At 54.0% G+C, this 137049-nt stretch overlaps 9 protein-coding genes, 1 long non-coding RNA gene and 1 other non-coding gene across 13 annotated transcripts in view; 3 read left to right on the plus strand and 8 right to left on the minus strand.

The window, feature by feature from the left end:
• Positions 1–1042: 1042 nt before the first annotated feature.
• On the minus strand, positions 1043–9287 carry RAD51 (RAD51 recombinase). The gene is made up of 10 exons (XM_069857276.1): positions 9196–9287; positions 7872–7982; positions 6848–6985; positions 5767–5884; positions 5168–5259; positions 4337–4431; positions 3606–3719; positions 2598–2727; positions 2225–2346; positions 1043–1350 (listed from the first exon to the last, which is right to left on the minus strand). The coding sequence occupies exons 2-10, from the start codon at positions 7956–7958 to the stop codon at positions 1227–1229; spliced, it is 1020 nt and encodes a 339-aa protein (XP_069713377.1). The 5' UTR covers positions 7959–7982; positions 9196–9287; the 3' UTR covers positions 1043–1226.
• Positions 9288–9649: 362 nt separating this feature from the next.
• On the minus strand, positions 9650–31176 carry KNL1 (kinetochore scaffold 1). The gene is made up of 26 exons (XM_069857195.1): positions 31123–31176; positions 29796–29850; positions 29436–29475; positions 29141–29200; positions 28899–28960; positions 28354–28409; positions 27824–27863; positions 26711–26748; positions 26193–26245; positions 20221–25383; positions 19946–20090; positions 18949–19016; positions 18726–18824; positions 17811–17926; positions 17290–17380; positions 16278–16394; positions 15675–15762; positions 14790–14852; positions 14332–14371; positions 14123–14224; positions 13585–13685; positions 12796–12864; positions 12553–12662; positions 11890–12008; positions 10853–10975; positions 9650–10741 (listed from the first exon to the last, which is right to left on the minus strand). The coding sequence occupies exons 2-26, from the start codon at positions 29828–29830 to the stop codon at positions 10636–10638; spliced, it is 7104 nt and encodes a 2367-aa protein (XP_069713296.1). The 5' UTR covers positions 29831–29850; positions 31123–31176; the 3' UTR covers positions 9650–10635.
• An 888-nt stretch (positions 31177–32064) lies between these two features.
• Positions 32065–32146, plus strand: TRNAS-GCU (transfer RNA serine (anticodon GCU)). The gene has a single exon. It is a non-coding gene; the product is annotated as a tRNA-Ser (tRNA).
• Positions 32147–33834: 1688 nt separating this feature from the next.
• On the minus strand, positions 33835–37555 carry RPUSD2 (RNA pseudouridine synthase domain containing 2). Of its 2 annotated transcripts, XM_069857198.1 has the most exons (4): positions 37190–37555; positions 35948–36244; positions 34372–35018; positions 33835–34314 (listed from the first exon to the last, which is right to left on the minus strand). In XM_069857198.1, exons 1-4 carry the CDS (start codon positions 37514–37516, stop codon positions 34140–34142), a joined length of 1446 nt encoding a protein of 481 aa, XP_069713299.1. In that variant the 5' UTR covers positions 37517–37555; the 3' UTR covers positions 33835–34139. The 2 variants fall into 2 exon arrangements, with proteins under 2 accessions (XP_069713299.1, XP_069713297.1); XM_069857196.1 differs by having other exon boundaries at positions 33835–35018.
• Positions 37556–39007: 1452 nt separating this feature from the next.
• Positions 39008–62140, minus strand: LOC138720884 (protein-L-isoaspartate(D-aspartate) O-methyltransferase-like). 2 transcript variants are annotated; one of them, XR_011337483.1, is made up of 9 exons: positions 62137–62140; positions 43559–43680; positions 42483–42587; positions 41988–42019; positions 41471–41575; positions 40869–40989; positions 40188–40273; positions 39703–39996; positions 39008–39540 (listed from the first exon to the last, which is right to left on the minus strand). XR_011337483.1 is itself a non-coding variant. In XM_069857298.1 (9 exons), the coding sequence occupies exons 2-9, from the start codon at positions 43671–43673 to the stop codon at positions 39528–39530; spliced, it is 747 nt and encodes a 248-aa protein (XP_069713399.1). In that variant the 5' UTR covers positions 43674–43680; positions 62137–62140; the 3' UTR covers positions 39008–39527. The 2 variants fall into 2 exon arrangements, 1 of the variants encoding a protein (XP_069713399.1); XM_069857298.1 differs by having other exon boundaries at positions 39827–39996.
• Positions 44433–47633, plus strand: CCDC32 (coiled-coil domain containing 32). Its single transcript, XM_069857314.1, has 3 exons — positions 44433–44787; positions 45254–45410; positions 46432–47633. The coding sequence occupies exons 1-3, from the start codon at positions 44544–44546 to the stop codon at positions 46568–46570; spliced, it is 540 nt and encodes a 179-aa protein (XP_069713415.1). The 5' UTR covers positions 44433–44543; the 3' UTR covers positions 46571–47633.
• Positions 50745–51926, plus strand: LOC138720616 (prolactin-releasing peptide receptor-like). The gene has a single exon (XM_069856964.1). It carries the CDS (start codon positions 50772–50774, stop codon positions 51861–51863), a length of 1092 nt encoding a protein of 363 aa, XP_069713065.1. The 5' UTR covers positions 50745–50771; the 3' UTR covers positions 51864–51926.
• On the minus strand, positions 54455–55274 carry LOC138720617 (uncharacterized). Its single transcript, XR_011337444.1, has 3 exons — positions 55199–55274; positions 55058–55097; positions 54455–54587 (listed from the first exon to the last, which is right to left on the minus strand). It is a non-coding gene; the product is annotated as an uncharacterized lncRNA (long non-coding RNA).
• Positions 62141–69011: 6871 nt separating the features above from the next.
• Positions 69012–72167, minus strand: CHST14 (carbohydrate sulfotransferase 14; the record flags this gene model as incomplete). Its single annotated transcript, XM_069857061.1, has 1 exon — positions 69012–72167. A coding segment is annotated over one exon (1509 nt), but the record flags the coding sequence as incomplete, so codon positions are not given.
• A 7555-nt stretch (positions 72168–79722) lies between these two features.
• Positions 79723–116290, minus strand: BAHD1 (bromo adjacent homology domain containing 1). Its single transcript, XM_069857240.1, has 7 exons — positions 115984–116290; positions 93659–95278; positions 90042–90403; positions 87316–87475; positions 86156–86232; positions 84085–84176; positions 79723–82978 (listed from the first exon to the last, which is right to left on the minus strand). Exons 2-7 carry the CDS (start codon positions 95259–95261, stop codon positions 82789–82791), a joined length of 2484 nt encoding a protein of 827 aa, XP_069713341.1. The 5' UTR covers positions 95262–95278; positions 115984–116290; the 3' UTR covers positions 79723–82788.
• An 18024-nt stretch (positions 116291–134314) lies between these two features.
• The window catches only part of IVD (isovaleryl-CoA dehydrogenase), an 18331-nt gene continuing 15596 nt past the window's right edge, over positions 134315–137049 (minus strand). The window contains exons 10-12 of the mRNA XM_069857199.1: positions 136824–136928; positions 136143–136215; positions 134315–135548 (exon numbers count right to left, since the gene is read on the minus strand). Of these exons, the coding sequence (XP_069713300.1) occupies positions 135415–135548; positions 136143–136215; positions 136824–136928 (312 nt within the window). The 3' untranslated portion in view covers positions 134315–135414. The remainder of the gene's footprint in view (positions 135549–136142; positions 136216–136823; positions 136929–137049) is intronic.

Below are 137049 nucleotides of genomic sequence, written 5' to 3' on the forward strand. Positions count from 1 at the left end.
ACTTAAGGAGCAAAGACATTCCCCTGTAAACAGGAAAGCAGAGAACACACCAGCCCCTCGGCCCCAGGTCTCGATGCACACGAGAATTTCTGTACCTAAACGAACGCAGGCACCGTCTGCAGCTGCACGAGCCCCCACACATCTTGCTCCCCGTTTATCCCAGAAAAAAGGGGCCAGAGGAACAGAACGAGGAAAACACAATCTGCTGCCAACCACCACTACGATACTGTTCTTTAATCAAGCTTAGAGCAGTCCATAGAATCACAGAAAAACCAGGTTGGAAGAGACTCACCGGATCGAGCCCAACCATTCCTATCAAAATTCAAAGTTCCTATCAAAAATTCAAAATTCCTATCAAAGTTGGCAGTAGCACAGCTCATATAAAAATACTGCATAATAGAAAAGAACCATTCCTAACCTCAAAACCTCTTAAAAGACACCAAGAGGGCACGGGGAGTGGTTGCACCACGCATCGCAGATCACGGAGACGATCAATCCAGATTGAGATTCATTGAAGATTCATGCATTTTATTCCTACCTGCAGATAAACCCTCCTCCGTTGGGCTTTGCTCCTGGCTGAACCCCAGAAACCCATGATGTCACCAATATTTTCATGGTCCTTTTTATTAAAAGCAGATTTCCACCAGAATGAACAAAATAATATAAAAGATGTAACTGAAATGCAAATTAACACCCCCCAAACCCCAGCGTGTTGTAGCATCAAACCAAGATGAAAATAAAGAACAGGGATTGGCCTCATCAACCCCAGCAACACCCTCAAACTCTTATCAAGGAAGGTCATTCTGCTTTGTTTTATAATTAAAGCAATCCAGGCAGTATTTAAGTCACTGCTTTTCTTATTGGATAAACCCACCAATGCTACTTCAAATTTAGACCCCTAGATGACTGTGTTGCATCCACCAGCAGAATCCAGCCAGAGGTGAGGGTCCTCACAGCTGTGAGGACAACACCAAGGCTCCGGTGCTCGGAAAGCGTTCTCAAGAAAACCCGCTAACCTAACCTGTGACCGAAGCCCAAGAGGGTCGATCACCTTGTGACGTGTCTCAAAGTGTTTTCACCCGAGGGACGCAGACGCTGAAACAGCAGAGTCCTCTGCCAGCGCCTGAAGAGTAATCGCACCAGGGAAGCATCCGGAAGGTGCCACAAGGAAAGGAGCCTTTGACAGACACCAGGTCTTGGGTCAGACGGGAAATGAAACGGAGCCTTCAGTCTTTAGCGTCTCCTACTCCATCAGCATTAATAGCAAACATCGCTTCAGCCTCAGGAAGGCAGGGAGAGTCATAAATCTTGCAGATCCGGGTTTCGCCTCGGCCTTTCCGCAGGTAAAGTCTAAAGGGGAGAAGTGACAGGTGAGGATGGGCATCCTGCTTTCCGAAAACCACTATCACAATCATTAAAAAATTGTGTTAGGACGTAAGCGCAGCACAGCGTGGAGCTGCAAGCACTGCCAAGCACGTGTTGATTTGTAAGAACCTCTGAAAAACGTGTGGCCAGGAGCAGGGAAGGGATTGCACCCCTGCGCTCAGCGCTGGGGAGGCTGCACCTCAAATCCTGGGTTCAGCTTTGGGCCCCTCACTTCAAGGACATTGAGGGGCTGGAGTGCGTCCAGAGAAGGGAGCGGAGCTGGGGAAGGGGCTGGAGAACAAGGGGTTCTGGGAGCAGCAGAGGGAGCTGGGGTGGTTTAGCCTGGAGAAGAGCAGGCTGAGGGGAGACCTCACCGATCTCTGCAGCTCCTGGAAAGGAGGTTGTGGTGAGGTGGGTGCTGGGCTCTTCTCCCAAGTGACAGGCGATAGGACAAGAGGGAATGGCCTCGAGTTGTGCCAGGGGAGGTTTAGATTGGATATTAGGAACAATTTCTTCACAGAGAGAATGTTGAAGCCCTGGCAGAGGCTGCCCGGGGCTGTGGTGGAGTCTCTGCCCCTGGAGGGGATCGAAAACTGTGTAGATGTGGCACCTGGGGACACGGTTTAGTCAGCACAGTGGGGCTGGGCTGCTGGTTGGACTGGATGAGCCAAGAGGTCTTTTCCACCTTTAATGATTTCATGATTCTATGTTTTTCTGCAGATTAACAAGTGCTTGGAGTGGCATTCACCGGTTGAGAAGCAGCCCAGACTCACCACTTGACTGACCCAGAGCTGAAAGGTCCTCAGCCAGTCCCACAAAACCTCAGTGGCCCAGGGAAGGTGCTGGGCTGTTCTCTCACCTCGTGGTGGAAGCGTGTGCTATGATGTTTCCTCCAATAGGTTTTTTGGGATCCGCAGCAAACATGGCTGCTCCGTCTACTTGCGCTACCACTTGGTTGGTGATCACAACGGCCACGCCGAACTGCAAGGACAAACCCAAACAAATTAAAATGCATTTATTTTCCTCAATGTGAAAAACGGGAGGGGTGAATGAACACACGCTCTTCTGCTGCCCCCTCTGCTGTCCGTAACCACTCTGCGCTGCCTCTCAAAACCAAACAGAAGCAGACATGGAGTGGAGAGAAAGACACTTGTACAAAATTGCTAAGCTTTACAGGAGAAAGAAACCCACTTGCCAGACCTTTAGAGAACAAGGCAAAGCTCACAGTTTACCTCATCGGCGAGTCGGAGCAGCATGCGCAGGAATCTGGCCAGATGCATCTGCCTCGCTGACAGCTCCCCTCTGCCCGAGTAATCCGTGCGGTAAAGGGCTGTGGCACTGTCCACGATCAGCAGCGCGTACCTGGGGAAGGGAAGCACAAGGCTCTCTCCACCTGCCAGCTCATAGATGTAGCATTTCTAACAACGCTGGCTTCATAGAAACACAGGATCATGGAATGGTTTGGGTTGAAAGGGAACTCAAAGCTCAACCAACTCCCCGGCCACAGGCAGGGACACCTCCCACTGGATCAGGGGCTCCAAGCCCCATCCAACCTGGCCTTGAACCCCTCCAGGGATGGGGCAGCCACCCCTGCTCTGGGCAGCCTGGGCCAGGGCCTCCCCACCCTCACAGCAAAACATTTCTCCCCAAGATCTCATCTCACTCTCCCCTCTTTCAGCTCAAAACTTCCCCCTCGTCCTCTCCCTGCCCTCCCTGATCAAGAGCCCCTCCCCAGCTTTTCTGGAGCCCCTTTCATTCCTGGAAGGGTCTTGATCTGTAACATTCAGATTGTGAACTAAACAATAAAACCCAGTATTCCCAAAGGAAGTTGCTGTGTGATTAAAAGCTTAGATTTCTCACACTCTCATAAACTAACTGAGACTTTAACGTTCTGATACCACAGATATTCTGTGGACAGGTTCCTGTAAACCTCAAGCCACCACCTCTTTCCCTCTCAGTGGGTTCACACATCCTAGTTTCAAACTAGAGCTGCCTGCACAGGTCTCTTCCGTGCTCGGCATGTTCTAGATCAACATTCCTTATTTCTGAAAGCAATTATAAACCGATCTTTAAAACGGTTTCTCAGACTGGCACTAGTCCTTTGCAAGGCAGCATCACTTGTTGCAGTTCAAGTCGGTTGCTGTTGTCTATCATTTCACTAGCAGAGGGACTAACTCCCAGCTTTATAACATCGACAGGTACGGCCCCAAGAATGACTCCATCTCAGCAAGTGCCGTTACCGTGACTCGGCCATCATGGCAGACGCCTGGTACAGGAGCTGGGTCTGATGATCCGTGTTAAAACCTCGAGCGTACGCCACGTTATCCAGGACATCGCTGCCAGACAGGCCATACCTGGGGAAAGCAGTGAACAACAAACACCTGTAAGTGAAAAATCCATCAACAGTTTTCCAGGAGGGTTACCTACAGGCACAATAATGACTCCGTGACTCTGTGAATGTGAATTTTTTAGGTTGGAAAAGACCTTCGAGATCATTGAGTCCAACCTGGGAGAGCCTTAAATGATAAACAGTAGGCCCTGGCAGAGGCTGCACAGGGCGGTGGTGGCGTCCCCAGCCCTGGAGGGGTTTAAAGGCCACGCAGATGAGGTGCTCAGGGATCTGGTTCAGTAGTGGACAGGGACGGTTGGACTCTACAACCTCAAAGGTCTCTTCCAACCAAACGATTCTACAATTTCAAGGAAAAGCTTTGACTGTATTTCACAAAGAGTAAATCTGAGCTGCAAAGAGACACCAGGAAGAAGCAAAGCCATCATCTTCCAGGGGACAAGGAACTTTGCTACTGTCATACTTGAGTAAAAGCAGAAATTGTTTAGGGAAAGTTCTTACTGCAACAGCCCCATGAGTTTAAGGATAGTGGCTGGTTCACAGAGTGATCTGAATTAACTAAGCTGTGCATGAGTAAACCCTTCATTGCTGAACACCAGCCTACACAAAACCCCAAGTACAGACCTTTCAGCCACAGCAAGAAGGCGTTCCGGGCGGAAGGTCCCTTCTGTGTCGATGTACATTGCTTTTCCTTCACCGCCTCCTCGGTCAATGGGAAGCTAAAGGAAAAGTAAACGAATGAACGTGAAATAAAACAATTAATCCAGTTATTACCTTATGCCCTCAACTGATACCATCCCACAAATAATGCACTGAGCCGTTGTGATGAAGTCACTTTTATCTGGGTGCTCAACTGGAAGCTGGTAAGTTTAGGTGCATAAGGGTGTTAAATAAATGGTCAAATTAAGCCCAAAGCCTCCGATATTTTATGAAACAGCAACCTCTAGGAAGTAACCAACTCTACAATTTGTTTAAACTAAGATCAGAAGAAAGGTCACTCCAAACTGATCTGCTCTTTGACAGTGAGAGCCCACTGAAGGCTTTTACAGAAGTGAAGTGAAGGAAGGTTAGGGCACGCTAGGGAAATAAAAGCAGCCAAAGGAATAGGTTAGACCCAACAATTTCTCCTCTTTCCAACATTCCTGGCAATAAAAAAGGTTCTCTGCACTTTAGAGCACCTGAAGAGAGATCAAACATTGTGTTTAAGACCCAGAATTACACTACAAAGCTAATGGGTTAAATTTCATTGTCAGAATCCTGAGGAGGGAAAGAAAAAAAAAAAAGCTACCAAACAAATCAACTCCAGGCAAAAAACATCACAGATCAAACTGGTGCTACAGCAAACCCAGTGGGCAGACTGGGCACGAAACAAAGACCCTAGAAAGCTGCAGGTACAGCCAAAGGTGCTGTAATGTTTTGAGGACTCTTTGCAAGCAAATCAAGTGGGCTACTCACTTGACAGGTGACGGCCAGGGTATGACACAGCTGCGTTTTGCCAGTGCGGAACTCCCCAAATAACTCTGTTATGGACCCTGTTTCTATTCCTCCTGAAGGGAAAATAGTAAAACAATTAAAAGAGGTCACATACTTCAAACAAAGACCACACGTATGAAGTTTTATGTTTACAGGGGCTCAGTTAAACACTTCTTTTGGTGAAAGCCCTAAGTGGAAAACCTGTTTTTCACACTGTGGTTTGTTCATGTGGCAGATAAGTTTTGGGAAATGCATTTTTGAAGAAGCTGAAAAGCTTCTTGTTTTGATTCTTTGGTTACAAGCAGGAATGGGGAGAAGACAACAACTGGTCTTGTTTTCTTGACATAGATCACGGACTGGAATAAACTAGAACCATATAAACAAACAGCTCTGGGTGTCACATTGGGACCAAGATTTAAAACTACTTCCGCAGCTTTTCAAAGAAAATCCATTGAGAGACAAGAGAACAGTGCTCGAAGAGATCCATCTTCACCCAGGACTTGAGTGCAAGGATCACGCTCATAGAAAAAAAAGCAAGCAGATAACAAGGGCTCATCAATAGATAGAAATTAAATTATTACCTTGGAGAAGTTTATCGAGTTCTTTGGAGCCGGTGGTGATCTGGATGATCTCTGACCTTCGCTGGTGGAATTCTGTTGCAGTGGTGAAACCCATGGGAACCAGTTTGGCTGCTTCTGCCTAAAGAGAACCAAGCTAAGCTAAGCTGCAAGGAGTGTTCACCCCATTCGTTTAGCCCCGCTAGCACTTAGTACTGGAATTTTCTGCTTTGTGAAACAGCGAATCCCCTGTCTAATTTGATGCACTCATTTTATAGACCATTTTTAATTGGGACCTCTGAATAGAAATGAGTTCTGCTCAGAGAAAATGCTTCAGTCCCTTATTTTGTGTATTCATGGAAATCTTCCCCTCACTTTTAGTTCAGGTGAATCACTCGAGGTGGGCAAATGGCCCATCAGGGGCCACTTCCTAAAAGTGACTAAATACACAACGTAAAGAAAGTATTAAACGTTGTGCTAGGTGAGGTTTTGATATATGAGAGCTTGTTTGGCAGAAACTCTGCATTCTGATGCTGTGAGGTCACAGCTCAGGCTTCAGTCTCAGTCCCAGGAGTAAAGCCCAGGTGTCAGGGTTAATTCTTGCCTGAAGCACACAGTGCACTTCACAAAAATGTATAAGGAGAGCAGCACAGGATCAGTCCAGACGTTTGGAACGCAGTATCCTCTGCCCGGACAACGGCCAAGAGCAGATGCTCAGGGAAAGTGAAACACATCAGGGAATGAGGGACAAGTGGCTCCATAACTTCATCACAACCTGTATCACAAAGTACTTCTTTTGCTCCACGCCTACCAGAAGCCTTCTGAGCTCAAGAAATACTGAACCAGAAGCAACAGTCTCCTCGGGTTTATTCTCCATGCTTCCATGGTTTCTGTTGACCTTCCCAACAATCCCTCCCTCTGCCCTTCCTGAAAATTGTCCTAGTGGTTTGTGTCTCTTCTCATCACAAGTCCCATCACACCTCAACTCACCTGTCCTGCCCTGCTCAGTGTACCATTAATGGAGACCTTTCAAACAACACTTTGAGCCAGTAGAAACAAAGCTCTTTGAATATATTGGGTTAAAGGGTTTCCATAACATCCTTACCAAGATTTTGTCAGCTTTGGCCTCACTGATGCCTTTAATATTGAGCAGCTCCTTCTTGGGGGCATAAGCAACGGCCTCAACTGTGTGAAATCCAGCTTCTTCTAATTTCTTCACATCATTTGCATTTATGCCACATTGCTGAAAAGCGAGGAGGGGAAGAGAAAAAGGGTACACTCAGACACAAAGCTACACTTAACGTAAATTCCAAGGAATATCTTCAATGGCGCTCGCTGGACTGCAATCAGACTCCGTTCTGACAAGTCAGCACAGTGACTGTTACCCCCTCTTCACTTACACACAGAGAACCACAACTATAACATCCTTTTCATAGGATCAGGGAATGGTTTGTGTTGGAAGGGACCTCAAAGCCCATCCAGTCCCACCCCTGCCCTGGGCAGGGACACCTCCCACTGGATCAGGGGCTCCAAGCCCCATCCAACCTGGCCTTGAACCCCTCCAGGGATGGGGCAGCCACCCCTGCTCTGGGCAGCCCGGGCCAGGGCCTCCCCACCCTCACAGCAAAACATTTCTGCCTGAGATCTCATCTCCATCTCCCCTCTTGCAGCTGACAATCATTCCCCTCATCCCATCCCTGCCCTCCCTGATCCAGAGCCCCTCCCCAGCTTTCCTGGAGCCCCTTTCAGTCCTGGAAGCTGCTCTAAAATCTCCCCGCAGCCTTCTCTTCTTCAGGCTGGACAAACCCAACTCTCTCAGCCTGGCCTCGTACGGGAGGTTCTCCAGCCCGTTTGCAGAAGCCGTTAACTATACGGACAGCACAGAACAGGCAGATGATATCACATCCTCTGTCTGGTTTAAAGACCCTGGCAGTGACCAGCACACGTTAGGAAAGGGACATGGCAAGGCAATATAATATAAATCCTACCTGTTAACATTCTGGGGTCTTTGTTTGGGTTTTCAACCCAAGTAAGACTTCAGCACCACAACTTTCAGATCCAACTTGTGTTTAAGAAAGAAGGCCATTGGCTTTCTTGAAAACTTACCCCAGAGCTGACCCCATACCCACCTCCAGTCTGGAAATGAGCTGTGGCCCAAGGTTTTCCTCTTCTGCTGATGTATCCGCATTTGCTTCAAACTGCATCTGCATGGCCATCGCAGCAGGTACCGCACGGCTCGACTGCGGAAAAGCAAAGAACTCTCACACAACGTACACCACTCAAACAAGATACACAGGTGAAGTGTATCCACATTAACAGATCCTCTAAAGTCCTATGTGATGGTTTTCTTCCCTCCTGTATCTCTTAGTTCATGGTATGTGAGTCTGCGAGAAATCTCTTCTGTGTGTTTTCCAATATAGTATTAAACATCAAAAGACCCCAAAATAACTCTTCCGTTCCCTTGTAAAGAACAGTAAGAGGCTTCACAGAGAGCTCCACAGTGCCTAGAGGTATAAACCAGCAAAATTAATGCTGTCATGCTGGAAGATGCACTCCTTGAAACTGGTACAGGGTGGTCTGGCTCGGTTGTGCCCAAGATGCCCTCAGGACAATGACAAACACTGCTGGGACCTCTCAGAGGTCTGAAAGGGGCTTTAGATTGCCCTCTGGGTCCTGATAATGGGGAGCAGGGGAGCAGAGTGGGAGACTCTCAGAGCTGAAGGCCACTAAGTGCCCTCACCCGTGGCCTGGCAGGAGACTGAGGCTGCAGTTCCAGATACCCCAGCCCAGAAGCTCCAAACTGGCACTGGGAGCTCACCCTGCCTGCTGTGTGTCTCCTGAACACCCCCTGCCTGCCCTGCACCTGCTGAAACCCCTTTTCCTGCTGGTACCTCCCTGCCTGCCACAACCCCCCTTACCTGCTTGAACATCCCTGCACCTGCCAGACCCCCCACACCTGCCGGAGCCCCCCCCCAGTGCCCACCACAACCCCCTTGCCTGCTGGAAGCTCCCTGCATCTCCTGCTCCTGGCGGAGCTCCCCTGCCTGCTGGAACCCTTCTGCTCTGCCCTTTGCCTCCTGGAGACCCCCTGCCAGAACCTCCCTCCCCCTCCCCGAACCCCTTCGCCCCACCCCAGACCACTGAGGCCTCCTCGCGGATCTCGCCAGGGCCAGGCGCAGCGGAGGCCCCGTTCCTCGCTCTCCCCGCGGGCCAGGCCCCTCCTCGGGCCCCGTTTCCCCGTTCCTCGCTCTCCCCGCGGGCCGGGCCCGGCTGAGACCTCGTTCCTCACTCTCCCCAGGTCCAGGCCCCTCCTCGGGCCCCATTTCCCACCTCGGGCCCCCGTTTCAGGCCCCGTTTCCCCGTTCCTCGCTCTCCCCGCGGGCCGAGCCCGGCTGAGACCTCGTTCCTCGCTCTCCCCGCGGTCCAGGCCCCTCCTGGGGCCCCGTTTCCCACCTCTCCCCCGGTCCGGGCCCGGCCGAGGCCCCGCTCGTTCCTCCTCCCTCACCCCGGGGCCGTTCGGAAGTTCCCGCCGCGGCGTCACGTGACCCCCGCGCGGAGGCAGCCCGTCCCCGCGTCACGTGACCCCCGAGTCACGTGACACCCCCGCACGGTCTCTCGGCGGAGTCACGTGACCGCGCCCACCCCAAGCCGCTCCCTGTTTCTATGATTTGCAGTTTAGATGCTGTTTCCTCATTAAAAAAAAAAAAAAAAAAAAAAGCCACGGTCTGCGGCAGCCGGGCCATGGAAAGCTGACACGAGGAGGAAAACTACGAGTTCATATCGCAGTTCCCCCCAGAGAGCGAACAAAGTCATTTCAAGAGCAGCAGGCAGAGCCAGTGCTGAGTTTAAACAGAGCAGGAATAATCACACTGTGAAAAGGAGCAATAATTCAACTGTTTAATGAACGTCCACCTTCCAAAGGGAAGGAAAATGTGTAAAAAGACAAAAAAATATAAACACAAACACACAAAAACCTTGTAAAACTCAACATATTTTACAGAGATTAAAGATTTGCCTCTGGCTGCGGGAGGGAGAGCTGAGAGACGTTGGGAACGCCTGCACGACAACTCGAGTCGCGTCAGCTCGGTCCCACAGCTCGGCCTACGCATGTACAGGACATTTACAAATGCCTCCCCGACCGCACCGACACTGAGGATGCCTCCTAGAGCTAAACAGCTCCTCGCTGAAGCTCTAACGCAGCTCAGCCTCAAACCACGTGCTGGACCCAAGAGAGGGATCGTACAGGACAAAGGCACTGAACATCGGAACAGGCTGGTGGGAGAGGATCCCAGGCAGAACCTGAGGGCCTGGAGTCACACCGCGGAGTCTACAGTCAAGCACAGGGATCCTCGTTTTCAGGACAAAAGTATTGGTGGCTCCTCATCTGGTTAATTATGGCAGAGGGTTCAGTGAATTGTAAGTTTGTGTGAATTGGGAAATCTCAATTTCAAGCAAACCCGACTAACAAAATCAAATGTGATGTGATCTCTTCTAATGCCATAAAGTAGAGAAGTAATGAGAGCGAAAGCAAATTCCAGCCACATTAACGTAGGAAGTGCTTCTCGTTTTAGACAAGAGCTCTGTGAATCAACCCCAAACAAAATCAACATGCTACATCAAAATATCCATGCCAGGAAAGAGGAGGAGGCCAAGTCCACTGGTGACTGGAAGAGGACAAGAGGCAGATTAGAAGGATGAGACCTAAAAAACTCCTTCTCCTCTCTGCTTGTGGCCAACGCCAAACATCCTGGATAGTGACCAGTTCTTGGACAAGGTCACTGAGGAGCCGAGTAGCTAGCGGCTTTCTGGTGAGAAACAGCCTGAATTCTCGCAAGACTCAACTTAAAGAGCATCCGGTCCGGCTTCTTTGGTCCTGCACGTGGATCCAGTGGATCATCTGGGATCCCTCAGCAGGTTCTGATGAATTGAGCTGACTATTCTCCGCAGGTAGTGGTGCCCGATCGGAACATCGGAGAGCACAGCAGAGATCTCCTCCTCCCTGGGAAAGGCAGAAATACCACACGTGTTTGAGAAGACGCGGAGCAGCCAGTTCCCCATCCCTAACTTGGAAACTGAAGTTGTATGGAGTGATTCTTTTTGTTCCACTCACCCGATATTCCCAATCCGTTTCTGGACCGCAAAAGGCAGCGAGGCAGATGGGTAGTTGGCAGAGAGGGACAGCATCACCTCAAACTTCATGAACACTGCCGAGGCGGAGAACAAGAGCTTCACCCTGCAAGAGAAATAAACACAAAGGTGAACATAAAACATTCTAATGAACCACTGCTGCCTCAAATCGGGGTCCAGAGTGAAAACAAGCACTGTAATTAATGCAACAGTAACTTTTAAAGGGATCCAGTATGTACTAGAATTTCAGAAATAAGGGTAAAAAAATCTCTCCATTCCAATATCATCAGGATTTTAACGCTAAATTGGAATGCAGGCCCCCAGCTCTCCTCACAGGAGAAGTTAATTCACACAATTTTCAAAAACCTATGAGAGAATATAAAGTAAAGATCAAAACTGTGTTTTCTAGTTAACACAAAATATTCCCAGGTAGCTCAAGTATTCTGGAGCTCCGAGTAGGACTGGTTCCAATTCCAGAATTCTAAGATTGTTTCATTAATCCAATCTTATTTAAATCAGGCCATATTTCAGCACATGGCTCTCGTCTGTGACAACGTGCACTGCCTCGTTAAGTATCCAACAGTAAAAGGAGAAGGGAATGAAGCTGGGGAAGGGGCTGGAGCACAAGCCTTATAAGAGGTGGCTGAGGGTCCTGGGGCTGAAGCAAACAGAAGGTTAAAAGGAAGAAAACACAAAGCTGCAGGTGAACTCCAGGCTCTGCTTCCTTTGCATTGCTGCATTCTGGCCTCAAGTTTCAAGCCAGAGACAAGTAAACAGGAGAGCAGTGAGGAAGGAGAAGTTATGTGATAGTATGGAAGGTGGCTGAACCCAAGAACAGCTGTAATTTCGATACATCTGGGTATTAGAATGCATTTGCATTAAAATAAAGATTGTTGTTAAAATTGTTGCATAAAATCTCAATTTCAAGCAAACCCGACTGACAACAATGCAATGTTTTGTTCCTGGTTATGCAGCAACACTCTCTGAAGGCCCAGTCTGGACTTCATACGAGTTACTCACTTTGTGTCATCGATATCCATCTTCAGAAGGTTAAATTTTCCACCCCACCTCTCCAGAAATTCAATCTCCTCTCCCAGGGTCCTGCAGTGGCTCACCACCAAGGAGACATCGTGAAGAACCTAAGTGGGCAAGTGGAAAGGAATCACACGGGCCCTCAGGCTGGTAAACTGTGCGAGGCTTGAAAATGCAGCTTATCCTACAAAATACACAAAACCCGAGTAGTTTAACTGCTCTCTCAGGTTGGATGTGGAAATGAAACTGTACAAGCATAGCAGATGCACATTCTTTGCTCTAATTTCCCCTTTCTCCTCTGTCGACAGGCGTACACGGAACACAGGAACACCAAGCCTGGCCTGGCAATCCAAAGCAGGAATTCTTTAGGGAGCAGAGGGGCATTCAGCTCAATTCTTTAATCTCTACTAGCAGGAAAAATGGGATTTTAAGAAATCCCTCAGACATCAACACAGCAAACAAAGAGAAAACCACAGGTTTTGGGCCTCTTGCCTTCAGGAGCAGGTACTTTCCCTCACACTCGAAGCAGATTTCGGTTTGCATCGATGAAGCACCCATTAAAATGCTTTCCTCTCAGTATCAGCCCTGCTCTCTGTGACAGAAGAGATTCAGTTTTCTCCCAGAGACTCCTAGGCTTTCCCAGAGCGTTACCTGGGGCAAGTACTGCAGCGTGGGACACTTCTCCTGCCAGCACCCCTGACTTTCAATAAACTGGAAGATGAGTCTTTGGACTAAACAGGAGGAGGGTGGAGCTTCTTCCTCTGCAACACAAAAGGAAAACACATTGCCAGAAAGCTTTTACAAGCCAGAGCATGAGCAGATAAACCCCAAACCTAGAGAAATCTTCCCAAGAACATCAGGGCAGCTACTTTCAAGCCACTGGTAACATCTTACCATCCAAGAGGGATTCAAAGCTCAGGCTAACTATCTTTCTGGAAGGATCTTCACCAGAAGCGTCACCGTCTGGGAAGGAAAAGGAATAAAAAACAGATAGTGGTTATTTCCATATTAGTTCTGGAGTCACAGCTATTTCTTTCCAGAAAAGGAGTGTCCAGAGGAGGCCACAAGGTTGGTGAAGGGTTTAGAGGGGAAGCCATATGAGGAGCGGATGAAGCCACTTGGTCTGTTCAGCCTGGAAAGGAGCCCAAGGGGAGACATCGTTGCAGTTTACAGCTTCCTCACACAGGGAGGAGGAGGAGGCACTGAGCTCTTCTCTCTGGACCCCAGGGAATGGCAGGAAGATGCACCAGAGGAGGGTTAGGTTGCATACTAGGAGAAGCCTCTTCCCCCAGAGGGTGGTGGAGCCCGGGAACAGCTCCCAGGGAAGCAGTCACGGCGCTGAGCCTGACAACATTCCAGAAGTGTTTGGACAATGCCCTCAGCCTCACGGTGTGAATGTTGGGGTGTCCTGTGCAGGGACAGGAGCCGGACTCGATGATCCTTGTGGGTCCCTTCCAGCTCAGGATGTTCTATGATTCTAAGATTACATTCTTTTCTGATTATTCATAGGAAGCACCAACAAACACGTCCAAAGCTGCCTCTAAGCTCACAGGCTCCCACTATACTACAGTTTCTGTTTCCTTTCAGCAGAACTTCACAAATACAGGTACTTGAGATGTCTATTAGGTAACTATTTCACCTTTCAAGTTCAGAAAAGGAAGAGCTACCAGCTGTGCACCTTACCTATCGAAGGTCCAAACACAACTGTGAGTCCAATCGAATCATAAAGGAAAGTGAAGACTGCCTGCTGTTCGCTCCATTCTGCGATCTCCCACTCGGTGAAGCTAAAAAGAGGAAAAAAAGACACCATCACCCTAAATTCCAACCGACACAGTTACCTGAAGGACAAAGAGCAGGGGTTTAAGTGTACATGCAGGTATTACCACATAATTACCGACGCAATTTCCACTTTCCAACAGAATGTAACAATCTGTTGGGAATGCGAGCATGAAACTACTCATTTCACATAAATCATTCATTTTGGAATTGAGGAGAGTTGGATTTAAAAAGACTGAATGCAGTATCACTGTAAAGTTGTTAAGAGAACAGCAGTGCATCACACATGGAAGCTCACCAGGGCTTTACTGCTTATCCTTGCCTGCGAGGAGACCGGCATCCAAAGGCTTCCCAAATCAAACAAGGAAAACCAACCACAGAAACAGTTACATACGAATGTGAGGGCCCAGAAGTAGCAGAAATAAAACCTGAGTCTTTTCCTTACTCATAGCTCTCCACAAGGTCCCGGTATCTTTTTTCTTTCTCCCTTAGCTGGTCCATCTCAGCAAGCATTTGCTCGTTCTGAGTCTCCAGCTCCAACAGCTCTCTGCAAAGACAAATCGACCCTATGAGATGTAGCACACTGGTTAAAGCACCACCAGCCCCCCAAAACCAGAGTTACTTAGGGTATGCAGATCCTCTCTGATACCTCACCTTTGGAGTTCCTCTTCTTCGGCTTCGAGGATTTTCAATTCTAAGAGAAAAGGAAAAAAGCGATGAGAGAAAAGGGCATAACAAGCCCTAACCCGCTGCACGGTCGCTGCTCTTTACAATATGAAAGGTTTCAGCTTGATGGCTGTTGCTCCTGCCTGGATACAGATATGTGGTCAGGAAAGGCTGGTAAATACTGAACAATTGAAGTGCTGAATACAACAGCCAGCACACACAAAGATCTTCAAGTCACACTGTACCGAGTTTTAAACTCCATTTTGCCATGGGAAAACTAGTCCTTTTCATACTTTAACATGTCTCATTAGCTATATCCAATGTGGAAATGAAAGACACAGTGTTTGCATCCACATCAGAGATTAATAAATCAGGGTGGGGGTTGAGTACCGCGCTACCCAGAATTTAAGAGACAACCTGAAAGTGCATTTAGCCGCTACCGTTACCTTTCTTCAGGTTTTTCCCTTCGGCCACTCCATCACTGCAGTCTGCTTCCCAGTCATCGGAATCTGTGGGAAAGAAGAATCAGCTCTGCAGAACGCCCAGAGTCAACGCTGAGATCCCATTTTATTTGCCTGTGTGTTCTATAGTATTTTAGAGCAAACTAAAAAAGGGACAAAAAGCTGGAAAAGCATCTCCCAAAAACCTCAAAAAGTAATAGATAAGGAGGAAACCCCTTTTACTGCATTGTTTCAAAACTGCTGCTGTGCAATTTGGAAGAGCCTACCCAGGATAGTGGTGGAATCAATGTCCCTGGAGGGGTTCAAAACACGTGTGGCCGTGGCACTTTGGGACATGGTTTACTCAGCACGAAGGGGTTGGGCTGACGGTTGGACAGGATGAGCTGAGGGAGCTTTTCCAACCTTAAAAATTCTATGATTCTGTGATTTGATTTCTACTTAGGGCACCGGAAGAAAATGCAGTTGGAAGAAAAGAAGTGAAAACACACAGAGCATGGTGATGCAGCAATACCAAGCAGAGACTGTGGCTGAACAAGTTTTAAATCACTCAGTTAGGATGCTGAAGCAAAACGGTCCTGGAGCGCAAAGCTCCGGCTCGCCTGCCTGCAGGCTGGCAGGTTTTGCAGCCGTTCCGAGCCACGTGCTGCCAGCACCGTGCCGTTATCGCTAGATTTATCCAGCTTGGTTCCATTTGTTACTGTGAGGGTGGGGAGGAACTGGATGGGCTTTGAGGTCCCTTCCAACCCAAACCATTGCATGATTTTGGCACAGATACGCTCCTGCTCTTTGCATGATGTGTAAGTGATTCCCACAAGACAGGTTTGCAGACACAAATGAAGGCATTTAGGTCACCGGTTTGGAAACACGTACCTGACTCCAGAGCAGCCAAGCAGCTCTCTGCCTCCTCGATCAATTCATCCAGCTTCTTCATCCTGGCTTGCAGCTTTTCATGTTGTTCCTGAGATGGGAAAATTGTACTCAAGTCAATGACATGTTTTAAGAAGCTGAACTGTCTGCTGGGCCCACCATGCGGGTCTTTGCTTGCCAAGAAACTAAAGAGGTGGATATAACCCATCACTGAGTGAAGAAGCAGCCTGACAAACACTGAGGCAGTAGCTGCGTGGGAGAAAGTACTAAATACTGGACAAAGCATCTTCCTAATCACTTTTCTGATGAAGGGATAAGAGAAGACATGGAAATAAATGAATTCTGAGAGCTTTTAACACATACAAATCCCTTCCAACCCAAACCATTCCATGATTTCAAGCTTCCTATAATGTAAGTGCAAGAAAGTCACTGTCCCAACAAGGTTTATATTTGCATGTAAATAAAAGGAAACTACTTTCAATAGGAAGGAAACTTCGGAGCGAATGCACGCTTCCACACAATAACTGCTTCTACCCCTGACAGTCAAAGACAGATGAAATATGGTAGAGGTTCCTTTTTCACCTCTGCAGCCTTGTGGCACGTTACCTGCGCGCTCTGCAGCAATTTGCTGTACAACGTCGCCTTTTCATTGTGCGCCAAGATCTTGCTCTCCTTGGTGAAATAGGATTTCATTTTATTCAGTTCTGCTCCAAAACTCTTCAGCTGCAACGAATGGAAAACACAGAAGAGGAAGTAAATGGGAATGTGCAACCAAACATTGGTCCATCCATCAACTCTTTTGCCTCTTCCTCCCTTCTCTGCTCCTCCCACAATCCCATTCCCTAGCAGCAGTGTTACACCACACCTGCAAATCAAATCAGTTCTAAACCCGGACAATCCCTGTTGATTCAAGCACAGTTGCCTCATAAACTAACTGGTTTTCTTTGCAAATATCCAGCAAGATCTTTACTCAAAGCACCTTCATGAAGCACACCAGATGTCTCTCATTCCACTCGTCTGAGATGTGTTTGGGTTGGAAGGGACCTCAAATCTAGTTCCAGCTGCTGCCATGGGCAGGGACACCCTCACAGCAAAATATTTCTTCCTAAGATCTCATCTCAATCTCCCCTCTTGCAGCTCAAACCCATTCCCCTGATTCTATCCCTGCCCTTCCTGATCCAGAGCCCCTCCCCAGCTTTTCTGGAGCCCCTTTCAGTCCTGGAAGCTGCTCTAAGGTCTCCCCACAGCCTTCTCTTCTCCAGGTTGAACAACCCCAACTCTCTCAGCCTGGCCTCGGACAGGAGGTGCTCCAGCCCTCGGATCATCTCCATGGTCTCCTCTGGACCCGTTCCAACAGCTCCACATCCTTCCTGCGCTGAGGACTTCAAAACTGAACACAGGACTTTCGCTTTAATACATTTTAAAAGGGAAATACCCTTGCATTCTTCAGACATGTTGGAAGTTCCCATAGCAGTTTTCCATTCAGAAGATATTTTGCCTTGTATCACCTATCTCCCTACTGTTACTCTGAGGTCATCCTGGTTTATTTTATTTGAATACATAAATTAACCTTATTGCTTTGTTATGTAAGAAACGTTCTCTCTCCACACCGTCTTACCTCTTCATCAGAGCAGGTTCGCATCACTTCCCACAAACCCCTGTTCACATTCACCAGGAGCTGATCGTGGATAGTTGTGTATTCTTTTAACCTGAAACGGGGAAAAAAGAAAAGGCTCTAAGTCTTGTTGCAGCTGCACTGAGCATGTGAAGAAGCACATTGGCATTTATACAATTCATTCCTCTTTTCTAATTAAAACAAGGAAATGGAAATATCTTTTGGTCTGACATCTTGGAGAAACCCTTTCTTAAGCTGAGGACTCCAGAACTGGGCGCAGGCTCCAGGTGGGTCTCCCCGAACGGAGCAGAGAGGCAGGATCCCTCCCTCCCCGCTGCTCCCACGGCTCTGGATGCAGCCCAGGACACGGGGGGTTTCTGGGCTGTGAGTGCACATTCCTGGCTCAATATTGCACATTGGTGGCTCACGTATGTAATGTGTTAACTTTCTTCAGGCCACTTTGCATGCAACCAGGGCCGAAAAATAGATTTACTAATACACTCTGTGACTGAGAATCCACTTACTCCTCTATCTTCTGAGAGAGGGCCTGGCAGTCTTCTTCATAAATACGCAGCTTGGGGCGATAAATATACTGGCTGTAAATGAGGTCTTCTGGCGTCGGCGGTGCACTGAGCCCACCCTGCAGAAAGAGATGGAAGAGCATGAAGGAAAAGAAAAGAAGCAGCATGTTTTTCCACGACAGTAAGTCTCTATCAGTTCATGTACAGAAAACAACAAGGGTCCAGGTATGTGTTTCTATTCTGGACTTGTCTGGTTGGATTCTCACCCAGCTTTTTCACGCCGTGTTTCCTCCCTTCGGAGCATGGAATTCATCACTACAGTTCAAAACCAAAGTAAGATTGGAAGAGATTAACGTCCTTTTGGATGAAGCCTTGAAAAGTGTGGCACGTAACCCAGGGAACAAGAGTGCTCTGGAATAAACAAGGCAGCTGTGCTTGACTCAGAATTGACGTTCCTAATTTTTAACAAGTCTTAGCACATCAAGTAAACACGATTGGGGGATTTTAGCCAGCTGCCTACATACCAGAGCACATAAATAACTGATGTTAATTCCATCCCTTCCAAGAAAGCTGTCAGGGGATGGTGATGGTGTTTGGTTTTTATCAGAGATGAGTCAGTAGTGAATGGTACCGGGCTTTTGTGAGCCCGATGAATATTTAGAGACAGCTCGGTGTGAATAACTGCGTATCAGAAGCATAAACTGAGCAGTAACTAAGAGACCAGAGCATTTAAAAGAACAACGGAAGAGATTTCAAAGTCAACAAGAGCAGATCAACCCAAAGATACTGTTTCATGAAGAGACTGAAACTCATTCTGGTTTTCAGTACCAAAGAAAAAGAAGCATCAGGCTTGGAGGTGAGCGAGTTGATGGAAATTAAGAAGAGACAAAGGAATCTAATTTAAAGTCAGACACTCACGCTGGCTGGCACATGGCTGTGCCGGGGCTTCTGAATCGGAACATGGACTTGAAGAAGCGTAAAAAACTCCCCAACTGTGATAACGCCGCTCTGAAATTTCTGTAAAGATGTGGAAAACATAAAATTAGCGCATTCTTCAGGTGAGAATGCTTACTTGCATACACACACACAGGTATTTTTCCTGTTAGGAGAAGCAGCTGGCATTGTTCAGCTATTTACGCACCTCCCGTAAGGTGTCTTCACAGATGCTGTCTGTGAGGAGCTGAGACTCGAACTGGCTGCTTCGCTGAACTAGGCAAAAAGAAGGGGATATTGCTGGGGTTAATAATATTCTTATGGTAATACAAACCTAAGCTCATCAGCTCTAGAAGAAAAAGCAGTTTTAACGTAGACTTTGACCTTTATGTGTGTTTCTAGGGCTGAATGAAGGAACTGAGGAAGCAGGGGGACACATAAGGAGGACTGGATTAAGAATCTGATTTAAAATACAATAAAATCTGTGTCAGAGTGGTCATGAAATTACTTCTCTAGGGGAAAAAAGCCATATCTAACATACTGACAGGTAATAAAACTGAGCAGGAGGCTCCAGCCACTCCCCAGAGGGCCTCCTGCGTAGACTGAGACCAAAGAGCTAGCAGCTTTTGAGGCATTTGAGTTCTGAGCCCACAAGGGCGAGTTCTGCACTCAGAGGAAAGAGCCCAGCTTCTGCTGGATGAGGTACATGCTTTCACAGCCATAATTGGAATTGATTTTGTAAATAGAGGCAAGATATTGCTTATCAGATGACTGGCAGATTTCTGCCTCGTTGTTAGTTAACAGCTAATTAGCTGGAGCTAATTAGAGCCTGTCGCTGTGAGGAGTCTTTTCCATGAGCACGGTGCTGAGACGTGTGGACTCGCTCTGAGTGGAACAACCTTAAATCAGCTTTGGGCCAGCAGGATTCAACCTGAGCCTCTGCTCTGTGTTAAGGTGACTGCACTGGCCCAACCTGTCCAAGAAAACAAAGCTCTGCTTAAATCCTGCTCCTTCTTCGCATCCCAGTCGTCCTTGACCAGCTTGGACTCAGTCAGAAGGTAAAAGCACTGACTGGTTGGGTAGGAAGCTGTAACACAGGCATTCCAAGCCTCTCCCATGTCAAATACGAACCACGGGTGGGCTCGGCCTTGATTCAGCGTAAAGAACAAAAATGCTTGAGACCATTCCCACAGCAGAAAACTTACTTGTTAATTCTGTGTCAACCTTAACAGAATCCAGGGAGCTGCTGGTGCTGGCATGAGCAGAGTCAGGGCTCTTAGTTGACAGGTTTGGAGGATCTTCACCTTCACAAACTTCTACTCGGCTTTGGGACACAGCGTCAAAAGCAACCTGAGATCAGTGAGTTTGGAAAACAATATTAAGAGCTATATGAAACAATATAAGAAGTTGGTCAGTGTTTCATTGAAACAGAAGTCCTGCCTGTTAGTGCTCACTGTGCCCTTATGAGCAATGGTCTCACCTGCAAGTCTTGAGGGGTCTTGCCATCCAAGTTTTCATCCCTCTTGAGCTTCTTTGGGCTCTGAACCTCCTCCTCGTCCTCTTGTTCCAAAGCTCTTTTTGTGTCCTTGCAAGCTTTTGTCTCTTCCAATTGATTCTTCTCATTGTGGGAGATGTGGGGTTTGCTTATCTTATTGCAAGTGTTTTCCATGAATTCGGAGCTGACTGATTCATTTGAATCCATTTCTTCTAGGCAGATGGGAAGAAATTCATCTACTATGAACTGAGAAGGGCTGAAATTCTGCTGACCAGGCTTCTTGTTACCCGGGGTCTCAGCAGCATCGACACTGACTTCTGAAACGGCTGCCTCGCTTTTGTCTGAAGCTTTGGCACATGTGTCCTGTACACCGGAGACAGAGGCGGGTCTTCTGCTCGGTAATTTAGGCTGGAAGATACCTAGAGGGACATATAGTCCTTGATATTTATCCTTAAGTGTCACACCCACATTTGCCTCTACGGGAGCAGCTCTGGATTCGAGACTCGCGTCTTCCTGCTCTTTGGGATAAAAGACATTGTTTGGTTCACTTGTAGTATTTGTTCCCCACCTCAAGGGGTCTCCTGGCCGAGTGGATGCGCTGGACACCCCGTCAGACAAAGCGGTTTCAGAAACGGAGAGAACTACAGATTTCCTTCTCATATTTTTCAGTTTTGAACAAACATTTAAAATTCCTGATAATTCAGGTGCAAGAGCAGGGTGCATTTCATCTCTTGGGCTGTCGCCCCCTGAGCGTTGCTTGCTTTGTTCCGAGTTTATTTGCAGGTCACCTGGAGGGGTTTCTGCTGTAGCCGACAGCCCTGCAGTTTCCTTCGATCCCTCATTGGGAACTGGACCAAAGCTGGCTCCAGCCACCCCTCCACACGTAGCTAAGTCTCCATGTCCAGACGCATCCTCTTTCAACCCTTGGTTTCTCTGAGCAGTGTGCGCATCTGGAGAACCTGCCAGAGGATCCAGGTGCTGGATGGCAAGCGACACGTGGGATTCCACATCCCCACCTTGTTCACTGCAATCCATAAGCTCATTACTCAGAAGCTTGAAAGATACTCTCTCAGGTTTCAGGTTTTCAGGAGGTACTAGATCCTGCTGACTGCTTCCAGGGACAGAATCATCCATGGGAGGGTGAAGGTCCTGCGGTGCCTGCACATCCATCATCTCTTCTAGAAGTGGAACAGAATAAACGGGATGTACTGTTGCGCCACTGTGGACCTCAACAGCTCCTTTCTCACTGGGAAGTGCTGAGGCTGACGAAGCAGAAGAGGGAATGCTGGGCTTATCCTTGGATTCTGTGCAATGTTCACCATTCAGGTCTTTTGGGTGCAGGAAACCCGTTTCCTTGCTGCAAGAAGATGATGCACTAGGCGCATCTAGTTGCTGAATGCTTTGATGCGAATCTTCTCGGTTCTCAAACCCATTCACGTTGTTGTTAAGAGCAGTGGTGTGAGATGCAGTAATTTCCATATCGTCTTGGTTGTGGGTGAACACAATGGTTCTATCAGCAAGAATGGCTGGAGTGGCCCCTCTGTCCTGCACATCCATCTTCCCACTCAATGCAGCTGTGTGAGTTTTAGTGAGCTCCATATCCTCAGCCAAAGGAAAATCGATGGTTCTGCTATCGGAACGAGCCTTCTGTCCAACTTGCTCAACCTGGTTTAATCCTCCCTCGTGGAAGACTTCACCGCTTTCATCCACAGAGGGACACTCGGTCATTTCCATGTTAGCCTGGTAACTCGTAAACAGAACTGTGGAGGTGAACGGAATGCGCTGGTTGGGTTGCCCGCCTCGCAGGGAATTTCCTTCTGGAGCTGCGTTGTGGGTTTTGGTGATTTCCATATCGTCCAGAGCAAACACAGTCGCTTCGCTCTCCGGCAGTGCCTGCTGCCCAGCCTCGTTATCTGGTTTATCACCACATAAAACTTGCACGGCAATTCTACCTGTAGAGCAAGGCTGGGTGATGTCCATGTCATCCTGGGGACTTGGGAACGTAACAGCTTTAACAGGATGAGCTGAAGGGACAGAATGAAGCCCATCCTCATTTTGCAAGGCCATTTCATGGCCTATTGCAGCTGTGTGGCTCTCGGTGATCTCCATGTCATTATTCTCATCACTCAGTGAAAATAAAACAGTCCTTTCCCCTGCTGCTCGCATCAAGCTCTTCCTTCTGGTCCTTTTGGCGATGTTGAGCATCCCTTGAGCCGCAGCCTTCTCCGCAGGTTTATCGAGCGCGACGGCACTTATTTCCATATCATTGTTGTGGGTAAAGACACAAGTTTTATCTCCAGACTCCAGGGCTACATCACTGCTTGAACCTCTCTGCTGCAGAATGATTTTGTTATCGGCTGACACCGTGTGACTCCTGGTGATGTCCATATCGGCATCTGCTGGAAACACCACCGTTTGCTCATCTGCAAAAGGCGAATGTTTTAAACCAGACATTTTCTTGCCAGATACCAAGGAGGACGCGTCGCACACAGGCTGCTCCCGACTACTCATGGTAATCGCGACTTCTGTTTTTAAGGGCATTGTTTTATTGTCACCTTGAACCAGGTATGCAGGAACTGCTTTTCTCTCCAATAAAAGAGGATTGATGTTGTGATCAGGAACCACTACCCCACAGCTTTCAGTCAAGTCCATGTTTTCACCAGAGGGAAACACAACCGACTTCTCTAAAAACAGAGGCAATTGGGAACTTCCCTTACGTGGCTCCGATGGATTGGCTGCTAACGGCTCCTGGGCACCCCTCGAGCGCAGGCCAGCGACTGAGCAGGGATCTTGAAGCCCCTCGGCTGAAGAAACTGTTCTACCAACAGAAAAATCCCTCTCAGAACCTGAGTGAGGAGGCAATACTTTGTGCACTGCCTTCACAGTGTGCGTTCTCTCTTGCCTTTCAGAGCTTTGCCAATCTGCACTTATTCCAAGCTGTTCTTTTCCTTTCATCCCAGATGGAGCAGGGTCATTACTGGGAAGAAGCGAACCACTCGGAGCCCCAGGAGGAACCGTTTGCTGCTTTGTGCTCACTTTCAAGTCCCCACACTCTATTGCTGTGCTCTGACTCGTGATATCTACGCCAGAACTACCAGGCAACCAGGAGGTCTGGATTTGCAGCTGCTTGGGTATCACTTTATTTTGATCTTTACTCTCGTACTTTTCCACAGGAGCAACATCAAAGGCAGCTGGATGAGTTCTGGTTATGTCCATGTTCTCATCACCTGCAAACCTGTCTGTTCCGTCATTTGTGCAGGAAGCAGAAGCATTTGGAAGGTTTTCACCCAGCAGCTGAGACACAACAGCATTTTGGTTTTGCAGAGACACAAACGAGCGGGTAACGGTGACAGCACTCTCAGGGACATCTCTCTTTTGCTCCTGCAATGGACACAAGCTCTTTGCGCTGGAACTTGAATCACTTGCCTGGAAGTTTGTTTTTCCAAGCTTTTTATCAACCATCATCATCTCAAGACCTTCAGCTTGGTTGCTTTTAATATTCCCATTGATACCAATCACCTCAAGGTTTTCCTTGTCCATATCTAAGGAATTTGCATCTTCACTGACATCTTTGCTCTGGTTCTTTCTTGGAACTGTGTTACAGTGCATTTGCTTTGCAGCCATCCCATTGCTTTGGTCATCAATGACAATAGCATGGCATTTCGTTATTTCCATCTCTTCCTGTTCATTTAAAGTGTGAGATGTAGCTCTGTTGTCAAGAAAATGAGATTTGCAGGTGACAGAGACCAACACTCCAGCAGGAGATTCATTTTCAGCATCCTTCCCATCATCCTTGACAACCCAGGTTTTAGTCAAGTCCATATCTTCTCCAGAGAACATTAGTGTCTTCTCACCCGGCAGAGACAGAAGGTGTGAGCTGGCTGCTCTGTGCTGAGCTCTGCTCTTAGGAACATCAGTACATGAATCGAACCCAGCATTCACTGGCGCAGCTCTGTGCTCCTGGGTCACCCTCTCCATTCGTTCATCCGAGCCTGAAGGTGCTTCAAGAGCACTATTTCCATACGAGACAGACCCTCGATTATCTAAAGACATCAGACTCCTTGTAATGTCCCCATCACCTAGCGCTGGATGCCTGTTTTCTGCTAGCAAAGAGTGTGTATTAACTGGCTTTTCAGAAGGTTTAGGACATGAAACGCTCATTTCTTTGGTTCTGTCATTATGGATAATGTCAATGCAATTCCCAGTGATTTCCATGGCATTACACATAGAAAGCACAACAGCTTTATCACCTCGGAAGACAGTCTCCGAGCACACGGATCCTGGGATGGCAGACATTGCTCTGGCCTCTGGTTTAACAGTCCACACCGATGTCAGATCCTGTCTGTCTTCAACAGCTACTGCTTTCTTGTCTGTACAAAGCTGAGGGCCTTGCCGAACAGTTAAGAGCTGATTAGGTGCTTTCTTTAATATCGACTTATCCAACTCTGCAGATGGGAAATTCTTTTGGAAGTTGAGACTTTGATTCCCGACACTGGTGAAGGGAAAAGACACCTTTGCAGTGTGACTCACTGTCATATCCATTCCGTCATCTACAAACGCCTCGGTAACATCCGCACGCAGGAATTGCTCTGGCAGAGCGTCACAAACATCAGAGAACACGGCTTTAACATCAGATGCCTGGCATTTTGTCATTTCCATCCCATCGTCGTGCCCTTTGAAGACTTTTGTTACATTGCAGGTGTCCAGCGGTTCATGGGAATACACAAACTGTGCCGACGATCGTGCCACGTCTTCTGCAACTGCTGAAGGGACAAAGAACATGTTCTCCTTCTCAGGCCCCTCAGCAGGATTGGGTGCCTTCTCATTTGAGTTCAAGCTCATCAAAAATTCATTGAAATCTATTTTTCTGACAGTAGTAGCATCTTTCTTCTGTTCCAAAGACGGGCGCGGGTGGTCAGAGAAAAAAGGAAATTCTTTGCCCATTTCTGCCTTTCCACTGTTAGAGTTTAACCCTGTCAGAAACGATGTGATATCTATCTTCTCGGTGTTGTCAGCCTGGCTGCTGTCCTGGTTGCGCGAAATCACGGCTGTGTGACTGGCTGTCATATCCATTTCGTTTTCATCCAAGAAGATGAGGGTGGTGTCGTGCCTGTTTGTTCTCTGAGTGGCGTTGTGCACATCCTGCCACTGAAAATCAAATGAAGGGGAGAAACTACAATTACCAAATAGCAAACAAAGGATACAACTGTTTAGTCTATTTAAAACACACATCAACTAACACAACCCTAAGGCATAGCTTATCATTTCATCTTTTTTCCTTGAAAAAGCAATTATTGATTTCGGTCTTCCTGAATAAAAAATGACACATAGAATTATAGAATCGCTTAGTTGGAAAAGAGCTTTGAGGGACGTGGCTGGAGAAAAGGGGTTCTGGGAGCAGTGAGGGACCTGGGGCTGTTCAGCCAAGAAAAAAGGAGAGTGAGGGGAGGCCTGATCACTCTCTGCAGCTCCCGGTAAGGAGGTTGTGGGGAGGTGGGTGCTGTGCTCTCCAACCAAGAGACAGGACAAGAGGAAATGGCCTCAAGTTACACCAGGGCAGGTTTAGATTGGATATTGGGAAACATTTCTTCACAGAAAGGGCTCTCAAACCCTGGCAGAGGCTGCCCAGGGCGGTGGTGGAGTCACAAGCCCTGGAGAGGTTTAAAAGCCGGGCAGACAAGGTGCTCAGGGATCTGGTTCAGTAGTGGACAGAGATGGTTGGACTCTCAAAGGTCTTTTCCAACCAAACAATTCTGTGATTCTATGACTACTGCAGGATAACACCTTTCAGATTAGAAAAATGCTTCTAGATCTAGATTATCTTTCAGAAGAATTTTATGTGAAAAGATTTGGGTTTAGGCAATTGAGATATTTTTCAGATTTCTCCACAAATTACTGGAATATATTTGGGACACTGATATTTTCAGCACCAAAAAAATAAAGGAGGTTTCACATACCTCAGTCTGCTGCACCGCTGCCTGGATGGGGGCGTGAAGCAAAGTGTTCATCCCTGTCAAAAGAAAAGGAGACGCTCCATTTGTTGCATTAGTTTCTTATTATTTTATGCAACGAGCTGAAGATCCAGGCGCTCGGTTTACAAATATGACCAAGTAAGTACAATGCAAACCAAATCTATCTTGAAATGTAGAATCAAGGAATAGTTTGGGTTGGAAGAGACCTTAAAGCCTGGGCCAAGGCCTCCCCACCCTCAGCGTGAAGAATTTCTTCCTAATGTGTAAATCTCCCCACTTCCAATTTAAGCCATTATGTATTTCCAGAACTCCCTTCAGCACACGGAAGAACCGCTCATCCCTCTACAACGCAAGGATTCTAAACAGCTTTAGGGGAGAAAGCCTGTCTCTGCACTGGCTGTCTCAGTCAGGGCGATTGTTCTAAGCGTGTTTAAATTACTCAAACAGAATCAATCTTTGAATAAAGAGAGTCATTTCGTTATTAAATCTAATTCCTAACTCACCGGTGATCTCACACGGAACGGCTTCGGGGTCTTCATTTCTACAAGAGGTAGGTGAAGTAAACAGTTTGTTAAGGGACTTCAAACAGAAAGCTTCAGCCATGTACTGAGGAGGCAGGGGATTCCGTGGCATCGCTCATATGGACTGGGCAGCAACATCAGACACTGCTTAGAGTTCTCCAATATATTCAGATTCCAGATTCAATCTTATTTCCCACAAGATTCTCTCACCTTATCTCACCAGAAGCCATCATTCAACACACAGATGGCATTTTAATTCCCCATTAAGTTAAAAAACAAGAAAATATTAATTCATTGTTTTTAACTCAGCCTGCCTGCTTTTAGTTATTTCTTTCTCTGGGAAACCTAAGCCATGTTCCTAACACTCCAAAGCATTCCTCTGTAAAACAAAGAGCTGGATGAGATGCCCAGCTTGTCTGGGCTTCTGTCTAACTTTTAAAGTCATCTGCTCTCCACTGTTTTATTGATTGCGGTTTCAAGATCCAGAAACCTTAGCTAGACCACTGACTTTTATATTTATATATATATTTGTGCACACACATATGTGTATGTACATGTTACTGTATTGGGTTGACACTTTAAAAGGAGTTAACCACAGTTCTACATAAGCTGCTCCCTTGCTGGATATTTTAAATGGAAGACATTCCCCTTCACGCACAGAAATTCTCTAAATCTGCTATTTTCCTTATCAGCTCATTTTCATTTTAAGAAGCCAATCATCATGTTTTATCTAGACAACAACAGTGAGGCCAGACCAAGTTACAGTAAGAAATAGCAAAGACCACCTCTGTCAGGTCTGGAAAGCGGTAGGTCTCTCCTGGAAACCATTCCCCTGCAGGCAGCTTTGGAAGAAGACAGTTTAAAGCCATAATGGTTCAATTTTTCTGAAACCGCTATCTTTTTGTCAGTGACCAACACAGCTAGACCCATATTTTTCCTTCTTTCCCCACTCAAAAGCATGGAGTAATTAAATACCTAAATAAATATGCATGCTGTGTTTCTTTGAGGAGCAATATTTTGATGGCTGCACGCCACGTGAAGAAAGGTACCTGCAGGACAGAGCTCTGCAGTCAGGGGAACTGTTTCCAAACTTACTGATTAAGCAGGACATCATTCCTTGTATCTGCTCCACACCCTAAAAACAGTAAGAACGTCAGAGATTACAATGTGAGAAGCAGGACCAAAACATCCAGAAAAGAGAGCTAACTGCATGGAAAAGAATGTTCTGAAGCTGTCATTCTGGTTGTGCCTTCTGGCAAAAACCCAGGGAAGCGAAGTACTTAGAAATGCATTAGCTTGAAGAGCTAATCGTCAAGGCAAGGATCTGAAGGATCCTTCCTAGGTCACCTCTGACAGAGTGATTATGGCATCCTGCTCAGCCTCTTCTTGATCGAAATCCCCACAGCAGAGCCTGTTTTAGGGGTGTTTTGTCTAAAAGAACAATTCCTTTGCTGAGCTACCAGGCCCACAACACCAGTAACAAATGGGTTTTCAGCCAGCCCATGATAGACGGGTGAGCATGTTGTTCTTTATCTGCAAGTGACAGGCCTGACATCTTAAATTCAGGCTAAAATCTTGTTTCTGACAGTTTGTGATCCTATCAGGAGGAGAGAAAAGAGTTTTACCTGTGCTTTCTCTCTCTGCCGCGCTACTCTTAAGGTCTCGCTGGAAGACTCTGCAGCTAAGGAAAAACAAAACAGAACAACCCAGTTTTTGAAAAGCATAAGAACAACAGTTATGAAGCAAAGAATAAAAGGAGTTAACAAAAATCAGCCCTAATTTCAGTCTTTTCCATGTGGTACATTCTGAAATGAGATATCAAGAGCCAGAAGTGTGCTGAACTCAACTGTATTTTCCAATGGGAAGATGCCATTATCACACTAAACATGAAAATCACTGAAAAATGCAATGGGAAACAAAAATTTCTAATTATATTCAATTCATGGAACCCTTTTTTTATCTAGATAAAAGAGAAAAGGTACAATGGCTCCCTTAGCGCTCAGAATCAACTCACTATATAAACAGTCACCACTCTGCCCTTGCTGAACACTCACAGACGTGTGCGAATGGCAATTTTAGGGGGTGCAGATCGTTACCTACACCCTGCAGTTTATGGGAAGCTTTCAGATAAATAGAGGACGTAGATTTGCACCCTTCAGCTCCAACTTACTCGATGGTGTTTGCAAAACTGACACGGCGAGAGTTCTTCCTACGTTTTTCTATGTTGTTATCCTGGCAACAAAGAACACAACACTTGGATATCCAGAGAACTCTTCTGATTCCATAAGATACAATAAACACAGCTTTTATGGAACACAAACCCAAACAAAACCCCAGAGCCCTCAAAAAATTAACAGAGGAGCAAACTGAAGATGTTAAAAGCATTGTGAAGAAAGGCCTTACTAGACCTACCTGCGTCAGTTCATTCCCATTTCCCAGATCATCCAGAGGATTTCGCGGAGCCTTTAAGATCTAAAAGGAAATACAATAGTTGAGAAGATCAGTTCCAGCTACAAGAACTGATTACTCAGCTGAAAAGAGTTTCTAAGAGCCACCAATGCCTCAGTTAATCGTATCAACCCAATAGGCTCTTTCTGGGCTTTGGGACTGCTTCTCTTCCACTGTGAGGAGAAAATGAGTTCCCCTTCACAGCCTCCCCTCCCTCCCTCACAGAGTTCTCATTAGAGAAATGCTGTAAGGTACTCACAGAGGAGAGCCGCTTCCCTCTGATGTGCTCCGTGTTCTCACTGCAGGGGAAAGAGGGAAACAGGTATTAGGGGGTACATTTGATCCAAGACCTATTTCTTGAACAGCAGTGCTGCTCTTAATGTTAATAAACTGATTTCTCCATTATTTTTGCCAATGAAAAATTAAATAAACAAACTGACTTGGAATCAATCGGCCACTCCAGCACCGGTCCCCAAATATAAGCTTCGGAAAACCCATCTGATTGCCCTCCCATTTTTCTTCACAACAGGGAGCACATTTCGTTCAAGAGTCACTGAAGTGCACGCAGGGATTAAGAAAAGTTTTAGCTCCAAACGGTAACATTTACACCGCAACTTACTTTTCCACATTAGGGTCTACATAAATCTTCTCCATTTCTGAAGGAGGTGCTTCTTCTAGAAAATACAGCACTGAAATCCAAAAACATTAATGATCTCAGTAAGAAAACAGCATCTGACCCCAATGATACCAGCCTTCAATACTGTAACATCCCTCTCCATCTTTCTCTATTCACAGGAGCACACTGAAGTTCAAGAGGCCACTCAAGTCTTCTCAAGTCATATTTATTCCTAAGATCTCATCTCAACTTCCCCTCTTTTAGTTTAAAATCATTACTGCTAGTCCTATTGTTACAGGCCCTGCTAAAAAGTTTTTCCTCATCCTTCTTATCAGCCCCCTTTCTGGACTCGAAGCTGCTCTAAGGTCTCCCCACAGCCTTCTCTCCTCTAGGCTCAACAACTCCAACTCTCTCAGCCTGGCCTTGCACAGGAGGTTCTCCAGCCCTCAGATCATCTCTGTGACCTCCTCTGCACTCACTCCAGCAGCTCCGTGTCCTCCCTGTGCTGAGGATCCAGAACTGGACTTGGGGCTCCAGGTGGGTCTCCCCACAGTGGAGCAGAGGGGCAGGATCCCCTCCCTCCCTGCTGCTCCCACGGCTCTGGATGCAGCCCAGGACACGGGGGGTTTCTGGGCTGTGAGTGCACATCGCCGGCTCATGTTGAGCTTCTCCTCCCCCAGCACCCCAAGCCCTTCTCTCAGGTCTGCTCCCAGCCTCTTCATCTCCTAATCTGTACCCACAGTGAGGATTGCCCTGACCCAGGCGAAGGACCTCAGGAGGTTTTCACAAGCCCACTTCTTCAGCTTCCAGGTCCCCCTGGATGGCATCCCCTTCCCTTTGAGCAGAACCACAGATTGTCCTGAGTTGGAAAGGACCCACGAGGATCATCGAGTCCAACTTGTGTTCCTGCACAGGACACCCCAACATTCACACCATGGCTCTGAGGGTGTTGGTCAAACACTTCTGGAGCGCTGTCAGGCTTGGCACCGTGGCTGCTTCCCTGGGAGCATTTCCAGCGCTCCACCACCCTCTGGGGGAAGAACCTGCTCCTAATGCCCAACCGAACCTACCCCTGGCGCATCTCCCCGACATTGTCTGGGGTCCTGTCACTGGTCACCAGAGAGAAGACTCCCTTCCCCTCTGGATCCATCCCCCTCCTCCCTTCTGACCCCATCCCCCTCCTCTCTGGATCCATCCACCCCCTCAGTTTGCCCCCACCCCGTACCCCAGATCCCCTCGCAGGGAACTCTCCCCAGGGCCGGTCCCGGAGCCCCTCGCTCCTCTTTTCCGCTCCCTCCTCCCATCCCCTCCCGCCTTTGTCCGCCCTTACCCGCAGGATCCGCCCCAAACACGGGCACCGGCCGCCGCCCCGAGCCGTCCCGCCGTGTCCCCGGGCCGGGCCCTCCCGGCAGGGCTGGGCCCGAGCTGCCGCCGCCGCCGCTTCCCTTTCAAACCCAACCGCTGCGCGCCAAACCGCCCTCCTCACGACAGCGTCGCCGCGCTTTACGGCAGACGCAGCCGTTGAGCATGGCGGCCTGCGCGGCGCTCGGTACAACACGGAGCCCCTGCAGTCCCACCCCCGGCCACGGGCAGGGACACCTCCCGCTGGATCAGGGGCTCCAAGCCCCATCCAGCCTGGCCTGGAACCCCTCCAGGGATGGGGCAGCCACCACTGCTCTGGGCAGCCTGGGCCAGGGCCTCCCCACCCTCACATCAAAACGTTTCTGCCTAAGATCTCATCTCAATCTCCCCTCTCAAAACCCTTCCCCTGGTCCTGCTCTTGCCCTCCCTGATCTAGAGCCCCTCCCCAGCTTTCCTGGAGCCCCTTTCAGTCCTGGAAGCTGCTCTAAAGTCTCCCTGGAGCCTTGTCCTCTCCAAGCTTAACAGCCCCAACTCTCTCGGTCTGGCCTCGTAGGGGAGGTTCTCCAGCCTCGGATCATCTCCGTGGCCTCTTTTGCACTCGCTCCAACAGCTCCATCTCCTTCTTACGCTGAGGATCCAGAACTGGACTCGGGGCTCCAGGTGGGTCTCCCCGAGCGGAGCAGAGGGGCAGGATCCCCCAGTCCCTGCTGCTCCCACGGCTCTGGCTGCAGCCCAGGACTCGGGTACTTTCTGGGCTGCGAGCGTGGAGCTTTTTACAAGCCGATCAGACCATCTGCTTAGCGATCTGGTTCAGCAGTGGAGCCCGTCCCGCTCGCGGTACCGGGCGCCGGGGCGGCAGGGGGCGCTCTCCCCGCGCTCTTATGCGCCGCGCTGGCCGCAGCCTCATCGTGACGAGGTGGCCGAGTGGTTAAGGCGATGGACTGCTAATCCATTGTGCTCTGCACGCGTGGGTTCGAATCCCATCCTCGTCGACAAACAATGTTTTTCTCAACTCCTAATTAATTTTTTTTTTTTAATTGGTTTGAACCCCATCTCCAAAGAAACCACCGACTCGCTGCCACTTCTGCTCGACAGACAGCCTTGCAGGCTCTTTCCCAGTGTTACCATTGGGAACTCCTTATTTTCTGGGACCAAGGCTGGTTAATGTTTTTATCAGCTACACAGATATCAGGGGCACCCTCAGCAAGCATGCAGACCACACCAAGCTCAGCGCCCCAGCTCTCATGCCACGAGGGCAGGATGGCATCCAGAGGGACCTGGACAAGCTGGAGAAGTGGGGCTGGGAGAACCTCATGAGGTTCAACAAGGCCAAGTGTGAGGTCCTGCACCTGGGTTAGAGCAATCCCAGCACAAACAAGGGCTGGGGGGAGAGTGGAGTGGGGTACACCCTGAGAAGGACTTGGGGTGCGCAGGGAGAAGCTCGACAGGAGCTGGCAACATGTGCTCCCAGCCCAGAAACCCCCCGTGTCCTGGGCTGCATCCAGAGCCGTGGGAGCAGCAGGGAGCGAGGGGATCCTGCCCCTCTGCTCCGCTCGGGGAGACCCACCTGGAGCCCCAAGTCCAGTTCTGGATCCTCAGCGTAAAGAGATGGAGCTGCTGGAGCAGATCCAGAGGAGGCCACGGAGATGATCCAGGGCTGGAGAACCTCCTGTACAAGGCCAGGCTGAGTGGGCTTTGAGGTCCCTTCCAACCCAACCATTCCAGGATTCTATCAAGTACCCCCTCGTTTATTCTGGCTGCCTGCACACCAGCTGGAAACAACAGGGCTCCAAGGCGAAGGCTTTGATTGTTGGAACAGTAACCAGAGCTGGTCATTGCTACGGGTGACACAGGTGGAAAAAAGAGGGGGGGAAGGGATAAAAAAGCCTGAGCGCAGAATGATTACAATAATCCTCCCCAAAACCATGATGCGACCATACTAACAGTGATGGAAATAAGAACTGTGGTGATATTTATCACCCTGGAAACACAGTGACATAAGATGTGCTTTAAAACCTCTCCTCGTTGATAGAAAAGCTTTAGTTTTTCTCTAGAGCCAATTGTCACACAACTGGCCAATTAAAAACAATTCCACACCAAGCAAAACCAAAGAACAGCACAGCAGCAAAGCAACCACAGCTTTGGGTTCCTGCTCAAGTACGAAGCTGTTTCCAGCAAGGCACAAGGGTTGGAGGTCGCGAGGTTCTCAGAAGAGAAGCCAGAGGTTTTGGGGAGGCGCAAGGTACAGAGGAGGCAGCAGAAGAGGCAAAAAACTGCTCCATCACCTCCTCATAAATCCCATAAACACAAAACTTGGGCAGCAGAAGCTCCAAAATCAGGCCCAGCGTGAAGAGGTTGGGTTGGAACTGGATGATCTTCAAGGTCCCTTCAAACCCAACCCATTCTATGATGTGTCCCTAGAATTCCTAACTTTAAATTAAGTACTTAATTGAACTGATTCTGACAGGGCAGTTGGAAAGCCAAGCCTGCTTTGCCGACACGCAGAAAGCAGCAAGCAGACCAGCAACACCACACCCAGGTTTCACCCAACAGCGTCCTCAGCGGCAATGCTGGGGTTCAAAATCAACAAGGCAGAGGCAGAAGAGTTGTGTGTGTGGCACCCAGCGCAGTGAACTACACCCCGCAGCTCTTACGGAAGGAACAAGATCACACAGCAGGCCAGAAGGTGAGGCGCTGGCTTTATGAGCGCGCTTAATTACCCGTGGGGGCAATCAGCAGCAGACCCAGGACGGGCTGAGGTGAAAGGCAAAGCCGCCCACGCGAGCGACAGTTGTTGTTGTCCTGAAGTTCACTAAATGGCAAGAGAATCTCTTTCACAGCACCTGTCGGCAGCTGGGACGGATCTCCAGCCCAGCAATCCCCCCCCACCTCAAGCCACAGGCAGCCTGTTCACCTCAGCCACGTCCACAAAGCCCGTCTCGGGTCTCCACGAGACGCTTTCGCGGCCGGCAGTGTCCATAGGGGTCAGGTGTCCTCACCCTCTTCCCAGTCTTCCATGGCCCACTGGGGCATCCTGGAGCAGTACTCAAACCCCACTCCCTTGTAGCGCAGGGCATGGAGGAACATCACCAGTTCCTTGGGAGACGGGTCCCGCCTGCTGATTTTACACTCTATGCATAAAGGGTCCTTCTCCTCCGAGCTCTCCTCTTCCAAGCTCTTCTCCTCCAAGCTCTGCCCTTCCAAGCAATTCTCCAACCTCTCCTCTTCCATTTCTCCATTCTGACTCTTACACAATCCAAGTTTTTTACTATTTTCAAGCGTTTCCAGGTTGGTATTAGAGTTCAGCGGACAAGCTCCTGTGCCATTTCCCTTGGGATCTCCAGTGTCCCTCCCAGGATCCGCAGTTTCCTCGGCAGGGCAGGAGTTCTCGTTCCCCAGATCAGCCTGTACGGAGATGCAGTCACCGGAATCACCACAGTCTTTGTTTTCAGCACTGGAGCTCAAGTCCTCCTCCGCGATATCCAAGACATCCAGGCTCTGTTTGGAACGATGCTCCTCTACCAGCGCTTTCAGGAGCTCCTCATCTGTTTTATCGATCTTACCCCCTTTTCCTTTGTCGGGGCCCCACGCTTCCATGTTATAGATGGGATCGTTGACAATGGGATGTCCCAGATACTGGAGATGGACCCGGATCTGGTGCGTGCGGCCCGTACGGGGCAGACACTTGACCACGCTGGTCTTGCCGTTGTAACTGAGCCTCTGGAAGATGGTTTTGCAGGGTTTGCCTTTGGGATCCACGCGGCACACTCCTACTTTGTAGGAAACCACCAAGATGGGCTCTTCGCAGACCACCTCATGCTCCGGGAACTCCCCCACTACACGGCAGACGTATTCCTTTTCCAGCTGCAAGGAGACACAGGAGCAGTGCTGAGAAAACACCGTGGAAAACCCTCTCTGTCCCCATCACACCTGCGCGGCAACTCTCTTTCTCTTCCATGGAATATACTTGCAGGCAATATACTCAAAATTCATTATAACTGAACAGGAGAAAAAAATTAAAGAACCCCAGCTATTTAAAGCCCAGTTCCTCTCAGGCTTTCTCCAGCTCATTGGGAAATCAAGCACATAAAGGCCTGGTCTGTCTTTCTTGGGTTAAATTCAAGAGTGATGTCCCAACGCTTTTGCTTGCAAACTTCACTTTGCTGCCTCAAAGACAATGGTGGAAGCCAGTGTCCTACAGCTACAGCTCTGCTTGGGTTGAGAGTCATCAGAAAAACAAGAAAGTCTTCTAAAGCTGACAAGGTATGAGACGACTGGTGTATTTACTGATAAATAAAGGTGTTCTCATCTCAATCTCCTCTCTTTCTGCTTCAAACCATTTTTCCCTCAACCCATCCCTGCCCTCCCTGATCCAGAGCCCCTCCCCAGCTTTCCTGGAGCCCCTTTCAGTCCTGGAAGCTGCTCTAAGGTCTCCCTGCAGCCTTCTCTTCTCCAGGCTGAACAACCCCAACTCTCCCAGCCTGGCCTCGCACAGGAGGTTCTCCAGCCCTCGGATCATCTCCGTGGCCTCCTGGGGATCATTCCAACAGCTTCATGTCCTCCCATTGCTGAGGACTTTCAGTCTAGTTTTACCAAAATCAATTACATTTTCCCTCAGTTCTTTTTCTCTTGATGCTCCTCACACGCAACACACTAAGAGCAGAAGGGTGACCACAAGCTGTTCTGAGAGCTTGTGCTCGTTTAGACCAAACATCTCGCTGACTTTTAACCCGTTTCAAGACAATATCATATAAGAGACTCCAAAAAAAACTACCGCTGCCCCCAGCTCTCACCTGCCTCTCCCGAACCTGCTCGTCGATCCTCTTGGATACCTCTACGGTCTTGGCAAACATCAGCACTCCCGAGGTCATGCGATCCAGGCGGTGGATGGTGTGCAGCTCCTTCAGGTCGTGCTCTTTGCCCAGGATGAAGATGACCGTGTTGTGCCGAAACCTGCCGCAGGGATGCACCGGCAGGGAGGAGGGTTTGTCCACAACCACCACCTCATCGTCCTCCACCAAGATCTGGATAGGCTGGGCAGTGACCGGCGGCTCGTGGCGATGAACCGTGTTCCTCAGGAAGTCGTTATTCTAGAAAAAAAGATGGAGTGAATGTGGATGCAACCGGCACAACCACCCCATCGGGCCACCCACAAACGGGGGCTTGAAATTTAGGGAGCAAAATGGAAGCCCCTTCATCCTGGAATCTGGGATTTAGCCCAACAACCCTGCTCATCGATGTTCCAGCTCGGTAATGTGTCTTAAGCGATATCGCCACGCCTGGCCTGTCCTCAGGCAGCTGAGCAGAGCCTGTGGGGCAACACCGGCTCCCTGCAGGACCCACACCCTCCAGCCCACCTGGGGCTTCCCGGGGGTTCCAAAAGCCCCAGGATTCATAGAATCACAGAATAGCCAGGTTGGAAGAGACCCAACGGACCATCAAGTCCAACCATTCCTATCAAACACTAAACCATTTCCCTTAGCACCTCGTCCACCCGTGCCTTAAACACCTCCAGGGAAGGTGAATCAACCACCTCCCTGGGCAGCCTCGGACAGGGACCAATCACCCTTTCTAGGAAATATTTTTTCCTAATGTCCAGCCTGAACCTCCCCTGGTGGAGCTTGAGGCCATTCCCTCTCGTCCTGTCCCCTGTCCCTTGGGAGAAGAGCCCAGCTCCCTCCTCTCCACAACCTCCTCTCAGGGAGTTGCAGAGAGCAATGAGGTCTCCCCTCAGCCTCCTCTTCTCCAGGCTAAACACCGCCAGCTCTCTCAGCAGCTCCTCATAAGGCCTGTTCTCCAGCCCCTTCCCCAGCTCCGTTCTCTTCTCTGGACTCACTCCAGAGCCTCAACAACGTTCCCTCGGAGACCTCACAGCCCCAAACCACCAGAGACACCAGCACAACCCTGGGGGGGCTTCCTGGTAGCGCGGAACCCCAGGGCGTCGCTCCAGGTGCCTGTGGCGCCCCTCTCGGTGCCCGGGACGCCCCTTCTGCCGCCCCCGGTGCCCCGGGACGCCCCTCCCCGGGGCCCCCCACCTTGAGAACGACCTCCAGGTCCCGCACGGGCTCCTCGTTGAGGCGGAGGCGGCCGGCTCGGGCCGCGGCGCGGTAGTAGGCGATGGGCTGCGCTCGGAACTCGGTGCTGAAGACGTGCCCGAGGCTGCGGCCCACCCAGCGGCCCTTGCAGTAGGTGCGGAAATCGAAGTAGTAGGGGCGCACCTTGCGCAGCCCGCGCTCGAAGTAGTACGAGGTCTCGGCGAAATGCTCGGCGCCGAAGCTCACCCCGGCGCTCAGCTTCCGCGGCGGCGGCACGAAACGCTCCCCGGCGGCCACACGCCGCTTCTTGGGGGCCGGTTCGGCCATGGGGCCCGGGCGGAGCCGCCGCCGCCACCCGCCGCGGAGCCGCCACCACAGCGGCGCCGACGGTGACGTCATCGCCCAGCGCCGCCGCGAGGCCACGCCCCCTCACCGCCGCTTCCCGCCCTTTTCGCCCTTTCCCGCCCTTTTCGCGCCCCTCGGCGCCTCCAAGGCGGGGGATGAAGGGGCCTCAAAGCCACCCAGTTCCATGGGCAGGGACACCTCCCACTGGATCAGGGGCTCCAAGCCCCATCCAGCCTGGCCTTGAACCCCTCCAGGGATGGGGCAGCCACCCCTGCTCTGGGATCCTGGGCCAGGGCCTCCCCACCCTCACAGCAAAACATTTCTCCCTAAAATCTCATCCCAATCTCCCCTCTTTCAGCTCAAACCCGTCCCCCTTGTCCTCTCCCTGCCCTCCCTGATCCAGAGCCCCTCCCCAGCTTTCCTGCAGGCACTGAAATTTCATGATGAATTCACAGAATCGCCTGGTTGGCAAAGACCTTTGAGATAGAGTCCAACCATCCCTGTCAATCACAGAGTCACCAGGTTGGAAGAGACCCACCGGATTATCGAGTCCAACCATTCCCAGCAATCACTAACCCATGTCCCTCAGCACCTCGTCCACCCGGCCCTTAAACCCCTCCAGGGAAGGGGACTCAACCCCCTCCCTGGGCAGCTGGTTCTGGTTCAATCACTGAACCAGATCCCCGAGCACCTCGTCTGCCAAGCATTTAAACCCCTCCAGGGATGGGGACCCCACCACTGCCCTGGGCAGCCTCTGCCAGGGCCCGAGAACCCTTTCCATGAAGAGATTTTCCCTAATATCCAATCTGCCCTGGTGCAACTTGAGGCCATTTCCTCCCAATCCTATCATCCCTCATCACCTGGGAGAAGAGCCCGGCACCCACCCCACCACAACCTCCTTTCAGCAGACAGCGATGAGGTCTCCTCTCAGCCTCTTCCAGGCTAAACAGCCCCTGGTCCCTCAGCCACCTCTCACAACCCCTGTTCTCCAGCCCCTTCCCCAGCTCCCTTCCCTTCTCCTGATGTGCTTCAGCCCCTCAATGTCCTTCTTGGAGCAAGGGGCCCAAACTGAACCCAGGATTTGAGGCACAGGCTCACCAGCACCAAGTCCTGGGGCACAATCCCTTCCCTGCTCCCGCTGGCCATGCTGTTTCTGACCCAAGCCAGAATGCTGTTGGCTACCTGGATCACCCTGGCTCATGTTCAGCTACTGTCAATCAGCATCCCCAGGTCCTTTTTCACTAAGCAGCTTTCCAGATACTCTTCCCTAAGCCTGAAGCAAAGTAACGGGGCAAAAGTAAAGGTCTTCCCTCGCCCTGTTGGTCAAACTGCTTTGAATGCAGCCCAGGACACGGTTCCACCTGCCCCAAAAGAGCCCCTGACATCTCTCCCCATATCGCCCTCCTGGCTCAGCAGCCCCTGCAGCCAAGCGCCTGCAAGAGACGGAAGGGCGCATCAAGTAAAAGCCACAAATCAGGGATTTTAACCCAAAATTTTCAGTATTTCTACCAGAGGTTAATTTAGTTGATGCTCGTCAGGAAGAGAACACGCTCTTGTAATTAAACTTTGACAAATCAGGGTAGGTCGCTGCTCTGACACAGTAACTGTGCCATTTTTCTTCAAGCGTTAGGCAGAGTAGTCAATATTAAAGAGCATTCTTAGTGAGGGTTTAAGTATTCCCATCTGCCTTGGGAATTCTCTGTGCACAGCTGTTACCTATAGCTTATCAGAGAGGATGGCTGGAGTTAGCGGGCCCCACTCGCTGCTGGGAAGCGGACGTGGGCCCCCAGAGCCTCCCTCTGCTCCTACGCCAGGAGAACTGCCTGTTCTCCATCGCTCCACACGAGCTCAGCTAAAGCAGAACCTGCCTTTGCAAGCACGTCCGCTGGCAAAGCTTCTGTCCAAAAACTGAAACCATCCAGACCAGCTACAGTCACAAGGCCCGTTCAGGAGCTTTCTGAGGTCACTTTAGAGATATCCGTCCATCCGTCTGTCAGAATTCATCCCTGAGGCAAAGAAAAACCAACAGTTACTACGTGCGGCCTTCAGTTCAGTGCAGAATCAACACAGCTGCGGTGTTCATAGAAGTGCTGGGCTCCAAAAGCAGGAAAAAGAAAAGCTCAAGTCCTATCTAACAGCAAACATCCCGCTCTCCTCTTGCGCCTCACCGGCCAAGCCTCTCTTCTCTCTTACAAATCCAGGGCTCCATCAGGAAAGCCAGCGGTCAAGGCGAGCAAGCTCACAGGGACAGTTGTGAGGAAGAAGCGTTCCTCGAGGACAGCAAACGTTTACCGAGGCCACTGCTTTTCCTTATCTGTCAGAGGGACGTAGATCACGCCCATCAGCTGCGTCTCGATGATCTGCCCGTCACTGGTTTTGTCGTACTGCATCAGAACTTGGTTTGCGCCTTCGGGGCCAACAGGCAGGATCAGCCGACCTCCTGGCTTCAGCTCATTCAGCAGCTGGCAAGCAGAGAGATTGAAATCAGCGGAGCCAGAAAAAAAGAAAAGAGAAATAAGCCATGCTGTAAAGTCATGACACCTTGAAAAGTGCAAGCTTGGTAGCTCTGTACGAAACACGCAGGAAATAAGAATCCCGTGGTTCCCTAGTTACGAGTTCTTTCACAGCACACATCCAGCACGATCGCTCTTACCTCCTTGGGTACAGTCGCTGCTGCCGCTCCGACATGAATGGCATCGTAAGGAGCCTCCTCGGGGTATCCCTGCCTGCCGTCCCCAACTACAGCAGGAAAGAGCACACGGAAAAGACTCTTTTGTTCAGATGACCACACAAAAATAATTCTTCCTATATCCTCTCAACTGAAATCCACACAACTAAAACCTTGTAAGGAGATCATGATGGGAATTGGAATACTGTTGGTTTAAAAAGGAAGGGACATTTCAGGACCTGACCCACATGAGAAGAAGGAGCAGTCAAAGCCAGGAGAGCCTTTCAGTACCACAGAGGACTTGGGCAGCCTTGAGATTCCAGACACAGCTGACTCAATTTATTCTCCCAAAAGACCCACAATGGTGCGTGCAGACCCATCCGAATCAACTAAACCCCAGAGGTGATTCCACCTCCTCCAAGAGCAGCTCTAACACAATTAAGGTGGTCACTATGCACTTGGATGGTGCCTTAAGACAGGCTGTAACGTTAAATACTGCTGGTTTATCCCGCAGCGGTTGGGTCAGCGTGGCCCGGCGCCTCCTTGGCCAGAGGTTTCTGGCAGCACCGTGGCAAGGATCAACATAAACTGGGACAACGGTGCGGAGAGAGGCAGAGCTCACGCATTCACAGGAGAGAATGGGCACTGGGATCCCAGCGAGCTCACCCACAAGCTTGACACGGCCAGAGCTGAGCAAAGTGGGATCATCCTCTTGCACGTTTCTGATGGATTCGTGTACCAGCTCTTTAATGTGCTCTACACCCACGGCTCTCCCCGTCGGGCCAGTCTAAAGGAGAAACAGCAGACAAACACCTCACGCCTCCCGTACGCTCGAGCGGAGTGGTTAACAGGGCAAGTTACCGTGGGGACTGGAAAATGTCCAGGAAGAAACTCAGGAGCAGAGTTTCTGAACAGGAAGTGCAAACACTCTGCTCCCTTGGTTCTAAGGCTAAGTAATCCCAGTAATATTCACTACTTGAGGGACACGCAGGCACTGCCCACGAGGATTCCCAGAAAACCTTCCTTGCCAAGGGAATAATGGTTTGCGAGAACAAGCAGCATCCATGGCAGTGCCAGCTCTTGACTGACAAACCTCCTGAGAAGAGCAACTTTCCAGCTTTGGAATGCTGGACGCTTCCCCCACTGGCTCAGGGGCTCCCAGCCCCATCCAACCTGGCCTTGAATCCCTCCGGGGATGGAGCAGCCACCACTTCTCTGGGTAGATAAAGCTCCTTGCTAGCTCAAAAGGGAGCCCGGTGAGCACTCACCATCCTGGCGAAGCACGCGGTGAGGTACCCACTGCCAGAGCCAACATCCAGCGCTTTTGCACCTTCCACAAGCTGATCCTTCAGCAACTCCAGCGCGTGGGCGTGCTGCGAGGACAAGGAGGGCTGAAACATCTCATTTCAGTTTGCTCTCCTAAAACATTCCAGTCCGCTCCCATCCAAACACAGAACATGAGGCATTTTGTCTGGTATGTTTGGATCTGGGGCTTCTTTTTGCACAACAGCACTCACAGAGAGGGGTAGAAATAAGATGGAAAGCAGCAGGAAAAGAGGCCTCACACCAAAACTGGACATTAAGAGTTAGCAAATTTCTAAAATAACTTAAAGGGCATAGGGCAAACACATCTGGAAACAAAAAGGCTTCACACACAGAGTGCCTAATGAAACAAGCAAACAATCACATCCATGGGATCCTTTTCACCTCTCTACTGTAGGATGTAATAAAATAAAAAATGGCAAATAAGCAAATTTGTACTAAAAGGGAAAGGTTTCTCCTTACCATGTGCGGTGCGCTGATAGTAGCCTTGTAGCCTAAAAGGAAATGTTATATGGTAAAGAAATCACAGTTAAAAGTTACCAGTGCAAATAGTTTTTATTCTCCCCCACCCCTAAAATTATGAAAACGCTCTATTTTCCCTTAGTGAAGCACTTAATTAACTTAAAATCTCCTCCTGTGGGATTACTAATGAGTGCAGCACTGCCGTCCCCCAGCGTTCCAGCCCCAGGTCCTGCATCAAACCATCCTGCAGCTCCCGCAGCCCAAACTCACTCCTGACGCTGGGCTCGGAGCAACCAGTGGGTATTGTGGACATGGAGAAGCCGCATCATTCCTTCTTCTGCATCCCACAGTTAAATACAGATGGGATTTGCTCTGCTTGACCTATCCTAGCACTCAGATGCAGCTCTGGACAGAGGGAGCCAGCGTGGACAGCTCTGATTGCCGAGCCACCGCACGCCAGCATAGTCACCATAATAAACTGCTGTAATTACTCACCAATAGACTGAGGAGAATCCATGTACGGGAAATATTTGATGTAGTGACCTCTGTCCGTAGCCAGCAACACATCGAAGACTCGCTGTGATTTAATTATCCCTTTTTCTGGGGGAAGAAGGAAAACAGAGACAGGAAGGACTTAAATTCTCAGCCCTGCTGCAAGAAGAGGTTTGGAAGGGGGAGTACAGTCTGGGAAGTTTGAGTGGAACCAGGAGACTTCAAACTAAGAACGTTATCCGAGAGAGGAGAGGGAACAAAGCTGCACATGGAAGCAGGATACATCCCTTCCTAAGGAAATCACATCCCAGCCATCAGTCTGGTCTCCCTCAGAGAATAGTCTTCCACCCCCAGTGCTCCCAGGGCTGTCAGACGTCATGGAAAGACCAACGGAGTCTCGTTCTCCCTCCTGGAAATGGAGACGCCAGGTCAGGTTTCAGGAGCGCTGGCAGGGTGACCAGGTTCAAGTTCAGAGCGCTGACTACAAGAACATCTGACATCCCCTCACGCCTCATCTCAAGGTGGAGTTCGTGTAGGGGAGGCAGCTTTAGCAGCAGGGGAAACTCAGAAGGATTTTAGGTGTGTCCCAGCCACTGCCCAGAATTCCTTCCTAATGTCCAATCTAAATCTTCCCCCTTCTAACTTAAAGCCGTTTCTCCCCATCCTGTCCCTGCCCTCCCTGATCCAGAGCCCCTCCCCAGCTTTCCTGGAGCCCCTTTCAGCCCTGGAAGCTGCTCTAAGGTCTCCCCACAGCCTTCTCTTCTCCAGGCTCAACAATCCCAACTCCATCCTCACACAGGAGGTTCTCCAGCCCGGGATCATCTCCGTGGCCTCCTCTGCACTCGCTCCAGCAGCTCCGTGTCCTCCCTGTGCTGAGGATCCAGAACTGGACTTGGGGCTCCAGGTGGGTCTCCCCGAGCGGAGCAGAGGGGCAGGATCCCCTCCCTCCCCGCTGCTCCCACGGCTCTGGATGCAGCCTAGGATGGAACAAGCTCAGCTGGGGACAAATACTGAAAATCGGGCACTATGGATTCCGGTTTTTCAGCCCGGGCCCCGCCGGCGGCTCTGAGGTCACTCACTGTAGAGGTTGTTGACCAGCTCCGGGTGAGTCTTCCCGCTGGAAGTCCAGGCCATGGTCCTGGCGAAGAGCAGGCCCATGAGTGCCAGCAGGGCCCGGGGCGGCAGCGAGCGCATCCCACGGCTCCCGGGAAGGAGCTGCCGCCGGGAAGGGGCCGGGGGTCCCGGGAAGGGGAGCTCAGGAGGGGCCGGGGCTCCCGGGAAGGGGCCGGGGCTCCCGGGAAGGGGAGCTCAGAAGGGGCCGGGGCTCCCGGGAAGGAGCGACCGCCGTAAGGCCGGGAAAGGCGGGTGGGAGCGGGCCCGGCCACCCGGTACCGGGTGCAGCAGGTCCCTCCCCGGCCCCGCGCGGCGGCGCTTCCGCCCTCCCCAAAGAAGGCGGCGCCGGCGCCCGCGCTTCCGGCGGAAGTCCCGCCTCCCGGCCGCAGGAGCAGCGCGGTGATTGGACAGGTTCCCAGACAATCAAGGGGGACCGGAAGTCGCCGCCACTTCCGGGTTGGCGAGGCGGACGGCGGCTGAGGTGCGGGGAGGGGTGAGCTCGGGGCCTTCCTTGGGGTCGCTTATGGAGTCTCCGGGGTCCTTCACCGGGCCTTCAGGGGTCCACTAGGGGCCCTCCCTCGAGGGTCTCTTATGGGGTGTCGGGGTCTCTCGTTGGCGCCCCTCATTAGGATCTCGGGGGGATCCCTCACGGTTCCCTCACGGGCATTCCCTAGCGGGCTGCCGTGATTCCCTCAGGGCGGCTCCCGCGGCGGGATCCTCAAGGTCCTTCACTGGGGTTTCATCAGGGTCTCTCAGGTGGCCCTCACTGGTGTCTCAGGGGTTCCCTCAGGAGGTTCCCTCAACCCACTCTAGAGGGAGGTCTCCCATCCCTGGGGGGCTGAGGGCTCCCTGAACCCCCTGGGGATGTGACTGGGGTGGAGGGAGAGGCCTGGGAGCGAGGGCTTTCTGCTCAGTGTTCACCGTTTGAACTCCTCGCTTCAGGACTTCACCATGAGAATGGTTGAGAGCGTCGACTCCGTGGTGACCCGGCCTGGCGAAGACCTCTGGGCCGAGATCTGCTCCTGCCTGCCGCACCCTGACCAGAGGGATGCCAGCGACGCTTTCACAGACTCCTTCCTGGATTTCTGCACCGATGGAGGAGGGAGCCAGGGCAGCGGATCAGACGGCTCTTCCCAAGCAGCTCTGAAGCCCTGGGCACCCCTGCATGATTCTGAGGTGTATTTGGCATCCCTAGGTGAGTGTTTCTCCACTCACTGCAGTGTCTGTTGACAGCTGTGGCTCTGTTTACATCGCTGAGGTGACGGCGCTTGCCACTCTGCTTGGGAAGCAGTCTTGTAACTCTTTAATTGAGCATCTCACTCATTTACCACAAGTGCCTGAGTAGAAATGAGATCTGAACCTTCCCGTGTGATTTCACGGAAATGGAACAGGAAGCGTGAAAGTTCTTCAAACTCAAAAATGGGCAGAGCTGGCCGATGGCAGAAACCTCATTTCCTTCAGAAGCATCACCTAAAAAAATATCATCTGGTATCCACACCAGAGAGGTCACATGGACTTGGAATAGAGGAGGGAAAATTACTGTTAAAATAAGACTTAGCCTTGATAAGTTCATTTAGCTTCTTTGAAACAGAAGTCTAGATTGTTTTCTTCCCTTTTAGAAACTCAAAATAAAGATAAAGATGTTTCTTTTGCCTTCGCAGAGAGAAGACTGATGCGAATCAAAGGCTTGTCGCAGGAGGTGACTTCCAAGGACATGCTGCGCACGCTCTCCCAGGCCAAGAAGGAATGCTGGGACCGCTTCCTGCAGGAGAAGTTTGAGTCCGAGTTGTACGTAGAGGGGCACGACTCTGACGAGAGGTAAGAGCAGCCGATGAGAAGGGGCTCTCCCCCTCTGCTCTGCTCTCCTGAGACCCCCCCATGGAGCCCTGTGTCCTGAGTTCTGGAATCCCCAACGTAACAAGGAGATGGAGCTGTTGGAGGAGTCCAGAGGAGGCCATGGAGGTGATCCAAGGGCTGGAGCACCTCCTGTGCAAGGCCAGGCTGAGAGAGTTGGGGTTGTTCAGCCTGGAGAAGAGAAGGCTGCGGGGAGACCTTAGAGCAGCTTCCAGGACTGAAAGGGGCTCCAGGAAAGCTGGGGAGGGGCTCTGGATCAGGGAGGGCAGGGACAGGACGAGGGGGAAAGGTTTTGAGCTGAAAGAGGGGCGATCTCATGCAGAAATGTTTTGCTGTGAGGGTGGGGAGGCCTTGGCCCAGGCTGCCCATGGCAGGGGTGGAACTGGATGGGCTTTGAGGTCCCTTCCAACCCAAACCATTCCAGGATTCTGTGCTAGCATAGATTTATAAACACCTGTAGAATCCACAGTGCCTTTTCCTCCTTTATGCTTTTGCTGTTACTAATGGTCACACATTTCTATGAACATATCCCGTTTTGGTTTTGTTTTCTTCCTTCCCCTCCAATATTTCCTAATCATCACAACGAGGCAGTTTTGGGGTTGGGTTGGTTAAATGCTAGTTTTCTTACTTCCAGCCCGGAAGGCTGGAATTGGAAGCGTAGTCTTTGGCTATAGAGGCAGATGGGTACCTCGGGAATGCAAAGGCTGATGTACCTGCTAGGGATTCCTTTCATCGAGAGGAATCTGAGCATAAAACCTCTCTTACCATAGCTGGAAGAGCCCAACAACAACATAATGGCTTTGTGGAATAAGTGATTCTACTTGCTTCTCTGACGCACGGATCAATCTTGTGATAGAGCTTCTCTGTGGCAGCAGGAATACCTGCAGGGGTGGAAGAAATAGATGTGGGGGATTTTCCTGATGCTTTATTCCTACAGTCCTGTGAGGAATCTCTTGTTTTACTTTGTGTCTTTTCCTTCCCTCAGCACGCTGGAGCATCTGAAGCGGTGGCTGCAACCTGATAAAGTGGCAGTCAACACCGAGGAGGTGCAGTGCCTCATCCCTCCGGAGTCCCAGCAGGAGAAGCAGGAGAATGAGGAGGAACCTGCGGCTGCAGAGCAGTGAGCCACACGCCAGCCCTGCCGCGGAGCTGCCTCTTGTCCCAGCCCTGCTGGAGTTGTGACGGCAATAATGGGGGAGAGGGGAGGCTAAAGAGCTGGTTCTCGGTCACGGAAGAACTCCAACACCCAACCCCGGCTCTGGATCCCCAGCACCAGTGACTGGCATTAGGGATGAGAGCAGGACGCCTGTGGCGGCGCGTGCTGAACTGAAATCTCACTTCCATCTTCTCCCAGCTTGTAGCAACCCAGCCGTTCCTGTCTGAATGTGAATTGTCTGCAGCTCATCAGGAGACAAACGAGAAGCAGTTCTTCGGAAGCATCAGCAACCATCTAGAATAGAAGTGATAAAGCCACCGAAGCTGGTTTCCTCCCTGTCCTGGCCCATTTTGTTACTCCTGGGCGTTGTTTCCTTCTCCCGCGAGGTGCCCTGTGGTGTTTTCTGGAAGTGTTCGCTATTTGTCTGAGCTGTGCCTGGAGGAGGACAGATTTTTCACCTATGTGGATCTGGAACCTTAAAGGAAGCTGGTGTTGTGTGTGTTATATCAATGATGTCATTGTCACTATTTCACATTCCTCACTCTGTAATGTTCCCTCCTGCAATGTCCCCTTCATTAGCCAAACTCTATTACAGAATAGATGGGAGGGGGCAGAAAAAAAACACGTTTTCTGTCTTGTTGGTCAATTTTTACCTGTTCTTTATCTCTTTCAGCCTCTCCAAAAGAGGGTCAGGTGTGATTGTCTATGGGGAAGGCAAGAGCGATAACCAGGGAGGCTACATATAACTTGTTTCCATCACAGGCTTGCGTAGAATTATCTGACATTAAGCATCTTCTAGCAGTTTGTTGTTTTCCACCCTGTGTCACTCCACAAAGGGTCATTTCCCGTGTGTAATTGAAGAACCCACTGTTTTGTACTCACGTTAATCCTGCCATGGCGCTGACTCCGGAGGTCGATAGAGGGAAGCAGCGGACACCGAGACAGAGATTGCAAGGGCAGCTCTAGTTGGCGCACGCTGGATTCGTACCACGTTCGCTCTGTACCTGTATGAAAATACATTTTAAAGTAGCTTCGTGTGACCCTTTCCTTGCGCCTCATCTCTGCAGCTGCCAAAGGGGCTGTTCCCTCTCACCGTGCTCTGTTCCACCATCGCCTTTTCCGGGATAAACCCAGGCTCAGTGATCACAAAGCCCACGCTCGTCGTTCTCTGTTAGAACAAACACTGGTTTAAGGCTTGAAACAACCAGGGCCTCACCAGCACCTCGGTGACAGGAGACTTGTAGGTCTCCTGCCTTGCTGCAGGGGGGGTTTGGTCATCATTTAATGCTCCTTATAACTGATCTCTAAAAATAAGCCAGCTTTCCGAGCGCGCCGCGAGGCTCTCGGCTGTGATGCAAAGATACCGCTGAGTGTTTCTCAGAAGTGGTGCATGAAGGGAGAGCGAGGAGCCGTTTCTGTCCATAGCAGGGCTATTTTGCAGCCAGAACATTCCCTTCTTGTGATTAGCGGTGACTGAGAAGACGTTCTGTGTTATTTTCCCTGTTCCCGTTAAAGCTGAGAGAGAAACGTACTGAAAAGAATTGCTCGGAAACATCTACAGCTCTGGGTCCACTGATCGGAGAGGAGGGACCTCAGAGGGTGGCTCTTACTATTTTGACTTCAAAGTAGCTCAGAATTCAGGGAAAGGGCCTGGGGCAGAAGGGGGCACATACAGAATTACCTGAGCTCTTGGTGTTAGCGTTGGAACTGAGGCCCTTCAGCTGCAGGTACAGCTGATCGAGGGTGGCATCCGAAACACCAGCTGCTCCGAGTAGTGTCTTGTGCTGGAGAATCATAGAATCACAGAGTGGTTTGGGTTGGAAGGGACCTCAAAACCCACCCAGTTCCAGCCTTTAACATTCTGCCTTGTGCCTGGGTTAGCAGGGCAATTATCCCACCTTTAATTGCACTTCTCATTACCACGAAGCTGGCCATAAGCACTCACATAACAGAATGGGAACAGTAATTACAGCAGTCACTGGACACTGACATAATTGTTTGCCACTCAAACCTCGTTAGGAGCTGTACGTTAACCTCGTCTGGCCACCAAAATCGATACCAGAACAACACTCAGTTCCTCTTAATCACACGGTGCCACCGCCTTACAGAAATAAAAGCCCAATTAAGGGTAATTTCTCCAAGCCCCCGTTTCCCAAGTCCTCATCTGAGCATCAATCGATGGCGCAGCAACTGCTGACTTCAAATAAGCAGCAAATCGTTTCCAAAAGGAAAATTGGAGTGAAAAAAAGCACCTGTCATGTGGCAGAGGCGGAAAGAAAAGGTGCGAAGAGGATGGGAAAGGACACCTCCCACTGGATCAGGGGCTCCAAGCCTCGTCCAACCTGGCCTTGGACCCCTCAGGGATGGGGCAGCCGTTGCTTCCCCGGATACCGGGCACGGCAGCGCAGGTGTCGGAGCGGTTTGTGCTGCTGTGGGTTGTGTCTTCCCTTCTGCAGGACCCGCTCAGAGCTCACAAAGGCTGGGCAGGACCTTTTGAGGTTGATTGAGGGGCTGGTTTCACCTCCTGGCCTCTTCAGGCACAGCTCCACTCTGCCTTCTCCCCCAACATCCCCGGGTGTTTTGGGATCCAGGACCCCAATCCCAGCCCCATCTCGGAGATCCAGGGCTGCATCCCAGCCCCATCCCAGGGGGGATCCAGGACCCCAATCCCAGCCCCATCCCAGGGATCCAGGACCCCAATCCCAGCCCCATCCTGGGGGAATCCAGGACCCCATCCCAGCCCCATCCTGGGGATCCAGGACCCTAATCCCAGCCCCATCCTGGGGGGGATCCAGGATACCATCCCAGCTCCATCCCAGAGATCCAGGACCCCATCCCAGCCCCATCCCGGGGATCCAGGACCCCAATCCCGGCCCCATCCCGGGGATCCAGGACCCCAATCCCAGCCCCATCCCGGGGATCCAGGACCCCATCCCAGCCCCATCCCGGGGATCCAGGACCCCAATCCCAGCCCCATCCTGGGGGGATCCAGGACCCCAATCCCGGCCCCATCCTGGGGGGATCCTGGACCCCAATCCCAGCCCCATCCCGGGGATCCAGGACTCCAATCCCAGCCCCATCCAGGGGTATTTTCCTTGGGTTTCCCTTCCTTAATTACAAGGGCTACTTAATTAATGCCGGCTTGACTCTCCACTGGGTGGGAGGCGATGGTCCAGGGGCTGGAGAGGGGAGTCAGGTGGTGGATCTGAGAGCAGGGGCCGGGGGTCTCGGTGGGAGATGCTTGTGTCCTGGCACTCGGCTGGGTTCCCGCTGACATCACCCGCCTGGTGCTGCTCGCAGGATTTCTGTGGCCGTGTCCAGGGAGCCACACACGCCCTCCGACGCCGTCACTGCGAGCGAAGAAGGAGAAAACCAATCTGAACAGAAAAACAGCTCCGGGCAGGAGAAAATCCACTCCAGGCAGGAGAAAACCCACTCTGAGCAGGAGGAAAACCTACTCCTAGGAAGAGAAAACCCACTCTGAGCAGGAGAAAACCCACTCCAGGCAGGAAAAAACTACTCCAGGCAGAAGCCCAGGCTCCAAGGTAATCAGCCAAGGGGATGGGGAGAGGTGGTGGAGAAACAACCAGTGGGGTAAAATAACCCTGTGGGATGGGGACCGGTGGGGTGGGATGGAGAGAGGCGGGAGGGCAGGGGATGGAGATGGACTTGGGGATGACCCTTCTGCGAGCCGGGCTGCCGGAGGGCAGCGGGAGGGCTGGCAGGGGACAACGGGAAGGAAAAATGCAGGAGGCACCTTTGATTTCTGCTTTCCACAGCTCCCAGGTTCCCTTTTTCCACAAGGCACCCGAGCAGCATCTCTCCCTGTCCCGCTGCTCCTGGCAGATCTCTGCTGGTTAACCATTTCATAGCCACGTTCCCCATTTTCTCACGGTCACTCGTAAAAGTCACAGCATCTTTTGAGCCTGTGCTGCATCACAGAAGGGGACCCAGACCCTGGGGACGTGCTCTTCTGCCCATGAGGGACATGGGTTAGTGACTGATGGGAATGGTTGGACTCGATGATCCGATGGGTCTTTTCCAACCTGGTGATTCTGTGATTCTAAGTACAACCAAAGCGCGTTTCTCTCCCGGTCAGGGCTAACGGCTTCGTCTGGGCGTGACTTCGAGGCGTGGAGAAGCCGCGTGGGCTGCAGGGGGGGCGCAGGATGGCTCACAGCCAGCTGCCCAACGACTCGTGGCAGAACAGCTCGGCCCCTCTCTTCACAGGCCTGGACCTCCTCCTGGAGCTGAAGCCCCTCTTCATCCCGCTCTACGCCGTGCTGGTGGCCGTGGCGTGCACGGGGAACCTCTTCCTCATCCTCCTCATCGCTCTCACCAAGAAGCTGCACTGCACCACCAATTTCTTGATCGGGAACCTGGCGGCGGCCGACTTCATCATGTGCCTGGCGTGCGTGCCCCTCACCGTCTCCTACGCCTTCGAGGCGCGGGGCTGGCTCTTCGGGATGTTCATGTGCTACTTCGTCACCCTGATGCAGGCGGCCACGGTCTTCGTCTCGGTGCTGTCCCTCACGGCCATCGCCGTCGACCGCTACGTGGTGGTGGCGTATCCCATCCGCCGGAGGATAAGCTGCAGGTCCTGCGTCTGCCTCGTCGCCTCCATCTGGCTTCTCTCCATCGCGGCCTCGGTCCCCGCGTCGCTGCACACCCACTACCTGGATCTCAACAGCATCGGCCACGACATGATCATCTGCGAAGAGTTTTGGAAGCACGAGGAAAGAGAGCGGCTGCTGTACTCGTGCTTGATGCTCCTCTTGTCCTACATGCTCCCACTCTTGGCGGTGTCGGCCTCCTTCTGCGCCATCACCTACCACCTGCGGAGGAGGAACGTCCCGGGGGTTGCCTACCCCTGCCAGGATAAATGGACCAAGACGAAGCTGAAGACCTTCCGGGTGCTCACCGTCTCGGTGGTGTGCTTCGCCGTCTGCTGGCTGCCCCTCCAGGTGGTGAACTTCATCAGAGACGTCGACGAGGACTTCATCATCCTGGACAAGCGGTACGTCAACGTCATCCAAGTCTCCTGTCACCTGGTTGCCATGAGCTCCGCCTGCTACAACCCCTTCATCTACGCCTCCCTCCACAACAAGTTCTGGTTCCACCTCAGCAGCTGCTTCTGCCGCAAGAAGAGCAGCTTCGGCGTCACGCCCTGCAAGGCTTCTCGGTTCAACACCTGCTCCACCCTGGCAGATGCTCCCACTGGCGTCTCAGACATGATACCTTTGCAAACCAGATTATCTTAACCGAAGAACCCCAAGCGATCAGTTTTGTTTCTGGACCTGGTGTGCACTTTCCTTCAGACTGGACGCTGGTCACGGTGCCGAGCTGCTCTTCTCAGGAGTCTCTTCTGCTGCCAGGGAGGGGGAGCACCTGGGAACAAACTGATGGGGTTTGTGTCCTCTAGGATGCAAGAACAGACGTTGCAGCCGCTGGAGGCAGAGTAACTCGGAGCAGGACATCCCCCCTGGCCCACCGTGAGTGTTTCCACCTGACCCAGTTGCAGAGACGCCTGGGAAGACGTGAGCATCAATGAAAAAAAGCATTTGGTGCTCATTGAAATGGAACAACAGAGGAGTATCCAGACTAATCACCAGATATGCGGGTGATCGGACATCAACATCGTTCTTCACAAGCCTCAGTTTTCAGGAAAGCCTCCATGTGGTCCCAGTTTGGCCCCTCGCTCCACGTGCTGAGGGGAAATTCCCGAGCCACATCCCTGCAAGGCTTGTGGAGCAAGCGCCACGTGCCGGGTGGTGGGAAGACGGAGGCTGCCTGGAACGAGCAAGTTTCTCATTGGGCTTTTACAGCCCTTCTCTCACACCATATCTGGGTGTGGAGCACGTACCCCGTATCCCACCTCTCAGCTGATTATGGGATGTACTCCCCATATCCCATGCTGGGTATCCCAGGCAGCCGGCGCTGTATTTGATGCACAAAGCCCTCTCCTGCCATTCATTTAGAAGGCAGGTCAGCTTCTAACCAAGACAAGCAAACACACATGAAGTGCATCTAAAGAACTCTTTGGAGATTGTGCGTCTTCATTTCGTAGGATAAAGATTGTTCCTAAGCAACAGCTAGCACTCTCTGCCGCTGGAACAACACTGGGTCTCACAGGTAGCACTTGGATTGCTGCGTGTTTTTCCTTTTTCAATCATGGTTTGTTGGTGAAAGGACAATAAACACCCAGAAATGTGCATTCTTCAGTCGGAGACAGTGTGGGAGCACGCGGATGCTGAAAGCAGACGGCTTGTTTCGAATGGGGGCAACTTCCATTACCTGCTTGACTTGCTGGAGAAGCCACCTCTGTAACAAACTGGTCCCAGCTTCTCCAGCCAAGAGCACGTGGCCAAAGAAAGCAGATGCAGCCGGGCACATCGCTGAAACCATCACATTCTTCATAGCCAGGCAGGACTCAAGAGGATGGGGTGCCTAGGAAAACCTCAAGAGATGGGTTTGCCAGAGGAGATGTCTCAATCTTTGCTCTTGGGGTAGTTTAAGATTGCCTGCGTCCCTGGTCGAGCTCCTTGGGTGGAGGTGGGAATCCTGCTCTAACCCAGAAACTGCCACAGAAAGGGTGGGTTTGCTTCTCGGATGCTGCTCGGTGTCTCCTGCATCAGCCGGGGCCACACAAGCAGCACACTGAGAAGGCGACACCTCCTTGCACTCAGATGCCCAGCTCCATTTTAACCTCTCGATTTCCCCAGGAGGAGGCATTTAGAGACAGCCCACAGGCACCAGCATCACAACGACCACCAAATCACAACAGCTCGTGGCCACTCACTGCCACACCTTTAGTTCAACACGTGCTGCTGTGCCCCGTGGGGCTGAGCCATGTGTCCCCATCACTCTTCGTGCCCAGGGAGAGGACTTTAAAGCCCCAGGGTGGCGTGTCCTCGCTGCTGCTTGAAGGCTGTCCCCGGGGTTGGCCCTCACTCGTGCTCTCAACGAGCAGCTTGGCATCTTCTGGTACAGAGACAGCTAGGTGGATGCTAAGAGGACCCCCAATCCTCTCTTGTTACCCCCAGACACGAGCTGCTGCCCCTCGCCTTCCTGCTGAGACCTTCACAGTGGTCCTAGAAGGACCCCGTTATCTCCTGTGGTGCAACCAGCAGAGATGGGGACCCATCAAACGCAAGCTACGTGGACGCTCATGCCCTCTGTTGCGTACAAAGCAGCTTAATCCGTTTGCTTCTCGCAGCTTTCTCACGGCTGCAGCGGGTTGTGCTCGGGGCAGAGGCTGCATCGCCCATCCCAGAGGAGCAAAGCACACCGGGAGGCGCACGGCTCGTCCTTCCCTCCAATAAAGTGATAGGACGAGAGGAAACGGCCTCAGGTTGTGCCAGGGGAGGGTTAGATTGGATAATAGAACAATTTCCTTACTAGCAGAGCCCCCAGGGCTGGAGGGGTTTGAAGAACATGTAGACGTGGCTCTTCAGGACGTGGTTTAGTGGCACAGCGGGGTTGGGCTGGTAGATGGACTGGGGGAGCCTAGAGGGCTTCTCCAACCTTAATGACTCACAGGATGAGCTCTGGATCACTGGCAACATCCCAACCTCGTGTCTGAGCTGCAAGGTGAAGGGAGAGGTGCCGGCATCGCAGCAAAAGGCACGACCCCAAACCTTGGGGCGCGTTCTCCTGCAATAGGGCTCCCCATTAGCGAGATAAACCCCAAACTGATAGAAAAATGTCATCAGGCAACACTAAACCTAGCCAAGAAAGCGGTAAAAACATTTAAAAGCGATTTTTAATGCTGCTACACTCAAGCTGGAGTTTTTCAGCATCAAGCTACGAGGGTTCCTTATTCAATACACAAACTCCAGCCAGTTTCTCCACAGCCGGCATCGCTCCCGAGCTCCTGCTGCTCCGCAGCATCAAGAGGAGCTCAGAGTGTCCGAGGATGGAACCATCATCCCATCTTCCCCTGGGAAAAATGAGGCTTTTTCTCCACGTAGCATTTTGATGGAGCCCTGGGAAGGCAGGGAATTGCCCAGACAGACTAAGAGAGAGACTCCCTCTTGCAGCCTCCGTGGGGAAAATGGACCTGGGTGATAAATCCCCTGTAATCTGGGGCTGAGTGCTGCTGAGAAGCTGGTGGGAGTTGCTCCAGCGAGGGCTGGACACGGCTCCTGCTTGCTATGATAATTCCTACCCTTAATGAGCTGGGAAAAGCAATAAGCGCAGGTGATCCAGTCACTCCATCCCTATCAGGGATGCAAGATTCGCTTTTCCCAACCCAGCTTCACCCAGAAGGCGGCGAATCAGGTCAGAATCAGCAAAACGCTCAGGTTTGCTTCTTTAAATTGATGCATTTCAAACCCAACAGGTTCCTGCTCTGGGATCTGGAATCATTGAAGCCACCCGGGCAAGACGAGGCTGCTGGTCCTGACCGGAGCCCCGGGGAGGACAGACAGACAGACAGGTTCTCCGCCGAGCTCACCTCCTCCAGGTGGTTCCCACTGCTCTGCCAGGCTGAGCTTCTGGGGACACAGCAAAGACAGTTTCACTGCTGCCTACGAATCGACAGCAAAAATAAAGCCCAGGGAGAGGAGGTTTTCTTCTAGGTTATTAAAAAAATTACCTGTTCCATTGTGTTCAGCAGCCAACGTCATACGGCTCAAACGGGAAATCAAAAGCGTCCTTTCATCTTCTATTTCCTGACCCCTGCTTGAAACAGAAACGTGGAACTCCTTGCACCCTTATTCATCCATCGTGTGGCTCATTTTAATTCACCACATGGACTGAAAGCTTTCTGCTACACAAGGAAAATCAGGATCAAAGCCAGAGGGCTGGAGCACTTCGGTCATGAGAGAGTTTGGGCTGTTCAGCCTGGAGAAGAGAAGGCTGCAGGGAGACCTTAGAGCAGCTTCCAGGAGTGAAAGGGGCTCCAGGAAAGCTGGGGAGGGGCTCTGGATCAGGGAGGGCAGGGATGGGATGAGGGGAAGGGTTTGGAGCTGCAAGACAGGGAGATTGAGATGAGATCTTGGGGAGAAATGTTTTGCTGTGAGGGTGGGGAGACACTGGAACAGGTTGTCCAGGGAATTTGTGTCTGCCCCATCCCTGGAGGGGTTCAAGGCCAGGCTGGATGGGGCTTGGAGCCCCTGATCCAGTGGGAGGTGTCCCTGCCCATGGCAGAGGTGGGACACCCCGCAACCTTCTCTTCTCCAGGCTCAACAACCCCAACTCTCTCAGCCTGGCCTCGCACAGGAGGTTCTCCAGCCCTCAGATCATCTCCGTGGCCTCCTCTGCACTCGCTCCAGCAGCTCCGTGTCCTCCCTGTGCTGAGGATCCAGAACTGGACTCGGGGCTCCAGGTGGGTCTCCCCGAGCGGAGCAGAGGGGCAGGATCCCCTCCCTCCCTGCTGCTCCCACGGCTCTGGGTGCAGCCCAGGACACGGGGAGGTTTCTGGGCTGGGACCGCATGTTGTGGCTCCTGTTGAGCTTCTCCTCCCCCAGAACCCCCAGTCCTTCTCCTCAGGCTGCTCCCACCTTTCTCTTCCTCGCCGTGCACCTTCCTGATGCCTCCCAAAGCCAAAAGCTTAGTGCTCACCCCACGGAGGTTTCTCAGCAGGCAGGACGCAGCCTGTTGGCCTTGGGCTGTTCCGACATCTACAGCTCTAAGGGGAAGATAACAGGATTTATTATGGTGCTGTTCTTTTGAAAGCACTTGAGAAATTGTAATTTCAAAGAGCTTACCTATATGTGAGGTGTTATTACCATTATTTTATTACCGTTCCGGTTTCTCCTGCAGCCGCAAATGATGAAATCCTTTGTCCTGCCTTCCCGAATAAATTGAGATGTGGCATTAGCTATAAATGTACATGAAGGATCTCAGTTTTTCTATTTTTTACGTGTATTGAATCACTTCTTGGAAATTTCCCCCTTTGTCTTCCAATCAGGCAAAGCAAACAAAATTAGCTGGGTAATTTTCCACTGGTTTTAGCCCCCTCCCTGCTATGTTTGTCCCGTCTTGATGTCATCGGTGAGGAGGGCGATTGCTGCTGACACAAGAGCCAATAAATGAGAACCTCCCCTGTTCAACCAGCATCATCAGACAAACCTCGTTCGTGGTGGATCTTGGCTGGAAAACGCTTGGCAAACGTTGATTTATTTGTACTTTATTAATGTTTCCTGGCTTATTAAGAACAATATAATGACTTGAGCCGGGAATCCCTTCGTGTCTGGTCTCCTGGACAGGTTTTGCAAAATAGCTTTTGCCTTTCTCTGGAAGCAGAGGTTTCCTGGGCCAAGCAAACCCTGCCCTTCTCTCTCGTCTCAGGTTCAAGCCGAAAAGGAAGATTTGCAGTGTGGACACAAGTAAAATAGGCTGATTTTCATTCCTTTTGTCTAAAAGCACAGCTACTAAAAGCGAGGCTTCCGGTAAGGATGATTTTCCTGGCTCTTCTCCTCAGTCGCCCTCCTGAGGGAGCTGCTTTTACCCATGAACTCAACTGTTTTGAAACAGAGAAGGATCTGAGATGAGCAGCAGAAGGGAAACATGGAATGGTTTGGGTTGACATGGGGCTTGGAGCCCCTGATCCCGTGGGAGGTGTCCCTGCCCGTGGCAGGGGGTGGAACGGGATGGGCTTTGAGGTCCCTTCCAACCCAAACCTTTCCATGACTCCGTGATCCACTGGCGAAGAGGGAGGAGTCGCGTTAAACCAACCTCCCTTTGCTCCTCTTCTGAGTCCCCAGTTGCTAAGGGCTGGGAGGGCCCTAAGCAAGCGGCTCAGGCAGCAGAAGGGCTGGAGCTTCCAGGAGATCACCCCTAAAGGAGCCAGTTGGCCCCATTTCTGCTTCGCTGGCGTCATCAGCCAAATTGGCTTTGACCCACCTCGCGCCGTCCAGCTCCTCTTCCAGCGATTTGCTCCCTGCCAGACCCTGCGGGGCTTGGCAGCCCAGAGCACTCCAGCTTCTGCAGAAATAACAAGTCATTCACCCTTGGGGGAGAGAATGAGTCATTGTGTTTGGTGAAAGATGCTGGCTTGGGTCGGGCAGCACGCGCCGGCTGCCTCCCCCACCGCTGCCAGCTCCAGCTGCCTCCCAACTGCTCCCACCAGCACCTCCTGCCCGGGCAAAGCTGCCGGGGAAGCTGCTGAGCTCCCTGCCAGCCCCGCAGAGCCACGCGTCCCCCGGCCACCTGGCCTGCTCGTCCCCGCTAGGCACGAGCTGGCGGTTAATTGAATTACAAAGCCTTGGAGGAGATGCCGTTACGCGGCGTATGGCACAGAGCGGGGATGGAGATGGATGAAGGCGCTCAACAGGCACGACAGCAGCGATTGCCCCGTCATCCGTAGCTGCCCTGGCGCTCCCCGTAGCCGCAGCTTTTCCTCTGGAAAATATCTGCTAAATATTGGAGCTGTCGCAGCACAAGCCAGCTCCACGCTCCCTAGGTCGCCGCAGGATGACAAGAAACAAGCCGCAGACCAAGCAAAGCGCTCAGGGGATCAACACCAACGCATCCTGCCTCCCGATCTCATCAATATTATCATCAGTGTCATCCCTTCAGCAGCAAAGCGGGTGATGGAAACCGTAACAGCATCTCCCACTGGTTCCCTGGGACCCCCCAAAGCTTCAGGCACGGCTGGGATTTTAGGCAGAACTCAAGGCTGGGGAGGGAAGGGGACTCAGGGAAACCCGTGGGAGGTGACGCCTTCCACACGGGGTAACTCCGGGATAACGGTGCCGTCACACACAAATCTCAACACTCAGCTACTTCGAATCACGGAATTCTTAGAATCCTGGAGTGGTTTGGGGTGGAAGGGACCTCAAACCCACCCAGTCCCACCCCTGCCCTGGGCAGGGACCCCTCCCGCTGGAGCAGGGGCTCCAGGAGAGAGCGATGAGCTCTTGCTTGTCCCGACAGCACCAGCAGCGTGGAAGGAGAGTTCTGGTGTTTCATGGAGAGGTTTCCTCTACCAACCTTAAAAGTGCAGCTTGTACAGGAGGAGAACGAAACCCACAACCTGCAGAAGGGAACACGGAGCGGCATTCTAACGAGGAGTTATGTGAAGCGCCACCTTCTCGTCCCTCATTATCGCACCAGGTGAATTTAGGGCTGGGGAAACACCTTGGGCACCTCCACAGCCTTCAGCAGGGCTCACGCGGGGCTCGTGGAGGAGAAGCATCCTTAAAACCCAATTTATCGCTTGTAGGCAATACACCTACCCAGCATCCACACAGTCATCTTGGGTTGATAACCGACGTAGATAACCTACGTAATATATAGAACAGCCTACTTTTATTCTTTGAAGTCCTGCTGCCGCCTTGCAAAATGGACTTCTTCCTCTGGCCCATGCTCCCCCCCACCCCTGCTGCCTCTGCAGATGCTTAAAAGCCTGATTTCCAGACAGCTGGGGTAATTATCTTGCTTAACTCAAACAGATTGTTTTGTTTAACTCGAAGCTACGAGCCTGTGATGATGAACCCTCTGAGGGCTGAATCCAAGATCACCTGGTGGCTCGGTGGGTGGCAACTCCCAGCAGGCGTGTGGTCCCTTCCTGGCGCCAGGCACCACTGCTCGGACCACCTGGATCCCACTCTCCCTCCTCAACACCCAGGAAAACACCCTGGATCCCGTGGGATCGGCCAAACTGAAGCTCTCCATGTGGACGCTGCCTCTCTGCGAGCTGCTGCATCCGTGAGCGATGGTGAATTATTGACTGAGCCACGGCTGATCGACGAATGTCCCCGTATTCCCCTGGTACCTCCTCCTCCTCGTCTCGCTGCGAGATGGTTTTTAGCGCTCGCATTTTAATTCCTTTAAGCAGAACGAGCTCTCGCTGCAGCAAATTAATGAAGATGTCTTAAACCCCTGTTTACTTTTCATTCAGCCGGTTTACCCTTCGTTCCGCTCCCCTAGCAGATGGCAGGCAGCTCCTTAATTACCCTCCACAGTCACCATGTCCTCTCCCAGAGAAAAATCTGGCTTTTGGATACTTAACTCCACGTTTTTCCCCCAGCTGGAGGTGCAGATAGGGTGCCTCGGGCCAGCCTCACCCAAAACCTACAGCCCAGCGCTCTGTCTCGGTACCCAGCGCTCTCCTATGAGCCAAGGATGGAGCAGGGCTGGGAGAACCCCCTAAAAATCCCACAGCCAAAGCATCACTGTTACTGCGCTCTAATATCCAGCTTTTTGGGGATGAAAGACAAGAGCCAGGCATTTACGGCAGCAGGGACAGGGCTGTCCTGCAGCCCCTGCTGCAGCAATGAGCCTGGAGGGATCCTCCAGCAGATCCCGCTCCAAAGGCTCCTACAGCCGCAGCTCCTGGATGCCGGGGGGGAATTTCTTCAGCCTCATCTTTGCTTTAACCAATGTCCTGGCCGCTGATGAGTCTAATCACGTTGACAACACGCAAGAAGCATCGCAGCATGCAGGGTGACGGCCACTAATTACAGAAAATGAGTGCAAGCGCTTCTTTTTAGTGTCATAAAGGTAAAAGCTGCGGAGAGCATCTCTCAGTTGCTATAGGAACCCATCAACCCCCAGGGAAAAGCAAAATTGCTGGACCTACACGACTCCTTTGGAGGTGGCAGCAGCGGGGAAGGATCTGGTGACATCCCTGCTCGGCCAGGGAGACTCGGGGAGGCCAAACGGCGCTGGAGAAGGGTCCACGCGGTGCTGAGCCTCGGCAGTGACGGCACCGCAGAGCCAGCCAGAGGTGCCCCTCGCCCAAGTCCAGCTGGTAACACAGAGGAGGTTGTGGAGAGGAGGGAGCTGGGCTCTTCTCCCAAGGGACAGGGGACAGGACGAGAGGGAATGGCCTCAAGCTCCACCAGGGGAGGGTCAGGCTGGACAGCAGGAAAAAATATTTCCTGGAAAGGGTGATTGGGCAGTGTCCGAGGCTGCCCAGGGAGGGGGTTGAGTCCCCTTCCCTGGAGGGGTTTAAGGGCCGGGTGGACGAGGTGCTGAGGGACATGGGTTAGTGATTGATGGGAATGGTTGGACTCGATGATCCCGTGGGTCTCTTCCAACCTGGTGATTCTGTGATTCTATGAAATTGAGCTTGTTTGCTTGCCTCTAGCCTGACACAGGGCAAATTGAAATCAAAAGATGACTAAGATTGATGCAAGAGCAGCGAGGATGTGAGAGGCGGTGGGGTCAGCTCACCAGCGAGCCCAGCGCTGGGAATAATTTATTCCGCATCCTGGAAAATGAGGATTTGAAAGTGAAATCTCGCAGCAAGGCGAGAGAGCCAACAGCACGGGATGAAGGCTTCACCAGCCTCGGAGGGGAAAGTCTGAGCTTGCTGCCAGCACGGCCACAGCACAGCTGGAGGTCCAAAGGGTTGGGGAGGGATCTTAGAACAAAACCAGGGTTGGAAGGGACCTCAAAGCCCCTCCAGTCCCACCCCTGCCATGAGCAGGGACACCTCCCACGGGATCAGGGGCTCCAAGCCCCATCCAGCCTGGCCTTGAACCCCTCCAGGGATGGGGCAGCAATAATCACTCTGGGTTGTAACAAGAGCCTTGGCAAAGCTTGATTTGGAACTACATAAAAAAGGCTGAATTTTTAAGATTCGCCCTCAAACTTGCAGCCCTCCTCACCCCTACAGGGAGCATCAACCTTTGGGGCCCCCATGAGCCCAAACTAGCACTGGGCGATATCCAAGCAGGTGGTGTGATGCTTGTTCCTCCTGTATCAACAAGAAATCTGAATTTATACACCTGCCACAAGGTGTTTGCAGGCTGCCGGCTGCTTCCTTCGACCGGAGACAACACAGCTCCTGGGTCTTTATGATTATTGACACATGGGCTGGATTTATTGGCAATTAAATGGTTCAGTGACTCCGAGACATTAGTCTCCTCTAACCATCTTGGCAGCCAGATTGCTCCCTGCCAGCGATCCCTGGGGGCTGGGGAACGTTGCCGAGCGCTCCGGGGCTGCGGAGCCGCTGGCAGAGCCTCCCCTTGGGTCCCTCTCCTCCTCGGAAAAGTGAGACGATAACGGCCGCCGCACATTCTGCGACTCGGAGCCAACGGGAGGGGATTGTGTTTGCTTTAAACACGTTTGCAGGCAGGCAGATCCGAACCCCAGGAGATCAGAGAGGTTGGCGTGCGCAGCATCCGTGGGGAAAACGCACCAGCCCAGGAGAGCAGGGAGCTGCTTGGCAAAACGTGCTGTGGGGAGGTAAAAACTGCACGGATTTGGCAAAAGGTGCAGAGAAAAATAGTAGTAGAGTGGCCAGGAGAAGGACTTGGGGTGCTGGTGGGCGAGAAGCTCAACACGAGCGAGCAATGTGCACTCACAGATCAGAAAAGCGAAGCCCTGGAGGCTGCTCCGCTCTCCGAGAGCTACGGGCACCGCTCGGCTGCACGAGTTCCAGCGCACCGAGCGCAGCCGAGAGCCGCTCGCTGCTCAGCTCCCAGACCCAGAAGAGCTCTGGCTGCGTGGAACATCGCACCCATCACAGGAGCATCCCGACATGGGGACAGGAATGGGGAGAGAACAACCTCTGGGGAGCGGGGACCACGCGAGAGCCCCACGAGCGCAGCTGCCGGAGGGGACGCTGGGGCCCAAAGCCGCCGCGAAGCTGCTCACAGAGGGTCTCACACCCATTAAAAGAGGACGCCGGGCTCAGCCTTGCTGTTGCAAGGATGGTTTTAAGGAATTGGCTGAAGCTGCCAAGATCACAGCGGATCCCGCGGGAGCTGCTTTGGGGCTGAGCATCCTGGTGGTGCTGAGCGCCTGGGATGGACACGGGGCTCTGCGGGGACTCGGTGCCTTTGGAGCATCCTCCTAGCAGTGCCAGGAATGAGCAGAAAAACCCAGTCCTGGCTCCGCTGAGCGGGAGCAGCTCTTTGTGCGAGCGCACAGCGGGGCAGAGCATCAAAATCCACCCTCCTGCCTGGCAAGAAGGGGCTTTCTCCATAAACCAGATGTTTTCACTGCCACCACGAACAACATCCCCACCTCCTCGATATCGGCACCCGCTGCTCCACAGGGCACGGGCTTCGTTAAAAACCTTCCCGACCCAAACCTTCGATCGCGTGGAACAACTTTATTCTCCCCAAAGCTCAGGCTCGCCGGGAGCCGGGCTCTAATCAGCTTAAAACCCACTCGGACTTGCTAATGAGCACTCGGAAGCAGGGATGGAGGCGGTGGGACGGGCAAGGGGCACGGGGAGCTGGGTATTTAAGCACATTTATTATGTTTTCAAGTTTTATATGTCAAGCTTTTGCTGTTCACCCCCTGCTTGGCCCATTCCCAGCCTGAGCCGCTGGTTTGCAAATGAGCCTGAGTCGCCTCAGCCCACTCGGCTGCAGGTAGAAAAGCGGAGCCTGCGTCCAGCCCCGCTTTTATCCTTCACTCCTTGCTATTATTCAAGCATCTTAAGAGTCCACTGCCTTCAGCGGGGCTTTCAGCAGGCACCTGGGTGGCATTGCTGCTTTTAGCATCCCTATTTTCCTCCACAAAAAGCAATAAACTGGATTTTGCTGGTTGCTGTGAAATCATTCCCAAGCCCCAAACCTCCATGTGATGGACTGGAGGCTGGGGGGACACAGCCCAGCACTTTCAGGGGAGCAGGAGGTGGCATTTAAGCCCCAAAGCATCCTTTTGTCTCCCACTTCTTTACAGAATCACAGAGGAGGACAGCAAAGCAAGAATCCTGGAAAGGTTTGAGTTGGAAAAGACCTCAAAGCCCACCCAGTTCCACCCCTGCCATGGGCAGGGACACCTCCCACGGGATCAGGGGCTCCAAGCCCCATCCAACCTGGCCTTGAACCCCTCCAGGGATGGAACAACCTGGGCCAGGTCCTCCCCACCCTCACAGCAAAACATTTCTCCCCAAGGTCTCATCTCAATCTCCCCTCTTGCAGCTCAAAACTGGGACTCTGGGTCATAAAAGCAACATCTGTGCTCTCAAATCTCTCCCACACGTGGGCTGTCGTCGTATCCTCCAAAGCGAGGAGAATCTGGGCTTTCCCACAGGCAAATTAAATAAACCAAGCCGGCCGTGGTCCTCCTGCTGAGCCACCAGCAGGGCCCTGGGCCAAAATCCACCTTGAAGACACCCAGACAAGTTGCTCAAGGGAGTAACGACAACCTGCTCGTGGTGCTAACGAAGCAACCACACGGGGGACGACCAAGACAGTTTCCATCCCACAGAAGCTCCTTTAGTGCAGCTTCATTTCAAGAGCCCAAGGGGAACTTTGGTTGCTTAAAAGCCACTTCAACGGTTTATTTGCAGGATTTGAAAGATCCCTGTTTGATTTGAAGAGCTGGATCTGACCCGGATCCCCAGGATACACCAAACCTGACCTGCCCACTCCCCACTCTCCAACATCCCTTCCCAGCTCCAAGGGACCCACAGGAGCCGGCGCAACAACCATCTCACGTGGGGCTGTGCTGATCACTCCTACTGGAAGCAGGAGGATAATTAAGAGCAACCTCTTCAAACACCACTTACTGGGAAGCAAGACACGTCTCCATCCACAAGCTGGTGTCTGATCAGGGTTGGTAGTCAGCTCTTCCACAGCACGGATCCACCCACCTCTGTTTACAGCTCCAGCTCTGCTTCTGCCACACAGCTAGGAGAAAGCTGAAGCTTTAATACTTCTGATCCTTGCTAATCGCCTCGTTTGGCCCCTGATACCCAAGTGCTAATTGCTGATGGTCAGCCAGCCGTTCAAGACCAGCTGCAAGGAATCATAGAATCGTAGAATAACCAGGTTGGAAGAGACCCACCAGATCATCAAGTCCAACCATTCCTATCATAGAATCATAGAATCATAGAATAACCAGGTTGGAAGAGACCCAATGGAATGATCTCAAACCAAGCCCTATCCTGCTTTTTTTTTCATGCCATGAGCTGGCTGTTCCTCTAGCAGGTCCCAAACCAGCACAGGTTAAGGAGGCAGCCTTGGGTTACGCAGGAAGTGTTCCTGCTGGGTGCATTCCCTCTCCTCCGTATGATCTTCCTGGGAGAGGTCTCTCTCTCCCAGACCTCAGCACCTCTCCTTAACATCTTCGTGGGTGCTTTGTTGATCTCTTCCTTCTGGCATCAGGGAGAGATGTGGCTTCATGCCACCCTGTGCTTTCCATCATCGCCGGAGCCCTGATTCCTGTTCCCCCTCCACCTTCAGGAAACACACCCCAAGGGCTACAAGAGCCTTTTTCCCCTCCTTGGCCCCCACAAGGCCACGGCAAGGTGCGAGCCCTCCAAATAAACATCACAGGTAGAGTCACATCCCTCAAAGCCACATCCCCCCAGAGATGGTCTTGGGCTGCCTGGCAATCAACTGTGGCAAAGCCAAACCCTCTCATTCCTTGTGGGAGGAGGTAACGAGGGATCAGGAGTAACAGACCCTTATTCTTCCCAGACATCACACATCTGGGAGCTGATGTAGCAAAATGACCCATCAGCACATCACTAATCCCAGAGCCGCGTGCTGGCAACGGCACGTTCCCAGGTTCCCAAACTGCCGTAACGAGATGCTCGTAGCTGGTCCAGCCTTGATGCAGTCGTGCTGCCTCTGAACGAGGGAATTCTTCAACTTAAAGCACGGCTCTCCGAGGCTGGAGCTGCACGTCGCCCTCTAATTCCAAATTTAAACTCACTTGGAGGCAGGATTATCATTCCTTACCCAGAGTGTCCTGAGTTGAAAGGGTCCCGCAAGGATCATCAAGTCCAGCTCCTGTCCCTGCACAGGGCACCCCAACATTCACACCATGAGGCTGAGGGCACTGGCCAAACGCTTCTGGAATATTGTCAGGTTTGGTGCTGCAAAAGCTTCCCTGGGAGCTGTTCCAGGGCTCCACCACCCTCTGGGAGAGAACCTTCTCCTAATATTCAACATAAACCTCCCCAGAGCATCTTCCTGCCTTTCCCTCAGGTCAGAGGAGACCTCAGCGCCTCCTCCTCCTCCTGCCCTTGTGAGGAAGCTGCAGACTGCGATGAGGTCTCCCCTCAGTCTCCTCTTCTCCAGGCTGAACAGACCAAGTGGCTTCACCCGCTCTCCTGTGGCTTCCCCTCTAAATCCTTCACCAACCTGGTTGCCCTCCTCTGGATTCTCTCCCTAGTGCTGGAGGAAGAGCAAATAAAGTTTGTACAAGACTTTTCCATCCAGTAGATTTTTCCAGTTTCTGCATTTCAGGCTCTGTTGAGGCAAAGGACAAATTACCCAGGATGAGGGGACCTGAGGAAAGTCACGTGGAGGCACGTGGGCTTCTGCAGAAGTTGAGTGACCAGCGATGCGTCCCCCTCCTCCTTCCCCGCTGGCTCTGGGCCTGAAGATATTTCGCTCGCGATGCAACTTCCATTATTTCCATAGAAACCACCTCTTGCCAGGTCTCAAAACTGGGGATTTTCAAGAACTCGTTTGCCAATTCAAGGCCCAGAAGGAGAATGTTTAGTATTTGGTGGGGTGGTTGGACTCGATGACCCGGTGGGTCTTTTCCAACCTGGTGATTCTATGATTCTATGAAATGCTGAATAACAGTGATAAGAACTGAAGGGTGAGGGGGGGCCACACTTGGCTGCTGCTTTTCACCCAACTCTTCCTCCTTCACTTGGGTTACGTGAGAAAGAGCCTCAACCGGTGGCACCAGAAGCCACGAGGTGTGTTGGGGCGCTCCATGACACCAAACCCACCTGGTATTGGCCAGATTGAAGTTTCCCTCTCTGTGATGAAAATGTATTTCTCTGCTTCGCCGGGAGCTTTGATCTGGTGCTGCCAAACCCACCCTGGGGTCTCCTGGAAACGTTCTTGATGCCTCCTCACCCTCAGCCCCTCGAGATGAGCTCTCGGGCAGAAAGGTTTTGCTGTGAGAGCAGGGAGGCCCTGGGACGGGATGGGTGGAAAGGTGGGAGGAGGAGCTGTCACGCTGGGACGCGTCAGGAAACAGAAACCTTCAACGGTTTGGTTACACCAAAACAATTTATAACTTCAAGGTTTCCTCCTCGTTCCTACTGGAGCTGCCACGGTTTGCCCTCGCCTCCCACTCTCTGTAGGCACCGCGTCTCTCCCCAGGTGCCTGCAGAGAGGGGCTGGTCCTGCTCAGCGCCCCTCACCTCCCTCACCTTCCTCCCCTCACCTCACCTTCCTCACCTTCATCAACTACCTCACCTCACCTCCCCTCACCTTCCTCACCTACATCACCTACATCACCTCCCCTCCCTCACCTCCCTCACCTTCCTCACCTTCCTCCCCTCTCTCACCTTCCTCCCCTCCCTCACCTTCCTCCCCTCCCTCCCCTCCCTCCCCTCCCTCACCTTCCTCACCTCCATCACCTCCCTCACCTTCCTCACCTCCCTCACCCCCGGTGCCTGCTGCCAGCCGAGGAATTTGCTCCTGATTCATTCCACACGGGAGAAACCCCTGACAGAAGAACAAAATGACTTTTTCATCTTCTACCCGGCCAGCAGCTTTCTCAGGAAATTGTCATTTTGGCTGCGGATGAAATAAAGCGGCACTAATGGAAACCTGGTCGATTTTTCCCAATTGCTGACTTGCAGCAGAGAGATAAGAAAAATCAGACTCCGTAACCTCGACCACACAAGAGAGAAAAGGTTTAGAGCTACACGACAGCGCACGCCCTGCGCCAGCTCCTGGGAGGCTTTTCCATAAACTCCTGCCCAAGCAGCGAGGTTTTACCTGCATTAAAACCTTCCTTGAGGGAGGGACACGGAGGTGGGGGCGCTTGCTTCTGTTGACAGAGATAGAGGTGCCCACTGATACCCAGTAAAGGAGCAGAATCACAGAATGGGTTGGGTTGGAAGGGACCTCAAAGCCCATCCAGTCCCACCCCTGCCCTGGGCAGGGACACCTCCCTCTGGATCAGGGGCTCCAAGCCCCTTCCAGCCTGGCCTTGAACCCCTCCAGGGATGGGGCAGCCACCCCTGCTCTGGGCAGCCTGGGCCAGGACCTCCCCACCCTCACAGCAAAACATTTCTGCCCGAGATCTCATCTCCATCTCCCCTCTTGCAGCTCAAAACTTGTCCTCTCCCTGCCCTCCCTGATCCAGAGCCCCTCCCCAGCTTCCCTGGAGCCCCTTTCAGCCCTGGAAGCTGCTCTAAGGTCTCCCCGCAGCCTTCTCTCCTCCAGCCTCAACAACCCCAACTCTCTCAGCCTGGCCTCGCACAGGAGGTTCTCCAGACCTTGGATCATCTCCGTGTCCTCCCTGTGCTGAGCATCCAGAGCTGGACTCGGGGCTCCAGGTGGGTCTCTCCGAGCGGAGCAGAGGGGCAGGATCCCTCCCTCCCTGCTGCTCCCACGGCTCTGGGTGCAGCCCAGGACACGGGGGGTTTCTGGGCTGGGAGCGCACGTTGCTGGCTCCTGTTGAGCTTCTCCTCCCCCAGAACCCAAAGTCCTCCTCCTCAGGGCTGCTCCTGGTCCACTGAGTACAGACCAAGAGCAAGAGACGGGCAAAGAAAAGCAAAATCCTTCCATGTGCAATAAATTAGATTAAGAGGACAAGAGACAAAAAATTTAATATAGAGAACAGAAGCTGCTGCAGATAAACAAACCTTGTAAACTGCTGAGAAACAAACATTTAATTAAAACGCCAATCGCTAAACAAGCAGGAAACGTTCCCTCAGCTTCGCAGAAGCAGGCAGAGATAGCAAAGTCAAACCAGCTCATGCTGAATTCGAGGGCCCTGGAGGTCAGGTTTAATTAAAACTCAGGCTATCCCATCGCTGGCATCTGCTCTAGGAAATGAAATCAGATTCCCAGCCGGTACCTGGCACCTTTGGCAGGAGAACAAGATGCATCTCCAGCTCTTCCAGCACCGGGCACCAACCATCCCGACGTTGTCACCGAAATCGCTGGGGACAGACAGAAATTCTGCAGGTTTCCAAGGAGAGCAAAGCCCATTCCTAACGCATTTTCCCTACAGGGAGGTGAGAACACAGCCGGGAGCCAAAACCCGTGGATTCCCATCGTTGCTCTCACCCCCAGCCACGACCCCATCCCCAAGGACACAAAGCACCGACCTCACACCACGCTTGGATATCGATTTCAGCAGAGACCTTGATTTCACTGTTATCAGCAGACATTAAATCTATTTGATTCCCTAAGTCATGCCTGGGGCAGGACTTATCCCATGGCTTTGAGCTTGCCTGGATGTGGCTCCCTGCCCTTCTTCCAGGGAATTTCACAAATCCCAAAGAAAACACCTTGTTTTTCCTTCCACCTTTTAACCCCATGGATACCTGTAACCCAGCCCTACGGCTTCGTGTCAGCTCCACCACGAAGAGGCACCTATTTCAGTGCCGAGCGCTGCTTTTCACACAAAGACATCTCTGTCCCGTCGTTCGGCTCCAAGGCGTTTCCTTCTCCACGTGTTCCTGCTGTTCCTGCACTGAAAACACAAATTATTCAAGGCAGGAACTGCCCGTTTGCCATCCTCTTACACCTCCAAGCGTACAAATAAACACGAACACTGCAAAATTCATATAAAAACTTTATTACAAACGAGGACACGGCCTCCCAGGAACGCCGTTATACGTTATCTCCCAAATGTGTACAATGCAATGGTCAGAATTAAATACAAGAAGCAATAAAAACAGCGCACACGTCTATAAAAGCAGGAGAACTAATCCTCACATCGCCACTGTCTCAACCGTGGCTGGAGAGAGTGTTTTTCCGCAGCGGTTTGCACGCGCTTGTGCCCACAGTCGCCCTCGAGGCCGCGAGCTGGGACGCTGCCGCTGGGTTTTTTGGTTGCTTTCTGTCCTAAGAACCAGGATGGGTTTGATCGGATCAGAAGTCTGTATTGCTTTCATTCGGAGTGAGAGAATGCCCCATCCCTGGAGGGGTTCAAGGCCAGGCTGGATGGGGCTTGGAGCCCCTGATCCCGTGGGAGGTGTCCCTGCCCGTGGCAGGGGTGGGACTGGATGGGCTTTGAGGCCGCTTCCCACACAAAATTTCCCATGAAAAGAGCAAATTGCTATGGCTTGATCGTTATTGCACCCGGTAGCTTACGCCGGGTAAAGAGCTGGTACTTCCAAACCTTAAAATTGCATAAAAGCACTATCACTACTTTTATTTCAGTGGTAAATAATAATAATTATCAATAATAGTAACAACAATAACAAAATAGAGGTACTAGTGCTGTCACAGAAAGCGACCAGCCTCATTTAACCATCTCCTACAGACGAGAAAATAAATGATAAATAGGGCCTAGTTTATAAAAGCCTTTTCTCTTCTCATAGGCACAAAACTCCTCGCGGTCTAACCCGGGACCAGCTTCAGCACCGCTAACTTTAAGCTGTATTAAGGTACGACTGCGATTCAGCCGTGTACCACAAAACACACACCAAAAGGGGGAAAAATACGTAAACCAGACCAATTTCTCAGGTTCTTTACAGAAGTCTTCCACGTCGTGTCATAAAAAAAAGGATTTAAAGCAAAATAGATATACAAAAGCTATCGTGCCCGCCTCAGCGGCACCTGTACGCCTCGAAACCGGGGCTACAAAAAGCATCCTAGTACCAAAGGTCATATAAAATATTTTATATAAAAAAGTGTTTGAAAAGTATAAAATTAGGAAATGATGCATAGAAGGGCGTGTTTGACAGGCCCTGTGGCAGTGGCCGCGCCAGGAAACCCTCGTGGCGTGAAGAGGCTCTGGAGCGAGTCCAGAGAAGGGAACGGAGCTGGGGAAGGGGCTGGAGAAGAAGAGGAGCGGCTGAGAGAGCTGGGGGGGTTCAGCCTGGAGAAGAGGAGGCTGAGGGGAGACCTCATTGCTCTCTGCAACTCCCTGAGAGGAGGTTGTGGAGAGGAGGGAGCTGGGCTCTTCTCCCAAGGGACAGGACGAGAGGGAATGGCCTCAAGCTCCACCAGGGGAGGGTCAGGCTGGACAGCAGGAAAAAATTTTTCATGGAAAGGGTGATTTTTCATGGAAAGGGCAGAGGCTGCCCAGGGAGGGGGTTGAGTCCCCTTCCCTGGAGGGGTTTAAGGGCCGGGTGGACAAGGTGCTGAGGGACATGGGTTAGTGATTGATGGGGATGGTTGGACTCGATGATCCGGTGGGTCTCTTCCAACCTAGTGATTCTGTGATTCTATGATTCTAAGAGGAGTTGGCAAGCGAGCCTGTCACTGCCTGCAGAACTCGCTGGTGATGTTGGGAAGGGGGTAGGCGAAGAGGGAGAAGTCCAGGATGTACTTGACGATGAGGTCTTTGAGGAGGCGCCGCGGGGTGTTGCACAGGTAGTAGTGGAGCATCTCGGCTGTGACGGGCTTGTACCACGACTGGCGCTCGGGGAAGCGGACGGAGGGGGGCGAGCGGACGCGCTGCAGGACGTAGTTGGCGTCGTCGCCCAGCCGCTCGTAGGAGCCGATGAAGTCGTAGCGCACGGCGCAGGGCTGGCACAGGTTGTAGACGGGCATCCAGTGCTCGTTCATCCGCTCCACGTCCTCGTCCAGCAGGTACCGCAGGAACTCGGGGAAGGTGACGTCGTCGCCCGCCGAGCCGCCAGCGCCCGGGCGGTACCGCCGCACGATCTCGGCGCCGTAGCGGCGCTGGTACTCCTCGATCTCCCCGAACTTGTTGCGGTAGGCCGAGAGCAGCCGCTCCAGCGGGTCGCGCACGAAGACGAACTTGAAGTAGTGGTCGAGGCGGTAGGAGATCTCGTGGGGCTCCATGTCGGCCAGGAACACCAGGTCGCTCTTGTGATCCATCCTGGTGCGCACGTCGCCGCCCTCCAGGGCGCCGTGGAGCACCTTGAGGACGCGTTTCCAGTTGGAGCAGGCCACCTTGGGCACGTAGCAGTAGAGGAAGCGGTACTTGTCGCTGACGAGGAGGTGGCGCAGCACGGTTCTCCGCTGCCCGGCCGGCAGGGCCCACAGGCCGCGGCGCCGCCCGCAGCCCCCGCGCACCGAGCGGTTCCGCGCGTCCCGCAGCACCGCGGCCTCCAGGCCCCCCGGAGGCCCCGGCGAGCCCCGCGGAGCCGCCGCCGCCGGGCCCAGAGGCCGCGGGGCCCCGACCCGCGCCAGCACCCCCCGCTCCAGCAGCACCAGCAGCGCCCCCGACGCCGCCAGCACCGCGAACGTCAGCACCGGCGGCGCAGCAGCAGCGCCGCCCGCCGCCCCGGCCGGGACGGGACCGCGGGGCCTCGCATCGCACCGGGAACCGGCCTGGAGGGGAGGGGGGGGGCACCGGGAACCGACCTGGGGGGCAGGGAGCACCGGGAACCGACCGGGACCGGCCTGGAGCGGGGGGGGGGGGGCCGGGAACCGACAGGGAATCGAGCTGGACTGGGGGGGGGCACCGGGAACCGACCGGGAACCGACCTGGATTGGGGTGGGGGGGGACCGGGAACCGGCCTGGAGGGGGGGGGGGGGGCCGGGAACCGACAGGGAATCGAGCTGGACTGGGGAGGGGGCACCGGGAACCAACCGGGAACCGACCTGGGGGGGAGGGAGCACCAGGAACCGACCGGGAACCGACCTGGAGGTGGGCGGGGTAGCACCGGGAACCGATCGGGGAGGGGGGGGAGCACCGGGACCGGCCCCGAGACCGACCGGGATCGTCCCGGCCCGGGACCGGGAGGTGACGGGGGATGAGGGGGGGAAACACCGGGATCGCCCCGGGAAGTGACGGAGGAGAAAGGGGGGAGGGGGGCGGGTAAAGGGAACAGCGGCCCCGCCCCCGGGAGGGAGGGGGGAGAGGGGGAGGAGGAGCCGGGGGGAGGGGGGCAAGAGGGATGGGGGGGGTAAGAGGGATGAGGAGGGGGGCAAGAGGGAGGGGGAGGGGGCAAGAGGAGTGGGATGGGGAGAGGGCAGAAGGGATGGGGAGGGAGGCAAGAGGGGTGGGGGGGCAAGAGGATTGGGGGGGCAAGAGGGATGGGGAGGGGGGAAAGAGGGATGGGGGCAAGAGGGACGGGGGGCAAGAGGGATGGGGGGAAAGAGGGATGGGGGCAAGAGGGAAGGGGGGGGCAAGAGGGATGGGAGGGGGTAAGAGGGATGGGGGGCAAGAGGGATGGGGGGCAAGAGGGATGGGGGTCAAGAGAGATGGGGAGGGGGCAAGAGGGATGGGGGGCAAGAGAGATGGGGAGGGGGCAAGAGGGAGAGAAGAAGGGGAGAGGCTGGTAGGGAGGGGAGAAGGGAGACGGAAGGAGGGGAGGGGTAAGAGGAGTGGAAACAGGAGGGGAGGGAAGGGGGAGAGCGAGGAGAGGCAAGAGGGGGGCAGTGGGAGGGGAGAGGGGGCTCCCCAGCTTTCCTCTAGGGAACATTTCTTCACCAAGAGGGTTCTCAGCGCTGGAGTCGCCATCTGGATGTAAACGCCGCGTGGGTGTGATGCTCAGGGACACCATTTGGAGTCGGCGTTGGCAGTGTTGGGTTTACAGCTGGACTCAGTGATCCTAACGGTCTTTTCCAACCTCAACAGCTCCATGATTCCACAGAAGACTCCAGCCCAAGCAGCACCCAGAGCCTGGAACGTGGCGCTGAGCCGGCCGTGAGGATGCTGTGTCTCCATCCAGCCCTTCCCGGAGCAGAAATCCTCTCACACTGGCATCATTCTGCTTCTTTTCCTTCTCTGCCTTTTCAGAGCCTACCGCAGGGCTCCAGCGCCTTATCCAGGCTTGCGGGGCTCTCGCTGTCAAAAGCTCTCTTAACATCAAGAGAAGAAACAGCTTCCACTTAGTTTTCTTTGATCAAAAGCCAAGAGCGTTTTGTCAGCCAAGGCAGACAAAGCGTTTGTGTTGAAGCGTGAGGGCCCGGAGCGAGATTATTGTACATTTTACAGTTGTGTTTGGATGTAAACACAGCGTTAGCTCTAGGAAGAGAGGGGCCAGTCTGCCCTGCCACCCTGCACAGCTCGAAATCATAGACTCATAGACTCATAGAATCATAGAATCAATCATAGAATCATAGAACAGTTTGGGTTGGAAGGGACCTCAAAGATCATCTAGTTCCAGCCCCCTGCCATGGGCAGGGACACCCCACTACATCAGGTTACCCAAAGCCCCATGAAAAGAGCTATTGGTCAACTGATATGTAACATAAACTTAGCCATAAATATGAGAAAATACAATTTTTGACCAATTCTGGCAACTGTTGATGCCCCTCCACCAAGTCTGACCTGCAGAGATGTTCTGATTTGTTTAGGGAGCTGCCTTAGGATTATAGCAACAAAATTCGTGATTACTGGTATAAACTACACACAGGTCCATACAACAAAATTATCCTAGCAAAATTATCGGGCAGAAGAATGCATGGAGTTTCTGAAGGGATAAAACAATGCAATCTGACTTTCCCATGGTATAATACAGACAGCCCCATCAAACTTTGCTTCCTCCTGCTGATAAAAACCTGTTGAATGAGCAATTGTATGTTAGTCATACATAGAAAAGATACACTGCTAGCTTTATTTGCAAAAATAGTAAATGCTAATATGATTTTCCTTTTTCAAGCTGTTAAAGAAAAACTAACTTCACTGTCACCACAATGTCTTTAACCAGCAAAAGTTTCATCTCTGCCATCTACACTTTAATAGTACAACATGTACAGTGTTTGCAAAGAGTTTGCATAATTATATTGTACCTCTATGACTGTATACAGATAATAGGAAAGCACCTGGTCATTTACCTGTACCAGTTTGAGCAAATCAGCAACTTCATCTTTGTGCTATCACATGCTCCGCAGGATTCCTGGAATTCCGCTGCACCCAGAGCCGTGGGAGCAGCAGGGAGGGAGGGATCCTGCCCCTCTGCTCCGCTCGGGGAGACCCACCTGGAGCCCTGAGTCCAGCTCTGGATGCTCAGCGTAAGGACATGGAGCTGCTGGAGCGGGTGCAGAGGAGGCCACAGAGATGATCCAGGGCTGGAGAACCTCCTGTGCGAGGAGAGAGTTGGGGTTGTTGAGGCTGGAGAAGAGAAGGCTGCAGGGAGACCTTAGAGCAGCTTCCAGGGCTGAAAGGGGCTCCAGGAAAGCTGGGGAGGGGCTCTGGATCAGCGAGGGCAGGGACAGGACGAGGGGGATGATTTGGAGCTGCAAGAGGGGAGATTGAGGTGAAATCTTGGGGAGAAATGTTCTCCTGTCGGGATGGGGGGACACGGCAGTGCCGCTGGTCCAAGGCGATGAGCACAGGAGCCGTTCCCCAGCCAGCTCACGATGTAAGGCAGAGTTTCTCATCTCTAAGGAAAAAAAAGTCCTTTTAAACAAGTCAAATGTGATGGGTTTATGTGCCAAATAGCTGAGAGGAGAGCATCATGGTAGGCTCAGCCTATGTCCCTCGTAACAAACATCACTGTTTTCAAGGAAAACCTAATGCTGAAGGATCTGCTGCTCAAGGACCGAGGGGTGGACGTTCTGGCTGAACTTTCTGACGAGCTTGGTGCTGGTGTGTGTGCAAGAGAGCGTGTCCAGCGGGGTGGGACTGAATGGGCTTTGAGGTCCCTTCCCACCCAAACCATTCCAGGATCCTATGATTAAACGTATCAGCATACGGGTGGTTTTGAAAGCCAGCATCAAAGAGAAGAAAATTAGGGAGGAAGCTCCGTATCTAGGTAAAAGGAATCAGAAAGAAGTCATCAAATGCAGGCACGGGTGGACGAGGTGCTGAGGGACATGGGTTAGTGTTTGATAGGAATGGTTGGACTCGATGATCCCGTGGGTCTCTTCCAACCTGGTTATTCTATGATTCTATGATTCTAAATACCATCCCTCATGAAAAATTAATTACTATTAAACACGTGCCATTGCTAATTAGATCAAGTAATGGAAGCAACTTGAACGAGAATTCCAGTCTGACGTTTGTCCCAACAGGATTAATTTAAAATAAACATCAAGAGGAATAAAATAAATGTCGTTCTGCCTCCTCTTGCTTCCTTACTGTGGAGGAGTGGGTTTGTCTGCAGAACAAGCACTGGAAAGGGGTTTGCACTGTGAATCTATAAACAATCACAGACAGAATGGTTTGGTTGGAAAAGACCTTGGAGATGACCGAGTCCAACCGTCCCTGCCCACAACTAAACCAGATCCGCTGTGGGGGAGAACAAAACCCAACCGTGCTCGTCTGCGCGCGTGAAAACAGCTAATATGGGAAAATAAATGGCACTAATATGCCATATAATTCCCTTTTTATAGGCTGTAATTATGCAAGGTGGCATGAAGTCAGCCCCGGTGGCTCCCTGGGCTGCGACACAGACCGGGCTGTGCCGGGTAACGGGGGGACGTCCCCGCGCCTGGGCAGGGGGAACCATCAAACGACTGAATCATCCTTCATCCCAGCAACCGAGGGTCCCCGTGTTAAGAGATTTGGGTCCTCAGTGAAGACAAAAAGCTCTTAAGTAAAAGGAGGGGAACGTATCGCTGCCCATCGCAGCGGGGTTGGAACTGGGTGATCTTCAAGGTCTCGTCCAACCTGAACTATTCTGTGATTCTAAGTGAAATCTCAAAGCACGGCTCCTCTGAGTGGCCCCAGGTGGCAGAGGACACCGCGCTCGGCTTTTCGTTAATAAACTGGGGTGCAAGGACCCCCCCAACCATCTGGTGCTCCTCCCAGAGCCCCCGCACAGCGGCTTGTGCCTCCCGCTCGCTGCCCGTTAGAGCAGAAAGAGAAGTCGCCGTGTTCAAAGGACGGGGGGAAGCACACAAGATTCCCAGTGGGAATCCTGCTGACACTCCATACAGCTTCGTGTATCAGTGAATCCTGTTCTCAGCACAGGCAGGACACGGAGCTGCTGGAGTGAGTGCAGAGGAGGCCACGGAGATGATCCAAGGGCTGGAGAACCTCCTGTGCGAGGCGAGAGTTGGGGTTGTTTATCCTGGAGAAGAGAAGGCTGCAGGGAGAACCTTAGAGCAGCTTCCAGGGCTGAAAGGGGCTCCAGGGAAGCTGGGGAGGGGCTCTGGATCAGGGAGGGCAGGGACAGGACAAGGGGAACAGTTTGAAGCCGAAAGAGGGGAGATTGAGATAAGATCTGAGGCTGCCCAGAGCAGGGGTGGCCGCCCCATCCCTGGAGGGGTTCAAGGCCAGGCTGGATGGGGCTTGGAGCCCCTGATCCCGTGGGAGGTGTCCCTGCCCATGGCAGGAGTGGGACTGGATGGGCTTTGAGGTCCCTTCCAACCCAAACCTTTCCAGGATTCTTGCTTTGCCGTCCTCCTCCTCTCCAATCTCATCCCCCCCAGCAATAAGGTCTGAGGATGTTGGCAGCGGCTGCTGCTGAGCCCGGGCACTCCCAGCCCTGCTCTGCTGAGTTTTGCTCGATGTCATTTCTAAACCACCTCTCCCTCGGAACAGTTTGTCCATTTTCTAACATGTTCCAGAGCTGCTGCTGCTGGGGAGAGCAGAGGCGATCCATCGAGATGCAGGGGTTCTCTTCAGCATCGTTAAATTGATTTGCTTTTAAGAATTATTGGGCGGTCGAACCCGCTCTGACTCCAGGTTGTTTTTGCAGAAGACTCCGGAGAGCTTAATAGAGGTATTAAAATTAAATAGGAAGCTACAGAATAAATGGGGCTTCCATCCAACGCATCTTATAAATCCAGTTTAAACAGTTTCCTTTATTAAATATCCTTTCCTCTTTAAAACGGATTAACTGCTTTCACTGGAGGCTCTGTCGGAAAAGCCGGATCATCTCTATAGCAACAAGTCAGGGGCGCAACCCCACGCGTCCACACGGGACCCTTGGATTCGTGTGAGCCAGAGCATCGTCCCGGGGCAGCAATCCCAGCGCCAACATGGGCTGGGGGAGAACGGAGAGGGAGCAGCCCTGGGGAGAAGGGCTTGGGGAGCCGGGCAAGAACAGCTCGACAGGAGCTGGGAACGTGCGCTCCCAGCCCAGAAACCAACCGAGTCCCGGGCTGCATCCAGAGCCGTGGGAGCAGCGGGGAGGGAGGGGATCCTGCCCCTCTGCTCCGCTCGGGGAGACCCACCTGGAGCCCCGAGTCCAGCTCTGGATGCTCAGCGTAAGGAGATGGAGCTGCTGGAGCGGGTGCAGAGGAGGTGATAAGGGTGATCTGCGGGCTGGAGAACCTCCTGTGCGAGGAGAGAGCTGGGGTTGTTCAGCCTGGAGGAGAGAGGGCTGCAGGGAGACCTTAGAGCAGCTTCCAGGGCTGAAAGGGGCTCCAGGAAAGCTGGGGAGGGGCTCTGGATCAGGGAGGGCAGGGATGGGATGAGCGGGTTAGAACTGGATGGGCTTTAAGGTCCCTTCCAACCCAAACCATTCGAAGTTTCTATGATTTCTCCCCCGTTCTCCATTGCTTTCCTTTCCGTTGCAAACCATCTGCCTGTGTCGATGGACTGAGAAGGGCAGAGTTAAAACGGGGAATCACACAAGCTTCAGCCCCCTGGGACGAGCAGGTGAGATGGGGCCGTGTGACCCTCCCCTGGGGTCCAGCCGCCCTGCCGGGTCCGATCCTGCCCCCACAACGCGAGGAACATCCCGGCGCATCCGTCAGCGGCTGCTTTACAGCCACGGAGCCGGGCGAGCGACCGAGCGCTCCGTCACGTTAATGTGACAATCCAAATTGCTCCCGTCTCTTGGCTGGGATGAGGTTTGGCATAATTACAGTCAATTATAATTAGCGGCATTAAAGCAGCTGCTCGGTGTAAGCAGGAGCTCGTGGCTTTGGCGCCGGGTGGGAAAACGCTGCGGCAACCGGAGCGAGTCCTGAACGGCGCTTTGGGTTTGTTTGGCTGGGGGATGCGGGGAGGGGGAAAGCTCCTGGGAAAGTTCCGCGTGCCAGGAGCCCGGCTGGCAGCGTCCCCGGCCCCAGGAGCTGCTACGAAAGGGAGCGTCGAGCTGTGGAGCGAGGAGCTGCACCAGCAACCCTGCAGCCCCACCATCCCCTGCTTCTCCAAGGGCTGAATTCCCAAAGCCCAGGATGCGCTTCCAAACATCTCCCACCCATCCGGAGCGCTCACCCCAGTGCCCAAGGTGCCTCCAAAGGCTCTTACGGTTCCTTCCCAGCCCCCCAGAGCCACCTTCTCCCTGTGGCTCCTGCGAAGCTGGTGATGCTCGGCCTCCTCCAGGCATCGGATGTGGACGCGAGGCAAGAGGGGACAGGGCAGCCCGGCTCGGCCAGTTTCCTCCAACAGCTGCGGAGCCACCGTGGGATCCTCAGCCGGCGCAGGTGGCGTGGGATTCACCTCCCCGCATTGCCCCCGAGGCCAGCGGGACCCCAACACGGAGGCAGAAGATCCGTGGCAGCAGCAGCCGCGGTGGAAGAGCAGGAATTGGCTACCGGAGCGCTGGATGCAGCTCGGCGCGGCTCCCCCGGGTAGCAGATTTCAACAGCAAATCCAATTTTGTATGACATTAATCCCAACTTTCCAGTCCGCCACAGATTATCCTTCTGAGGACGGCGCACAGTGTGGGAAGAGCTGGGAGGGAGAAGCTTTTCCTTGGTTTTGCTCATAATCGATCACTAGGAGAGCCTGTCCCGGGCCAGGGAAGCGCCGAAGCCGGCCAGGCACACACGGGGCAGAGGCTTCCACCCGGTTCCTGGCCTCAGGGCAGTTAAAATGCACTAAATACAGCAAAAATCCTTGGAGCGACCTTCCAGTAGCTGAAGAGGCTCCAAGAAATCCGAGGAGGGGCTGTTCACAGAGGCTCGTGGGGATGGGACGAGGGGCAATGGGGATAAACTGGAGAAGGGCAGAGTTACACTAGACTTTAGGAAGAATTTCTTCACCGTGAGGGTGGGGAGACCCTGGCCCAGGCTGCCCAGAGCAGGGGTGGCTGCCCCATCCCTGGAGGGGTTCAAGGCCAGGTTGGATGGGGCTGGGAGCCCCTGATCCAGTGGGAGGTGTCCCTGCCCATGGCAGGAGGGTGTGGGACTGGATGGGCTGTGAGGTCCCCTCCAACCCAAACTGTTCTATGATCCCAACGCGGACACGGAGCCCCGTGCAGCCCGGCTTCGCACCAACACCTCCCCGACCCAAAAGGCAGAGATGGAAATGCTCCAGCTGCCAGGAGGAGAGTGGGAAAAAGGAAAGTCAGCCCTGGCTGATGCTCCTTTGCTCACTGGGCTCTCGCCGGACGCCCCAGGAACCCACGTCTGCTCCCACCTTGGGCTGGTTGAGTAGCCAGGAGGTGCACTTGGACTCGATGATCTCAAAGGTTTCTCCAACCAAAGGATCCTCTGATTCCATGACTCCCGCATCCCAACAGTCCCACGGGGAAGGTCCGTGAAGAGAAGGACGCGGCACGGGTTGGTTTTCTAAATCAATACCATTTGTCAAATTTATTTTTTTTTTAAGAATTACTTCTAATATCTCTTTCTCACAGGAGGAGGGCATCGGGAATGTTCTCATTCCATCTGTAAACACTGAAATACAGATCTGGGAAACCAGGGAAGAGACACAAAAAAAGTGCATTTTTACAAAAATTATCAACTAAAATATATTTTACATGTCTTAACGTCTCAATTTAAATTCTACCGGCTGCATTTTTTTTTTCAGTTTCAAAAAATATTTCCATATCTAATAGATTAAAAAAGCATGAAATACTCTCCTTATGGATAAGACATTTCCATTCATTTACATGCTGTCTGCACAACAGCATCCGCAACCGCGTGGATCTTAACAACGGGCTTGGCCTGAAGCAGGTTCTACCAGGAGAAGGAGCAGGATTTGTCCTTTCCCGCACCCGGGGCTTGTCCGACGTCGCTCCGACCCGGAGAGGAGCCAGGACAGAGGTGGGAGCGGGGGGACAGGGGTCACAGGGAGGGGGGGTTCGGCGCATTCCTGTGGTTTGCAAGTCTGGGTTCCGTACCCTCCCCTGACTCCGCAGCGACGCTCTTCAAGCATCCTGCGTCTGGTGGCACCTCTGCAGGAGGACGGGGGCTGCAGGGGGCTCGGGGGCTGCTTCCGAGTCAGGGGTGGGCACCGAGGGCTGCCCATCGCCTTCGCCCCACGCTGGCTGCTCTGACCCCTCCAGTCCCCTATTTGCCAAGGGCAGGATTTCTGATTCCATCCTTCTCCATGAGCAGGAGCAACGTCGCCTCTCCGATCCCCTTTTCCCACGGGCAGGAGCAGCCCCACTTCTCCCACATCCTCCTCCCCCCAAGCCCTGCTCAGGAGCCACTGATGGGCCCTCCCAGCAGCAGCTGCAGCAACTTCTCTCTCCGAAACTTCCATCCGTGAGCCCCAAAACGGTCCCACCTCCCATCCTGCTGCAGCCCCAGGCGCCGGCAGCCCAACCGCCTCATTCCGAGAGACCCCAGTGCCCAAACGAACGGTTAAGGAGAAACCGGAGCAATCGCTTTGACACAAACAGGAGCTTGAGGTATAAATGAGATCAAACGCTTCACGCACTAATTCCTGCAGGCACGGGGGATCAGACCTCCTGGAGCTGGGTGTCCTCCCCTGGGCGACGCAGCCGGGAATGAACAGGGCTTTTCCAACATCCTCAGCAACACCGAGCAGGAATCATCTGCCAACAGCACGGAGACACGTGCCCCGCTTGCCCATGGTGGCGGGTGCTGGATTTCACCCTCTCCTCTCCAGTTGTCTTGCAGACACCTTCTCCTCTTTGGTACGGAGAGCGCAGCTCTGGAGAACTCCTGCAGGAGCTGTTTCTGCATCACAGATTTGATGCTGTGGTGTTTTCTCTCGTTGGAGCAAGCCCTCTGGTCCCACCTCGCCGCTGTCGGAGCAAGACAAGCCCTCCAGTTCCTCCGCACCAGCATCCAGAGAGGACAGGTCACGCTGCTTCCACTGACAGGACAACATCAAAGCAGGATGAGCACTTCCACCACTGAACACGAGTTCTGAAGCCCCAAAAGACTGGAAAACCCACAGATCTCTTGTTTCAATGAGCGACTTCAGCCAGCGGGAACGTGGGCTGGGCTGGTGCCGATTCTCCTCGCCGTCAGTGCAATCTAGGAGCGGATTCCCAGTTTGGTGCGAGCGACCCAGCGGATGTTACACTGGCCTTCGGTTTGCTCTGGAGTGAACTCGGCTTGCGTGAAGGTGAACGAGCATCTGTCTAGGATCTACACACATAAGGCAAGAGGCAACAATATCTGCGGGGCTCGAGTCGCAGCAGTCGACACGAACCCTTCCCAACATGCAGTTCCTTTCAGGAGCCACAAAGCCACTTTGGGGAGCTTGCTCAGAGGCCGAGATGGGGCTGCGAGGCAGCGCTGGGGCAGCACTGCTGATGGCTTCAAGGTCCACCCATGCCAGGACACTCACAGACGGGGAGGGGGGACTAAAAAAAGCCCCAAACGCTCAAGAAAGTGTTTGCCATTTCACCCCCCAGCCTCTTCCTGCCGAAGACGTCTGGGTTTGAGGGGCGGTGAACAATGCCACGAGAAAACAAGCTGGGAAGAAAGAGTAAACCCACTTCTAGCTCTGCAGCCCCCTAAGCCATTGGAGGAAAAGCAACCCTTGGAACAGAGGAGAAAACACGGTCCTCGCCCGCAGAGCCCACTCCGTGCACTATCAGCTTCAGAGCGACGTGTGCACGGAGTTTCCTGGGGCACAAGACCCTTCGGGGCGAGGTCGGGGCACCCACACCAGGGCACAGCTCCCCCTAACACGGCACCAGCTGCGATGCCTACGATCCTGCCAGCTCCCGCTCTGCTCCGGGATGGAGAGGATTCCCAAGCCCAAGTCCAGGCGGTGAAAAGCAGAAAGCAGGAGAGGGGAAGAGGAGGGTGAGGGAAAACCAGGATCCCCTCTTCCCCTGATGGAGCAAAGCCTATTCAAGCACAACACAAGGCCACTCCGCACCCTGGCAGCTCCCAAAGCCACGGCCGCGCTTCGGAGAAGCTCCGACTCACCGGGAATCCTCCCGGTCTGCCTCACGGGACCAAGGAGGCTCTGCCAGGGAACCTGGCTCAGCCCTCACCCTTCACATCAGGGCACGGAAACCACAGAATGGTCACAGCTTGACACATCCCAACGCATCCCTCCTGCGCCTTCCCACCATTCCCACCAACGATGGCTCTGGATTCAGTTTACTGGCTTTTATCCCTGCGACCCCCTCCCCATAGATCATCTCTAGATACATATATAGATATAGATTTACATAAGCACGTACCTATATCTATATACATATATTTATTTTATACGTATATATTTCATTTATGCATTTAACGAAGTGCTGTGCTTTGAACCGCTGCCGTCCTCCGCAGGGATCCGCTTCGCAGTCCGAGGAGCGAGCGCTGGGCGCTCTCGTCCGCCAGCAGCACAAGGTGAAGTTGTCGCGAGTGCAGGGATGTCCCAGGCCGCCGGCTCCTCTGGCGCCGCTCGCCCGGCCGCGGAGCGGAGCTACTGCGGGTTCTTCAGGATGCGCCCGTGTCGGAAGTCGTAGACGTGACGACAGAGGAAAACCAGCTCGGGGTCAGTGTCCTCAGGCACCTTGCGGTGCAGAGGTGTGGAGTATTCTTCCGACGGAGGAACCATGACGGTTTTCCTGCCTGGGATCCCTTCGACGCGACGCTTTGCCAAGGCACAAAATCTGCAAGGCAACGACACGAGAAGAGTCGGCGCGGGCTCAGCTCGGCTTCCACGGCCGGGGCTGGAGCGCCTCGCCAGGAGCCACAGCAGTGGTTGCCCAAGGATAAGGGGTGGAAGGGAAGGCAAGAAGCACAGAGGAGAAGGAAGCTTTGCTCAAGAGGTGGATGCGAAGTAGCTGTGGCTTTGGATCCCACCTGACCTGCAGAAAGCACCACAGGGTGTTGTTCCTGCACTGGTGGATTCTGTGCAGTAGAGAAGATGATTGCAATTAACCCACCTCACTTTTATGACTTCAGCCTCATTTTTTTCCTAATTAGCTCCCAAAAAGGCTTATGCATCAGGCTGTCACTTAGTCAAACAAGGAATTCAGGACACCTTCAGGAACATCTTCCAAAGGTGACCTTACCCACAACAGCACAAAGACATTCCTGCCAACACCTCTCCCAGAGGACTGGGCTGCTGGAAAGGAAATGGGCTGTGTGGATCCAGAGCCCAGGGGTGTCTTTTTTGCTGCTTTTGGTTGTTTGCAGGAGCTTCCCAGTAAAAGCCTTGGACACTGCTGCCAACACACCCAGATCTGTGAACACACACACCAGCATCTGGCAATGCTGGCAGGAGGACATCAGTGGCTTCCTGGCTGGTTACGGCACCTGCTACCACCAGAATGGATGTACGGGATAGTTTTCAGCCTCTCTTAGGTATTAGCTCCAAGCTATGGGTTTCCCTGCACCGCCCTTCATCGATATCAAGGTCATACAAGTCCAGATGTTTGTGAGCCCCTTAAAGCACTTGAATCACCCAAAACTGACACGGGATGAGTGCAGTTTGGAAGATGCTCTCACAGCCTGCTGTTCATGGTTTCTTTGGGCCACGGTTTTGCAGACACAGTGGGGATGGGCTGACGATCGGACTGGATGAGCTGAGAGATCTGTCCAACCTTAACGACTCCATGGTTCTACGATTCTACCCAACCTGTACATGGAGTGAGGGCCACCCACCCAGCTCCCTCGAGACCAGGGGCTGGGAGATGGTTGGAAAGTGGGAGAGTGAGAAGAGCTGGATGCAGGGAAGGCCTGGGAGCAGCAGCAGGTCCAGAGCACCACCTACCTGCAGTACTCTGCAAAGGTCAGCACGTAGCACTTCTCCTCGATGCAGGCCACGCTGTTCTCGTCCTGATGCCGGGATGCAAAGATCTCATTCTGCAGGAGAAGGGAGGAAGGGGTCACCCAGCTGGCAAGGAGCCCTGGGGAGGAGGGACTGGCTCAACACCTTCACCCACCACCACGCAGAGCGCCTACAACACCACGATCATTGCTGAGACTCTTAGAGCCACTATTCCACATCATTCAGACACCTTCCAGGTGTTTTGGGACCTATTCATGGTGAGCACCACAAGTCACGCTGCAATTGTTCCATCTAAACAAGCCGCCAAACGTGGAGGACAACAGAGATGATCCAAGGGCTGCAGCACCTCCTGTACAAGCACAGGTTGAGAGAGTTGGGATTGTTCAGCCTGGAGAAGAGAAGGCTGCGGGGAGACCTTAGAGCAGCTTCCAGGACTGAAAGAGGCTCCAGGAAAGCTGGGGAGGGTTTTTTTACAAGAGCTTGGAGTGATAGGGTGAGGGGGAATGGCTTTAAACTGGAAGGGGGGAGATTTAGATGAGATCTTAGGCAGAAATGTTTTGCTGTGAGGGTGGTCCAATCTGACTAACCGTTCCAGGATTCTATGATTCATTTATGGATCAAAAAATTAGAAGGCATCACATTTTGAGTTAGAAACTCCTCTGCGCCCTGCGAGCCGGGCAGGTACAATTCCCTAGCTGTTCTCTGCTCTCACCCCCTATCTCCCCTTTTATTTAAAACATAAAAAAGGTGCCAAGTATTTTGTTGGGTTGAAAACAGCAGTAAATTCTCTGTTCCCAGCTTAAAAACAGCTTGTTCTGTCACCCAACACAGCGTGAACTCATAATGATTCACACATTTTCCCTAACGTTATTACCCTGGCACAACGTCTCCGCATCAGCCGTCAATCCTCGTGGCAAAGCAACACGGGAAGGACAAGGCACCCACGTTTCTGCACAAACCAAATGGGTTTATGGAGTTTATGCAACAGATTAAGGGGGTTCTAAGAAAGGGCAGCACATGACGTAGGCACCGCGATGTCCTGAGGAACCACAGCAGGAGCTGCTGTGTTGAGTTGAGCCTTCCTGGGTAAATTAGAATCATGGAAAGGTTTGGGTGGGAAGGGACCTCAAAGCCCATCCAGTCCCACCCCTGCCATGGGGAGGGACACCTCCCACTGGATCAGGGGCTCCAAGCCCCATCCAGCCTGGCCTGGAACCCCTCCAGGGATGGGGCAGCCCCCCCTGCTCTGGGCAGCCTGGGCCAGGGCCTCCCCACCCTCACAGCAAAACATTTCTGCCTAAGACCTCACCTCAATCTTCCCCCTTCCAGTTTAACGCCATTCCACTTGTCCTGTTCCCAGAGGCTCTTGTAAAAAGTCCCTCCCCAGCTTTCCTGGAGCCCCTTTCAGCCCTGGAAGCTGCTCTAAGGTCCCCCCACAGCCTTCTCTTCTCCAGGCTGAACAACCCCAACTCTCTCAGCCTGGCCTCGTACAGGAGGTGCTCCAGCCCGTGGATCATCTCTGTGGCCTCCTCTGGGCCCGTTCCAACAGTTCCATCTCCTTCTTACGTTGGGGATTCCAGAACTGGACACAGGCTCCAGGAGGGTCTCACCAGAGCGGAGCAGCGGGGCAGAATGCCCTCCCTTGCCCTGCTGCTCCCACTGCTTCTGATTCGGATGCCCTTTTGGAAAGGCGGCTGCTCTCGATTCCATGTAAGTTCACTCTTCCCTACTCCCATGGCTCAAAACCTCTCACTTAGCGCACGGGATTTTCTCAGATTAAAGGCACAAACAATAAAACTCCATGAACGTGGCCACACAAAAAACGCAGCAGCTTCTGTTACAGCCCAGAGTGTTTACACACAGCAATTATCTGGGGAAATACCCGCGTACAGGACACCACCACCCAACACATCTGCATCACAGCCGAGAGGCAGCTCCGTTTCACCCCAACCAGCAGCTTGAGGCCACCCTGGGACGTGGGGAGATGCTCAGGTTAATCCCCTGTCCCCACAGCGACACAGACGGAGCCCGGATGCCGCGGTCGGATGCTCACCTGGTGCATGCTGGGGTTGCGGCCGCCCTGCGTGTGCTCGGGTCTGTAGTACCACAGCAGGCTCATCATCAGCTCCCCTGCAAGGAGATGAGTTACAACACGTCAAGCCTCCTAGTGTTTTCCCACTCGGATCATCCCCCTCCCTCCTCCCGCTCCATCCCTGTCATTCCCAGAGCGCACGTCGAGGCAGCTGTGCCGTGATGAATATTTCATGCTGAACCGCGTGTCCTTTTGTTACAGCGAGCAGCCGTACGAAGGCGGTCACGCTGCTCTTCTGTTACACCTTCGCCCCTGCTACTCCTTTACGCTGTCACGCACAGGGCAGCTGGGCACAAAAAACCCCAAAAGGATAAAAAAATAAAGTGTTTTCAACTTAAAAAAGGATCCATTCAGACCACAGGCTCACCCAGAGCTCGGGAATTGCAGCATTAATGCCAGAACCACTGCTGTAGGATGATGTGCGTCCTGGCTCACGGCAGAGGGTGGAACTGGATTGGCTTTAAGGTCCCTTCCAACCCAAACCTCTCCATAATTCCATGCTCTTTGAGGTCTCTTCCAACCCAAACCATTCCACGATTCTATGGTCGTTGAGGTCCCTTCCGACCCAATCCATTCTATCATTTCATGACCACGATGAGCCTCACCGCATGTTGATCACTTCTTCTACACAACCTCTTCTTTAGTTCTAAGCAAGCCCTGTACTTCACAACACTTGGCGCAGCCTCCCTGGCTCCAGCATTGCTGGTCAGACACGAGACTGTAAAGACCACACCGCTCCCTTCACCCCCTCTACGCGATCCCATCAAAAGCTCCTGCAGATAGGCTGGAAGGAGCATCAGAGTAAACAGCAGCTCCTGAGACGTCTGTTGCAATGAAGTAATAAAGGAGATTATTGCTAAGAGGGGCTCTTGGCAGATATTCTGCACTTTCATGACCAGGAAGATTCTGATTGCTAGTCCCAGGCTGGTGATTAAAGAGATTTCAATTCCTGGAACAACCTGAACGAAAGCCACGGAGCTCATCTCTTCCTCTCCATCACCCAGCCTGGCAGCGGTGGAGAACCTTGACAACCCTGCAGCTCTCCCGAGATCCATCTCACCCCGGTCCCAGCTCACTTCATTGTCACACACACAGCGATACCCACTCTCTGGGCACGGTACCTGTTTTGGGGTCTTCCCACAGCGCCGATATCTTCGCGACGTACGGCATAGACTTCTTCCGGGGTCCGGATTTCAAGAGGACGGTGTCTCGCACGCGGATGATCTCCCCGTCTCTCTCCACAGCCTGGTAGCTCTTGCGAACAGCTGGCTCCGGTTCATTCTGCACCAAGAGAACACACAGAAAATAAAAACAACCTGAGCAAAGAGCTCTTTTATCATCTGCTGCCCTGATCCAAGACTCCTTTGCTCCTGCTGCGGATTAAAAACTCGCCTAAGCCTACTCAGTGCTTCCAGTCCAGGAGATCTCCAAGAGGAGGAGACAACTTGTGGCACCCCTATTCCCACCAGGCTGGTTTGTAACAACAAAGATCAGGTTGAATGAATACTTCTCCTATGGGCAGGGCATTTGGGGGTGAAAAAAGTTCGTCCCAGTGCTCCCAGCTCGTACGGGGACCATCGTTCTCAAGAAAGCCAACCACAGCTCTTTGTCCTGCGTGGCACTGGCGGCGAGGAGCAGCTCCCCCAGGTACAGCAAGGCTCACAAAAGCATCTATTTCTGACATTAATGCCCTTACTCCAAATTAAAAACCAACTGCTCCTTCAATTCTGCAGGGAAAAGAGTGACCTTCAGGGAAGTCACTGGTTTATCCACCTTGCTGGAGGGGTCTGCTGCCTTCTAATTCAACGGCACGGAAAACAGGTGTGGATTCCCTGTCCATGGCGCGGGGTTGGACCTAGATGGACTTTAAGGTCCCTTCTAACCCAACCCATTCTGTGCTTCCTTGATTTCTCCGATGCAAACATGGTGAGAGAGCAAATAAAACATGAAACAGCTCACGTGAAGAGGGCAGGGAGCAGCAGGGAGGTCGCGGCACAAAACTTTCCTCAGCGGGATTGCTCCTTTGTACCCTCCAACATCACAAAAGGATCACTTTGGGACCATGAACTGGGGGGGGTTACTCTGTTTAATTTTCGCTCCAATAACTCGTTTTAGAATGCCTGGCAGGCTGGGTTGAACCTCACGCCAGCTCGCCCAGGCGCGATCACAAGCTCCGCAAGCCAGGACTTAAGGAGATTAACGCTGCGCTGCTCCTTCCCAGGCAGCAGCGTCTGAGCGAGGGATGCGAGATGCCCAACCCTGGCTTCCACGGGCTTTGTCCTCACGCAGCCCTTGGGACCTGTACGGGAGCCCCAGGAGATGGAGCTACAAACCCATCCTGGGCAATGTTCTTAGCACTTCAAGGCCACGGAGCTGTTGGAGAGGCCACGGAGATGATCCGAGGGCTGGAGCACCTCCCATACGAAGCCAGGCTGAGGGAGTTGGGGTTGTTGAGCCTGGAGAAGAGAAGGCTGTGGGGGGAACTTAGAGCAGCTTCCAGTGCTGAAAGGGGCTCCAGGAAAGCTGGGGAGGGACTCTGGATCAGGGAGGGCAGGGACAGGACAAGGGGGATGAGAGCTTAAAGAGATGAGAGTGAGATGAGATATTAGGAAGAAATTCTTCACTGTGAGGGTGGGGAGGCCCTGGCCCAGGCTGCCCAGAGCAGTGGGGGCTGCCCCATCCCTGGAGGGGTTCAAGGCCAGGTTGGATGGGGCTTGGAGCCCCTGACCCAGTGGGAGGTGTCCCTGACCGTGTCAGGGATAGAACTGGATGGGCTTTGAGATCCCTTCCAACCCAAACCACTCGATGATTCCATGATGCCCCTGCACCAATTCGATGTCCTGTCCCACCTTCCCAGACAGCACACGGGTCCGGATTTCAGGTCCCCATCTCTTGTGTTTTAACAACACGAAGGATATTGCCTTCTCTCTCAATTCAAGTGAACTTTAGTGTAGTTCATTCAGTTTTCTGGCAGATCTCCCATCTTACAGGAACCAACCTCCACCCCCAAACACAACAAACGGGAAAGTACAGACAAGGAATCCTTGAAGGAGTGACTGGCCACGCCGCCAAGTAAGTCACAGGCAGGGGGATACTGGGTGGTAGGAAAACTCCATCTGCAAGCCAGGACACAGTCTCAGTCCCCTGCGCTCGCTGGGAAATCCCTGCTGAGCTGCAGCCACCAGCAGGGAGAAGAACCACCCTACGAGAGCTACTTTTAGACACCTGCTCCTTAAAACACAGCTAAAACCTCCCTCATCTTCCCAAACAGGTTTGCCTGACCCAGGAGGAAAAAGCTGGAGGACGACCTCTCCGCAGGACAGACTCACGCGTGCCACAAGTGCCACCCTTGCAACTGAAACTGGTGTTTCAGCTGATGCTAGCACAGGAGCAGCAGGTTCTCCTTCCTTTCCAAACAGCCTGCGCAAGGTAAAATCAGGGTGCATGAGAAAAAAAAAGCCAACAGCAGCTTGGCCTCAAAGCAAAAGGCACCATTTGCTGCTCCAAGTCTGCTCAGGAGGTTCCAGATGGCACGTAGGGACCATCTCCACCTTGAAGCAAGACCCAAAATGCTCTCAAGCCTTCATGTTCTTTGCTGACAGAGTGGTGAAGCCCTGGCTGAGGCTGCTCGGGGCGGTGGTGGAGTCCCCATCCCTCGAGGGGTTCAGAAAGTGTGTGGCCATGGCACTCTGGGACATGGTTTAGTCGGCACGGTGGGGTTGGGCTGGATGATCTTAGAATCAGTAAGGTTGGAAAAGGCCTCTGTGATTCTATGATCCGAGTCCCCTGACGACGCATGGATGGGTACAGCCCTACAAACACAAGAACCGGCGCTCCAGACACCTACCACGACGTAGACGGCCTTCTCGCTGGCCGTGCCGACGGGGATCCAGCCGTTGGTAGCTCTCCTCCTGCTGATGCGCTGCTGCTTTGGGTGGGAATGACCTCCCGCTGCTTTGCTGTCAGAGGCGTGGAGACAGCCCGTGGTGTTGCGGAGGCCGGATTTGGAGCCGCTGGGAGGCTTGGAGCTCTGTGGACATTCGCGGGCCATGGTCTGCGGGTCAGAGTTGGGGGTCTGCAGGTGAGGAACGGGCTCGGCAGCCGGCGGCACACTGGGTACGGGGCATCCTGAGAGCGGGTGGGCAGGCGACGCGGGGTGCCCGGCCACGGGGATCGTGAGGTTCAGCTGGTCCAGGGACTTGCAGCCTTCTAAGAGATGGAAAAGAGAGAGACATAGATCTCATTTGAAATAGAAGACACTGAGACAATCAAGGCTTATATTGAGGTCCTGGAGTGCGTCCAGAGAAGAGCAACGAAGCTGGTGAAGGAGCTGGAGAACAAGGGTTATGAGGAGCAGCTGAGAGAGCTGGGATTGTTTAGCCTGGAGAAGAGGAGGCTGAGGGGTGACCTCATTGCTCTCTACAACTACTTGAAAGGAGGTTGTGGAGAGGTGAGTCCTGGGCTCTTCCCTCAGTGATGGGACGAGAGGGAATGGCCTCAGACTGCGTCAGGGGAGGTTTAGATTGGACATTAGAAAGGATTTCTCCACAGAAAAGGTTCTCAAGCCCTGACAGAGGCTGCCCCGGGCGGTGGGTGAGTCCCCATCCCTGGAGGGGTTTAAAAGGTGGGTAGATGAGATGCTCAGGGATATGATTTAGTAGTGGACAGGGACAGTTAGAATTGATGATCTCAAAGGTCTTTTCCAACCTAATGATTCTATCCCAAACTCCCTTGAAATTCCCTTTATTGCATCATAGCAGTGAATCTTCATGTTGTAACTTCATTTTGCCCTGTCACGGGGTTCTAAAAGCAAGGATATTTCTAAGCCAGTGATGCTCCCACACGCTGTTGCCGACAACACCGTACTACAACAAACCCATCCAAAATCCCCCCAGGTAACTCCAGCCAGGAACACACCTCCGGCTGGCCCGCGTCCAGAGCGGTTCCAGCGTATAAAAGGAATAAAAAGGCTTATTGAAATGATGGGAATGATTAAACTGCACTGGCAGAAGGAGGTGGCTTCTGTCAAAAAGCTGAACTTCATGGTTCAGGGAAAACCGAGATGATCCTTCAAATGAACTCCCGAGAAATGAAGCCACATGGAACAAAACCTCAGAAGATGATGCACGCTGCTGCCTTCAGCAAAGCCGAGTCCCTAAAGCAGAGGCATTGACCACAACAGGTCCTGACGCTGCCTTTTGGCAGCATCTCCAACACCTCACAGCGCTCCAGGAGTCACAAAACCAGCCCTCGACCCGGACCAGCGTGTCTGACCGGAGAGCGGGTTGGGTTGGATTAACCCCCATCAGCAGGAAGGGTGCGGATGCTCCAGATCCACACGCAACGCAGCCCGTTCCCTAAAGCAGAAAACATGGTTTCGGGGTGGCCAAAAAGGAGAGTGCCTGGAGACGCTCCAGGTCGGAGCACGTCCCAGCAGGTCTGTGGGACAGCACTGCTGGGAGACAACCCAAAAGGGGAAAACCACCCCAAATCACCAAGCTCCCAGCGAGTCTCTTGGCAACTACAGGAATTACTGCTCCTCTGCCCCTGGAACCTCAAGCCGCTGCTGGACGGTGAGAGCAAGGGCCACCAGGACCATTGCTGTTGCTGCTGACCCTGAGCAGCAGCTCCCTCAGCGAGCTGAGCCAGCAGGGTGGACGCGCACGTCTCCTGCTCAGCCTTGGACAGCACGGGACTCGCAGAGCAGTGATTCACCTCTCCAGGAGTTTGCTTACAAAAGCAGTTTTCCAGCTTCAGCTACAGCGGGATGGAGCTTTTTAGTCCAGAGGAGGCCATGGAGATGATCCGAGGGCTGGAGCACCTCCTGTATGAGGCCAGGCTGGGAGACTTGGGGTTGTTCAGCCCGGAGAAGGCTCAGGGGAAACTTTAGAGCCGCTTCTGAGACTGGAAGGGGCTCCAGGAAAGCCAAGGAGGGGCTTTTTACAAGAGCCTTTAGTGACAGGACAAAGGGGAATGGTTTTCACCTGAAAGAGGGGTTTGAGGTCCCTGCCAACCCAAACCACTCAGTGATTTTACGAAGTTTCTCCCGGGTCGCTGCTGAAGCCCAGGGTGGCGGTGCAGAGCAGGCCTCACTGGCAGCCCGGCTCCTTCCTCAGCTCCATGTACCAAAGCTTGTCTCGCAGCCAGTCCTGTCTCCTCCCCACCGCCCCGCTCTCAAACCCTCTGCAGAACCAGGAGAGCAGTTCCTCTCCCCACGTACGGGGGCCACGGCTGCCCGGGATCACAGCCCGATCTCTGCATTTATACCAGGCACTGATATTCCCATACGAACACCTTAATCACACCAGATAAGATAAAACACCAGGACATGACATGTCAAGCTGGGTTCTCACAGCCACACTCTCAGACGGGAGCTGCAGCTTCCAGCCAAAGCATTTCTTCAGTTCCTTAGAATAGCCCACTCCAGGGAAGGACCATATTCCAGAGCCATGCGCATACCCAAAAATCAGCTTCTAAGCCTAATTGCCTCTTAATATTCTGGGAGAAACCCTTTTGCACTTCAAAATGAAGTGTAAATTATCCCGATGCTGTCATCTTTCAAATCAAAGCTGCTCACGGGAAGGAAATCTCACCAGGAAAGCTTTTGGCACCGCTATTAAACACATCCACGGAGCCCCTGCTGCCCCAGCCAGCTCTGTGAGGAATCACTGAGCTCGCAGGGAGGACTCGACTCCCAGCAACGTTCGGTTTGCGTCGCCCGCACCCTTCTGGCTGCACAAAGTTGGGGGTTCCAGCCTGCAGGACCTCGGGGCGCTGCGCACAGTGTCAGACAGGAACGCATCGCTGAGCTGGCCGCAAGCACGTGGCGCTGGAGAGCACCGAGGCCACAGCAAACACGGTGAACACCTCAATCACATCCTCCTCCGTTCAACCATACAACAATCTTTCAGTGTAAAGCCATTCCCCTCATCCTGTCCCTGCCCTCCCTGATCAAGAGTCCCTCCACATTTCTCCTGGAGCCCCTTTCAGCCCTGGAAGCTGCTCTAAGGTCTCCCCGCAGCCTTCTCTTCTCCAGGCTCAACATCCCCACTCTGCTCTGCACGGATGCTTCCGTTCCAAGCGGGAGCTTTTGGGAAGGGAGGAGTAACTCAGCCCCAAGAGCTTTAGATCTCTGTTGAGCGCGGCACGGCAGGACGGGAGAAGCCTCGCAGAGCGTGTAGGAACCAACACCCCAGCGTTTTACACAGATCAAAGCGAAGCGCTGAGCTCCGTCATGACAAGCCGCGAGTCTCCTTCTCGCTGCCCAAACCCTTTCACTGATTCTATGCTTTCCACACCAATAAGACCTTTCAGCAGGAAAAACCCCTCAGGGCTAAAACTGGGGGAAGGGGAGGTGAAAGACGGATTCTTTCCGAGCTGTGAGGCTTGCGGAGCGAGCTTGCGTCCTGGCAACGCAATCCCTCTGCTCCTAGGAACACAATTTGCTGGCGCTTTGCACCTTACCTGCTGCAAAAGGCATTTTGTAGGGGTAGCCGTTCCGTCCTGCGTGCACGCTGCCAATCCTGCCCTCCGGCACGTGCACCACGCCGCAGACGCTGTAACTGTTCATCGCCGTTCCCTCTCCGCAACAGTACGGAGAGTTACACCAGTGGAGGGGCTGGAAAGGAGCGCCCGACGGCAAGGAACCGGGCGATACCAAGAGCCCCTCGCAGGTAGCCGCCTGCGACAGCTCGTCCTTGGGGTAAACGGAGCAGGGAGAGTAGCCACGGTATCCGCTTTGGCCATAATAAAGGTAAAACCCATTCAAGGGAGTCAGATCCGAGGATTCATAGAGACATCCACAATCCGTGTGGTTGCCCGGCACAGGCAAAGGAGGGAACTGCTGCACGGGGAAGGAAGGCTGATGAAATTCCTGCTTAGGGGTCGGGGATTTCTCTCCAGGTCTTCCATACTCGGGCTTCATGGAAGCTTGCCCACCCATCAGCAAAGGCAGTCTGTGGTAGAAACCCTCCGTGCTGGCGTAGGAGCTAGACAGCGACTCGTAGGGGACGGGTTCTGCCGCCCCGTAGAGCCGAGAGGAGTCCCGCTGCTCGCCTTTCCCTAGGGGAAGCCCTCGCCAGCCGCGCTGACCTTCCATTTTCAAGCTGGCCGTCTCCTTCTTGGCTTTGACGCAATTCTTCCTACCGGCTTTGGCCCATTTGAGTGTGGATTTCGAAGAGTGGTTCTCAGACTTGCCCTCTCCATCCGATTTACTCCTCTGCTTGAGGGGCTGGTCCTTCTCGTGGGTCAGCTTCAGAAAGGCCACGGCGTTCAGGCTGGCCAGTCTCTTTGGGGTGGGGTGGTATGAGATGGCCTCATCCTCCCTCTTAGTTCCCTCATCAAAGACCTCGTCCAGCGCATGGTCACAGCTATTGCATTTCTGACTGGGCTCGGGCCGGTTTTTCCCCTTCCCAGCTTTCACCGCTGCTTTTTCCAGCGCAGGCCAGTTGTCACCAGCTTTGCAATGCGGGCTCTTACCAGCGCAATCCCCATCGGCTTTAACGGAGTCTCTCCGACAACGCCGGCCGGATAATAAGCCATCGTCCCGTTCAAAAAGGAGGTTGTTGACCGCCTCTGCGTTGAGCGAGGCCAGCCTGCGCTTCCTTGGCTCCGAAGGAGCGCTATCAAGGTCTTGCTCTGTCCCTGGATAAGCTATTGTGCGCTCTTCCCCAGCTGAATCGCTCTTCCCTGCTCCCGCTTGCTCGGAGAATAAAGTGGATCCCAAACCCTCCATCCAACTGGGAAGATCCTTTTTTTTACAGCTCGGGGTCTGTTTCGACAGGGACCCGGCCACATCCTCCAGCCTGGTGAGGAGCACTTTGCAGGTCTTCTTGTTCACCGAGGGGAGCAGGCGTCTCCGCAGCGGGTAGGTCTTTCGCACCTCACGCAAAGCTTTGCTTTTGTTCATCCCTACAAACCCGCTGGGAGCCTCGGCGGCATCTCCGTCTCTCTGCTCGCCACACTCGGTCCTGTCCATCCTCCTGCCGCCCGCTGGTGATGACGTTCGGCCAGCAGAACCAGCTGGATGCTTCAGAAGGAAAAGTTGTTTCTTCCGGGCATGCGTCATAGGATCAACGTCCAATCCTGGGAACGGAGAGGAGAAAACATCTATTAATACCGCGGGGAGGGACCCATCTCCTCCCAGTGCACCCAGCCCATGGGCAAATATTTGGGAAGCCTGTTTCTAATCACAGGGTCTTTCTGGGTGACAGCAAATTAAGTGGATTAAGAGCCAGGATACGACGAGATATGGTTTGATATCAAGCAATAGAACGTGACAATAACTAAAACCAAGGTGGTGACAGCGAATGCTGCAGCGGATGGGACAGCCCGGGCACGGCCAAGAAGATGTTCCACACAGCTCCTCGTCCAAGAGTGTTGCCTGTTACACCAGTGTCATTTCTAATACATCACAAACTCATCAAATCTGCTAAAGGCAACTCGACAGCAGAGCACCCAGCAGGAAAACATCCCAGTACTGGACTGCTGTGTGTCCCTCTTTCAGCTCCAAACTGTTCCCCTCATCCCATCCCTGCCCTCCCTGATCCAGAGCCCCTCCCTAGCTTTCCTGGAGCCCCTTTCAGCCCTGGAAGCTGCTCTAAGGTCTCCCTACAGCCTTCTCTTCTCCAGGCTCAACAACCCCAACTCTCTCGTCCTGGTGCTCCAGCCTTTGGATCATCCCCGTGGCCTCCTCTGGACCCGTTCCAACAGCTCCATCTCCTTTTTACACTGGAGATTCCAGAACCGGATGCAGGACTCCACGTGGGGTCTCACCAGAGCTGAGCAGAGAGGCAGAATCCCTCCCCAGCCCTGCTGGCCGCACTTCTTTGGCTGCAGCCCAGGACACGGTTGGCCCTGAAAATACATTTATGGAGGAAAAAGAATGACTCAGCTGCACGTCATCCCTGCCTTTCCATCAAGATGCTGTGTCAAGCAACTGTTCAAACCGACACAAATTACTGAAATAGAAAAAGCCAGAGATAAGAATCTGCACCCGGAACGGGACGCGCCTTGCCAAAGGCGCGGCGGAGCAAACCACCACCCAGCACCTGAAAGAACGTGTTGGCAGGTCAGGCAGCTCCAGCACATCCGGGCTCTCCAGCCAGGTGGAATGTGACGGAAACGGTCCTGCTTTGATTTTCCCCAAGAGGGAACTTTCCATGCGTGAGGAATGCCAGCCCCGGGAGGAGGACGGCTCCCTTGGAGAGATGGGAGGGAGGCATTGCAAGAGGTCTCCATGGAAAGCGAGAAAGCATCCAAATCAGAAGAAGTGGAGGAAAATGCTGATTGCCCTCACCCAAACATCAGCAGAGGAGGCTGTGTGCTCACCTACTCATGGCATGAGGGAATCCAAAGCTCTCTGACCACCCCAGGAGTGGGAGCTACTCCTAAATGCTGAGGGACCTGGGGCTGTTTAGCCTGGAGAAGAAGAGGCTGAGAGGAGACCTCATCGCTCTCTGCAGCTCCTGGAAAGGAGGTTGTGGTGAGGTGGGTGCTGGGCTCTGCTCCCAAGTAGCAAGTGATGGGATGACGGTTGGACTGGATGAGCTTTGAGGTCTTTCCCAACCTTGATGATTCTATGAAGCACCATGTCTGGAGGTACTTAAGACACGTAGATGAGGTGCTCAGGGACGGTTTAGTAGTGGACAGGTACCGTTAGACTCGATCTCAAAGGTCTTTTCCATCCAAACAAGCCTGCAGTTAAATGGGCTCAAGAGTAGTTTGTAAGGAAGTGGCCCGAGAGGAACAGTCCCAGCAAACTAAACCTGATTTAGCCCTCCTGTTCCATTTTTAGGAGATGGTTCCACACCTCAGCACTCCTGCGTCTCGGTGACACACAGCAGGCTCCTCTCTGCTGTCTGAGGAACCAAGCCATGTTCATTCTGAAGGAGCACACGTTCACATGTGAAGCCGTAGATCTAACGCTAAGAAAGGGTACGGGCAGGTGACACCAACCCCTCAACATTCAAAGTGTCAGCCTAATTGGTCGATACTGGAATGGATTTAATAAGCCTGCATCTGAACATCAGAAACCGTGGAAAAGGCCAGCTGCTTGCGTTTAGTGGTATTTATTAAACAGTCAAATTCCCTTTATTGGCACCGAAGAGCTGGTGTTCGTATCAGCAGCAGCCCAGGAGTGGCTCAGTCTTCCCCACAATCAGATATTTGCTGGAACACCCCTCGACTGACACCACTCTGCCACTTTGGAGGCTCTTAATTAAAGCTGCCGCTGCTTTTGCGGTGATTAGAACAAAGCTCCTGCATTACAAGAACTGTTCATTTGATATGGTTTAATCAAGCTGATAATGAGATTATCTATTTGAAATAAGCCCAATGTGTTTTAATTGACTTGCTTCTATATGCATTAACTAAAAGACAGATCGCAATTGAAAGCTGCTGTGGTGTGCAAGTCGCTCTTCCAGATGTCCCACCCTCCTCAATGTGTTTTGGGGTGTCTGACCCCATACACCCCCTTACACGTCTCCCACGGGCAGCGGCCAAACTGGGAGGGTCTGCAGGAGCAAACAGGTACGACCACAGGTTCTGGAAATCAGGATGCTTAAAAGTTCCAACAGCATTGCCCCCAAAATCAGAATAATTCCTCCCAAAGCGACCCCACACCATGTCCAGGGTGTGCGTGAGGACTGCAAGTTCAATAATAAACTGGGCAGAGCCGGGTTTGGCCATGGCAGACCAGGCATCCTATACAACCACATCCCGGGGAGGACAACTTCCCAGGCTATACGGACCAGTGGTTTCCTTCCAACCCTCATCCCACTTTCCGTTGTCGCCACTGAGAGACCAAGCCTCTGGCAGAAGTGGTGGAAACCCCAGAATAAACAGCTGTGGCTTGCCTTAAACCCAACACCGGCCACCTCCTTCCCCTCCAGCTCCCGCCAGCAGCAGCCGGACCTGGCCACTCGCCGATCCAATTTACTGCTCAAATAAAGCCGCTACCCAACCAGCAAACTCAGAAGAGAGTTGCTGCCTCATTAGCAGGAAAATAAGCGAGTGCGTTAACATCTGCATTGTCTGTCATCTCGCAGCTGCAGCATCTGCCTCTCCCTCTCCAGCACTCGACTGCGAAGAAAATCAGAAGGAACTCGGCTGGGACCACCTGTTCAAGCACCGTTTCCTTCCCAAAGCCTCACGACAGAGACGCGCTCGTGCCAAGGAGACGATGCCAACAGCACAGAAATGGAAAGCTTTTAAAGCTCCTGATCCATTTGGTGCTTTGGTAACGCTCAAAGACTCACAACTACGCAGATCTTTCTCTCTGAACAGCATCATTTCAGCAACTTCCAGCCCTTGAAGAGGGGATATCATAGAATCACCGAACGGTTTGGGTGGGAAGGGACCTCAAAGCCCATCCAGTCCCACCCCTGCCATGGGCAGGGACACCTCCCACTGGATGCGGGGGGCCAAGCCCCATCCAGCCTGGTCTCCCATACAGGAGGTGCTCCAGCCCTCGGATCATTTCCGTGGTCTCCTCTGGACCCACTCCAACAGTTCCATATCCTCAAGCTGGGGATCCCAGGACTGGACACGGTGTCCATTTAAATTGGCACAGCTTGCACTCCAACAGCAGCCCTATAACCGTAACTCCTTGGAGAACCGGCTCCCTTTTCCCTGCTGCTTTTACAGCTGAATAATTCCTGGTGCTCTATGGAACGCACTGCATGAAGCAACCCCCCCAAGAGCTCTGGGAAATACGAATAAATCAAGCATCAGGCTGAATTACCTAAATGCCGCGCGAGTCCCACAGGCGGATGTTTCCTTTCCATCTCCAACATTTAGAAAAGCAGCAGTCGTCGCAGGCTGCAATTTGTCTTCCCGGGGTCCAGCCCCGATTTTCCTCTGGAGACTCATCGCAAGCTCCATCATCCACATGTTCCGGAGCAAACTGTTTATCCAGAGCTCATTAGACCACAGAAAACGCTTGTTTCTCTCTCTCATCAACACAATCCCAACCAGTTGCCAACACCTCCCAATACCCGTGTGGATACAGCGCTGGAGGATGCAGCCTGAGCCTCCTTCACCTCAAAAATCTTGGATAAGGGAGCTGGGGCAACTCCAGCACGGCCAAGAGGAGCTGCGAAGCCGCCCTGCTCCGCTCCCTGCCCAACACCAGCCACCACAGCCGCGTTGCGAAAGCCTCTGCTCCAGCCGCATCGCTGAGCGTTGCAAAACGTGTGTGGCCGTGATAAATTACAGCTCACGCTGCAATTACACCCGATGCTTTGAACCAGAAGTGCTGAACCTGTCGGAGAGCAAGGGCAAGCCAGGAGCCAAACGCGCTGGGTACGGAGCCTGCTGGCAACGCTGGCCACTCACACGACCCCGAGCCAGCCCTGCTAACGCCCCGCAGAGAGGGATCCTGGTTCTTCTCCCAGCACAGCGGGTCCCCAACTCTTCTCTTGACAGAGAGGGTCCCCAACTCTTCCCTCTGCAAAGAAGGTCCCCACCTCTCCTCTCGGTACCGCCTGTCCTCGCCTCCCTTACCCAGTTTCACATCTTCCCAGTGGCCATGCTCCAAAATGCTTTGTGCAGAAGCCAAAATCACATTTCTCCTCCCGTTTTCCCACTCTCCACGACCCCACAAGGACTTAAAAAGAGCATTAAAAAGAGGGAAGAAAAGAGAAATCTCTGCTGCACCACTAAAAGCCGACTGAAGGCCAACAAAGGGGAGCCCTCCTGGGTGGAAGACGCTCCCTGAACGCTGGGCTCCGACCTCCCTCTCTCCAGGCAGCATTGATGACACTTTTGCAGCCCCGGGGAAGCAGCCCTTGTTAAGTTTCAAACGCAGAAAGCAGAATTCAAACCTCCCTGCCCCAAACTCTTGGGAGATCCCTCCAATCCTGCCTGCCCAGTATGATGTTTCCCTTTGGAATGAACTGTTCCATCCAACACCCACCGTGCAGGGAAAAGCCAGTGCATCTGATCCCAGTGGAAAAGAAATAGGTAGAAGTTTGGGGGAGAATGGGAAGCTGCTTCCTTGAAATTCCTGTTTGGGGGCCTCGTGCAACAGCTGGGAAAGGACGTTGCCTTTCGGAGAGGCTCTGGCTCTCCTTTCCCCTCTTCTGAGGCTGAGAAGCTGCGTTACCAGCTTGGGCCCTATGTGAAAAACAGTAAACGTGATAGCAAAAAATAAATCTGGGAAGCAAGACCTGACCTCAGCAACTCGGAGAGTCACCAAACCCAGACCCAGGTGAATAGCCACGGTCTGTGTACGCACTCAAATTAAAGTAAACATGAAGTTTCCAAACGCAAAGCCCTCACTGAACACCTACTTCATAAAATCACAGAATCATTTGGGTGGGAAGGGACCTCAAAGCCCATCAGTCCCACCCCTGCCATGGGCAGGGACACCTCCCACTGGATCAGGGGCTCCAAGCCCCATCCAACCTGGCCCTGAACCCCTCCAGGGATGGGGCAGCCACCCCTGCTCTGGGCGGCCAGGGCCTCCCCACCCTCACAGCAAAACATTTCTTCCCAAGATCTCATCTCCATCTCCCCTCTTTTAGCTTAAAATCGTTGCAAACAGATTAAATATCACATGTTCACCAAGAACTGCCTATCAGAACTTTAAACATAAAGCCACCTACGTGACAGCTACACTAGCAGCGCCCTTCAAGTACCTATAAGTAGCCTGAAAAACCAAGTCAAAAATACCCCAGGACAGCTTTGACAGCCGCGTTTGCAGCCGGAGCACACACTTTGCCAATCGAATTAATCAAGGCTTAAAAAACCCCCAGCCTTGCTCATCTGATTTTCAATAAATGCAACCCGCACGCTCGATTCCTGCGCGGCAGAAGGCTGAGTCTGGGAAAGCATCACTCAGCTGTCACTCTGCTCCGAGAGCGCTGGCACCGTTCCTGGATACACGGACAAAACGGAATAACTGATTGTTTCCAAGCCTTTATTTTGCAGCAGGCAGCGCAGGATTTCTCTCTAGTAAGCACTAAAGCGCCGCTATACGTTACGATCGCGCTCTTCCACCGCTGCTTTAGGAACTTCCTCCACGCTGCTCAGTTAAATAATTCAAGCTGCGCCGTGATTCCGTGTTTTACACGTGGAACCGCGCTGCCTCGGGGAATTTCAGGGCAGGTGCCTCCCTGCCAGCTCCTCTCCGTTCCAGAGCTGCCATCCTGTCTCCGAACTGGGACTCCTTCTCTCATCGGGATCTCTTCCTCCACAACACCCCCACTCGATCTGCCGACTGGGAACCATCAGCACAGCCCCCCCGAGATCCAAACACAGCGCGACGCTGCTCTACAAGCTCAGAAATTGCTTTAGGGGAGAATAAAACAACACGGGAAATTCAGAGAAGAGCAAGGTATTCCCTCAATACAACATTTAATTAACCTGCCTGAAATTGGACCCAAAATGCAATGTTAAGAACACTTTTTTTTTCCTTTAAACAATCTTCATCTCGTTCTCCTTGCCCCAGCGCATCCTTCAAACTCACCTGACACCACTGTGCTGCATTCCTGAACCCTCCACACTGCGCTCTGGGTACCATCTCCATCAGCTCCCGTCTCCGCGAGGAGCACGGAAAAGAGACACGATTTAAAATCTAACAGATGCATTTATCACCTCAGCTTAAACCTACGGAAGCCTTGAACCCAGGCAGGCAAAAATAGGCAACAATAAATACAGAGTTCATGCCGTATTTTGGAGGATTCCTGGATTGTGACTCATCCCCAGCTGAAATGCCCAGAACCACCTCTGCAGCCTGAAACAGGGACCAGGACGCCCTTGCAGCTCTCGAGAAAGCACTGAAGGCGACATCGTATCCCATTTGAGAGAACCACAGAAACACAGAATCACTGAGGTTGGAAAAGACCTTTAAGTGCAACCAGATCCACAGGGAGGTGTCCTGCCCATGGGGTGGAACTGGAGGGGCTTTATGGTGCCTTCCAACCCACCTCATTCTTTGATTCTACGATCACCCAGTCCAAGCATCAGCCCAACGCTGACTGAATTGCATCCCACAGCACCACAGCCACATGAATTTGAACCCCACCACGGATGGGGACGGCACCACCGGCCCAGGCAGCCTCTGCCATGGCTTCACCTCAATTTCAGTAACGATATTTCCAGCTGCTCTTCCCTGAGCCTGGAGCTGCACAGGGTTGTTGTGGCCCAAGCACAGAACCCAACACATGGTCCTGTTGAACCTCATCCCACCGGTCACAGCCCCTGGATCCAGCCTGCCCGGATCCCTCTGCAGAGCCTGGGCCCCTGGATCCAGCCTGCCCGGATCCCTCTGCAGAGCCTGGGCCCCTGGATCCAGCCTGCCCCGATCCCTCTGCAGAGCCTGGGCCCCTGGATCCAGCCTGCCCGGATCCCTCTGCAGAGCCTGGGCCCCTGGATCCAGCCTGCCCGGATCCCTCTGCAGAGCCTGGGCCCCTGGATCCAGCCTGCCCGGATCCCTCTGCAGAGCCTCCTTACCCTCCAGCAGATCCACACTCCTGCCCGGTTTAGTGTCATCTGCAGACTTGCTCAGGGAGCTCTCAATCCCCTCATCCCGATGCTGGATAAAGACATAGGACAGGAGTGGCCCCAGCACGGAGCCCTGGGGACAGCGCTTGTGCCCAGTGCCACTGGGTTGAACCCCAGCACTCCTTGTCCTGGCCACCCAGCCCAGTTTTGCTCTCAGCAGGGAGGGCGTCCGTCCAGGCCATTGGCAGCCGGTTTCTCAAGCAGAAGAGTGAGAAATGGTGTCCAAGGCTTTCCCAGCGCCCAGGTTCACCCCGCCTGCAGCCTTTCCCTCGCCTGCTGAGCGAGGAATTTCATTTCATGCACACGAGAGGCAGCAGACGAGGTGTAACTTTCCCCCCATCAGCTGGAACCCTTTGTGAGTGCTTCATCTTACTGCTCACCGTTCCAGGGAGGGTTCAGGAGAATGAGGACACTTGGGTCTTGCCTAGACTTTATTGTGCCCCAAAGCGTGGACTCGAGGAGGTGGGAAGGGACTTGTGGAGTTCCCCTTGTCGAGCGCTGCGGCTGCAGCCCAGGAGGCTGAGCTCTCCAGGAGGAACCAGGGTGGGGTTGGAACTCGGTGGGCTTTGAGGTGCAAAGCGTGCCGTGATTGGCCGAGCCTGGGCATGGTCCCCCAAAGCTCTGTGATGTCACAGAGACCCCCGGGACTCCCCTCCTCTTGGGGCTGCAGCAGCCCCGCGGGGCCACTGTGCTGTCCCCCTGCGTGGAGGGCAGACGTGTGACGGTGAGGGGAAGGACACCCCGTCCTGCGAGCTCTTTGCCACGCGCACAGAGAGGTTCTGCTGGACGAGGAGCCCGCCCTGCCGTCCCCCGACCCTTCTTGTGCTGCCCTCGTGGAGCAGGAACCGCTCTCCTGCCTTCCCGATTGCTGCCAGCCCGTGTCGGAGCAGTCAGCGTCCTGCCCGCGGAGCAGGAGCTCCCAGAGATATTCCTGCTGGGACTCGTCTGCTCCAGGACATCGTTGGCATTCGTGGCACCACAAGCCCAGCGTGGAGGCCGAGCGAGCGCCTCTTCAGCGCTTCCCTCCATCCCCTGGGCTGCTTCCCGCAGGCTGCGTCCCCAGGGCCGGCCGTCAGCTGGGCATCGTCTTCCTTTGCCGCGGGAGATGGCGTCGGAGCAGGGCACCTCTTCCGCGGCGGCCAGCACCAGCCGGGGGACGCCGGCCGCGGTGCCGGACGCCTCCCAGGTCCCAAAGTGCGTGATCTGCCTGGACACCATCCACGATGAAGCCCGCGTGAGCCCGTGCCAGCACCTTTTCTGTTTTCCCTGCATCTGGGTCTGGGGCTGCCACAGAGCCGAGTGTCCCCTCTGCCGGCAGGCTTTCCACCGCATGCTGCACAGGCTGGGACCCCACAGCTACGACACCTATGAAAGGGCGCGCCACCCGTACAGGCTGAGGCCTCGACCCCTCCGTGCTTCAGGGAGCTCGTGGTGGCGTCGCACGAGCTCTTCCGCAAGAGGCCAGGACGCCGGTCACAGAGCAGACCTCGAGAGGGTCCAAAGAGAATACCCAAGGCAGCACCACGATGGCCACAGCTCGGCTAGGGATGCTGCTCGTGACGCCGGCCGAGCTCCCAGGCCGGAACGGGACGAACCAGAGTCTTCAGAGCGGAGCCAGCATGTCAACTGGTCAGAGTCCATGGGACAGAGGGAGGCAATGAGGGAACGACACGCCTCAAGGGCTCATTCCCAGAGCAGATCCCGCAGGGAACGACATGCAACAAGGAGTCGTTCCCCACAGAGATCCCGCAGGGAACGACAAGAAACAAGGAGTCGTTCCCCACAGAGATCCCGCAGGGAACGACAAGAAACAAGGAGTCGTTCCCCACAGAGATCCCGCAGGGAACGACAAGAAACAAGGAGTCGTTCCCCACACAGATCCCGCAGGGAACGGCTAGTGTGAAGGAGAAGTTCCCAGCACTGATCCCGCAGGGAAGGGGAGCATCAAGGATCCATTCCCAGCACAGATCCCACAGCAGCCGGAGAGCACAGCGAGGGCAGCTGAGGAGGAGGGCTTGGGATGAGCAATGAGCTCCAAGTCCTGAACTGGACATCCCATTTTCTCTGGGAGAAGAGCATCAGCAGTGAGGAGGCCGCGACTCCTGCAGGGAACAGCCTGCAGAGAAGAGCCAGTCTCCGCGGAGGGTCAGCAGCCGTGCCGGGCGCAGGCACCAGGAGCCAAACCCTTACAGGATGCTGATATTGGTCTAGACTGAAGCTTCTCCTCTTGACTCGGAATTGGAGCATTATAGGCAATAAACTAAATGTTTAAATACAATTCTGGGTGTTACTCCGTCTACCTTCGGGCTGTGACAGCAGCCGTGCCGGGCGCAGGCACCAGCGGCCAAACCAACCAAGACGGGACCCCAAGGTGGCACCGCGGGCTCCGCACGCCTGGGGCTACAACTCCTTGAGAAGCCAGAAGTAAGAGCAGAGCTGGAGTCAGGCTGCTGCTCGTTAGGAGCTCCGAGGCCTGAATGGGACATCCCGCCTGAGTCGTACAATCACAGAGTGGTTTGGTTGGAAAAGACCTTGGAGATCATCCAGTCCAACCGTAACCGTCTGCTGCTGAACCACATTCCTGAGCACCTCGTCTGCCTGTCTTTTAATTCCTTCTGGGGATGGGGACTCCACCACCGGCCTGGGCAGCCTCTGCCAGGGCCCGAGAACCCTTTCTGTCAAGAAATGTTTCCTGGTATCCAATAAACTCCTGCCCCTATTGGATCATATCTTGGACCCAGCTCCTGGATCCAGCCTGTCCCGATCCCTCTGCAGAGCCTGGGCCCCTGGATCCAGCCTGCCCGGATCCCTCTGCAGAGCCTGGGCCCCTGGATCCAGCCTGCCCGGATCCCTCTGCAGAGCCTGGGCCCCTGGATCCAGCCTGCCCCGATCCCTCTGCAGAGCCTGGGCCCCTGGATCCAGCCTGCCCCGATCCCTCTGCAGAGCCTGGGCCCCTGGATCCAGCCTGCCCCGATCCCTCTGCAGAGCCTGGGCCCCTGGATCCAGCCTGCCCGGATCTCTCTAAAGCCTTCTTGCTTCAAGGACAATATTTCTAACAGAGAAGAAAAAGACTAAAACTTTTGAGGACCTCTTACCGCCAACAAGTGGAGAGACAAAAATGATCCGTTTCCCCCTCAGCTGGCAGCTACAGGGCTCGAGAACAGCGGGATGTTCAGCACATGGGGTTGATGGATGGGGAAGAGAAAACGCCCTCACACACCCAAGCCCCCAGCTCAAGAGTGCTGGGGTAAAAGATTCAAATGGCTCACAGCGACAGACTCCAGCACGGGGGGACTAAAACTTACGTGAGACTGCGCTAAGTCCGAGCGGGGAGACAATCCGCGAGCGATGCCTGCAGCTGCGGGGCTGCCAGCTGAAGCCGAGCCAAAGTGGCAGCGGGAAACGCTGGCGGCTACTGGTCTGCCTGCAGAAATGCTGGTAGAAAGTTTCCAGGAGCTGCTGGAAGACAGAAGAACGCAGCAGCGAGCTCCGCGTTCCCACACTGCGCCCAGCCAGGGGAGGGTAAACAGCCGATAAGGAGGCGAGCACAGCAAGAACCTGCTGCCGCGGAATCTCAGCCCCAGGGACGACTCCCACGCCCGGGTGCCCACTGCCCCGAGACGGTTTTGCCACTGGCAGCCTGAATCTTGGGAGATTTGATCCAAAGAGGAGCTGATGCCGGACAACAGCTGCAAAGGGCTTTGAGCTGAGGAGATTCTTTCTCCTCTTGCAGCCGCAGCACGCAAGGACACACAACACCCATGCAGGAGATCCCAAACAGCCACAACCACACACAACAGCCCCAGGTCCCTCAGCTGCTCTCAGAACTGCTCCCAGCCCCTTCCCCAGCTCCGTTTCCTTCTCTGGACGCGCTCCAGCCCCTCAATGTCCTTCTTGGAGCGAGGGACCCAAAACTGAACCCAGGATTTGAGGTTCAGCCCCATCAGCACCGAGTCCGGGGGCACAATCCCTTCCCTGCTCCTCGTGGCCACACCAAGTCTTCTCACCCCATCACTTGTTACTTGGGTCAAGAGTCCAGCACCAACCTTACCAAAACCTCCTTTTATTTGAGGAGCTGGGCAGGGTTTTATACCACTGAGCAAGTTTTCCAGCCTGCTAGAAAGTAAAGAATATTAGGACTACACTACACAGACCCAAAATCCATATGGGAGAGGCAAAGCTCTTGGATATGGAACGAGACCCCACAGGCAGCACCTGAAGCCACTTCTCCTCTGTTGGATTTTTCAGTTGGCTGTGTTTTATTCCCACACATCAGACTCTGAGAGGAACCGCCTGACCTCTGGGTACTCTAAACACTGCTCCACACGGGGTTATCACAACTAATGAGGTTTTAATCACCTTTAAGTGCTGAAAAGTAAAAAAGCTGCCGGTGCACGGGTCTCCCTGCCCCTCCGTGGGCCATTTCTCACCATTCCTTCTGACGGTTTCCAAGGAAACGTATGCAAGCTCAAATTGGATTGACATTCACTTAGCGGACAGATCGAGTTTTTAACAGCCATGGGCCTGGATTCCAGGCTGAACCTCAGGATAAGTCAAGTTAACCATATAAAACCCATCCCCAAAGCTCCCCAAGCCTCCAAACTTTGTAGAAAGGTGAGGGATCACCTAATTACTCAGTAACGAGCTTCGAGGCAGCATCTGTGGCAAGGTCAGGGATCACCCACTGTGCCTGCAGGAAAGCATCGGGCCACGCACGCGACAGCATCTTTGGAGGGAAAGATTTGTTTTCTGTTAAGTGCTGAGAAAACAGAAGCGTTCTCAAGCCCATGAGTGGTTTTGGGCAGGAAAACTGATGCAAATCACACATACACTGAGCACAGACAGAGCCTCTCGCAGGTCGCGATGTGCTATCCGCACGCTAATTATGCTGCTCACATCCCTAACTCCAGCACGAGCATGAAGTTATCCCTCGGGCTGGTGCTGGCCTGCAGCCCTGAGCAAAGCTGTAGTTGCTTCTTCCCCAGCACCAAGAGGGGCAGGGGTTTGATCCCACCTCTACAGCCCCAGGAGAGCAATTTCAGCTGGGCTGACCATTTATCCTGAAGTGGGAATCATTCTCTGTCTCTTCCTCCACCTGGGAAGAGATGGAATTGGCTGGGATGCGCACAGGAGCTGAGGTCGACGAGCGATGGGTCAGGGCAGAAATCCCCCAAAAGCCTGGTTCTCTCCCACCGCTCGTGGAATTTGCTGAAACCTATGGAATTGCCAGCTTGGGTTTTATCGGTCCAAGCCCACAGGATTCCTTCCCTCTCCTGGCACCTGACGTTTAGCCAGGATTATAAAGGAAATCTCCTCTCCTCTGTCCACAGGGGATCTCAGCTTCCAAGCCCTTTCCCTTCATTACCTCATGGGGATCTGCTGTGTCTCCTCACTCTAAACCATCTCCTTTCCTGAACTGACTTTGACTGAGCCAGGAAAACAAAGAAACAAACGCAAACACACCTCTTGCATCTATTGGGGGGGGGGTTAAACTCAAACCGTTTCCTTCTGCCTGCACTTTTCTCCTCCTTCCCAATCTTCCAAGTGTATTGATAGGTGACTCTCTGCTTATTCCTCACCCGGGCACCTCTTCCTTCTTATTCCTCACCCGGGCACCTCTTCCTCCTTATTCCTCACCTGGGCACCTCTTCCTTCTTATTCCTCACCTGGGCACCTCTTCCTTCTTATTCCTCACCCGGGCACCTCTTCCTTCTCATTCCTCACCCGGGCACCTCTTCCTTCTCATTCCTCACCCGGGCACCTCTTCCTTCTCATTCCTCACCCGGGCACCTCTTCCTTCTCATTCCTCACCCGGGCACCTCTTCCTTCTTATTCCTCACCCGGGCACCTCTTCCTTCTCATTCCTCACCCGGGCACCTCTTCCTTCTTATTCCTCACCCGGGCACCTCTTCCTTCTTATTCCTCACCCGGGCACCTCTTCCTTCTCATTCCTCACCCGGGCACCTCTTCCTTCTTATTCCTCACCCGGGCACCTCTTCCTTCTCATTCCTCACCCGGGCACCTCTTCCTTCTCATTCCTCACCTGGGCACCTCTTCCTTCTTATTTCTCACCCGGGTACCTCTTCCTTCTTATTTCTCACCCGGGTACCTCTTCCTTCTCATTCCTCACCTGGGCACCTCTTCCTTCTCATTCCTCACCTGGGCACCTCTTCCTTCTTATTTCTCACCCGGGCACCTCTTCCTCCTTATTCCTCACCCGGGTACCTCTCCCTGCTCATTCCTCACCCGGCTACCTCTCCATCCTCTCCCTGCAGAGGGGGATGCGCCTCAACGCCCTTCACCCCCTCTACTTAAGTCCTTTTTAAGAATCCCTTCCCTTTTTACAGTATTTCCCTTCCCTTTTGCAGTATTCCCAATCCCAAATCAGCAGGAATGTCCTTCCAACTGCCCCAACGATTCCGTGCCCCGCCAAGCGCCGAGCCCCCTCCATTTCAGAGTCTGGTTAAAGGCTCTTTCAGTTCAGCGAACTTCCCAGTGTGACTCGCTTCCCAGCGCCAGGAGCATCCGCAGCTCCATAAGCGCCGTGCGGCTGCTCCCCCGCAGCGGCGCCTGCTCCCTTCCAGCCCTGCAAAAGTCAGCTCAGCGTCTCCCCGCACGCCTCCAACTCCCCGTTCCCTCTCTCTCATCGTAGCCCATTCCAGGTATCGCGCAGGCAGAGGAGGATGCGCTGGGGTGAGCGGATAACGCTGCGCGAGGCAGGGGCGAGCTCGCTATTCCCAGAGCTCCGCACAGCCCACAGAACAATGGAAGGCCAAGCCTGGGTGTGCGGGAAGCGGCTCGGCGCGGCGATGCCCACGGATCTCGATGCTTCGCCAGCACCGCAATTTTATTTAGAAGATGAGCCAAAAAAACAAGCCACCAGCTCAGCGGGTTTATTCAAATCGATGCTCGGAAAATGCCTCCTTTTGATTTCCAAAAGCATCGTAAATAATTTGAAATATTGATATGCTGCAGTCGCTACAAGCCGAGATCTTTTATTAAAATAAAAGCCCCACCAAGCCTGTCGAGCTGAGCAGTTGCAGAGCTGAGCAGGAGAAAGCCCTTCAAAAAACTGCTCGCAGAACAATGGGTGCTGCGAGCGCTCCTGCGATGTGGGCTCACAAAGGGGGAAAACACGCAAATCCCTGTTTTCTTGTTTAGTCACACCTTTGTTCGGGAGAACTGGGACACAGGGAGCACTGCGACTGGCAGCGAGGCAGCATCTCATTCCTGCGGGTGACACATCTCATAAATCCCATGCTCCCCAACATCAGAGCGGCTCCCGTTCGGCCGGGCGATTCCCAGGAGCGCTCACATTCCCGACACCGGGATAGCACCCGACCGGCAGCGTATCGCAGCAGGGAACACCCAGGGAAACACTCCAACCCCGTGCATCCTAAAGCATCCCTGCTCCGAGCCGCTCTCTGCACCCAACACAGCTCACCACATCCCAGCGGGACGAGCCGAGGCTCCACCGACACCACAAGGCTTCTTCTCGTCACGGTGCTCGGAGCAAACGCCTCTGGAGAGCCCGTAGTGTGACTCTCTCAACGCGCTGGGGAATTAAAGCAGCAAAGAAGGAAGAACTGCAAACCTAAGGGCTGGAAGCTCAACAAGAACCCAACCGAGCACCGTTAGTGATGATGAGCCAATAATCTACATAAGAATTTTTAGGAAAAGGAGCTAGAAGCAGCATTCCTGGACATGCCACATGTGACAGCCGTAAGGACCCTAGTGCCCTGTGCCCTGACACAGGTTCCTTCCCCATCTCTGCTGGCCCTGCTGGAGTGTTCTCCACCAACAGCACAGCCGGCACAGCACGTGGGACCGCTCCACGCCACCAGACCGACAGTGCATTCCGCTGTGCATCCCCACATCTGTTCCCTAGCCGAGGTCAGCAATGCTCGGTCCCAAACTGAAAGCCCATTCCCGCAGGCTGGAGAAGCCAGCTGGGAGTGAAAAGCATCCCCCATCTTATTCCTGACTTGCACAGCGTCAATAACCAAGCACCCTCTCCAAAAGATCTCATGGAATTCAGGGCACATTAATGAGGAGCTGAGTACGGGGAAAATACCTGCTCCTCCAAACAAGTTATCAGGGAATCATGGAATTATTTGGGTTGGAAGGGACCTCAAAGCCCATCCAGTCCCATCCCTGCCACGGGCAGGGACGCCTCCCACTGGATCAGGGGCTCCAAGCCCCATCCAGCCTGGCCTGGAACCCCTCCAGGGATGGGGCAGCCACCCCTGCTCTGGACAGCTTCATTTTATCTCCATTTCCAGCCCCATTCTGCAGAACCAGAGCAGCCCCAGGCGAGGCTTCCCCTGCGATTTAACTCCAAACATTCCGTGGGAGCGGTGTTACTGTGGTACCAGTGGCTCAGAGGTTTCAAAGAGAGGTTCGGGTGCTCCCATTGCCCAGCTGACTGCACCTCTCACACCCTGCCAGCTCTCTAGGCTCTTTCCTGTTTTATATGGGGTTTCCCCCCCACTAGAAGAGCAGGAATAACAGGGAGCAGAGGAACTGAACCCCACCGGCACAGACACCACAGGGGACCGAGCACAGCTGCACAATGAACTCATTTTAAACCAGATTTATATGTATTCTTCTTGATGACATCCTTTGGTTCAACTTTAATGATGACATCAGTCCCTTGTTTCTCTTTACCACAAGATTCCCATTGTCCTGCTCTTCAAGCGGAAGATTTTTTTCACTCTCATGTGAAATATCACCACGATTCCCCTGGTTTATAATAAAGCTTCGTGTTATAAAGTCCAGGCTGGACAGTAACCGGATGGAGGCCCATTGCATTGTCCCACACAAACATGTTTCTTTCTGCCTTAAGAATTAAAACCAGGGGTGTTTGAGCGCATTTTTTCCATTTAAAGAACAGGAGCACAGGAACTGCAAGTGCAAAAGCACGAAGGGTTAAATTTTAACCTACAACTCATCACTCAGAGCAGCAACTTGGCCATGAATGTTAATATTTTTGATCATTAAAAAGCACCACTGAGGAAGGAGGTGGGTGAGGAAGGAGATGCTGTGCTGGGTGGCTGCGGGCATCTCTGAAGAAGCCCAATCCCAAAGCCTTCCAGGGACACGGATCCTCCTCTTCCTCCCTCAAATGCATCCAGACCCTACGAACACTCCCTGGACACACACAACCCTGTGACCACAAACATTCCCAGCGCACACCACCCATCAACCACACCACGGGGCACGGCAGAGCCAAACCCGACTCCAGAACCGCTCCAGATCCCTTGGGATCAACCTCCCGGCTCTGCTGGCCCAGCACAGCCCGCACCACAAAGCACACACCTCCTGTTCAAGCTTATTTTTAGTTTTACAGCTTCTTCAGGGTGTTTGTGTTTTGGTTTTTGTATTTCCCAGCTATCGGAACCGCCGTGTCATGTATTATTAACAATACGATCGCTGTGACTTAATTAGTTCGGCTGGTCGGGCACGAAGCGGGGGGCGTTCCTGCCATCCTGGCTGGATCAGCTGGTATTGGATGGGGAGAGGACAAAAACCTCCGCATAGCTCCTTTTAGATGCAATATTTGCACGTTGGAGCTCACCTTCCTATTTTTGCAGCATCCAGTACCATCATTCATTCATTTTCTTTCTTTCCAGGACTGAAAGGGGCTGCAGGAAAGCTGGGGAGGGGCTCTGGATCGGGGAAGGCAGGGATAGGACGAGGGGTTTGAGCTGAAAGAGGGGAGATGGAGATGAGATCTTCAGAAGAAATGGTTTTTGTGAGGGTGGGGAGGCCCTGGCCCAGGTTGCCCAGGAAAGTGGTGGCTGCCCCATCCCTGGAGGGGTTCCAGGCCAGGCTGGATGGGGCTTGGAGCCCCTGACCCAGCGGGAGGTGTTGGAACTGGATGGGCTTTGAGGTCCCTTCTAACCTAAACCATTCAGTGATTCTTTGATCTGAACTCCACGCCAAGCAGTCAGCGAGCCTTTGCCTATGATCCCTAATTATTTTCAAGGCTGTTTACTCTGGATCGGTTCGCTGCTAAGGGCTTCTGCTCAGTGCTGCAGCCGCAGTAGAAAAGCGTTTGCTGAAGGGGATATTTCCCCAGAATCACCAGCAAGTGCTATCGGAACGGGATACCCACCGGCTGCACCGGCACACGCATCCCACGGCCACACGGTGCCAATTAACGCCGTCACCGCAAACAAAATGAGCTGACAGAGCCTGCCCAGAGAGGCAGAAACACCAAATATAAACAATAATGCTGCGAAAGCAGAGAGGGAAAGGTGATGCAGATGGAGAAGGGCAGAGCACCAGCACAGGAAGGACACGGAGCTGCTGGAATGGGTCCAGAGGAGGCCACGGAGATGATCCGAGGGCTGGAGAACCTCCTGTGCAAAGCCAGGCTGAGAGAGTTGGGGTTGTTGAGCCTGGAGAAAAGAAGGCTGCGGGGAGACCTTAGAGCAGCTTCCAGGACTGAAAGGGGCTCCAGGAAAGCTGGGGAGGGGCTCTGGATCAGGGAGGGCAGGGACAGGATGAGGGGAATGGTTTGGAGCTACAAGACAGGGAGATTGAGATGAGATCTTGGGGAGAAATATTTTGCTATGAGGGTGGGGAGGCCCTGGCCCAGGTTACCCAGAGCAGGGGTGGCTGCCCCATCCCTGGAGGGGTTCAAGGCCAGGCTGGATGGGGCTTGGAGCCCCTGATCCAGTGGGAGGGGTCCCTGCCCATAGCACAGGGTGGGAATTAGATGATCTTTAAGGTCCCTTCCAACTCAAACCATTCTGTGATCTATGACCACCAGATTAATTGATGGAGTTGGATGAGAAAACTTCAGTGGCCTCCAAATTCACAATGTTTTCACTCCAGGACCAAGGTTGTGACTGATATTTTCCCCCTAAAAGGCACATGTCTAAGCAGAAATACATTGTTCTGTGCAATCGCCACCACCAGCCCACAGCAAACAGAGCATCCAGAAAACATCCACCCTCACGAAGCCGAGAGAATCGTTTTCACTTATGGGTTTGGCCTTTTCCAGCCCAGTTTACACTTAAAATGACGCTACCACATCAAGTGCAGCAACTCTGCTCAAGCCCAGTGGCTGGAAAGCCTGTGCTGCTGCTCTGTTTAGAACACCACACTGAATTAATCAGGAAAACAAACAGAAATCAATGTTTAAACCCAAAACGTCCCATTAAATCTGACTAACGCACTGTTTCCTATTGCAAGCAAATATTTAGACAGCTCCAGCCGAAGCAGGAGAGCGACGCAGGTAGCTGGGATGTTACAAACATGAGGGATGGATTGGGATGAATGTGTGAGCAGGGTGATGGTATTTAAATCGCATTAAGATTTTAAGAATGTCGGTCCCCCACGCAGCCTCACAACCACGAGGAAGGGGAACCACAAACCCCACGAGCGCCGAGCACAACCCTGGCACCGCAGCACCCAACGCCACACGGAGCTCCCGACTCCGGAGCGAGCGCTTCCCAACTGGGACAAACCGATGGACACACCAGTTCAACCAAGAGAGGAAAAGCTCAGAGCTTCGCCTGCTCCTGACACCAACGGCTCCGGATGGAGAGCGATGAAGGTAGCCAGGAGGTGACAAACGTGAAGGATGGATTGGGATGAATACTCTAGCAGGGTATTTCTGTTAGAGCGACCGGCAGTGCGATGGTATTCAAACCCCATTAAGATTTCAAAAGCATCGCTCAAACACGCAGCGTCTGACACCCGCAAGGACGGGAACCACGCGGCAAAACCCACGACCCAGCAGCACCCAGAGCCTGCTGGTTCAGAGCAAGCACTTCACAACTGGGACAGACTGACGGACACATCAGCTAACCAGGATGGGAAAAGCCCAGAAAAGCCTGGAGGTTCACCTGCTCCCAACAGCGATGACTCTGGATGGGAAGTGAGCACGGGGGCAGCTGTATTACAACCAGAATCACGGAACGGTTTGGGGTGGAAGGGAGCTCAAAGTCCATCCAGTCTCAGCCCTGCCACGGGCAGGGACGCCTCCCACGGGATCCGGGGCTCCAAGCCCCATCCAGCCTGGTTCTGGTGTCCTTTAACGCAAACCCAACCCAGAACCTCTCTTGGACAAGCGCTGGTGGAAAGAGGTGGGAAAGGAAGAGAAGGCGAAGGGAATAGATCCCAAAAGCTTGGAAGAGGGGGTCCTGGTGGCTCTCCGAGGGGCAGCTGCCCGTCACGCTCTGCCCAGTCACATGCGCTGGCTCCAGCGCCTTGGAGAAGCAGCTGGAAAAGCGGGAGCCAGCGGAGCTGCCTCCATTAGGAGCCAGCGCTACACAAAAGGAGAAGAGGAAGAGAGCAGCGAGCCCTCCGCCACCGGAGCCACCGGCGGAGACAGGGGAGCCAGCCCAGGATGGGGTGGGAGCCCAAACCCGACGGGATCTAAACTCCCCGGGAGCAGAACTCCCCGCAGGATGACGAGGCTGGATGCCACCTGCCCGGATCCGCAGCCGAGCCCGGGAACTCGCCAGCTCCGGGCACGGGGCCCCCAAACCCCAAACCTCGGCCCCAGGAGGGGAACCACCAGCCCCAGCTCCTGCCAGGCCCCCCGGGAATAGGGACAGGGGGGTCAGAACCCACCGGGACCAGGACGGGGGGCTCAGCACCTGCCAGGGCCAGGAAGGCGATGGGGAGATGGGGAGGGGATCAGAACCCAGTGGCACTGGGGGGCCTGGGGGGGCTGGGGGAGCTGGAGTCAGGACCTGCCAGCGATGGGATTAGGGAGGAGGGGGCAGCTCGGGACCCACTGGGACCAGGGATGGGATTGGGGGGGTGAGAACCTGCTGGGACCGGGAGCTGGGAGGGGGATGGGGGACAGGCCCCTCCATTCAGGCCCCACCAGGAGCCGGGGGGTGGGAGGCAGGGGCGGTCCGGGACCCCCGGGACGGGGCTAGGGGGGCGGGCATGGGGGTTCAGGACCCCCCCAGGACCGGGAACGGGACCGGGGAGGGGTGTCAGGAACCCCCGGGACGGGGAAACGGGGGGAGGGACCCGCTGGGAACGGGAACGAGATGTGGGGGGGAAGGGAGCGGCCCGAGGACCCGCCGGGACGGGCCCGGAGGGGTGGGGTGGGGGACCCGAGGGGGCGGGACGGGCCCGGGGGGGGTCGGGACCCACCGGGAGCGGGTCGGAGGGTCGTTCCCGGCTCCCTCTGCCGGCGCCGAGCGGGTTAACAGCCGCCACCCCCCTCGGCGAGCGGCGAAAGTTCCCGGTGCCCCCGCTCGGCGGCACCTGCTCCCGCGGCCCCCGGGGCGGCGATGGCGGCCGGGACTCACCGTGCGGCCCCCGAGCACCGGAGGCTCTTCCCGCGGGGCCGCCGGGGCTCCACGCTGCTGCGTCAGCGCCGCCTCCTCCTCGTCCTCCTCCTCCTCCTCGCGGGATGGGGATGAAGCTCCCTCCCCGCCGCCGCCCGCCCGCCCTTCGCCTCAGGGCGTCGCGATCCGGCGCGGCCCGGGCGGGCGGCGCAGCAGAGGCCCCCGAGCAGCGGGGAGGGCACCGGCAGCGGGGGAGGAACGGGGAGGGACGGAGGAGGAGGAGGAGGCGCCGCCGCCGCCAAGTCGCCGCGAGCCGCCAGCCCCGCCGGCCTCCTTCCTGCTTCCTCGTCCGCGGCCAATCAGCGCCGAGGAGCGGCGCCGCGCAGCCAATCAGCGCCCGGAAGGCTCTCCGGACGACCAATCAGCGCCGAGGAGCGGCGCCGCGCAGCCAATCGGAGCCCAGGGTCGGCGCCGCGCGGCCAATCAGCGCCCAGGATCGCGGGCGGGGGGACCAATCGGCGCCCAGGACGGCGGCCCGCGGGGGCCAATCGCCGCGAGAGGACACGCCCCCAAGCACGCCCCCGCTGCCCCCCCCCCAGCCCCGACCCCCCAGCCCCGTCCTGTCCCCGTGTCCCCGTGTCCCCCGAGCCCCCCAGCCCCGGCCCCCCAGCCGCGTCCTGTCCCTGTGTCCCCCGACCCCCCAGCCTGTTCCCGTGTCCCCGAGACCCCCCAGCCCCGTCCTGTCCCCGTGTCTCCGTGTCCCCCCAGCCCCGACCCCCCAGCCCCGTCCTGTCCCCGTGTCCCCGATTCCCCCAGCCCCGTCCTGTCCCCCCCCGTCGGTCCCACTCAGTGTCCCCATCCCGCCTGTCCCCCCTCTCCCAGTGTCCCCCAACCCCTCCTGCCGCCCCCCCCCCCCCGATCTCGGGGTGTGTGTCCCCTTCCGAACCCCTCGCAGCCCCGTCCTGTCCCCCCCCGTCCCTCCCCCACAGTGTCCCCGTCCTGTCCCAGTGACCCTATCCCACCCCCCAGCTCTGGTCCCTCTCGGTGGCCCCTCCACCCCGAGCCTCTCACAGCCCCAGCTGCTCCCACTGGCCCCATCCTGGCTCCCCCTCCCCCCCCCCCGACCCTCCGGTTCTGTCCTGGGTCCCCCTCCTGTCCCCATGTCCCCATCCTGTCCTGCTGTCATGTGTCCCCATCCCCCCCTGCTCTCCCCTCGGGCTCAGTGTCCCCCACCCACCCCCAGCCCCTCAGCTCTGTCCATTCCCAGTGTCCCCATCCTATTCCAATATCCCCATCCCATCCCAGTGTCCCTCTCCCATCCCAGTGTCCCCATCCCATTCCCATGTCCCCATCCCAGTGTCCCTATCCCATCCCAGTGTCCCCATCCCATCCCAGTGTCCCCATCCCATCCCAATGTCCCTATCCCATCCTGGTGTCCCCATCCCATCCCCCTGTCCCTATCCCATCCCCCTGTCCCCATCCCATCCCAGTGTCCCCATCCCATCCCAGTGTCCCTATCCCATCCCGGTGTCCCCATCCCATCCCAGTGTCCCTATCCCATCCCGGTGTCCCCATCCCATCCCAGTGTCCGTATCCCATCCCAGTGTCCCTCTCCCATCCCAGTGTCCCTATCCTGTCCCAGTGTCCCTATCCCATCCCGGTGTCCCCATCCCATCCCAGTGTCCATATCCCATCCCAGTGTCCCCATCCCATCCCCGTACCCCCCCTCTGGTCCCACCCAGTGTCCCCATCTTACCCCAATGTCCCCTCCCGCTCCACCTCTGCCCCTGTCCCCCCGTCCTCCCCTCCTAAACCACGTCCCAAAGCGCCACTTCCACTCGCTTTTTGAACCCCTCCAGGGCTGGGGACCCCCCCCCCCACTGCCCCGCGCCGCCTCTGCTGGGGCTTCAAGGCTCTTTTAGTAAAGCCTTTTCCCCAATATCCATTCTAACCCTCCCCTGGTGCAACTTGAGGCCGTTTCCTCCCACCCCGTCACTGGGAGAAGATGGAAGTAGTAGAAGTAGATGGAAGAAGTAGGGATGCATCCTGGATTTCAGTTCTAGGGGAGAAGAAACCGTGTTTTGGGGTTATTCAGCCTGGAGAAAAGAAGGTTCTGGGGAGACCTTAGAGCAGCTTCGTTTGCTGCCAGCACGCCTGGTAACAGGAGCTTAAGCAAGAGGGTTCAACTGAGTCAGCACTCGCACTAAAAGCAACAACCTGCAGCGATCCGGAGGATCCGGAGGCTCCTGCAGGGACAGGTTCCTTGGTGGGGATGGGGAAGGACTGGGCTGCAAGGAAGAGCGAGGTGCAGCTGCCAGGGCGAGGGGTGCCAGCTCCCACCTCCCCAAGGAGCCTCCCTGGCTGCAAACCCACCTCACCCGCTCCGGATCCCCGCGGTCGCATCCATCCCCTGCGCTTCCCACCTTTCCCAGGCACCTCCTGGAACGGAACGGAGCGAGCATCCCAAATCCCAGTCAGCTGAGTGATCCCACCCTGCTCCTCAGGGCTTCGAGGTCCCTTCAACCCAACCCATTCCAGGATTCTCTGAAGCATTTCCCTTTTTCCATCGGATGCCCTTGGTAGGCACTGGGGCTTGATGAGCGGGGTCGGCACGGAGGCAGCACACGCCGTCTCATTACCCACCTGCAACAAAAGGCAAATCCAAAGTGCTCTGTTTGCGGCCCAGGGAAGCATCTGCAGGTTCTTAGCTCTGTTACCGCTCTGAAGGTTTCATTTCTGTTTTATTTTGGTTTTAAGAAACCCACTGCTGCTGTTTGTATCAGACGCTGCTGTCTACCAAGCAACGGTGCCAGGGAAGCTCGAGCCACGTGAGCTGCAAAAGAGAGGGGATGGCTTTGTTGTGTTTCTTATTTAATAGAATCACAGAATCACGGAATGGTTTGGGTCAGAAGGGCCCTCAGAGCCCATCCAGTTCCACCCCCTCCCACTGGATCAGGGGCTCCAAACCCCATCCAACCTGCCCTTCAACACCTCCAGGGCTGGGGCAGCCACAGCTTCACCTCAGACCTCATCTCAACACTTTGAAGTGCTTTGGTGAGGAATATACGAGCCAAATTTATTGATGGAGAGAAAAGGAAATGAAGAGGTGATGAATTTTACTTGGGACGAGCTTGGCGGGGACCATCCCAGCCAGGAAACGAGACCTGGATTAAATTAAAGCAGAAAATCACAGAGGTAGGAGTTAAAAACATCCCGGAGCGTTATTACGGACAGAGGTGAGTGTGGGCGTGCGCGTAATATATTGCAAAATCAGGGCTAAACCCGAGGGTTGTGCTTTACGAGCTGGGTCGCGGCGGAGCGAGCGACGAATTCCCAGGCAGGGGGAGGACAGAGCGTTCCGCCCCGCGTTCCCGGGGTTGCTATTATTTTATGAAGTGTGATTCACCAAAGCAGGGAGGCTGGAGAGACCCGAACGCAAAACACATGTCCCGAAAAGATACGCTGGGAAGGCAAACAGTAATTATCTGACCATCTGCGAGCGGCGGCGCCGAGGATGGGGCTGCGAGCGCCGGTGCAGCTGCGAGCGAGGCTGCATTCACCGGGGCTACCCAAGGGCTCGGGGGCTTCGGCAGCGGAACGACCCCCTCGCCGTGTCGACAGCCCCGAACATCAGGTTTTTCCCTTGCGTGGGACTAATAAAGGAAACCTAACGAGAAATCCCAGAGGCAGCGGCTCGGATGATCTCTATTTCCAAAGGAAACAGCTGCGTCGCCAGTGAAAACTCCAGCTCCTTCTCCTTGTGTCCCTCAGGTGGATGGGAGCTCGTGGCCGCACAGGGCAGTGGCACGGAGGTGGCAGTGCCGTCCTCTCCATCCGTGCCAAAAGCAGAGGGAACACAACCGCGGAGGGGACACGTCTGCTCCCCACGCGCCTGGGAGCTTGCGTTGAGCCAACGTGTTGGGATGCTGGGATGCTGGGAGGTGACAGTTGCCAGAGGGTCCAGGGCTGGAGCCAAAGAGGTGGCACCAGCAGGGCCACCAGAGGGGATCCTGCACCTCTGCTCCAGAGAACCGTGTCCAGTTCTGGATCCTCAGCACAGGGGGGACACGGAGCTGCTGGAGCGAGTGCAGAGGAGGCCATGGAGATGATCCGAGGGCTGGAGAACCTCCTGTATGAGGAGAGAGTTGGGGTTGTTCAGCCTGGAGAAGGTTTTGGGAAGACCTTAGAGCAGCTTCCAGGGCTGAAAGGGGCTCCAGGAAAGCTGGGGAGGGGCTCTGGATCAGGGAGGGCAGGAACAGGATGAGGGGAACGGTTTTGAGCTGCAAGAGTGGAGATGGAGATGAGACCTTGGGCAGAAATGTTTTGCTGAGAGGCTGGGGAGGCCCTGGCCCAGGTTGCCCAGAGCAGGGGTGGCTGCCCCATCCCTGGAGGGGTTCAAGGCCAGGTTGGATGGGGCTTGGAGCCCCTGATCCAGTGGGAGGTGTCCCTGCCCAGGGCAGGGGTGGGACTGGATGGGCTTTGAGGTCCCGTCCAACCCAACCCATTCCAGGATTCTATAATACATTTTAAGGGTCCAGAGTTCATGCCAGAGCATGGAGGTTCCTACCTGAAGTACCTAAATCCCAAACACCTTTGGACCCCCAGGCTCTCATTACTTATCCCAAACCTTCTCCTTGACCCTCTGGTATCAAGCTGCACCCCGCGCGGTGTCAGAGCCGCTACGGAGCGGGGTGCGCTGGGGAGGCCCCGCGGAGCCCAGTCCCTCTGGACCTTGGCCTTTCCCGCTCCCGTGCCAGGATCCCGGGGCGAGAGACGAGAGCAAAAGAGCAATAAATCAGGGTGTGAGGCAGCAGCCCTCGGGCAGCCTCTGGAGCAACGGTGGGAGCTGCCGAGAGCCCAAAGGGGCTGAACCGGGGTCGTCACCGCTGGAAAACCACCAAGGGCAACTGCTCCAGGGTTCGGCATCGCTGCCGGCCAGGCTTGGGAAGATGCTTCTGGGGAATTTGTCCTCAATTCATGGGACCAAGAGCTCCCTGGGTTTGGTGGGGGGGGATCCCAGAGGAGCCCCTGATGCAGCTGGGGGGGTGGGAGGGTTGGGAGGAGGGTGCAGGGCAGCGAGTGCCGGGATGGAGGAAGATCGGTGGGTACCAGGGTGTGGGATGAGGGAACGGGAATGTGGGTGCTGGGATGCAGAATGGAGGTGCAGGAGCTCTGGATGCTGGGATGGAGGATGGGGGTGCAGGAGCTGTGGGTGCTGGGATGCACGATGGGAGTGTGGGGGTGCTGGGATGCAGGAGCTGTTGGTGCTGAGATGCAGGATGGGGATGCAGGAGCTGTGGGTGCTGGGATGCAGGATGGGGATGCAGGAGCTGTGGGTGCTGGGATGCAGGATGGAGGTGCAGAGGTGCTGGGCGCTGGGATATAGGATGGGGGTGCAGGACGGAGGGCGCTGCTGTCCCGGTGCAGGGCGGGGAGAGCGGGGACAAAGAGGGGAAGGGGCGGAACCGGATCCGGCAGGAGCGGGAGAGGGATGGGAGAGGGATGGGAGAGGGATGGGAGAGGGATGGGAGAGGGATGGGAGAGGGATGGGAGAGGGATGGGAGAGAAATGGGAGAGGGAGAGAGAAGGGAGAGGGATGGGAGAGGGATGGGAGAAGGAGAGGGATGGGAGAGGGGTGGGAGAGAGATGGGAGAGGGAGAGAGAAGGGAGAGGGATGGGAGAAGGAGAGGGATGGGAGAAGGAGAGGGATGGGAGAAGGAGAGGGGTGGGAGAAGGAGAGGGATGGGAGAAGGAGAGGGGTGGGAGAGAGATGGGAGAGGGATGGGAGAGGGAGAGAGAAGGGAGAGGGATGGGAGAGGGATGAGAGAGGGGTAGGAGAGGGATGGGAGAAGGATGAGAGGGATGGGAGAGGGATGAGAGGGATGGGAGAAGGATGAGAGGGATGGGAGAAGGATGAGAAAGGGATGGGAGAGGGAAGGGAGAGGGCTGAGAGCTGAGCTGGGAGCAGGGATGGGAGTGAGGATGAGAGCAGCTGTGCTCCTTCCTGGGAAGAGGGGATGGGATGTGTGTCTGTGTGTGTTCTGTTACCCCAACATTTTGGATGAAAGAAGTTTCTTTTACAAAAATGTTTCCTGGTTTTGGAGAGTGGGAACGTCCCGGGTGCACCTTCGGGCTGGGGTTAGGGAAGAGGGAGCCAAGATTTCGGAGCAGGGGTCTGCAGGAGACAAGCACAGGCTTGGCCTGGGGGCGACAGCCCGTTCTAGAGGGTTTTCCATCAGCAGCTCTGGGTGCTCCTCTCCAGCGGGGACCTTGTCGGGGGCTTCCAGGGGGATTTTTCCAGCTGTCATCACACGGTCGCTCCCGTTTTCCCAACGCGGCTCATCAGGGCAATGCCAGATCATGCCTGTTTGCATCCAAACCATCCACCCACTCTGCTCCAGCGCGGGGAGGAGGGGATGCCCAACGCAGCCGTGTGGAAACCCCGCGGCACCCATCGCGTCTCCAGAACAGAAAGGTTTGGTTCAGAGTTATAACCATCGGTTAATAGAATGTGAAATTGCTCGTTGCTTCCTTCTCATCTTGTCCCCAGGCTCCCGAAGGCACCCAGCACTGTGAGGTCCACCCTGCATCCCACTTGGAGATGTTTCCACCCCTGAGGGTTGGTTTTTTATTCCTTATTTTCAGTAGTTGGAGGCCAGGGCAGCACAAGGAAGGAGCTACATCTCCAAGAGCTTTTGGAGGCGTCAGAAATGTTCTGAAAGCCTCATTGAGGATGTCACAGCTTCTCAGTGGAGGAGGAAAACACATAGCGCATCACCTATCACCTCTAGTTAATCCCATGGGTCGCAAGGATCCGTTAGAGTCCTGCACCCACCTTTGGAAGCTCAGAGAGATGCTGGAGAGCACCTGCACCTCCATCCTTTGGTGGCTCCACAGCGGGTACCTGTTGAGCAGCAGCAGAGTTAACAACGGGGCAGTAAGTTCTACAGGAGGCTTGGAGTTCAGCTGCACAAATCCTGTTAGCGTCAACATCGGCCACGGGGCTAAATCCTCACGTTCTGCGCAGAAATCGAATCCCCCAGGGGCTGCCTTGAACCAACAAATGCTCGGAAAGGGGGAGTCGGGAGGGGAGGGAGGGTTGTTTGGGCATGGGAGGTAAATCAGGGAGCGCTCAGGGGTTTTGGGGCTGCCCTGGTGCCACGGAAAGTCGATTTGGTCCAGGTTGGTGGATCCCGAGGGTGTGAGGAAGAGGGGATGGAAGAGGGGAGGACGGGGGAGCAGGGCTTGGAATAGCAAGAGAAAAGAAAGGAGGGAAGAGAAAAACGAGGAGAAGGAGCTTTATTAGAGCGGCACGGGGAAAGGAGTGGCAAGAGAGGAAGATTTGAGCAGGGGGAAGGAGCAGGAGAGGGAAACGGAGCAGGGAGAGGTGAACACAAGGAGGAGGGGACGATGAGCAGGGTGGAAAGGCGAAGGGCTGAGGATTTTTTGAGCCATGTCCTGCACCCCTAACTGCAAGAAGAGCTGCTCTTGGTAAAGCAACAAGTAGGAATGAAGCTTTGCTGTGCTAAGGGATGGTTGGAGGTGCTGGTACCCAGGTCCCTGCCCGCGCATCTGCGGCAGCTCTGGGGATCGGGGTGTCCCGTCACCCCCAGGCTGGAGGAGATGGACGAGGCATCTCCAGCTGGGAGAAAGAGCAGGAATAGAGATGCTCAGGGAGCTTGGGAATGCAGTGTTTGGTCCCACTGTCCTGGGGGGATGATGGGAGCGAGCCTGACTCTGCAGAAAGGGAAACGGGAAGCATCCAGGAGTCAGTGATACCCGCACCATTATCTCCTGCTCCGAGAGAGATTGAGATGAGATTTTAGGGAGAAATATTTAGCTGTGAGGGTGGGGAGCTCCTGGCCCAGTTTCCCAGAGCAGGGGTGGCTGCCCCATCCCTGGAGGGGTCCAAGGCCAGGTTGGATGGGGCTTGGAGCCCCTGATCCAGTGGGAGGTGTTGGAACTAGATGGGCTTTGAGATCCCTTCCAACCCAAACCATTTTATGCTTCGAAATAACTTGTCTGGGTCAGCTCGTTGTAAGCAGCAGAGCAGAGCATCCTGCTCATTCCCCAACCTCCTTTTCCACAAGGAACTTGTTGGGCTTTGAGGGAACCACAGGTAGCACTCAGCTCCCCGCGAGTGACCTGAGAAAATCAACGGTGGCTTCAATAAAAGCCGGAGGAGCCGTCACGAGGGCTGCACGCGATGCTCGCCCACGAGATGCTGATGCGGCTCAGCTGCACGGAAAGGGCTTCTCTGGGGGAATAATGGGAAGTGAGGGGGAATCAGGGCTGTTTGCTCCGAGACTGAGACAAGGAGAAGCCAGAGGGATGCGCTGAGGGGGTTTTCTCGGCTCATTAGAGGTGCGTGACTTTTCCTGGGCGGCATCGGCACCGGTGTCGCGGAGGGAATGGGGAAAAGCTCGGGAGCAAACGCTGTGAGCCCAGAGAAATCCCTGCCTGGAGACACCACGGAGCAAGAGCCACTTCCCAAAAAACCTGGGAAACCAAAGCTGCTGCGATCGCCGATGTTGAAGCCCTTTCCAGATTTCTCACGGCAGCATCTCCCCGCTGGACGGGGAGCAGCGTGGTGGGGACGCTGCTGCAGCCCTGGGCTGGGCAGGAGGCTTAAACCAACCCCCGGCTGCTGTAGCCCTTGCAAGAGCAGTAATTAACCCCACAATTCTCATTAGAGACTCACGTGAGGACTTGTGCTCTGCCAGTTGAAAGTGTTCCCATGGTGCGAAGGTTGCTGCTGCGCTCGGATACAAATATACCCCCCAAAAAGGGGGTTTTGAACCATTAAGGTGATTTTTAAACTATTAAGGCAAGTTTTTGCTGGACTCTGGGCTGGCAAGCGGAGCTGGGGGTGTGGGACCTGCAGGGTCTCGAGCAGGGAGGGGGATTCTATGATTCGATGATTCTATGATTAATTATCAATGCAATTAATCTAAAGAGGGGGGTTTCTTCCCCAGGGCAAGAAGCCTGGGTACCGAGATGCAAGTTCAGCCATCAGCCATTAATTTAGAGCCGGAGTCTGAACAGAAAGTGTCCCCTGAGGTCACCGCACGTGAACCAGCCATTCCCTCTCGTCCTGTCCCCTGTCCCTTGGGAGAAGAGCCCAGCTCCCTCCTCTCCACAACCTCCTCTCAGGGAGTTGCAGAGAGCAATGAGGTCTCCCCTCAGCCTCCTCTTCTCCAGGCTGAACCCCCCCAGCTCTCTCAGCCGCTCCTCTTCTTCTCCAGCCCCTTCCCCAGCTCCGTTCTCTTCTCTGCACTCGCTCCAGAGCCTCAACATCCTTCTGGTGGGGAGGGGCCCAGCACTGACCCCAGGATTCGAGGAGCGCTCTCCCCAGGGCCGAGGCCAGAGGGAGAAGAACCTCCCTGGCCCTGCTGGCCACGCCGGGTCTGATCCAAGCCCAGATGCCCTTGGCCTTCTTGGCCCCCTGGGCACTCAGTTGTCGTGGCCGGAGCCGTCAGGAATTGCTTTTGGAAGCTGTGCCAGATGCTGGTTTGTGGTGACACCTTCACAAACTCAAAAAGCCCCGAAGGGTTCGTCCCTCGCACAGAAACCCCGTCAGCACCAACCGCGATTAAACGCGGCGGGTTGTTAGCGCTGTTTGGACAGGGCTCGATATCAAAAGCCATTTATTCTGCGATTACTATTCATTATTCCCTCCAGTGCTGCCCTGGATGTTTGAGCTGGGATCTGCCTAATCCCGCAAAGCCCGGCTTCTCCTCGTGCCAGAACCGGGAACAAAGTCATAATTCTCCTTTCGCAGCCGCCCGGGCTGTTGCCATGGGGATGATGCGACGGCCCCGCTCGGCAGAGCCGCTCGCCCGTCAGCGCAGGTAGGAAAAGGCAATTTCCAAAGGGAAAACTGCCCCGGGTTGAGCACGGGGCTCCAACAATTAGCCAGGCAGCTTGGACATCCCTCAGTCAGAGTGATGGTGCTGGACTTGCAGGGGACCTGGATTCTGAGTTGGAAATGAAGACCCAGGCAGGCCTGGAGGGATCCAAACACCCTGAGATTTCATAGGATGGGTTGAGTTGGAAGGGACCGCAAAGCCCATTCAGTTCCAACACCTCCCACTGGATCAGGGGCTCCAAGCCCCATCCAACCCACCCTTGAACCCCTCAAAACCATCCCCCTTTCAGCTCCAAACCCTTCCCCTCATCCCATCCCTGCCCTCCCTCATCCAGAGCCCCTCCCCAGCTTTCCTGGAGCCCCTTTCAGCCCTGGAAGCTGCTCTAAGGTCTCCCCGCAGCCTCCTCTTCTCCAGGCTCAACAACCCCAACTCAGCCTGTACAGGGGATGCTCCAACCCTCGGATCATCTCCTTGCTCACTTTGCTTCTTTAAGCATCCACCCAAGCGTAGTGAGGATGTAAAGATCCCTCCGACCTGCCATTCAGAAACAGGAAAATGGGGAAAAATAGGTGATTTTCACGCCTGACGGGCACTAAATCCCCCCGAGCTCCCCTGAGCTGAGGGAGCGCAGGCAGGTCCTGCTCACAGCCCTGATTTGCCGTCAGTCTAATGCTTAATTCCTGATTTTGCCACCTGCACTGTGTTTCATCAAATTTTAAAGCTAATGCTCGTCCAGACTCAAATGGCACCGGAGCAGATGCTTAAGTGCAGCCCAGGATGAATAAATTATGGGGCTCGTGGATGTACAGTGAATGAGGGAGAGGCTGGGTGGCTCTGAATAGAGAGATAATTGATTTAAATGGCACTGTCCATTGTAATCACCTGGGATTAGCTCTTTGGGCACAGGCAGAGGGAGATGCAGCAATTAAAGACACGGGTCTAATGACCTGCCCGCACGCAATCCCTGCTCAGCCTCGGGTTTGGCAGCAAGGAGGGTTTCTGCCTCTTTGTCCCACCTCGATCATCAAAGAGGGAGAAGAAAACAAGGGGATGTTGGTCTTGCTCCACTCGTAGTGGTCCAGGGCTGATCTTGCAGGATGCGCTTTGGGAATCGGAGGCTCCAGAAGGATGGGAGGGGAGGGGGAGCTGCAAGGGGAGCTCTGGAACGATGTGACGTTGGAGAAGAAGCTCTGCCATGAGGTGTATACACAGACCAACCTCTCTGAGCCTGGAAGGGGACCCGACTGCAATGCAGAAGTACCCAGAGAGGAGAATATTTTAAGCATTAAAGAGCTTTTTGATTACGCAGAGAAGGAAAAGCGGGTGGCTGGCTACGAAATCCAGACTCAGCAGCATCACGCTGCCTGTTTCAACCCCAAGGACGGGTTGAAAACGGCTGCGACTCGCAAGCCCCCGGGTTCCGCTGCTCCCCTCTGCTACAGCCACGCGCCCTGCGCAAGGCTCTTGCTGCCATGGAGTTAATTATTCCCTCGATCCCACGAGCTCCCCTCGCTCCCTGATGGATGCTGCGCGCCGGGGATTGTCCTGTGCCCCAAGCAGCTGCATTCGGGGGGCTCGGTGCCGCTCTTGGCCTTGCAGATAACAGCCTGGAGGTTGGATTGGGCTGAACTCGGGGCAGGTTTGCACAGAAAACAGCTTTTTGGGGTTTTTTTGCAGCTCTGGTACAAGCTGTGCTGCAGCTCATCGGCTTTTTAATCATCATCTCGCCTGTGCCTCCTCACGGCTGCTGGCGAGGAGAGCTGCAGCCGAGCAAAGACGGCGAAGAGCTGGGGATGAAGGATTCCAGCTCCGGGGATCGCTCAGACGCCCGCGTTGGCCTCCGGGGACGGTTACCTCCAGCAGGGGAGAGAGAGGAGGGGACCCAATGTGCTGCCAGCAGCAGCTCCAGGGCGGTCGCGGGTGTTTGGGTTCAAGAATCACAGAATCATTAAGGCTGGAAAAGCCCTTTGGGCTCATCCAGTCCAACCACCAGCCCCATCGTGCGACCAAACCGTGTCCCCAGGTGCCACAGCCACAGGGATGGGGACTCCCCACCGCCCTGGGCAGCCTCTGCGAGGCTTCACCGCTCTCTCAGTAAAGAAATTTTTCTCTAATTTCCAATTTACACCCCCCCTGCTGCAACTTGAGGCTGTTTCCCCTTGTCCCACCCCTCGTTTCTCCGGGTCTGTGTGCAAAAAGAGCTTGATCCTGCCCACGGCTCCCGGGCAAAGCTGCAAGGAGGAAACCAGACATACGGAGATGAAAAGAAAAAAAAGAAAAAAGCCTTTCTAATAATAAAAGCGGGCAGGTGGAAAGCTGCAGGGGGACGTCTCTGCGCTGGTGATAGCCGTTTTTAGCTGAGTCAGCGTAAAAGGGGGTGGGTGGGTGTCTCTGCGGGCTGCGAGGGCTCCTTGGGGGAGAAAACTGTCCCAGGAGGATCCCAGTGGCTCCCAAGGATGCTGGAATCCTGAGGAGGGACCAGCATCGCGTCTCAGTCAGGGAGGGGGTTGAGTCCCGTTCCCTGGAGGGGTTTAAGGGCCGGGTGGCCGAGGTGCTGAGGGACATGGGTTAGTGATTGATGGGAACGGTTGGACTCGATGATCCGATGGGTCTTTTCCAACCTGGTAGTTCTATGATTCTATGATTCTATGATTCAGTGGGGACAGGAGAGCTGGGAGTGGGAGATGGGAGAGAAAGCGCTGTTGATGCTCTTGTATGGAATCACAGAATCACCAGGTTGGAAGAGACCCACCGGATCATCGAGTCCAACCATCCCCATCAATCACTAACCCATGTCCCTCAGCGCCTCGTCCACCCGGCCCTTAAACCCCTCCAGGGAAGGGGACTCAACCCCCTCCCTGGGCAGCCTCGGACACTGCCCAATCACCCTTTCCAGGAAATATTTTTTCCTGCTGTCCAGCCTGACCCTCCCCTGGTGGAGCTTGAGGCCATTCCCTCTCGTCCTGTCCCCTGTCCCTTGGGAGAAGAGCCCAGCTCCCTCCTCTCCACAACCTCCTCTCGGGGAGTTGGAGAGAGCAATGATGTCTCCCCGCAGCCTTATAAGAGTTTAAACCTAAACCTCCCGGTGTGGGAGAGGGAACAGGGGGGGCTGCACAAGGGCAGCGCAAAGGTTCCTCTGTCCCAGCGTCCTCTTCCAGTGTGGGAACAGGGATTTTGGACACTTTCCAGCATGATGCTTTGCAAAATCCTGCTCTCAATGGGCTCTGGGACTCCTCAAAACGCAGGTGATGTCTCAGTGGTCTCGCAGTGGGATTTCCCTGGAGGGGTTTGAGGGACGGGTGGACGAGGTGCTGAGGGACATGGGTTAGTGACTGATGGGGATGGTTGGACTCGATGATCCGATGGGTCTTTTCCAGCCTGGTGACTCTGTGATTCCCTGTTCCCTGCACCCCTGGGGCTGCCCAGGCTCCCCGTGCCGCAGAGGATCCAGCTCCTCTCCCTCCTCCATCCCGCAGGGTGGGACTCCTGCCATTTCCCTCGGCGAGCGCCGGGCTCGGAGCCTTTTTTCCCTTCATTCAGGCTGACAACTGGGCCTCAGCATCAGCTGCTGGTTGCTCAGCATCAGCCTTTCAGCCAACAGCAGGTGCAAGCGGGGCGACCCCGGGCTCCGCGGCAGCAAATCCTGCTCCCCCCTCGCTCAATATTGTCCCCTCGGCTCAAGAATGTTTTTGTGCGCCCTTCACAGTTGCGGATTCTTTTATAGGTTGAAAAGAAATCTCTTTCTAATGGTCGTGCCGGGCTGCGGCTCGAGCTGCCAGGCTGCCAGGGCGAGCGTGGCCGGCACAGCTGCCGGCGTCGGCCTCAGCACAGCGAGGATGCCCAGGGATCGTCTCCTCTCCGCAGGTACCCGTGGTGGCGAGAACGAGCGGCTTCACGGGCTCGCGCCCCCGCCCGGGTGAGGAAACCAGCTCACCCACGCGTGGGAAAGACGGAGGTGACGCGGCCGCGGTTCCTGCTCCGCGATGGTCTGGGGGAAGGTTCAACAAGGCCAAACGCCGCGTTCTGCACGGGGGAAACAACCGCACTGCGTGTCCCAGGCTGGAAAGCTGCCAGGCAGAGAAGGTCACCAGCGTCCTGGCTCGGATCAGCCACGGAGAGGCCAGCGGGATCGTCCCCCGTGCTCAGCGCTGGGGAGACCGCACCTCGAATCCCGGGGTCAGCTTGGGGCCCTCGCTCCAAGAAGGACACGGAGGGGCTGGAGCGAGTCCAGAGAAGGGAACGGAGCTGGGAAGGGGCTGGAGAACAGGGGTATGAGAGGCAGCTGAGGGACTTCAGGCTGTTTATCCTGGAGAAGAGGAGGCTGAGGGGAGGCCTCATTGCTCTCTGCAACTCCCTGAGAGGAGGTTGTGGAGAGGAGGGAGCTGGGCTCTTCTCCCAAGGGACAGGGGACAGGACGAGAGGGAATGGCCTCAAGCTCCACCAGGGGAGGCTCAGGCTGGACAGCAGGAAAAAATATTTCCTGGCAAGGGTGATTGGGCAGTGTCCGAGGCTGCCCAGGGAGGGGGTTGAGTCCCCTTCCCTGGAGGGGTTTAAGGGCCGGGTGGACGAGGTGCTGAGGGACATGGGTTAGTGATTGATGGGGATGGTTGGACTCGATGATCCGGTGGGTCTCTTCCAACCTGGTGATTCTATGATTCTATGAAATGGCCTCGAGTTGCACTAGAGGAGGATCAGGTTGGATATCAGGGAAAATCTCTTCACTGACAGAGCTGTGAAGCCCTGGCAGAGGCTGCCCAGGGCAGTGGTGGAGTCTCCACCCCTGGAGGGGCTCAAAACCCACAGAGATGTGGCACTTGGGAACGTTGTTTAGTGGGGTTGGACTGATGGCTGGACTGGATGAGCTCAGAGGGCTTTTCCAGCCTTAATGATTCTGTTATCTCTGATATCACCACAGCGAGCTCTGCCAGGAGCCCCGGGAAGGCCACGAGGCACGCGAGAGCCCCAGCGAGCAGAGCGCAAGGAGGCAGAAGCAGGAGGGATGCTGGGCTGGGGCGATGCTGCTCGGTGCTTGGGCTTCGCCACAGGGCTTGGCCTCAGCTCATCACCTCCGTACAGTGAAAACGAGACTCGATGACACTTTCGTTATGTGTCACCCCGTACCGAAATTGCACAGCAAAGGAGGGGAGCACCATCCTCCCGCAGGTTACCGAAGCCTCCCTTCCTCTCGAAGCAAGAAACCGCATCCTCCACACACACACACAGATGTGAGCACACACGCTGCGTCTCCTGGGGCAGGAGGTGGGGATGGAGGCATCGCGGGGGCTCTCTGGGGAGATGCTGAGAGCCTGCGGGTGGTTCCCACAGCACCGCAGCAGCCTGGAAATCCCACCTGGCAGCGCCAGCGGGTGCCCAGGGGATGCAGGAATTGGTTTGGGAGGTGGGAACCAACCCAGAGAGGTCCCTGCTGAGAAATGGGGATGATCGTGGCCCCCCTGCGTGGGACGCTGCTCAAACACCGGCCCCTCTCCCACACTCTGAATGGTTTCGTGTGCTCTGACCTGGCCAGACCGGGTGAGTTACCAAAGCAGAGCTGGTGTCTCTGCAGCAGTTCTGACCTTGCGTTCACGTACCCAAAAAAATATCCCTGCCATCTTTATAAATCAAACGCCGTGGGCATCCTCACAAACACGAGCCTCTGTTTAAACTCACTCTGGATACATCTCGGAGAGGCCACGGTCCCACCAGCCCCAAAAAAGCTCGAGGCAGGACAACAGAGACATCACAGCCTCTCTTCTCCGTGACATCTTCCCCTTGAGTTCCTGCATCCACTTCTGTCCCATCCCAGCTCAGCACAAGCCCAGCTTTTCTGTGACGAGCTGACTTTTCCTGCACGCGGCTCCCGAGGGGACTCACGGAGTGAAGGGGCATCGATTAAGGACACAGAAGGAGTTTCCCTGTGCGGATGCTGGCAGCGCGCGTCGCAGCGGAGGAGCCTGGAGAGAGCAAAGCTGCAGCACCCGCGGCAGCGACACCAGACAGGGGGACACAAACCAACCTTCCTGCCCTCCTCCCAGTGCCCACAACAGCTCAAAAACCTGCTCTGCCGTGAGAGCCTTGGCCTCACGCGCTTAACCCGCTGCAGCAGATAGAGATCAGCACATCCTCAGGTGGAGCTGCTTCGTGGCAGAACCTCTTCAGCTGCAAAATTCACCTGGAAGAGATCAAACCGAGCCAGGGCTTTGCTCCCGTTGGGACATTCTGCTCCGACTGTTCCTCTACGCGGGGTTCAACCCTCGGGAATGAGCTGCAGAGCCGCTCTGATCACACACAGAGGGAAAGGCAGCGCTTGAGCGGGATGCCCCAGGAGCCAGCAGGGGAACCTGGCTTGGTTTCCCTCCTTTCAAGCACTCAATAAACTGCTAACCAGCAAAACCCACCCGGCTGCTGCAGGAGAAATGCTTTACGCGTAGAAACCAGCGGTGGGGTCACCGCTGAACCCAGCCAGCTGCGGGTACTGCTGGGAGCAGCCCCCAGTCCTGCCTTTCCCAGGGTTGTGGATTCCCAATCGGCTACAAGACGCTTCCTCACAAACCTGCCTCGTTCAAAATCCCCACGTTTTACACACGCAGTGAGAATAAACTCTGTATTTACCTTCACGACCAATTCCCTCCGCTCTCCACACCTTCTCTGCTCGGTTGCCAGCCACAAACAGGGCAAGGGACTTGAAAAGCAAGGAAGATGCTGCACACCCAGCCTTCTCCTGCCACCAGCCAAAGGCTCAGCACACCCAGCCCTGCCAAACCCTTACCAGGCCAGCACGATTCCCGCTGCAAACGCAGAGCAGGAGCTGTTGGGATCAGGTCCAGCGCCCTGGCACGCTGCCCCTCTCAGCTCTGCTGCTCTCCAGAGGAGGCCTGAGGCGCAGCCCAGATGTACTGCTATAAATACACCTATCTGTGTAAAAGGAGCATTGGTACAGCTATAAATAATTATATATATATTTAAAATGAGTGTTAGGGGGGGAATCTGCGGTTGGTAGAAGGGAGAGACAATAGGGAAAGCAAAGCTGCTCCCTGCCCTCCGCTGGCAACCCCCAGCAGCTCCGGCCACCCAGGAAAACTTGGCTAATCAGTGAGGATTAGCACCCTTCTCCCCTGAAACACAGAATCCCTAGGTTGGAAAAGACCTTTGAGGTCAAGCCCAACCCCACCTGTCTATTACTAAGTCGTATCCCAGCCCTTCTCACACCACAGCGAAACCCGCCCGGCACGAGGCGAACCCAGCCCTTCCCGTGCCCGGCAAGTGGGATTTAACTGACACAATCCTGCTCAAGATTCATGAATTCCTCCCTCCGCCCTGTCCCGTGATCCGTTTGACATTGATTCATTCGACCCTTCACTCCGAGGTGCTGAGCAGCCCGGAAAGTGACGGCTTTATTTATTACCTGCATTAAAAATTGGATGTCTCCGGCGTTGAAGGACAGGTTTAAAAATCTGCAGGTCCCTTCCACCTCAGGAAACCTATTTTTAACAGTCTGAAGCTCACCATTTCCTGACGGGGCTCTAACTCTCGCTAGAGGAGCTTCTGGCCAGGGATGGATCGCGCAGTGACTTGGTTCCTATGGTCTTTTGAGAGTCTGCAAGGAAAATTGCGGTGATTCACTCCTGGATTAACGAGCTGAAGAACATAGAGGTAAAACAGGAGTTCCCATACGTGTTTGAGATGCTCCCAGCACGTCTCCAGTTACATTCACCCTGTTACTGGGACACAGGGAGCAGCCCTGTGACACCAGCCACCGCGTACTCACCCCAGATATCACAGCTCAGGGCTTACAGCTCCTGCTTCCCTTTCTCCTCACAGCAGGAATTTGCTGCCCAGACATGGAAACTCCTGCCCCTGGCCTTTCAGGGGACACTAAAGTGTGATGTAGTGACTGCAGTGGTCGTGTGACTCGCACAGACAGGAGAAAATAACATTTATAATCAGCCACCAACCCAGCCCCACCGTGCCGGCTGAACCACGGCCCAACGTGCCACATCTACACCATTTCTGAACCCCTCCAGGGGTGGAGACTCTGCCAGGGCTTCTCCACTCTGTCAGGAAAGAAATTGTTCCTAATATCCAATCTGAATCTATTCTGGCACAACTTGAGGCCATTTCCTCTCATCCTATTGCTTGTTACTTGAGAGAAGATTCAAGAAAGTGAATTTTTTTTTTCAGTCTGTAGCATTTTAAAACTCTGCATTAGTCTCCTGTCACCCAGGACAGACAGATCATAGAATTGTGGAATAGTTTGGGTTGGAAGGGACCTCAAAGCCCACCCAGTCCCACCCCTGCCATGGGCAGGGACACCTCCCACTGGGTCAGGGGCTCCAAGCCCCATCCAGCCTGGCCTTGGACACCTCCAGGGATGGGGCAGCCACCCCTGCTCTGGGCAGCCTGAGCCAGGGCCTCCCCACCCTCATCATGAAGAAATTCTTCCTTATGTCTATGTCAACCACAGCCAAAAAAATACACAAAGCTTTAAGCACTTTGCTGAAACTGCTGTGAGGTTGCCTACACAGCAACGGTTTAATTAATTGTTCCATCATATATACAGCATCCGATTTTTCTGTGTGATTCATCCTTTAAGGCTGGGAATACACTGTAAGAAAGCCAAGCAAACTTCAATTTGCTGTGTATAATACGCACTGCAAACACCCACAAACACTCCTGCGCTCCGACTTCTCTGCTGACTGAAGGTGGAGTGCGAGTACAGGCTCCAGAACAACCTTAAGAATAAGCCCGAATAACCCCAACCCCAAAAGTCAGCCTCCTCCTGCCCTCTTCATTCACGGGTGTCACAATACAGGTCTGACGTTCCAACTGTTCCCAGAATGATGGATGGGAGCATCTCCAAGTGAATAACACCGCGGGAGGCAGTCAATCAGGGCAGCGACGGCTTGGGGCGGCACCGAAAGAACTCGAGAAGCAGCAGGAAGAGGAAAGAAAGAATATTTTCCATAGTATGGAAAGGAATAGGTGTGGGATTTTGAGGAGGTTTTAGGAATCATCACCTAAAACACTGCTTGTGCGTCGATGATGCTCAGGTGTTCATGACAGCCACTCCCATGTGGTTGGCATCGAGTTCCCAAAGTTATTAATCTCAGCGGAAGGTCACGATGGGAAATTCCACCTTCCAGCGGCAATTGCTAAATGCTAGCGATTTAATGGCACTCAGGGGGGGTTAAAACAACAAAATGATTCCTTCATTGTCTGTTTTTGGGGGGTGGAGATGAGATTTCATGCTCAGCAGTGGCCACCTCTTGTTTCAGGCATGCTGCTCACCAGCTCTGATGGCCGTGCATTCACTGGAGGATCCTCAGCCCTGGAACGCTGAGAATCGGGACGGCTTATGAATCAGGAGGATCATAAGAAGAGAAAAACCACTTTTTCTTCCATGCTACCACCCGATTCATCTTGTCAAAGGCCAGCCCAGCAGCGTCTGCCGGCAGAGCAGGCAGAAGAAAGCCCACACGTGATGATCCCAGAACCCCAAGCAGGAAGAAGAGAGTTGTGCGCTTCAGGCTCTGCGGTTAAAGGCCTCTGGGTGGTCGGGGTGGTGCCTCTCCACTGGCGGACGTTACTTGTAAGTGGCATTAAAGGCCCTGCCAATGATAAGCCTGCGCACTTCGCTGGTGCCTGCCCCGATCTCGTAGAGCTTGGCATCGCGCAGGAAGCGCCCCATCGGGTAGTCATTGATGTAACCGTTTCCACCTGCCAGCAAAGAGAGAATCAAAAGTCAATTCTTCTCTCTGATCCCAGGGGCTGAGGGTCAGAGACGAGAGAGCACCGCTCTGGCACAGCGCTTGGCTCTCTCACAGCATCACAGAATCAGGGAATCATTAGGTTGGAAAAGACCTTTGAGATCATCAACTCAAGCCGTACTTGTCCACTACTAAATCATGTCCCCAGGCACCTCATCTCCCTGTCTTTTAAACCCCTCCAGGGATGGGGACTTGACCACGTCCCTGGGCAGCCTCCACCAGGGCTTGATAGCCCTTCCTGTCAAGAAATGTTTCCTAATGTCCAATCTAAACCTGCCCTGGCGGAGCTTGAGGCCATTCCCTCTTGTCCCATCACGTGTCCCTTGGGAGAAGAGCCCAGCTCCCTCCTCTCCACAACGTCCTTTCAGGTAGTTGGAGAGAGCAATAAGGTCTCCCCTCAGCCTCCTCTTCTCAAGGCTAAACACCCCCAGTTCCCTCAATCACCCCTTGTAAGGCCTGTCCTCCAGCCCCATCCCTGGCTTCGTTGCTCTTCTCTGGACAGGCTCCTGCCATCCCTCAGAGAAAAACACCACCAGCAGCTCACCCAGACACTGAATCCCATCCAGGGCCACCTGGGTCGCACACTCGGCCGAGTAGAGGATGACTCCAGCGCAGTCCTAAAGGAAAACCACAGCGATGACAGTCAGTAAAGGTGTCACCTGCCCTTCTCCAGGCTCCGTGTCCCGCTGACCTTTCAATTTCTCTGCAGACATCTGCTAACAAGCCTGAACTACCTGATCACAAGGGCACAGGAGTCATTCCCCAGCAAGCAAGAAGTCATTCTGTCACTACAGAACAGTTGTGTCAGGTCTGTAAAGGGCACGAGAAGACAGGAAAAGCAAAAGAAAGAGCACAGCAGGGGAGCTGGTCTTTTCCGAATGCACATCATGCCCACGGGAGAGCGATGTGATTTGATTTGGGAGGCAGGGCTCTGTGCTCCAACTGTTAAACACTCCTTGCATAGAGCTGTGGTGACAGTGCTGGCTGTGGAGGTGACAACACCTCGGAATGACTGTTAGAGCCCCCTCCAACAGCCAGGATATTGTGTCTGGGCTTCTAATAAACACCTACTGATGCCGCTAAATCTGTAGAACAAGGCTTCCTTTTGATTTGGGGCTAAAAAAATAGGCACTTAGGGCCATGAACAAGTAATCTGAAGCTGCAGTGCAGAAGCTTGACCCTACCCACTATCTTGATCCCCAGCAGAAGGTGGAAGCGAGCTCACCTTCGCATTGAAGTGGCCCCTGTCGCAGGCCTTTGCCACGTTGTAGACGTACTGCCGACACGCCATCAGCCGTGTGTACATATCGGCCATCTTCCCCTGCATGAGCTGTGTCGCACAAGACAGAGACATGGATATGAGCGAGGGGAAGATTATCTTCTGCTCGAGTGCTGGAGACCACCCATCACCCCAACTTTCTCACAGAAACAAATGAGAAGACGTGGGGATT

The sequence above is a fragment of the Phaenicophaeus curvirostris genome, chromosome 5 (genome assembly GCF_032191515.1).
Source record: "Phaenicophaeus curvirostris isolate KB17595 chromosome 5, BPBGC_Pcur_1.0, whole genome shotgun sequence".
Taxonomy (NCBI): Eukaryota; Metazoa; Chordata; class Aves; order Cuculiformes; family Cuculidae; genus Phaenicophaeus; species Phaenicophaeus curvirostris.

Coding starts and splice junctions, on each gene's coding strand:
- KNL1 (XM_069857195.1), bottom strand. CDS start 29,830: ATGGAGAAGATTTATGTAGACCCTAATGTGGAAAA. Junction 29,476..29,795: donor GTAGACCCTAATGTGGAAAA/GTAAGTTGCGGT, acceptor TTTCCCCTGCAG/TGAGAACACGGAGCACATCA. Junction 25,384..26,192: donor CAGCGGTGCAGCAGACTGAG/GTATGTGAAACC, acceptor TTTGATTTTCAG/TGGCAGGATGTGCACAACGC.
- BAHD1 (XM_069857240.1), bottom strand. CDS start 95,261: ATGACGCATGCCCGGAAGAAACAACTTTTCCTTCTGAAGCATCCAGCT. Junction 86,233..87,315: donor GTGGGAAGACCCCAAAACAG/GTACCGTGCCCA, acceptor ATCTCCTTGCAG/GGGAGCTGATGATGAGCCTG. Junction 84,177..86,155: donor GCAACCCCAGCATGCACCAG/GTGAGCATCCGA, acceptor CTTCTCCTGCAG/AATGAGATCTTTGCATCCCG.
- CCDC32 (XM_069857314.1), top strand. CDS start 44,544: ATGAGAATGGTTGAGAGCGTCGACTCCGTGGTGACCCGGCCTGGCGAA. Junction 44,788..45,253: donor GGTGTATTTGGCATCCCTAG/GTGAGTGTTTCT, acceptor TTGCCTTCGCAG/AGAGAAGACTGATGCGAATC. Junction 45,411..46,431: donor GGGCACGACTCTGACGAGAG/GTAAGAGCAGCC, acceptor TCCTTCCCTCAG/CACGCTGGAGCATCTGAAGC.
- RAD51 (XM_069857276.1), bottom strand. CDS start 7,958: ATGGCCATGCAGATGCAGTTTGAAGCAAATGCGGATACATCAGCAGAA. Junction 4,432..5,167: donor CCCTGGCCGTCACCTGTCAA/GTGAGTAGCCCA, acceptor CTTTTCCTTTAG/CTTCCCATTGACCGAGGAGG. Junction 3,720..4,336: donor CTTCTTGCTGTGGCTGAAAG/GTCTGTACTTGG, acceptor TGCTTTCCCCAG/GTATGGCCTGTCTGGCAGCG.
- LOC138720884 (XM_069857298.1), bottom strand. CDS start 43,673: ATGCGCTCGCTGCCGCCCCGGGCCCTGCTGGCACTCATGGGCCTGCTC. Junction 41,576..41,987: donor CTATCAGCGCACCGCACATG/GTAAGGAGAAAC, acceptor TTGTCCTCGCAG/CACGCCCACGCGCTGGAGTT. Junction 40,990..41,470: donor CCGCGTGCTTCGCCAGGATG/GTGAGTGCTCAC, acceptor TTTCTCCTTTAG/ACTGGCCCGACGGGGAGAGC.
- RPUSD2 (XM_069857196.1), bottom strand. CDS start 37,516: ATGGCCGAACCGGCCCCCAAGAAGCGGCGTGTGGCCGCCGGGGAGCGT. Junction 36,245..37,189: donor ACCTGGAGGTCGTTCTCAAG/GTGGGGGGCCCC, acceptor CTTTTTTTCTAG/AATAACGACTTCCTGAGGAA. Junction 35,019..35,947: donor AGCAGGTTCGGGAGAGGCAG/GTGAGAGCTGGG, acceptor GTCTCCTTGCAG/CTGGAAAAGGAATACGTCTG.
- LOC138720616 (XM_069856964.1), top strand. CDS start 50,772: ATGGCTCACAGCCAGCTGCCCAACGACTCGTGGCAGAACAGCTCGGCC.